This window comes from Taudactylus pleione, unplaced genomic scaffold (assembly GCF_031769625.1).
Source record: "Taudactylus pleione unplaced genomic scaffold, aTauple2 ptg000917l, whole genome shotgun sequence".
Classification (NCBI taxonomy): domain Eukaryota; kingdom Metazoa; phylum Chordata; class Amphibia; order Anura; family Myobatrachidae; genus Taudactylus; species Taudactylus pleione.
Genome location: NW_028285318.1, coordinates 1,003,524 through 1,147,702, shown reverse-complemented (window position 1 = coordinate 1,147,702; position 144,179 = coordinate 1,003,524). Strand labels below are relative to the sequence as shown.

The 144,179-nt window shown below is 44.1% G+C and overlaps 2 protein-coding genes across 2 annotated transcripts; both read left to right on the top strand.

Moving 5' to 3' along the window:
* The first annotated feature begins 23,392 nt into the window (after positions 1–23,392).
* RETREG1 (reticulophagy regulator 1) lies at positions 23,393–77,014 on the top strand. Its single transcript, XM_088459631.1, has 7 exons — positions 23,393–23,602; positions 47,297–47,423; positions 60,763–60,847; positions 62,121–62,258; positions 64,868–64,926; positions 69,882–70,008; positions 71,100–77,014. The coding sequence occupies exons 1-7, from the start codon at positions 23,568–23,570 to the stop codon at positions 71,579–71,581; spliced, it is 1,053 nt and encodes a 350-aa protein (XP_088315757.1). The 5' UTR covers positions 23,393–23,567; the 3' UTR covers positions 71,582–77,014.
* A 21,715-nt stretch (positions 77,015–98,729) lies between these two features.
* On the top strand, positions 98,730–114,318 carry ZNF622 (zinc finger protein 622). The gene is made up of 7 exons (XM_088459623.1): positions 98,730–98,834; positions 100,023–100,638; positions 108,220–108,474; positions 109,505–109,667; positions 110,277–110,392; positions 112,831–112,974; positions 113,678–114,318. Exons 2-7 carry the CDS (start codon positions 100,050–100,052, stop codon positions 113,803–113,805), a joined length of 1,395 nt encoding a protein of 464 aa, XP_088315749.1. The 5' UTR covers positions 98,730–98,834; positions 100,023–100,049; the 3' UTR covers positions 113,806–114,318.
* Positions 114,319–144,179: the final 29,861 nt, after the last annotated feature.

Below are 144,179 nucleotides of genomic sequence, written 5' to 3'. Positions count from 1 at the left end.
ATGAGGTCCCCTGGGACTCTGGTCAGCTTTAAGGGTCATCACTAGGGTTACGACCTTTTTATTTTCACATTCAACAATTTTATTTGCCATATTTCAGAAGATTTTCTTACCACTGTAAGAAATACAAAAGAATCCTCCCAGGACTAAAGCAGGCACATGTAGTACATACATTTGCATTCCCAATATTAACTGACTGGCAAAGACCCCTCCCCCTTACCTTCTGACCACCCCCCTGTCCCCTCCATTCTCCATACAATGTCACCAGGCCTACAACTACACACAGTGACATTCATCTTCTCCCAGCACTCTCCACTCATGCATGTGCGGCCAGCAACTCTGAAAACACTGATCCCATCAATGCAACACTCCCATATACCTGTCCCACATTAATTAGCCCATTATTCTGCATTTGAAAAATGACATTATATTATCAGGCAAATTAAGCTAATTCAAATCTTCCAAGTGCCTAATTAATCATGGAGTTTGTCCCAGGGGTTCCTAGCAAAGTCCCGACATTTTAATCTGAAAATAGGGTTTTTCCCAACTTTCACCTGCTCAGGGGCTGGAACAAAATGGCAATGTTAACTTTCCATAGGATTAAATTTGTGTAGCTAATTGGATAGCAAAAAACTTCCTGCCAGCCCATTAAGTTGTGTTTAGCATTGTAAACCTCTGAAAACGGGTTAACGCGGCTAATGGAATATAGCAGAAAAAAACTATATATGTAACCTTGGAAAACTACAATTTAATTGTCCATTATGCCGATCAGTATATTCACTTAATGTTCTAGTTGCTGTACTAATAAATAAAAGTTATTTTTTATTTGCATAACATAATCATGAACAAATAGAACACATAATAGAATGAACACTTCATTGGCCAGAATCCATTAATAAGATCATTTGGAACCATAAAATGTCATTGTTTCCGACATTAGGGCAACTTGGTATTAGTATATCAACTTCAATAGAGTAGTGATATCAATGCGTTGTATTTTCTATTATGAAACAAGATACTCTCTAACTACAAAGTGTTACTGTATCCGATAATGAGGCTTCTCAGTGACATTCACAAAGAGTAGGGATTTCAATACATAGTAGTTTTTCATTATTATGAATAAATGCTATGATGTCAGACTTATAGCAAGCTTAAAGATCTAAAGGACCAATGTGCAAAAATTTACTGCAGTTAACAAAAAAAGTTTATATTGCTAACAGACCATGCACTTATAACAACTAATAAAATTAGCTTTTTAATAATAATCACCATTCAGAAATAATATAATTTAATCTATGATGATATACCATCAAGCTGAATTACATTACTGCAATATAAGCAGAGCCGGCTCTAGGCATAGGCATTCTAAGCAAATAACTAGGGCATCTGGAATGCAAAGTCCCCCTCCTCCCCACCCCGCCGCTTCTGCGATCGGAGCTCAGTCGTGGTCATGCCTCCCATGGGCCTTTGCGGAGCAGAGCGGTGAGTGGTAACACACGGCTCCGCTTCCATATTAGCCACCGCTGCCCTGTGCCCATCAGACCAGGCATCTTCATCAAGAAAGAAGGCGGGCACCAGTCCACTGGCACTGCAGCCAGCACAGCCCAGGACAGACGGTCCCGGTGACTCCCACTCGAGCCTGGAGAATGAGTCTCACTCTCTCTAAGTAAATTAGCTCAGGCTGGGAGACAGGAGACGGGTGGTGGGCACTCACTAGGCACTGGGCAGAGAGGGGTGCTGCCCATGCTGCTGCCTGCTGAGTCGGACTCTGAGAGGGGCAAGGGCTGGGCAATGCTTTTACTAGCCGGGTCTTGCCCTTTTAAATTTCAGGTTTAAACACATTCAGAAATGCTGGGGATTAGAACCTGACGCATAGCAAATAACCCCTCTATCCTATTTCCATATTCTTCTCATTAACTTTTCCTGACTATCAAATCTATATATTAAACTATATATCTAGGATTAAACTCTATTTCTAATATTCTGACTAGGGATGTGCAGGCTCGGATAGGTTCGAGTTTGCACGTGGAGTTCGGATTTTTCCCTCCAAAAAAACGGAACTCAGAAAGAGGCAAAACGTCATCTTGAATGGACGAACATCATCATTCCTGGACAAAAGTCCAGGAATGATGATGTTCGTCCGTGCAAGATGACGTTTTGCCTCTTTCTGAGTTCCGTTTTTTTGGAGGGAAAAATCCGAACTCCACGTGCAAACTCGAACCTATCCGAGCCTGCACATCCCTAATTCTGACATATGACATTTTGGGCCGTATTCAATTAGTTACGCACCCGCGATACTTTTTCTCATGCCGCACTTGTCCCCGACTTCGCGTGTTTTAGCCGCGGAAACTTACTGTGCGCGCCCCCCGCTATTCGCCGTATTCAAATCCAAAGGACGCGAAAACGCATCCCGGCGAAACTGTAACAGGCGAAAAAGTGTTGGCAGAGTTGGGGAAATCAGCCTTACACCCCCAAAAGATGCACTAACATTGTGGATCAATGTAGTTGTCCCCAATTAGCCCTACTGAATCTATTTGGGGTACTTAAGTGCTGTCAATTGCTCCAAAATAGCGGCTTTGCACAAGTGGTGAAGAATAGCATTAAGCAGTTTTCTTTGTGAAAATAAGTAGTCCTGTCAAATTTGAGGTACTTGAAAATGGGTGCAAGCATAGTTAAAAATCGCTAAAGTCAAGTTTTAAGTGCTGCAAAAAACTCACCTTCAGCAAACACCTGCAATAAAAAAAACACCTCCCCCAAAAGTCTATTTCGCTAGTTTTTGAGTTTGCACCCCAACTTTGTGCTTTTTTGCCCCCATTTTCAAAGTTCTTTTTTGGGGTGTTCTTTTTTTTTTGCGTTTTTTTAATGCAGTTATCCTTTGGGGGGCTGTCCAGAGGGTGCAGAGTGGGTTCCGCACCTTTGCATCCCAAAACCGCAATTCTGCACTTTTTTTCCGCCGGGTATTCATAGGCGAAACTTTTTTGCATATTACATTGCATTGATTTTCCGAGTACGCGAAAAGTCTTTGCAATTGAATACGGTGAATAGTTTCCATCTGGCGTAAAGACGCAATTGGCGATACTTTTTCACCGATCACGGCTTTTCGCACCTAATTGAATACTGCCCTTTATATTAAACTTTAGTCATTGTATTTTATTTTATATTGTGAATTTCAGGGACCCTCCACATTAGAATACCTTTTCTCTATTTTTTTTTAGATTATTTAAGTTTCTGGGAGAGCACCCACTATACTATTATAAAAATCAAGGTTATTTACTAATAGAGTGTATCAGTAGAAATCCATTTCCTGTGCTAATAACTTTTTCTTTGTAATTGCTGTGGGCACCAACTTTTCTACACAGTTAATGGTAGAATAGTTTTGGGTACGTAGATGTTGAGGAGGTTAATGAGTTACTGCTTAATTTGCTACAGTACTGTATACTGACGTCTCTCCCAAACTTTTCCATTAGTATTTATTAATGTCTTTGCATGACTTGTCCCCAACATTTGTATACATGGATGCAAGCCTGCTATACTTAAATGTACCAGTAGGCACATCCAGAGACAGGTTTAGAATATGTAGCAGCATATCTTTCTTTCTTCTAGATTGATGCATCCACACACACGTCCTTACTAGTGTTGATTGTGGTGGTACCATCTATGAGTTGGAGTGCCAGCCTGCAGATTAAAATTTTCTCCAGAAGAGGAACATCAGGTTCTGTATAAATTTAAACCTGAAAATTTTTATTTATTGGGTATTATTTGTACACACCTGGATACCTGTACAAACTGGATACATGACTTAAGTAGAAGTCTTCCCTAACATAAATACTGTGACCATGTGTTAGAGGGAGGTTTGGGAACTATGGACAGAGGTGCACATTTATCAATGATATTTTGCTGCATATCCCCCATTTTCAAGATGCCCTCAAAAATTAAGCATAAGCATTCCCAATATTTAAGATATTTCCGATATCTGCTGTGGTGCCAACATTTTCACTTGCAAAGCAGCCTCTATAGGTTTCTATGAGGTCTTATAAAATGTGAAATATACCAAGCTTGGCCTCGACAGCTAACGCCATCTTCAGATGGTGTTAACCATTGTAGTCTATGGGCTACATAGCACAATTTTTGTTGGGATAGGGATCTGAAGGAACCCTCCCCATTGCTGTGCACTTGCACATGTGCCGACAGATGTCAGAGCATGCACAGTAGCGTGGAGTGGGGTCAAATCCAGAGGTAAAGTGATTGCATATGCGATCACTTTGCTCTTACTGATCACTGGGACAGGCTCTTATTGGAGTGATTCAGACATAATACATTCAGGTGAACAAAGATTCCATATTGCAAATTACAGCGATAAGGAATCTTAATTTTTCCGGGCAGACCATAACTGTTAATAATTATGCCCCACAATATTCGAAGTACTGTGTGATGTGGAAGAGGTTTGTGTCACAATATGTTTTGTGTTTAATAAGATAATGTTTATTTTTCATACGGTGCGCAAAGGTATAGGTGTTCCAGTGCTCTATGTAGGATGTTTCCAGGTCTGTTTAACTCTTTCTGGATGTGTGGTAGATCAGTGGACCAGTGGTGCAAGTAATGTAATATGGGCTAGTATGGCGCACCATTAAGAAATGAGTAGCCGTTATGCCTTACTCACCTTACCAATGGTGCTATTAGCTGTGCTGCTGAGTGAGTGACAATGCGCAGTGTCGTGACATACCCCGTAAATGATTAGGGTCAGCCCAGCAGAGTGATGCCTGGCCATGCCCCATGACTCTAGCTCATGACTTCGGCATGCACTCAGATGTGGATGGAGTTGCTATTGCTTTTGTTTACATGGAAGCTGCAGAGATCGCTCTAATATGGTCATGCAGCAGGAGGCGTTATGCCTCCTGCTTGCATTAGTGATCTGAGCTGCGTCCTAGAAAGCAGCTTCGGCTCATCTGCGACAGCATTTGCATTGGCAGACTGTGTGACCCATGGGGTCGCACAAGCTGGCCACTGCAGATACAACAAATCGGCCAGGAAATCTCTGTCCTCCGATGGAGATTCTGGCCTCGTCCCTCCCACACAACGCCGTTTTTATGAACTGAGGCCGTTGCCGCACCCAAATGGCATCAGACTGGCAATCACTGACAGTCTGATGCTGTAGTGTGTCCTACGTCGCAGACCCATACTGCACATGCGCAGTACGGGTCCGGACAAAGTACTAAACATCAGTACTTTGCACTAGGTGCAGCACCTCTGTCCACATCGGAATAAGGCCCAGAGTCCACGGAGAGTACCGATAAGAAATAAAAACTACTTGCACCACTGAGGTTCACCCACCCATATATGGGGGGAATGCCATAAGATTTGTGACTCTGCTAGCGTCGATTGTCTTTTTTTGCTGAAAATGTGTCTAAATTGCAGTTATAACTATAATGCATCAAGAGATTGTGCTGATTAATTTGATATGCAACACTTGTATATCTGTGTGCAACTGAGCCTGTAAACCAAAATTCAGCGTGGAAAAAGGCTGCGGCCGCTGCATCTTAGCACTTTGCATGCTGATTGACTCAGTCGCACACAGATATACAAGTGTAGCACAGGGTCGCCTACCTTTAATATTCTCTTCCCGGGAGAAGCCCGGGTAAGAGAAGCAGCAGGGGGCCGGCGTGGGGCGGGGCTTGACGATTTGCGTCATTAAGCCCCGCCCCCTCGCGGTAAAATTGCTGCGATTGGGCACAATTTACATAGGGGGCGGGGCCAAATGCTGTGATTCATGCAGAATCACAGCTTAAGCCCCGCCCCCTTCACGGAGACCCGCGATTGCCGCGGGTATTCTCCTAATTCTGCCCACTTAACTAGGAAGTGGGCAGAATGCGGGAGAAATGCCTACCCTTCCGGGGGTGCGGGGGGTTACCCGAAAAATCGTGAGCCTCCCGCGAAAACCGGGAGGGTAGGCATGTATGGTGTAGCATATCAAATCAGCACAGTCTCCTGGTGCCACCTAGTCGCACCACATTGCACCTAAGATGAGATAGAGAGAGAGAGAGACAAAAACACTGGAAAGGTTATCAAGGGGAGATAAAAATGCCCCAGGTTTAGCTTATGTCTGGTAGACTGATGCTGATTAGCAGCCTTGATTGCCAGACCACCTGTGAGAGGCTTATGTCAGTCTCTGCAGTCAGTCTCTCACTGCCTGGGGCAGGTAAGAGGCCTGCTGAGAGGCACTGTGACTGCTTAATGTAAGTGCTGTTTTGTTTATTGAGTTGGACACTAGGTTCCATTACTAAAAGAGAGGGACAACATTGTTTAGTTAGAGCCAGACAGACTAGGATTTATTAATGTTTTGATTATTGTGATTACAAATAAAACTAGCTACTTGTACCAAGGCCCTGGACTGGTGTGCTTCTGAATGGTTGCTACATACAAATTGACACTGTCTACCCCAGGAGACAACACCCCTTACCCAATCTTGTGACACATGGTGGAGAATGTGAGTATTGCAGCCAATCAATTTTTATGTGAAAAATGTAAACCAACAGACGCCCAATTTATTTTTCTGTTGGGAAAAGACGGTTATGTTGTGTTGCTGTCAGCTGCTGAGGGGAACCAGATTCTGCTTCTCACCTACACCTTGAGATACCATGGAAGACATAATCAAGGTGCTGCTACAGGCAACAGCGGCTCAGTACAAAGCTATCAGGGTATAGCAATTAGCCATTGAGGAGGCCAGCGAGCACCAGCAACTGGATATCAGTGAACTCTGAAGCAAATATAAATTGATGCTGAGGAAACCTGGAGGCAGCAGCACCAAGACAACAAAGACTTGAAAGAAGTGGTGCTGCACTGTCTGGAAATACTTCCACAGATGTCTCAACTAGCTCCAGCTCCATATGTGCAAGATGACAGTGATGATGTTAAAGCCTTTCTAACAAATTTCAAAAGAAAAGTGAAGAGAAAAAGTTGGCCTAAAAATCAATGGGCAAGCCTTTTGGCACCCTTCCTGTGAAATACATATTTAGACTTAAGCCTCGCTGATGCCAAGGACTGTGATAAACTAAAAACTTAGATTTTGACTTGTTTGGGTGTCACAATGTCTGTTCGAGCACAAAGAGTTCATTGCTGGGGTTACCAAGTGGATAAGCCTCTCTATTCTGAAATGCATGACCTCATCCATCTCACCAAGAAGTGGCTACAACCAGAGGGGGTCATTCAGACCCGCTTGCGAGCGCAGGACGCTCGCAAGCCGGTCGATGGTGCCAAATTGCGCATGCGCACGACGGAGGGGGCTCTGTCGTGCGCATGCGCGAGACCCGAATAACGACGGCCAAGCCGTCGTTATGGGTCTCGCACCAAAGGGGGCGTGCTGTCGATGGTGATTGACAGCATGCCCCCTTTGGTGGGCGTGCCGGGGACATGGCTACCAGACGGAGGTGTTCCCATGGGAACGCCTACCGTCTGAGTCCGGCCCCACTGACATCAGTAGTGATGTCAGTGGGAGCCAAAATCACTCCAGGTCACCGAGACCCTACCGCAGGGTCTCGTCGCAAGCCCGATGGTCGCGATGGTCTTGACCATCGCGACCATCATCATGGACGCTCGCTATAGCTGTGGGTGGTAACCCACAGCTATGCAAGCGTCCATGAGGCCGCACCAAGTTGAGGGAGGAGGGCCCTGATTCAGAGCGAGCGCTCTGACCAGAGCGCCCGGCTCTGAATCAGGCCCAGAGAGTTTAACAGGGCCGCAGATCATGGAAAGGGTTGTTATGGACCGATACCTACGGTCACTGCCAGCAATTCTGTGGTCAGAACTGCCACAGAAAAGTCTTGTTGAACGAGTGCTCAAGCTGCGCATGAGTCTCAGTGGCTAATTTATGCATGCCCAGGAAACAGCGTTTAAATGGACAGACATGTCTGCGTTTATCCGACCACTCCCCTGTCACCACCCACAAACACTCAAAGCCTGTCACTCACTCTGCGATGACCATCGCGACCATCGCCAGTGCGACCAGAAGCCTGTGGTCGGGGTTTTCGACCACAAGCCCTGGAGTGATTTTGGCTCTATCAGAGCCAAAATCACTCCCACTGACATCACTAGTGATGTCAGTGGGGCCGGCTTCTGACGGTAGGCGTTCCCTTGGGAACGCCTCCGTCTGGCAGGCACGCCCCCGGCACGCCCACCAAAGGGGGCGTGCTGTCAATCAACATCGACAGCACGCCCCCTTTGATCAGACACAACGAGCGAAGGAAAGTCCTTCGCTCGTCGCGTCTGGCGCATGCGCACGACGGAGCTCCCTCCGTCATGCGCATGCGCAGTGCACACCATCGACCCACTTGCGAGCGGACAGCCGCTTGCGAGTGGGTCTGAATGAGGCCCTATGTTTGTTCTTGGGTAGGCTGGGCCAAGACTTTATCTCTTTTCATTATTTCCCAGGAGGCTGAAGCTTGGCCTGATTAGTACATTGGAGACCATTGTTTTTTGTTGTGTTATTGATGCCTTCTCTGATGTTAATCGTTTGACTTTACTGCTGATGCCTACTATGTATGTTTTTTTTATTATTTTTTATTTTTCTCACTGTGTAAATAGACGTATATCCTGTTGCTCTGATTGTTTAAGATTCTAGTGTCGTGCCTAGATTTTGTTCTGTTTAAATTGTGTTGGAGGGATCTCATTCTCCTTTTGTGCCTGGGAGCTGGGCCATATCTGGCTCATAGCCATATAGTATATTGCCCCTGTCTCATTGTGGAATTGTTATCCTTTATCTGGGTTGGGGAGGGGGGGGGGGGTTATGTTCCTGAGATATATATACGATTTTTGTATTTGTGTATTAGAGTTGGGGGGAGTGGGTATTTAGTTAGATTCAATTTTAAACTGATCTTGTCTCAGCCAATAATCCAGCATCGACAGTCCACCCTTTGATAGCAAACAACATGCTATCACAATCTGATTTTAAAATATAATCTTTAGGCTTACATTTATATACTATTTAGTGTTATTATGGGATGGCACAAGGTGGTTCTTAATCCATCAATAATGTGTCTCTGAGTGGGGACATAAAACTACTATTTTACGCACACCGCGGATCTTGGAAGATCATGTGAAAGGTGTGGGGATACACCAGTCCTATAAAGGCAGTCTTGAAGGGGAAATTTGAGACTTTACATTATCTGAGGTGTTTTAAAATAACATTTCAATAATACATTCTATGCATGTCTAAATATAATACATTAAATGATGGTATTTCCTAGTTCAGGGTTGTAATGCAGTTCTGTATTTACCTCAGTATTCATACTGACCACCATCATAATTTCATTCTTTTGTTTTACTCTATTTTTACATTTTCCACACTTCAACACAATAGGAACACACCGGACACATATGCCAATTAATATGATGACAATCAGTATAAGGATTAAGAATTTGCCTATGCTGGCGATCACTTCCTGGACCCATTCCCCTAGACCTGAGAACCATTTCACTGGGTTCAGCCATGAAACCCATCCTTCTATCTTCTCCCCTACTTCAGCCACTGAAGCATTATGGTTCTTACGAAATTCCCATTTAAGCTGCAGAATTTCATCCATCTTTCGGTCTATCACCTCCTTGGGGTCGCTGGTATCATTGGTGACATAGGTGCAACATTTTACTCCAAATTGGGTGGCCAAAGTTACGCAGTACCCTCCAGTAACAGCAGTTAAATAATTTAACACTAGCCTGTGTTGCACCAGTTCTTTCTTGTATTTTTGCAATTCTCTCCCTGTATACCTGAATGTGTCATCGTACATCTCGATGATATTATCTATCAATTTAGCAAGTTCCTGAATATATCTAAAGTTTAATGTACCCCGAGCGATCCTGGTGGGATCCAATGCGACTAAAACTTGAAAGCCATTTGTCTCACTAATTAACTGAGTGGCTTTGTGCACGTCACTAGGTATCATATTTCGTTTGCCTCTGTGTTCATATTGTGTGTGAAGATATGGTGATGGTGTGTTTTTATGTATACCAAGCATTTCAACATGTGTGAGGGTCATAACTTCTGGGACTACTCTTCCCAGGTAACACAAACCTTCAGAACTCTGGGAAAGCCACTTATACGCTTTTCTTCCACATAAAATATACATTATCAGGGAGAACATAAGGAATGGTATGCATCATTATCATTAAGCACATTTCCCTTGTAAACAATCCTATTTCTGGGTCTTCCATCTGGTACATGCAAGTCTCTGGCTGTATTATTTTAGCACAATAACCATCTGGCACCTTACCAATAATTTCTTTGGTGGAACTCAATGCATACCGGAACCTAAAATGTCTCCCACTAGATTTAATTGAGAGTAACAGATCATGGTTTATGGACTCATTATCAGCTCTTTGTGAGAAGGTCATCGTCTGATTATTCCCTGTCACTTCCTAACTCCCGGGTTTAATGGGGTTGGTTATGTTTAAACACAAAAGTGATCTATCTACTTGGAATTGATAAAGTTTGAAATGAGGTGGTTTGGATGAGAGGAATTTTCCATCCAATGTTTTCCCTTTTTGTAATTCTAAAATTTCCGTGATATTCAGTGGAAATGGCACCAAGCCTACATTATGCTGTCTCTGTGGCACATGTGAACACACCCAGCAATCAGTTTGATTTAACATTTTGCCTACCATGCTATGATAATCCTCTAAAGGATACCCACCCCAGTACGGGTTATATTTAGGCTGGCACCTTTGAATACAGTTCTCATCAACTAGGGACCCACAAAGCTCACAAATACAGGAATCTTCAGATGATAAACCTCCACACCATCCCCGAGTATCCGGAATAATAGCTCTCTTAACAATAACAGTACTAAGATTGGTCAGACACTCTCCTGATTGGCATTGCACTCCTTCTGACTCCACTCCATCAGCACTGCCATCAACTCCCCTCTCCACAATCGGTCCCCCTTCACAGAAACCGGATATTCCCGAACCGACCAGGATGGTGAACACTCTAAAAGAGAACATGAAAATGAACACAGCAGGCCTGTCCATTGCCACAAGACCTGCAGATTTCTTTTAGTTCAGGTATCTCACTACGACCTTTTCAATCCTCCCGGATCAAGTTCGCGAGCGACAGGTCCACGCTATCAGCCTTGTCTCCGACTTCCAGTTGATTGACCTTTTTGCAGTGAGTGGAATGGACCCAGGTATCTCTCTCAGCCACATCCAAAGATGTAGTACTTGTCAGCAGCACCTGGTATGGACCTTCCCACCGATCAGTCAAACAACCTGAACGCAACAAATTTCTGATCATAACATATTCTCCTGGTTCAACATCATGACAGTTAGTTTCAGGCATATCATTGGACAACAATTTCAGTTTCTGCTGCTGTTGTTTTAACTGCTTACTCATTGATATAAGATACTTTATAGTTACCTCGTTGTTATCCTTCAAGTCTTCCTGTGGACTTATTATCAAATGAGGTTGTCTACCGAACAGTATTTCAAATGTGGACAGATTTAGAGGGGGTCTAGGAGTGGTCCTTATACTACGTAGGACCAAAGGCAACGCTTCTGGCCATCCTAGTCCAGCCTCTGCCATGATTTTACTCAACTTAATTTTAATAGTCCCGTTCATCCTCTCTACCTTGGCACTGGCTTGCGGTCGGTAGGGGGTGTGAAGTCGACTATAAATACCCATCAGCTTACACATATTTTGAAAATCATCACCTGTGAAATGAGTACCCCTGTCACTCTCAATGATTTTAGGGATACCGTATCTGCATACAAATTCCTGAACTATTTTCTTGGAAGTAAACGCAGCAGTATTAGTGGCCGCTGGGTAGGCCTCAACCCAATTAGAAAATACATCAGTGCACACTAATACATACTTAAGATTCCTGCAGGGTGGTAATTGGATGAAATCAATTTGTATCACCTGGAAAGGTCCATCAGTCGATGGAATGTGGGATGGTTCGGTAGGGATTGCTTTCCCTATGTTCTTCCTCAAGCAGGTCAGACAGGACATTGCTATCTTTTCTGCTTGTGGAGAAAAACCTGGTGCGCACCAGGATGCTCTCACCAATTTGCACATACCTTGCTTTCCCAGATGAGTCAGACCGTGTGCTGCCTCAGCCAGGCTGGGGTAATATGCCTTGGGGGCTACTGGCTTACCTTGTCCATCCCTCCAGAGCCCGGAGGACTCTTGCCCACATCCCTTGGACTTCCAAATGGACTTTTCCTGAATTAAACACAAATTTTGCATCTCAATTAATTTCAGCATATCAATTGTGTGGAAAGACATAATTTTTTCAGTGGGAGAAAACATTTTTAACCCTGCTGCCCATTTTGCAGCTTCATCAGCTGTTATTGCCCAGTGACACCAGGTCATCCTCACATGTATGGGCTTTACACTTGATTACTGCCACCGCTTTGGGCAGTTGGATTGCTTCTAAAAGATGTTTTATGTGTCGGGAATGTGTAACTGGTGTGCCTGCTGCTGTCATAAAATTTCTCAGATGCCATAGAGCCCCGAAATCGTGCACCACCCCGAACGCGTACCTCGAGTCAGTGTAAATGTTAGCAGATTTGCCTGCTGCCAGTACACACGCTCTAGTTAGTGCTACTAACTCTGCCACCTGGGCTGAGTGAGGAGGACCAAGAGGTTTAGCTTCTATGATGTCTGTGTCATTTACAACAGCATAACCTGCACATAATTCACCTGTGTCTGCTGGTCTATGACAACTCCCATCCGTGTAAAAAGTCACATCTACATTCTCTAAAGGTGTGTCGTATATGTCAGGTCTAGCAGTAAAGGTCTGATTCAGATATTCCATACAATCGTGTGTATCATTATGTCTGCTGAACTCACCCCCCGCCAGCAACTCTTCTCCTTCCACCCTTTGTACATCATGTTGTACATATGGTAAATACGTTGCTGGATTCAGCGTGCTGCAACGTTTAACATTGATGTTTGCAGGTGCGATTAGAGCTAGTTCCCATTTGGTAAACCTAGCCAAAGAGACGTGTCTGGTTTGAGCAGAGTTCAGCAGAGTAGATACAGCATGGGGAGTGTATACAATAATATCATGACCCAATACTACGTCCTCACTTTTACTCACCATTAGAGAGGTAGCTGCTACACTTCTCAAACAGGTGGGGAGTGATCTCGCCACAGTGTCCAATTTGGCACTGTAGTATGCTACGGGCCTACTGGCATCACCATGTTTTTGTGTAAGGACACCTGCAGCACAACCATCGGCTTCTGTACAATACAAATCAAAAGGTTTTTAATAATCAGGTATTCCCAATGCAGGTGCTTTTGTCAGACTATCCTTAATATTAAGGAAAGCCTGCTCTGATTCCTCTGTGTGTATGACACAATCGGGCTTTGAGGAAGAAATTAAGTCCTGTAAAGGCAAGACCAAAATAGAAAAACCTGGGATCCACATTCTACAGTATCCACACATTCCCAAGAAGGTACGAATTTGCTGTTGATTCTGCGGCAGTGTCATGTTCTGTATGGCCTGGATTCTAGCATTTGTGAGATGTCTTAACCCCTGGGTTAGGCAGTGTCCCAAATATTTTACTCTGGATTGGCACGGCTGTAGTTTGTCCTTAGCCACCTTGTGTCCTGTATGCGAGAGATGAAACAACAACAGTTTAGTATCATTCAAACATGACATAAACGATTCAGAACATAGCAATAAATCGTCCACATATTGAATTAGAACAGATCCATTGGCAGGTTGAAAAGATTGTAAACAGTCATGCAATCCCTGGGAAAAGATACTGGGGCTGTCTATGAAACCTTGGGGCAACTGTGTCCATGTATATTGCACACCTCTGTATGTCAATGCGAATAGATACTGACAGTCAGGGTGGAGAGGCACAGAGAAGAAAGCAGAACAGAGGTCAATGACAGTGAAATGGGTGGCATTTGGTGGGATCTGCATCAGGATGACAGCTGGATTTGGCACTACGGGGAATTGGCTCTCTATGACCTTATTAACACCTCTAAGGTCTTGTACCAGCCTATAACCCCTCCCACCACTCTTTTTCACCGGGAAGATGGGACTGTTGGCTACACTAGCTGTACGGACTAAAATTCCCTGTTGCAATAATCATTCAATTATTGGTAAAACCCCTAATTCTACCTCCTGTTTTAGTGGGTACTGGGGAATTTTTGGAGCTTGCCTACCGCTTTCTAAATTTACCATTACGGGGCTTACATTTGCCATTAATCCAGTGTCCTGTCCATCCTTAAGTCCAAAGGGAATCTGGAATTTGGGACAACATATGATCTATCTGGGATGGATTTTCATTTAAACTGGTAGAGTGATACATTATCCTTTGGGGAGTGTCCAACATATCCCGCACCTCGTGCGCAACTCTCTCGGGGATATCTAAAAATACACCATCAGGGGTGCAATATATAACACATCCCATCTTACATAACAAGTCTCTGCCCAGCAGGTTAGTAGGAGCCGCAGCAGCCAGAAGGAAAGAATGCCTGGTATACAACGGCCCTATAGTAACCTCTGTGGACTTTGTTAAAGGATAATGTTTCACTTTACCTGTTACACCCATTGTTGGTACTGTCTCGTTGGTCACCTGTAAATTAACGGGAGATTTTATCACTGACCTGGTCGCCCCTGTGTCTACAAGACAAGGATATTTAGTACCAGCTACATCAACCATCATGACCGTTTGTTCCCTAGTACTACCCCTTAACCTGGCTATCTGTAGACTACAGGTATGACCTGACCCCTAGTGTTGGCTACCATTCTCCAATAAAGTATTAATGGCCACAATTGGAGCTGGTGCCTGCTGGACATTTGCTGTTCTCTGTGCATATCCCTTATGGGGATATCCAGGTACTCTCTGGTTTGGGGTCCTACCCTTTTTATTCTGCAGTTTTTAATTAAATGTCCTGGCTGGTTACAATTAAAACATATTCGTGGATCGGATGAAGACACGGGTTGTTGTGAGGCTTGAGCAGTGGGAAAAGCTTGTGGATATGGGTAGGGATATGGAGGATAAGGGTATTGTGGGGGATATGAAGTTTGTGAGTAGTGTGGGACCTGTGGTTGTGTAGGGTTAGTAGAATAGAGCTGTGTTTGCTGTTGCGTGGGATTAGTGAGGGCATATAACTGTTCAGGTGTAGGTGTGTGTGTAGATGCAAGTGTGTCTGTTGGCTGTGATGTTCCCGTCATTCCTTCCAGAGCTTGAATACTGACAGCCATTAGTTTTTTGCTCTGGGTCTCTCTTCTTTGAGATGTTCTTATCATGTTCTATGGCAGATTCTATGAGTGTATCTATTGTGACTCCCCTCCAGCCAGGTTGTGAGGTCTGAACCTGAGTCTTTAAGTTTTCCTTAAGACCGTCCATGAGTACCGTGACTATCATTCCCCTGTGGTGAGTGCTATCTTTAATATCTTCTATCCCAGTGTACTGGGTGATAGCCTGCAGAGCCCGGTCGCAATACTCTTCTGCAGATTCACTCTCCTTTTGCTTTATGGTGAAAATTTTGTTCCAGTTAACTACTACCGGAAAATATATACCCAATTGAGTTACAATGCGGGAAATGTTACCTTGGTTTACGTGGTCTGTTAAGGGAACGTCACCATCCAATACACAATCCGTGATAAATTTTGTCATGTCGGTATTACGTGGTAGACAGGCCCTTAACACCACACGCCAATCTTTATTAGTTGGCTCATGAGAACTACCCAAATTCCTCAAAAATCTCTGACATTTGGCTAGTTCGTTTTTGGGATCGGGGAAATCTTTTATGATGGAATTTAGTTCTGCTCTTGTCCAAGGACAATGCATTACCACTTCCCTCGTGGGCACTACACCGTTCGCATCTGCATTTCCATTCGGAACAGTTATTGTCTGAATGGGATGCAGACCGGTAGCGCTACTACCTTTTGACCTTGTTACCTTGCTGGGGGTTTAATCTGTTGCTGCTACGTATGGTATTAACAACTTCCTCTACGGGTGCAGAGGGTGTTAGCACTTCCCTGTTACCAATGGAGATGGCGGCACCACTCTTGATTGTCGTGGTGTAGCATCTATCATTTGTACAGCATGGGAAATGGCAGACATTACAATAGGCTCATCATCCACATCATGAACATTTTCTTTATAGTTGCTTAAGAGAGGGTACAAATTGCTTGTTACATTTTTATGGGTATTTTTGATAACTGGACTTGCACCTCCATCCACATAAGGTGGGGGTGGTGCGCGTGAACTGCTGGCAATACCTTCCGCAACGCTACCTTGCTGCACGTGCGCGCCATTGCAATTCAGCGTCGCAGATGTATTCTCTGGCAATGCGCTCGCAACGCTAGTTTGCGTCGCTTGCGCATTTTTAAGCCACGCATCCCCTTCATGCTGCCACAACTTTAAACATTCATAATATTTGACCTTTTTCTCTCAGGAGCGCATCAGACTGATATGATCCCGGACATTATCTAATACATCTTTATCAAAACTACCAATTATGGGAAACGGTCTAACACTCTTCATCGTCATTTTAAACCATACATCACAATACCTTATTGCATAAGTACCGTATTTAGTATGCATAATACGATGGGCCGATCCAAGCGGCGCTTCCATTAGCAGCACATCATTGTCTAACATCTCTATTGTTTGCGTGGCTCCCATTCTGAGACAACTCCTACGTTTTTCAATAAAGATTTAAACTGGTGAAAGACAGTCAAGATACTTTTCACTTACCTGCGAACGTCTTGGAAAAAAGGTGTATTCCCAAACCTTATGGAGGACTTCTAGACGCTTCCACTCACCTACGGAAGTAAAGGCCGCTTCCGCTCAGCAATCCCTTTTTGACTACCTTTCAACTGCTAGGGGGCAGCAAAGTACCCTTTGTGCTCCAGTTGATTTCGTCCACTCTCCCACCAGCTCACAATCAGAATCTAGCCAAGATTATGTGGTTCAATTATAGTGTTCACATAAGCCTAACAGATCACACACATTGATTACTGAACGCTATAATCACGCTGGGGGCCGGACCCTAACAAAAATACCAAACCATACACCTGCTTTGTGTAAAGTAAACGGTAAGCTGCTACCGAGTCACTAGGCCAACTCCTGCGCCTAGCACTTAAGGGTCCTACGATACCCTTAACATTTAGGTCCCGTGTTACACACTAAACAAACACTCACAGTTACACACTTTTTTCCTGCGCAGAAAAATACACGTTAACCCAGATATTTAGCAACAATTGATAATGTAAACTCAATGGCTTTGTTTAAACACATGGCAGCACAACCGGAAGTACGTATACGCTATTGTGCGACCAGTTACATACACAACAATGCGACTGCCACACAACCGTATGACAACCTTTAGCTGCGTATACAAAAGTGCGTCTTTACTGTGCGCAAAACTGCGACTCAGCCGCGTGTTCAATACTGTGGCACCCCTTTAAATGTTAGGTTCTATCAACAAAGGAAAACAAACTTTTTCCTCTCTTGTCCCTGGATTCTAGTCAGCGTCACTGGCTCACACAAAAACGGGTAGCGATTTCTCAGCACCGAGCGGTTGCAGGTAAGCCCTGCATGTGGCCACTCCACCCTTTGGTGAGATATCGATAACCATATGTGCCGTGTGAGTGGGTAAGTGACTCAATACGAGCCCCCAATTAACGATACTGCCTTTGAACCTCTATACACCCCTGCCTATACCTTCTGATATCCTGCCTATAAACCTCTAAGGATGACGCTATTTTGCGTACGCAGTTATACAGTAAATAAAGACTCCAGACCTAGAACCTGTGGTTCCAAAGCACAAAGTGTTATTCAAGTAAAAGTACAGTCAGTTACACGCTAGTTATAAATACAATTTAGCGCAAAGGAATTATACAGACCCAAGTACAGTTATACATACGCAGCGCTCTGGACCAGATGTAGGCATCAGCAAGAAACCCCTCGTCAATCAGCATTCAGCACGAAGACTAGAAACCCAGGGTCAGTGCACACATATTTATACCCCCCCAGAAATAGACAACACAATAGAGAAGTTTGTTGCTAATACCATTGGTCCTAAAGGAGAGGGCATATGTTACAAGGCATCTAACAGGTTGGTTCAAATAGACACAGTCCAGCCTCTAACAACTGGTGGTCTCTGGTTTCCCGACTCATGCAAATCCTACCAGTTGGTCATATAATATACATTTTGTTGCTTGAAGTCTCTCCTGTCCATAAGTTGAGAATGCATGTTGCGATCTCTACATCGATGTTACCGGAATACTGTTGAGAGAGTACGCATCAGTACAATACCAAACATGGCTTATTTATCACGTATAAAACCTTAGTTACAAAATAATCTTTATTTCATAGCAATTATAGTAAATGTGCATGCTTGAATCTTATACCTTAAAGCTTATGGAACCTTGTATGTGGATATGTAATGTGTGAGTATGTGGGGTTTGATGTAAAGACGCTAGTTAACTTGGGGCAGATGCGTGTGCATGAAGCTAATATTCGGCGTTTTATCCTATGCATTCGCTAATATGCGACTAGTTAACTGCACAATTGTGCGTATTAATGTGTGTATGAGAAATGGTGTACGATGCAATCGCATGATGCTAATAGTAATATCGCCACATCTACTAAAGTGTGAGTTTATCTAAAATGGCGCTTGGGCGGCCATTCGCAAAATGGCATCTTGCGATTTTATTTCCAAGATGGCGTCTTGCGGCCAGTCGCAAGCTGGCGTCGCTGCGATTCAATTTTAAACTGATCTTGTCTCAGCCAATAATCCAGCTTCGACAACCCTCATCCAGCTATATGGTCCCGAAAGGTGCCTTCAGGTTCCTACTATTTTCTGCACAAATGTGGACTATATTGTATATCCTGATTTTAATGAAATCTCAGTCATATCTATGCAATGTCCTATGCCCATATATATTATATGTTGCATTTGTTTCCTCATACCTACCGTAATGTATATGTTTTATTGTATTACTGTAGTAGGTTATATATAATGTTAAAATCAATAAAAAAATATTGAATTAAAAAAAAAAATCCCAGCGCCGGCATTCCGACTGCCGGGATACCGAAGGTAAGTAGCGAGGTTGGGGAGAGGGTTAGGTTTAGGGGTTAGGATTAGGCACTAGGTAGAGGGTTAGGGTTAGGCTGGGGGGGGAGGGTTAGGGTAGGGGGAGGGGTGGGTAGCATACCGACTATCAATATTCTGACTGCCGAGATCCCGAGTACCGGCATCCCATACCCAACCCTTTCACTTCAGTTTGTATGGAGTTGTATTCTATATGTAAATATGTTAATTTATTTCAGATACGGTGCTTTTTACATACATTTATGATTCTTATTAACTCTTTTACATAAGGAAACATTCAAATTTTTGTTTAGAGATAAATAAAGCGCATACTTAAAAAAAGTTAATGCATAAAATGAATTGTGCAGTTTGAGCATTTTTAAGACCTTGTGGTAAATGTAATTTATCATTATGCGTAATCCTTCAAAATCTAGATGCTGAATTACTTCTCCCTCTGGTTATTGAGTAGTATATTTTGTTTTTGTTTTTACATTTTCATATGCTGTTGAGATACATGCAAGCTGATCAGTGATGGTACTTTAATTAAATTGAGGAGGAAAGGGGAATGATTAGCTGTTATCTATACTAATATAATAAGAATGTTGTATTTGTATGTTTATTCCAAGTTGGCGCAAAAACTACTGAACCGATTTTCATGAAAACTGCATCATTTTGTAATGAAAACTCCTAGAAATAACCTGCACTTTGTTTCATCTTGATCCATCAAGTTAAAGCTGAACAATAAGTAAAACAAAATATATTCATATCATCATGCAAGACATAGGTGTGGCACCATGCATGCGACCAGTAAGGGGTGGGGGGAGAGTTGCATTGGGCCCGCGTTCACTTGAATATGATAGACTACATACTGTAGCAACACAAACAATACCCAGTAGGTGTTATACCCAAGTGTGGTTAGATTCTGTAGTATGGAATTTTTAATTTGTTTAGTTGTTCCTGGTTTTCCTTCTTTCCTACGCCACAGCAGAGAGGCAGGTGGTCCCCATTCCCAACACAGCAATTGACACAGTGTAAAACCACAATCACTTTATTAAATAGGAACTCCTCAACAGTAGGGGTTTTACTTTTATTTCCTTACTTGAATATGTCTTTAAGTAACACTTAATATGCCACAGCAAACTATTGCAACAAATAGGATATACATGCGTCACATATATACATTTCAGGAATTGTGAATTGAAATGACCATTAAATGTCTAGTCTAACCGATATGGGAAGACTTTCAATTGAAGTGCAACACTAACTTATGATTATGTGTGCTCTAAGAAACGGTAACCATGCTTCCTATATCTTTACACTAACTCTACACTTTGCTACTATTAATACCCCAGAAATAGAATTATATAAGGCTTACAGTGTATTAGAACCTACAATTGCACACATTAAATAACCATAGAGACTAGCTTAACTCTACCCATCAATATCCATACACATACAATTCATTAGTAATACACTATACCCAGGCTAAACCTGGCAGTCCTGCCTGGCCAGGCCTTCGTCGGTGCACATTACGGAATAAAGAAACGAAAGGTGAACTGGCTGGTGAATAAGGAAACTTTAGCAAAATACACTTTAAGTGTTCCTGTCAAAGCTGTATCCCGACTTTTTACGTACTGTAGCAGCCCTAGGCTGAGGGTAATTTTGGGAATTACACTGGTAAAACTTGTTGCAGAAGTATAAAATGGCGGTTGGCGGCTCCTTTTCTTAAGATGCTTTATTCTGAGCAGTTAAGGTAACGTCTGACGCAAGAGTCTTTAAGGTCACCTGATCCTAAAACGCTGGCTGCTGCATATAATGACGTCTATCACAGTTTATACTGACCGTTCTGATATAGCCTCAGTGTGTGTGGGCTGCTGCTGTGAATAAGTCTCCCTCTCCTGAGGTAATACGGCTACATGCAGAACTGTACCGCAGCCCTCAGGTATTTCCTGCCATGGTCAGGTGAGCTGAGCGCTTACTTGCTCTCATTAGCCTCTGGTTCAGTAACATATTATTCCGCAACTGGGGGTCCTTAGCTATCTTCTTGGAGCAGTTTCCTTTAGTCTCTATTTCCTCACTTAATCAATAGTTCTGTCACTATAGAGGTAAGTGTGCTCTGCCATTAACACTCACTGCAGAGGGGGAACATTAGGTGCAATAATCACAAAGCTTCACTTCTTCAATATTTGTTGAATTATCACTATTGCAGTGACCGCTCCAGCTATCAGTCCTCATAAGCTGCGCCCTATTTATCCCTCTGCAGGCTGAAAGGCTTGTTTTGGGCTGGTCCACTAAGCAACTCCCCGCCTTCTGGGGCCGTCTGCTACCTCGGCTCACACAGCCGCGGGTTCCTGTCAGGAGCCTTTTACCACAATCAGCAGCGTCCTGCTCTCCGAACATTACCTCAGGCCCTCACTGATCAACTGCTGCTCGCTTCCAACTGTCATATGTCTGACCACCTGACACTGGTCATGTGACCTGCTGCTGACCTCTGGAGCAGCTACAGAAATTACTGGGTGTCTGCCTGTGTAATGACAGACATGCGCTGTAGTCCAATGCCCAGTCAGGCATAATACCTCATATAGTGGGGTAATTACATAGGCGCTTAATTATTGATTGAAGATGCACTATGTCATTAATGTCAATACAGCAGCTGCTCTATATTGGAACTCTGCAGTTCCAAAAAAAAAAAAAACAATCTTACAAAAATACTCTATAAGAGCTGCACTGTCCATACAGTGAAGTGCAAATACCATAAGAAATGTAATACAATTTATTAAAATGATAATGAGTTAAATGACATTAAATGCATGGGTCCCAGCATAGAAAATATATATGAAATAGCATCAAAAATATGCGATTATAAACAGTAAATACACAATAATAGTCACTAAAGAGACCCTTTTTAATAGTCCAATCAATATTGTAAAGCAGGGGATCCCAACCACGGTCCTCAAGGCACACTAACAGTTCAGGTTTTAAGGACAGCCATACTTGAGCACAGGTGACTTAATTAGTACCTCAGTTGTTATTTTGATTTAACCATCTGTGCTTTAGCATGGATATCACTAAAACCAGGACTGTTAGTGTGCCTTGAGGACCGAGGTTGAGAATCACTGTTGTAAAGTATTGGCGTATAGATGTCCTTTATGTCCAAAAAAGCAACTGATCTTGCATCACCATAGTTCCCAACAGTGAATACTAATGTGCAGTCATTTAGAGATGTTGATACATATAGAAAGGAAACACTTCTCTGTTAATTGTATCTCCACTGAATGGTAACAAATTATAGCACGTGTTCCAATATAAGTATGCGGGGATACAGAGTTAGCGGATGTGCATTCCAGGTAGCTTACCCCGATACTTAAATGTGGTGATCACCCGACTCTCCTCCGTCCCCTCGTTGTTTTAAGGACTTGTGTTGTCTCCGTCTGTTCACTTGGATAAGACCGCCGTCTCTATCCTGTGGGAGGAGGTGAATGCCAAGTAAGCACGTATTTCACCGGAGTTCCCGACTGCCACAGGAAACTGATAAGGTCCACAGCACAGTGGGCTAGACGGTTAGAAGATGTAAGAGCCGCTTGTATGTATCATGGTGAATCCACTTAGTGCAGGCTTCCTGAACGGGTCCCCACAGTCTGTAGCCAAGTAGTACGATGTCACAGTATTGAAGGGCTGGTGAACTAGGTATATGCAGTCTTCCTTACGCGTTTCTTTACACCTGGCAGTTTATATTTGCATATTGGTTATGCTATTTCATATATATTTTCTATGCTGGGACCCATGCATTTAATGTAATTTAACTCATCACTTTAATAAATTGTATTACATTTCATATAGTATTTGCACTTCATTGTATGGACATACCAGCGCAGCTCTTATAGAGTATTTTTGTACATACTATAGCAGTCTGTGCACAGGGCACACAGTGACATTGGTGTGAGTGGTGGGCAGAGGCATTGCTGCTACCAGTCTGTATAGCGCTGCTGGTCACGTGGGCCACTCCCACGACAGGGCCTCTATGTAAAGCAATACAACTATAACACCTCAAATAAAAATAAATATTGGAGAAGCAGCTAGTACAGTATATATGTAAATTTGAATATTTCCATAATCAATCCTCTGTTAGTACACAACAGAGTCCAAATAAACAGTGATGTTATAGAGCTGTTAATTAACTGGTATATTCTTAAGTAGAAGCTTCTCAGTAAAGAGATAGATATGGGTGTTGCCTGCCTGGTCACACCACTGGATAAGGGCCCAGCAAGTAGGAAGAGAACAGCCCAGGAGACCTGAGCCTGTGTTCTTATGTCAGGCCTATTTATAACAACCAATCAGCACAATGTAACAGCCAGCTTCATTCAAGACAAGCAGACACACAGGAGGTTTGTAAACATAGACTTTTCCAGCACTGAGCTCACAAAACCTAGCCAGCTGCAGCCAAGGCTAACGTTAGGGAGCACACTCCTATACCTGGATTATAGACATTGGCAAAGACATCGCTTGAAATAAGGCAGAAATGCCTGTAGGAGAAGACTTTCAGCTAGATGAAAGGTAATTCTTATTTGTCTGTGAATGTTCCAACAAAGGAAGACGTGTTAGAAGACCCAGGCTATAAAACAATCAAATGCTGAACAAAGCAATTACCCTGGAAACATTAATTATCTATTTGTAAAGAACTTCATTCTCTTATTGCATGTAGTTCAGTTTGCTAGAATTATTTCAAATTAAATCCTATATTCTGAGATCTATCAATTATAATATAATATGCAATAGAACAAAAATATGTTTAATGTAAAATAATATAAGGTTATATATAATCTATTATACATGTGTGGAGGAAAAAGGTTAAAATGTTTAACTGGATTATTTGTTTTACTGATTTGTACTGCTTTTTAGAAAACATATGTGTGCACTATACAGATATATCCAGCTCAGTTATTAAAGGCGATGTCATTACCTCATAAATTGCCATATATTTATATTTTTAACTAAGGAGTCAGCTAGTTTAGAATAGAAGCGGAGATTTGTACCATGACTTAATGTGCTAAAAGCTGCTATCAGGTGCTATAGGTATGTTACTATTTTACCCTGGATGAACAGCTTATGAATGTTTCTCTTACCTCTCTTTTATATACAAAGTCCACAGAGGTAACAGAAAGGATAATAGAACAGGAAAATAAGCATTTCTGTCACTAAACAACTACAATGATATAAATGTTGTGTGCGATTTGTTGAGTTGAAATATGTTAATACTAACAGGTCCACTTTTATAAATAATTTTTGTGTTTACATTTGTGCCTAAATCAGTAAGGATATGTAGAATATGGTTGATCATTTTCATCATTTACAGTATATGCTTTCTGCATATACAAAGTAATGTCATTTATTTAATACATTTTGTTATTGTGTCTGTTTTGCCTTTGTGTGTTTGCAAAACTGGAGATAAATAATGTAACTGAGCAGTAGGAGATGGAACTTGAAACTATTTCCTGGTAAAACAAGTTCATATAAGCAGGTGCTTGATGTAATTATTTACCCATAAAATGACAGCGCTATTTATGTGTCAGGTGACAAGTACAGTGCAGATCACCAGTTCTATATGTTGATAGGGGTTATCTTTACATCTGTAAATATATAATGGTTGCCACGGTTTAGTAAACTTTGAAACCACCATAACATTGAATGAAATTGACTCTTTTGATCACTTCCCTCTGTATTTTGTATTCTGCACTTGGAATACATGGACTATTTGCTGATCCTTTCTTGTCCTGGAATAAACAAACATTTGCCAAATTAACTCCTGTATGAGGACTGTATTCCACAGTTATAATTAAATATAGATCTTGCTAAATTCTATGTATAGCGAACTTCTGAGGCATCTTTAAACAACTATAGGCCTTACTGGATAGTGGAATTCCATTTCATAATTATTTGTACATTTTACTGTCAGTGCTTAAGGGGCCCATACACGGTGCAAAATATCAGCCGATCCGACGAATTGGTACGATATCGCTGCTATATCGTACCAAGTGGGCCTGATATTGGCCAGCGCACGCTTCCGTGGGATCATACATCGCACCTCCAGATCTTACATGCTGTACATAAGATCTGGTGATGTGATCTATGAACCCATGCAGGGGTGCCGGCATATCGGGTGGTCAGGCAGCGGATCGCTCCGTGTGTGGGGACCGCCCGATATGTCGGCCGTCGCAGCGCTAGGTGCCTATCGCACCGTGTATAGGCACACAGGCCCCCCTCCTATCTCGCCAGCAGAATGAGTCTATGACCAGAGTCTACTGCGCATGCACAGGTCGCCGGGGAAATGGCAGAGCCGTCATTTTCCTGGTGATTTCCTCACTGCGCATGCGCAAAACGCCAGGACAATGGCTAGGTAAGTATTAAAAAATGTGGGTGCAGGGTGTGCGGTGTGGGCCCCCCCTGGACCCAGTGGCCAGTGTGCACCGCATACCCTGCACCCATTATAGATATGCCCCTGACTAAATATCACTATATATCTCATCACATTGATATTTATCGTGAGCCACTTCATGTTCTACATGACTAGACCCCAAAGTGTGATTGCACTGTGGAATCATGATGAAGAGAGCCACAAAATGGAGATGACTCCGAGATGATTCTGGCCAGGAAGACAGTATATGAATTTGATGGCCTTACTGCCTCCAGTCCTGTAGGGCACTGCTGCTCAACACTGCCCAATATCAGTACAGATCTGAACTAGAGTACATTTCACTTTATGGGTTCCTTAGAGGAATGATCTTATTTAGAGCACAACTAATGATATTCCTTGCATACATCCTAATAATGACACTTTTTTTTGTTTCATTGTTCCCCTATTGCATTATATTTTTAATGTCAATTTTATATTATTATAACTGAAAGTAAAGACCCCATTCCCACTGCTGTTAATGTTATGTGTTTTACGGGTACTTTGTATTACACATATAAATTAAAGCACAGTGGCACCACAGTATTGTAGTCTCACAGCACTGGGGCCATTGGTTTGATTTTTACAAGAACCCTATATGTGTGGAGTTTGTGTGGATTTCCTCAGCTGCTCCAGTTTCCTTCCACATTCCAAAAACATACTGTTGGGTTTATTGGCTAAGGGCCTGATTCAGAGCCGGACGCAATTAGCGCTCGCTCGTCCAGAAAATAGGGGTGGCTATTCAAATGAACCGTTCGCTCTTTGCGGTCTGTTCACGCCTCTAGGTCTGAACGAGCGAACAAAACTTGCGGTAATTTTTGGGAAAAATACGCCCCCTGGCCGCTCGCATCCTGCGTCATGTCCACTATTTATTAGATTAATCGAGTACATCGGCCAGGCTATGAACTGCTCGCTATTCTTGTGGTTGGTTTTTGCTACCACAATTTTGCGAGTAGTTCTGGCTATAAAATAACCCAGTGACGTGGTCAATGACGCTGCTGTTTTAATTATGCACACCCTTAAAACGCCCATTTTGACCTTTAAGCACGCCTGCGTTCGGATCTCCACTCCCCGTTTTCAAGCACCTTCCCCTGTTACCACCCACATACGCCTCTTTCTGTCACTCAAATTATCAGGCATTCGCTATTTTGCGAGCACATGAATTTCGACCGCACTGACTGGTTCGCGCATGCAAATAACGATCCGTACGCATGCGCAGTTGGGCAAACATCACTCGGAGCGAACTAGCGGCCGCTTAAGAGCGGCTATGAATCAGGCCCTAAGACCTGTGTAATCCTAATGTGTATGTGTCTGGCAGGGAATATTGATTATAAGATGCACTGTGACAGGCGCTGAGGTGATTAAATATTTTCATTTGGGTCTATTTTCAAGATAAGAAGCACTTTGGAAGTTGGCTATTTTACATAAAAATTACTATATTTTGTATTATTCTAAATTGTTTCATATTACTAATCGAAATAAAAAATTATGACCTCAATTCATCAAGCTCCAAAAATACAATATTTTCGGGCTTGACTGTGGGAGTATTTGCCATCTTCAGATGGCGTTTGCTCCCGCATACCCCATCCTTCCCTATGGGAAGGAATCCCGGGTTGTGATGAGGGATCAGACTCGGCAGTACTAAGTTTCAATGCTACGAAAGGAGAAGTAAAAACATTTGGGGAGACAGCTGATCTGAAAATCAGCTGTCTCCAGCGCTCGCAACGAGTAGGAATGTTAATTACCAGGGTTTCTTGGACCTCGATAATTAACATAATGAATAGCCCCTATACCATTGGCTCATTACTTTGTTAATTTGGTGAATGACAATTGTAAGCAACTTCACTTTCTAGTGTTAATATTCACTGATAATCAGGAGTTGTGCTTATTGTACTGTATGCAATTGTATTCCTTGATCTACAGATATGGTTAATAATTGACCTATATAATGTGTGTATCATTTGTCTAGAGCAATGTCCGTCACAGACACAACATCTTGTGTATTAGTCAAGTCAAAATGCACTTCTTTACAGCAGATGATAACTTTATGGTATAAACTGGCCAACTATGCTGCAGCATCATTAGTGAACGGTCCCCGATGATTAAGTATCCACCTTGCTGCGCTTGATACTTATCACTGGAGCAATTCAGCATTGTTCCGTGACAGAGACAGATGCTTCGAAAAGCATCTGTTCCCGCGATTAGTAACACTGCTACAGATGTAGCAGCGTTACTTACCTGCACTGTGGCCGGTTTCTGTGCATGTGTGCCCAGAGGTCAAGCATGCGCAAAGCAGCTGGGGAGGCAGTGGAGGGTTGGATCCCTCTTCGCATCCCTGGAACTCCTTCCCATAGGAAGGAGCTGGGCTCCGACAACAAGCGCCATCTGATGATGAATGGCGTTTCCGCATGTGCATTGGGCCATTTTAGTAATGATGAATGGACACCTTTTGATACTTGCCTACAAGCTTAGGTATTTCCAGCCAATCAGGATTCTGAGCGCCGGTATTCTGTGCGCCAGGATTCTGTACAAAATCCCCTTATCCAGAGATGTCTGTTCTTACTCAAATATCTCCATCTGTGCAGATATTGATGTAATAGAGCTAACCCAGCAATATCCATAGTCATGATCCGCAAAACATTTCCAGCAAAGAGGTGTAACTATAACTTTGTAGCCCCCATACAGGGGCAGAACTATGGGAGACAATGGAGGCACCTGCCGCCGGGCTCCAGCTCGAAATGGGCCCCTCCTCAATTCTCCCCAACATATTCAACCACTTAAGACTGTAATTATATACCCGGAGTATACCGTGACGGCCACCCAATATATGGCACCCCTTCCCGGCACCTGAGAAACCAACCTTACACTAGTGGAGAGCTCTGTGTCAGACCATGAGCTGCCACTTTCTTCTATCTATATACTGTCTGCTTGCGCAATGCTACATTACAGTGTCAGCGGCTGTGACAGGGGGGCAACAAATGATAACTTTCCTCCGGGCGTCTGGGTGAACTTACGCCACTGCCCCCATACCAACATTTTGAAGGGGCCCCCAAATGGAGACATGCTGCAGTAGGAGGTGAGTCTACTGCAAATCAGTGGTCATGTTTACTGCCAATGTCCAATGCTCTCTTCCCATCTGCCGCTTATATTATGCTCTCTACCCATCCACCGCTTATATTATGCTCTCTTCTTCTTCACCCCTTGTGTTATCCTCCTCTTCCCCACCTGTGCTTTTTATATCCCTTTTCACCTTTTATATTATGATGCCCTTCACCTTCTATGCTTATATTATGTGCCTCTTCTCCAGGGCTGCCATCAGAAATTGTGGGTCCCGTGACTGACAAAATAGGCAGGGCCTGCCCCCCCCTCCCAGCTAATGTTATTAATTTCAGTGCTCTGCTCCATCTGCCTAGCTTTATTTTCCCCAATTCACTCCCCCCGACCCCCCCCCCCCTCACCCAGGGGGTTATGAAATCCAGTGCTCTTCCCCGTCTGCCCAGCTTTTTTTACCCCACTTCACCCCCCACCCCCCTCCCCTGGTTATGAAATCCAGTGTTCTGCCGTTTGCCCTTCCTGCTGTGTACAGTTTTTTTCCCCACTTACCTTATTTCCGAGTACTTCTCTCTGGCTTCTTCTCTGCTTCTTCCCCAGCCGGCAGACGTCGCTCCTCACTCTCCGCGGCTCCTCCGACCTGTCCCAGCGGTGCGGCGTGACGTCAAGACATCATGCGTGCCGAATCCCAAAACACATGAGTGGTAAGGCCAGGATGTGTGTTCATGGTGCCAGAATCCTGGCCTCGCACGCCTGCCAGCCAGTATAAGTTGAGGCTTACTCAGCTGGCCGACGCCGTCCAACATCGGTCGTAGTGCTGGGATAGCAGATGCAGCAGGAGGTATCAGACACCTCCTGTTGCATTTACATTTTAGCAAGGACAGAATTACAAAGCTGCTTGTGTGTGGCTTTGCAATGCCGTCCTCTGCTGAATCACCCTAACTGTTCATTCCACACACCAACCCCTGACTTTGACCTGCTAAGGAGCTTACTAGGAACAAGATCTCAGTGACTTCCCGAGTGTGGCTGGCAGACAGCCCTGCCCTAAATCCAACCCGCATCTTTTCAAGTCCTATTTGTTTTATTATTATGCAGTGATAATGCAATTTTTTTTTATCACAGCGATAAAAACTATACAAATTATTAATTTCTGCAGTTTATCATACAATATTGTTTCTGCAGCTAAGCGATACTGGCCTGGAGCAGTAATGGTTAACATCCATTCACCGGTCCAGTCTGAAGTGGTATGTGCATGTGTGACCCAGCTCATGGGGTAATGCATTTGCAGTGGAAATGAAAACTCAAAAAAAAATGAAAAGCAACCAGAATCGCAGAATAAAGCATCATTTCATTAATTTTCCTTGTATAGCATTAGCCACAATGCTTTTTAAGAAGACTTTTAAGTTTTCACCATATGATAAATATAACCATAAGAAATTGCTTAATGTGAAATTGGATGAATAAGTGATTACCAATAACCATGTACATATCATGTTCAAGGTCCATTGATCACAATAGTTTTTAGGTCCTTCTTGTTTTATAATATTATTAAAGACTGATTTTTAATGCATATATAGCACTAATGACAGTGATATAGTCTTGGGAGAATTGGTCAGTGTCCAGAAGCTTCCTTGGGTTCTGCTTATACCTGTTATCTCCATGAAACATAGTTTATTTTAACTAGTTTACTGTAAAATTGGGCCTGATTCAGAGGTGGATGCAAATCCCTTCATGGCTGCGATTCTGTACGATTGTGAGAAAATATGCAACTGTTGCAGGTGCTGGTATTTGTATTGAGTTGAGTCGACCACTACCGGCTTCTCAAGTCTGTTGCTTGCGTCTAAAGACGCATCATCTGCCGCACATTGGTTGCACCATCGGACTCCTGAGAAACTCTATGGTCGCACAGAATGTAAGACTCCGGAGCCTTATCCATGGTGTACAAATTAAAAGTCGCTGGCTGCTACACACCTCCAAAGCGTCATGACACACCTGCATTTTAGTTGCCACTCCTCCGTTACCTCCCCCAAATGGTTACTGTCTGTCAATCACTCTGCGTCCTAATCCACACTACAACCACCATTGCAAAACCATTGCAGCACATGCACACCATGACTGTGACACATGCGCAGACTGTAAATATTGGCTGCTTGCGACCGAAACCAACACTGCCTCCACCTCTGTTTTGTTAGGCAGACTTATTTAAGGAGCCACTGAATTCAGTTCAGTACGTTTATTACGTAAAAATTGTAAGCTTGATGGCTTTTAATTCTAACAACTTTAAAATATCATCAAGAAGAACCACTGATCCAAATGATTAGTTGCTGGGGACACTGGTCCTGCCTTCATTTGTTGAAATTTGATGTTGCCTCAACCAAAGAAACAACATGGAAATTTCTAGCTACCTGTATGCTAATAATTGTAAATAATATATATATACTGTATATAATTAGTCAAAAGCACTGGGGAAGTTGTTGATGGGAGATATATATGTCCCAGGTTCTTAACTTCTGTGTGGTAATTATCCAGGTAAGGAGCAGCCTTGATTGCCAAATCACCTGTGAGAGGCTGATAAAAGGCGTGTTAGTTTCTCTGAGCATATTTAAATATATTTAAATATTGTTTTGTGTTAGAGAGGGACACTTTTTTTTTTAGTTAGAGCTGGACAGGCCAGGATTTATTTTTATGACTTTGTTTATTTTGCTACCCAACTAAAACTAGCTGTGGTTATTTGTACCATGGCCCTGGATTGGGGATACTCATTGGCTGTTGCATGCAGAGTGCGGTTGTTGACCCCAGGAAAATGCACTTCTTAACCTGATCTTGCGACAATATCTATCTAAAAAATAATCAGCACTCACTTTAAAGATCAAAGGTATGTTTATTGAAGTAATTAACATCTCAAACTGTCCCAATGACGGCATCCCTTTGAACACCTTATAAACATAAAGGGCCAAATGTAATAGGGTGGGAGTTTAGAAAATGTGAGAGTTTAGCAGTAATCTCTCACATTGGTTGAGTTTTATCTTCAAAATAGGAAAACATCTGAATGAGATTTAAAATTGTGACAGTTTTTTAAGTCTAAAAAAACATGCAAGTTCACTCTGTTACTTTGTTTTTGGACTCTATTAAATTGGCAAAGTTTAAAAAGTGTCAGAAACTCTCACTTTTCTAAACTCTCACCCTATTACATTTGGCCCAAGGTGTTCAAACTGATGTCATTGTGGGGACAGTTCCACTAGATGATCTGGTTTTCTCCATCACTCCAAAAACATACTGTTAGGTTAATTGGCTGCTGTGAAGATATTTACTGTAGTATGTTGTATGTCCATGTGATTGTGAATATAGACTGTAAGCTCCATTGGGGCAGGGACTGATGTCAATAACTAAATATTATCTATAAAGTGCTGTGTAATATGTACAGTCAGGTGCATAAATATATAGAAACCGTTGTAATTCCTACACCATTCACCTGATTTGGTTGTAATTACCCTCAAATTAAATCTGAAAGTCTGCAGTTAAAGCACATCTTGTTTGTTTCATTTCAAAGCCATTGCGGTGGTGAATAGAGGCCAAATTATGAAAATTCTGTCAATGTCCCAATATTTATGCACCTGACTGTAATTTTTGGCCTGATTCAGAGCCGGACGCTATTTGCGCTCGCTCGTTCAGAAAAAAGGGGTGGCTATTCAAATGAACCATTCGCTCTTTGCGGTCTGTTCACACCTCTATGTCTGAACGAGCGAACAAAACTTGTGGTCGTTTTTTTGGGAAAAAAACCCTCCCTGGCCGCTCGCATCCTACGTCATGTCCGCTATTTATTAGATTAATCGAGTACATCGACCAGCGTATGAACTGCTCGCTATTCTTGTGGTTGGTTTTTGCTACCACAATTTTGCGAGTAGTTCTGGCTATAAAATAACCCAGTGACGTGGTCAATGATGCTGCTGTATTAATTATGCACACCCATAAAACGCCCGTTTTGACCTTTAAGCACGCCTGCGTTCTGATCTCCACTCCCCGTTTTCAAGCACCTTCCCCTGTTACCACCCACATACGCCTCTTTATGTCACTCAATTTATCAGGCATTCGCTATTTTGCGAGCACATGAATTTCGACCGCACTGACTGGTTCACACATGCGTATAACGATCCGTATGCATGCGCAGTTGGGCAAACATCGCTCGGAGCGAACGAGAGGCCGCTTACGAGCGGCTCTGAATCAGGCCCTATGTTTGTTTGTTTGTTTTGTCTATATAGACAAACAATTTTTATTTTTTTTCAAAATCTAATTAGACAGAAGGCATATTGTCCTTGAGAACATGTTTTCAAATATATGTTAAAGTATAAAAGGGACTTGGACGTGAAGCACAGACTGGGGTAAGATATAGATGACATACTTACATAATTGAGATTTTTGGGCAGATTCAGTTTGGTTAGAATTTGAAGCTCACCATGGGGTCACGCAAGCTGGCCGCCGCAGATGAGTAAAAGAGGCCAGGAAATCTCCATCAGCCGACAGATCATGGCCTTTCCACTCACACCCAATGGCGGCGACACACCTCCATTTTAGGAAAGTCTGCTGTAGGGATCGGAGACCTGTACTGTACATGCGCAGTATGGGTCAGGCACATGCGCAAATTCCTGATAATCGGGAATCTGTCACTGCGTCTGCAGCTGATTCACCCCCTGAAATCACTCTGCAGACCAACACTGAAGACCATGTCTAGCAGGGCTGCCATCAGGGTGAAAATGCCGGGACTGGCATTTGGTCATTAATATTAGTACATCTCATCAAAGGCACATAAACAATAGAGCAGGTTAAAATAATAATAATATCAATAGTGTGTATTGGAAAATATGTTGTTATTTTGTATTACATTTTCATAGAAAAATGTATATTGACTTCAACAAGTTTATACATACATAAAGTGTGGGGTCAGCATGTCTGACAAATGGGGGAGCAAGGTATGTCGCCACCTCGCTCATGGTCTCCGCATAAGAGCATCCAGTCCTAGAGTTACATGACTGACAGGTGAAATGCATGATTCATATCCTAGCATTTTGCTTTCCTTGTTTCCTAGTTCTTATATATTATCATGGTCTTGTGAGTGCTAAACCAAAATAGTCCCTTAGTGGTATTTACTATTTACTCAAATGATTAGATGTTCCATTAGTCTGAAGTTGCTCATTTGGAAATCTGCAACCTTAGACTATGTGCCCTTTAAGAGGTGGGGCTGGAGGTTGGTCACTAACCTGGGCCAGACCATGGGATTACCTCACCACACAAAATATTATGGCAGTGTTTAATGAATAGGAGGACCTTACTGAGTGTTTGCTATGTTTATATAAATATTTGTAGTTGGCCATTTGAACTGTTGCAAACTGTAATTTGTTCATTAAAATTAGTACATCTGATCAAAGGCACATAAACAATAGAGCAGGTTAAAATAATAATAATAATAATAATAGTATATATTCGAAAATGTTATTTTGTATTACATTTTCATAGAAACATTTATATTGACTTAAACAAGTTTATACATACATAAAGTGTGGGGTCAGCATGTCTGCCAAATGGGGGATCAAGGTATGTCGCCATCTCGCTCCTGGTCTCCGCACAAGAGCATCCAGTCCTAGATTTACATGACTGACAGGTGAAATGCATGATTCATATCCTAGCATTTGCTTTCCTTGTTTCCTAGTTCTTATATATTGCTTATCATGGTCCTGTGACTTCTAAACCAAAATAGTCCCTTAGTGGTATTTACTATTTACTCACATGATTAGATTGTTCCAGTAGTCCGAAGTTACTCATTTGGAAATCTGCAACCTGAGACTATGCGCCCTTTGTGAGGTGGGGCTGGAGGCTGGTCACTAACATGGGCCAGACCATGGGGTTGCCTCACCACACATTTACTACACGAGAGCATAAGGTAATTAGTCATCTGTACAGAACAGGATATCATAAGATGAGATGACACTGTGATGGATGAAGACAGCTGTGTCTGGCAGTAGTCGCCTGGCTGCTTAGGTACTGTGTGTGTATCTGTGTTTGTGCTCTAAACTAGATCAGTTTCAGTAGCTTGGTGCAATGCCAAGATCAGAAGAAGATAAAATTGCTGCAGTCATTCCAATCCATCTGCCATTGCCAGCATGAACCACATGTATTATATTCAAGTTTGATTTGGAGTATTTTTAAAAAAAAATATTTTTCTTACATTTTTACATTAATATCTCAACAAACAAGATGTAAAAGAAATCCTATAGAAATTTCATATAACTATAAACGATAAAAGCCCAACATTTGAGCTATGTTGTGTTAAAAATGTAAATTTGCTCTACGCAAGCAAAAAACCTGACCACACAAAAACCTGCAGCAGGAGTGGTAGGTTATGGGAGGGAAGGGGTTGTTTAGCATAGGCCAAGTACAGTAAAAGTCCGGTAAAGGCGTGATCACTTAATTGTGAAATAAAGCTGCACGGAGACCCACGTGCACCTGATAGTATCAATTGCTGGGGCCTGAGGGCTGATGCAAATACACGCTGATGATAAAGATGACTGTTGCCAGCACCAGCTAACCTCTTCTGATTGGCTAATTGTGGATTCACAGCTGAAGCTGATAGGTGCTTTATAGCATTGCTCATGCGTGTATTATGAATTTTGTTTGTGTATTTTAGCAAGAAGAGTTGTACCTGCTGTATTTCATAGGTTTTGCTTATTTTATTCACAACTAATAGCGAATGAGTATTACACTAGCAATAAAAATATTTTAAAACGTGGGCATACAGGAATGGGTATGTAATGCCAGCTGTCGGGATGCCTCCTGCCACAATACCGACAGCGGCATCCCAATGGTTGGTATCCCCACAGGGGTTGGGTAAATATACTTACCCTCCTCCCCCTTAACCTCCCTTCTTGTAGCCTAACCCTAACACTCCCTGTTAGTGCCTAAACCTAAGTTTCCCCCCTTCGTGCCTAAACTCAACCCTCTCCCCTTAGTGCTTAACCCAACCCCCCCCCAGTGGTGCCTGACCCTAACCCTCCCCTCTAGGGGTGCCTAACCCTAACCTCCCCCCCCAAAACCTAATGCTAACCCCACTAACTTACCTAAACCTAACCTTCCCACCCCTGTGGCTAACACTAAGGGCGTCCCGGCTTACCTTCGTTCGGCACGAGTCCTCCTGAATTCAGACGTCGGGCTTAAGATAGGCGTCAGTATTTCAACGCCTATCTTAAGTCCCTTGTCGTGATTCCAGCGTCGACATTGAAACTGGTGGCCGCTAACTACATTTTGTATATGTACGCAAATTTTTTTTTTTTAGGTGAGCACATTCTACGCCTGCGATCTTGGGCGCATTTGCAATCAAAGTCAGCGTCAGGCTCTTAGGGGCCTTTTCATGATGATAAAAATATAATTACCGTAGTGATAATTATGTATTGAACTCGCTGTGAGTTCAAAAAGATTTCAGAGGCATTCATCATGCCTCACTAACTAAAGTATCACTTCTGTAAAGCTGCTATTTCTGCGGAGTCAGCTTTTTCAGAATTGTGAAACTTTTCAACTTCTGCTGCACTGTCCCCTTTCTGGTCGTATATTTAGCTGAAACACTGCATGTGCAGTGTGCCATTAGACAAAAGACAGCAGTACAGTATGACCAGAGGGATCAGAGAGAGCACTGAGTACCATACCATTCTTCGTACATAGGAAAGTACAGTATAAGGGGGCACATCTGAATATGTGTTTTTGTTATGACATTTTTTTTATATAAAATGGCGAGCTTGATGGAAGCAGCAATTACAAGTCCCAGTGTAGCCTTGCAGACGGTTAAACCGCGACAAGATATCCCCGTCGTGCACACTTGTCATGCAGGCAGGAGCAGCATGTGCATTGGAGCCGGGAGAGAAGTGGAGTAGGGAAGAGGGACATACTGGAGGTGGAGCCGCTGGCATGAAAGCCACAGTGTTGAGGGATCTGAAAAGATCCCTCTGCTGTAGCTTGAGAAGACTTATCATGGGCTGTATGCCATCTCAGAGTGGCATACAGCAATATTCACAAGTTCCGAAAAAAATGCTTCAGTATTGAACTCGCTGCTTGATTCAGTATTGAACTCACTGCAAGGTGTACTTAAGTATTGAACTCGCTGCAAGGTGTACTTAAGTATCCAACTCACAGCACAACTCATAGATTATACCGGAGCAATTCATCATTGCTTCAGGTGAGGGGACAGCTGCTCTGCAAAGCAGCTGTTCCCTCGGTTAGTATCACAGCTACAGATGTAGCTGCGTTACTTACTTCCTCCCTGTCGTCCCGGCTACACATGAATGACCTCGGGTAACGCACAGCCACCGGGGAGTCTGTGAGAAGGTAGATCCCTCTACACATTCCTGGAACTCCTTCCCATAGGCAGGAGCGGGGCTACGAGAACAAGCACTGTCTGAAGATGTCGCTTGTTCTCGTGAGCAAACTCCAAAAACTTTCAGTTTTCAGAGTTTGCTGAATATCAGGGGGTTCTATCAGACACTGATGATGAATGGCCAGGTAACTAAATATGCGGAAACTAGAGTTTCCGCGTGGTTACCAGGCCATTTATCGATGATGAATAGGCCCCCCTCTCCTGTTACTAATAAATGACAATTTGCAAGGTAACTATGTAAAGAAAACTAACTTAAGTAATGATGAATGGCTGCTTAGTATCTGTGATATCTCACAATCTAATTCTGTAAATGCTTGTGGCCAATTTGAGCACACATCTGACTCTTGACATTTCAGCCTTTCTTTTTCTAGAGATGCATAAGCTTTCTAATACTCTATAGCAATGTGGTGTACCTGCCAAACTCACAAAGCACCAGCAGATGTTCTCATTTATTGGATGCCCTTATTAGAGAAGATGACATGTCATCACTAATTGCTTAGAGAGTTTTGTTAATTTACCAGTATACATTTCAGTTTTATTAAATGCTTTTGTGTTTTATAAAGCAATAACCATTACATATTAAGAGTTTTAAAATTGTTGTTTATTATGTACATAGGCCACCCACAGCTTTTGCGAGCGGCCAGGCGATGGTCGCGACCATCGGCCTTGCGACGAGACCCTTGTGGTATGGTCTCGTCTGCCGCAAGCCCCAGTGAGCTTCTGGCTCTAATAGAGCCGGAAGCTCACTACTGACATCACTCGTGATGTCAGTAGGACCGCCCCGAAACTGCAGGCGTTCCTTCTGGAACGCCTCTGTTTGGCCAGCAACCCCCCCCCCCCGACCCGCCTACCAAACGGGACGAGCTGTCGATCAACATCGACAGCCACCCCTTTTGGATGCGAGCGCCGTCGCAAGTCATTTCTCGCTCCCGCCGGGTTGCGCGCACGCGTAGTCGTGCGCACTGCCCTCACATCGACCCGCTTGCAGGCGCTAAGCGCTTGCAAGCGGGTCAGAATCAGGCCCATAGTAATTTACCTCATTACTTTTGGTTATAAAGTTGCAGCTTTTGCATACACGTAAAAATTGGTAATTCCAATTTCTTTTTATACTTGCATATTGAGTGGCAGGTATAGTAATATATATGCAATCTAAAATTGAGAGCATACAGGTGTGTCCTCATGCACCTAGCGTCTATACGCCATATAGTGCGAAAAGCCTGGCGTGACTGAAACTCTCCGATAGGTGTAGCACAGAGTTGCCTACCCTCCCGATTTTCGCGGGAGTCTCCCGAATAAAGGTGGGAGCTCCCGCAACCCCGTAAAGTAAGTTGAATCCCCCGCATTCCCTCTGCACTGTCTAAAAATCCGGACTGCGCATGCGCGAGTCCGGAGGTAAAGGGGGCGGGGCCCGAGCTTAAGACGCAGGGGCGCACTCACCGGGTGCAGGGAGGCAGGAGTGTGGCTGCTGTGAGGTCTCCTGGGCACGCCTTCCCCTGCTCACAGACTGATGCTCCCAGCATTCCCTGGCCAGCCTGTGATGACAGAGGGGGGAGGAGCCGACGCCGGAGGACACTGAAGACAGAGACAGAGGAGCTGCCTGAGACTGTGAGTGTTAGAGGTCACTGCAGCCCCTGCCACATGTATAACTCATGTCAGTGCCGTGGGGGAGGGAGGGAGATCTATTACTGTGTAATTGTATGTGTAGTAATGTGATGTACAGTATGTGTGGGTGTAGTAATGTGATGTATGTGTAGTAATGTGATGTATGTGTGTGTAGTAATGTGATGTATGTTTGTAGTAATGTGATGTGTAGTAATGTGATGTATGTGTGTGTGTAGTAATGTGATGTATGTGTAGTAATGTGATGTATGTGTGTGTAGTAATGTGATGTATGTGTGTAGTAATGTGGTGTATGTGTGTAGTAATGTGATGTGTAGTGATGTGTGTGTGTAGTGATGTATGTGTAGTAATGTGATGTGTGTGTGTGTAGTAATGTGATGTATGTGTGTGTAGTAATGTGATGTATGTGTAGTAATGTGATTGATGTGTGTGCAGTAATGTGATGTATGTGTAGTAATGTGATGAATGTGTAGTAATGTGATGTGTGTGTAGTGATGTATGTGTGTGTAGTAATGTGTTGTATGTGTAGTAATGTGATGTGTGTGTAGTAATGTGTTGTATGTGTAGTAATGTGATGTGTGTGTAGTAATGTGATGTATGTGTGTGTAGTGATGTGTGTGTGTGTGTAGTAATGTGATGTGTGTGTAGTGATGTGATGTATGTGTGTAGTAATGTGATGTGTGTGTGTGTACTAATGTGATGTATGTGTGTGTGTGTAGTAATGTGATGTGTGTGTGTGTGTGTGTAGTGATGTGTGTGTGTGTGTGTGTGTGTGTGGGGAGGTGAAATCTTCATATGATGTGTGTGACTGACTGGGTGTCTGTGTGTGAGAGACTGTGTGTGTGTGAATCTATTCATGGGATGTGCTGAGACTGTCTGTGTGTGACTGTGGGGCCCATTTATTAATGATCGCATTTTGCAATGCGATCAGGGCATGCAGTACCGCCCCTGATCGCATTGCAAAATGCGATCCTATCTGCCGGATGTATTATCCGGGACATGCAGGGAGACGGGCTCCGAAAAGAGCCCGTCCCTGCGATGTCTCCGGAGGGCAGTCGGGGCTTCTGCGCATGCGCAGTCCCGCGGACTGCACATGAGCGGCGCCGATTGCCGGCGGAGGGATCTGGCAGATCTATGCGGTAAGTGCCCATAGGAAACAGCGGCTAACGCTATCTTTAGATAGCGTTAGCTGCTGGGGCCAATATCGGGAATGCTTCGCATTCCTGATATTGATACATTTGGCAGCATCGCATCCCCCATAGAAACCTATGGGGGAGGCGGCTGCCGGCGGCAATGGAGGGATCGCAGCAGGTATCTCCGATACCTGCTGCGGTCCCTCCTTCATACATTCGGGGGATACTAAGTATTTGAGGTAAACCCCCGAAAACAGGTGTTTTCGGGGAATTTACCTCAAATGCACTTTGATAAATGGGCCCCTGTGTATGAATCTATTCATAGGGTGTGTGTGTGTGTGTGTGTGTGTGTGTGTGTGTGTGTGTGTGTGTGTGTGTGTGTGTGTGTGTGTGTGTGTGTGTGTGAATCTATTCATATAAATGAATGTGTGCGTCTGGGGGGGAATCTATTAATGTCAATATGGCAGGGTAGAGATGTATTAATGTCAGTGGGGGAGCTAGGGCGTCAGCTTATAGGAATATATACGCCCATAGGTGGAGTTAGACACGCCCTTTGGGTGGAGCAGACCACGCCCCCACAACGGCACGTCGCATTCTGCAGCCATCTACAATCTCCCTCAAAGTCATTTTCAAAAGTAGGCAAGTATGGTGTACCATCCTGACTATCTTTACCTGGACAAACCATGTTGCGATGCAAGTGGTGCAAATACATACATTGTTATTTGTGTGTGGGGTAAATACTGGCTGCTGTTGCATGTAGCATGGGGCGTATCTACAATGGGTGCAAGGTGTGCGGTGTACATGGGCCCCTGGGTGCAGGGGGGCCCACAACGCACACACTGCACCCATATTTTCTAATACTTACCTCTCCGAAGTCCCACGTCGGGTGGAGAGACGCTACACAGAATGCCTGGAAAATGGCTGCTGTGCCATTTTCCCGGTGTCCTGCGCTTGCGCAGTAGACTCCAGGCACAGACTAGTGCCCGGAGTCTACTGTACCTGTCAGTGTGCCACGGCTGCCGGAGAGAGAGGAGGGGTCCCCGGACGGTGAGTGAACACAGGCCATACTTTCCAACTCTCCCTGATTGTCAGGGAGACTCCCTGAAATAGTAGCAATCTCCCTGACTCCCTGAAGAGTCTAGTAAACTCCCTGATTGCACTTTATCCCTATTATATAGTGGTTATATATATATAAAAAAACAGATCTATACATTTAAATGGGATCATTATTATTATTACTCTACATAGGTTATAAGGCACGATGATCCCTATGGTTACATGTAGATCTTACTAACTGCTTTGGAGCTCATTTACATTTGGATGTAAGTCAAGTTTATGACACGCCTCTCAGATGTAGCAATACACGCCCACTTTAACGTGCGCTCATAGGTGTTGCTTTCACAATCTCCCTGAAATGCTTTTTCAAAAGTAGGCAAGTATGACACAGGCCCCCACCTCTCTAAATATGCCCCTGCATGTGCTGGACAGCTTTATTTTTACACTCTAGGTTAGATGCAAGTTGGGACATAGCCCTCCCAAATCTAAATCTCTCTGCACATTTTAAATCTCCCCCACCTGCAGTGCAGCATGGTTTTACCAAGATGCACAGTTACTTGCTCTTTTTTAAGGCTCATACACACTTAACGATATGCTCCATGAGCGATATCGTTAAGTGTTTTCCCTACACTGCCAGGCTCAATGTCGTTAACGACACTGAGCATACACACTGAACGATATCGTTAACAATATTGTCTAGTGACGGCACCCTCCCTCATCCCCGAACTTGCAGACCCTGACGATATCGTCAGGTTGCCCTGCAAGTATGGGCTATGAAAGACATCGTTAACGATCCGTAGGAGCGCATCGTTAACGATATCATGCATACACACTGGACGATATTGAACGCGATGAACTATATCGTTAATATCGTCCAATTTATTGTCTAGTGGGTATGCGGCTTTACTCTATTTCCAAAGCTGAATCAGGCCCTTCAACTGCAAAGGAATTAGGTGAATATGTTTTAAACCTTGGAGAGAGATAAAGTACCAACCAATCAGCTCCTGTAATTTTTCAGGTTGTGTTTGAAAAATGCTAATTTGTTGGTACTTTATCTCTCTCCATTTTATCTCTCTCTAAAGGCACACATCCACTAGAAGACAGGCAAACGTCTGCATGATTACGACATTGTAATCGTGCAGTCATTTGTCAGTCTGTGATGTGCATGAGCAGTCGTTTAGTGTAGGCACAATCAATCATCTGCAAACATGCTCAACCTGACGTTATCTTCAGGTTGTACAACATATTTGTCCGATGATAGATGTCTAAACGACCAGCGGGAGCGCGCATCGCTGGTCGTTTTAGACATTTTTCTTAACGATTTTCAAACGATTTGCGAATGATTATTGAACGATAACTATATCTTTCCGTCGCTCAATTTAATCGTCTAGTGGATGTGTGCCTTAAGGTTTAATACATCTTCCCCTTAGTTTTAAACACGTACGCAGTCACAGATAAAGCACAACGGAACTTGGCATAAGGAAAAGTTGTGGCTCTCATTGCAGCACTTCATATACAAATTCAGAATGAGGGCCTGATTCAGAGAATCAGAATCGCAATGGCGATTTTTACATAGAAGAAGTAATTTTCTTGCTATTCCGCATACGTCAAATTCGCACTGCACACGCGATTGTCTTGTGATTCCACACGCACAGAGAACCCATTCGCAAAGTGAATGACAGGTAGTCAGCATTTGGAGGAGGTAACAGAAGGGGGCAGTGGTTAGAAAAATGCAGGCGTGTCTTACCATTTAAACCCCATTACATGGGCGTGCATAAATTAGCCATTGCGATCACATACTGTACATACATAAAAGCTCTCTGCAGGTCAGGAGAGCCAATGTATTTGAGACAGGTCAGACCTCCCGCAAGGGCTGCATGGCTGCTCGATGTGCAATATTACTGATATTTAAGCTAGTATGCAACATCGTATGCAAATGAGAAGGCAGCAGTGGGCATCCCTATACTCGGGTAAGCTTTGGAACTATTAGCATATTTTCGCTGCTGCGTTCCGTGCGAAAACGCAGTTATGATCACATTGGTGTCCATCTCTGAATTGGGCCTTCAGTCGCTCACAAATATACCAATATCGTACAGCGGATTGATTAGTGTAGTCTAGCAAAGTAGATTTGTCACTCCCAGTTTTATTTAAGCGAATAAGACGCACACTTTAAGTGAGAAACATGCTTGCCGCAACCAAGTCATCCAGCACCTGGCACGCTGAGAGTGTATGAGTACATATCTATAGATACCCCAAAGGAAAGATACTCTTGTTATCAACTTATGACTGGCATGTACAGTGGCTTGCAAAAGTATTCTGGCCCCTTAAAAGGTCAGCAGATTTGTCTGTATTACAAATTACACTTACACAAATTGTTTTAGGCAGTTTTTTATTGTGTACCAGAAGCATCTAAAAAGTAAATGATCAAACTCATATTTTTTTTATTTTTTTTTGTATAACAACTGAAAAAATACTGCTTCCCTAAGTATTCACCCCCTGCAGGCTAGTTCTTGGTAAAATCACCTTTTGCTGCAATAACCGTTTTCGCAAAACCTTATCCCACATTTTAGGTGGGTTACTTTAATGTTTTCTAGCAAACTACAAACCTGCTTTGATGTGGGTTTTCTTCAGTAATGGCTTCTCTCTAACCACCCTCCAATACAAGTATGCAAAGCTCCTGAGTTGGTTGATTGGTGCTCCTCCTCTCCAGTCTCAGCCACTGTGCTCTGTAGCTCCTTCAAAGTGATAGTTTGTCTCTCTGTGGCTACTCCTACAAGCAGCAGTGTAGCCATAACTTTGTGGGCACCATAGCAATGTTTTCAAAGGGCCCCTACCCTAATTCCAGAGGGAATAAAATATCCCTACTATGTGATGGTAGTTGCTTTCTGGGAACTGCAGTGGCATTGTCCTCAAATGACTACGAGGATCAATACCCTCTCAGCCAATCGCAAACAGTTTCATGTGCTAGAAAATGAAAATGAGATACTGTACCTAAAACTGCATGAATACGGCACTTTTAGGTACAGTATGGAAAAAATACATAGATACAAAACAAATATTCACGCCAATAATGCCTATCAATTACTCCCCTGTCTCCAGTGAGGTCTGCAGAAAACATAACACAAACTTATAGTTCACACTAAGCAAAACAGTTGTTTTCAGTACTAGTCCTCACTAATACAAATCAGAATATATCTAGCACAAAAGAAATATAAGATATATGTGTTAATATTTTGAACATTTACATTTAAACTTGCAACCAATGTCAGGATCCCTACACCAGGGGCATATCTATACTTTGGCCAGGATGGCACTTGCCAGGGGCGCCGGCCGCCAGGGGGCGCCACCTGGCAGTGCCACCATAGCAATAGATGCGCTCTGCAGTGCTGTGGACAGATAGGTTATGGTGTGCTGGGCACCCGCTGGAGAGGATAGGTAGGTAGGGTGCGGGTGGCCACAGCCACACTGGGCACAGAATGCTGACCCGGCCGCTGCTGCAAGTTTTGTTTGCCGGGTGCCCGCTGCGGTGTATATCAGCGGCGCACCCGGCTGTCCTCACTTGCTGCTCTGAGGGTTGTGTATATAGATCCCCTTCAGTAGGTACATCTACGAAAGGGGATCTGTCCACAACCCTGCTGTGAGCTCTGCCCTGCCTCCCTCGGCTCCCGCATGGTGCAGTGACTCATCTCCCAGTGCAAGGGATCGAGGAGCTGTTCGGCGCGGCACAGCACAGAGAGGTCACAGGTCAGTCTCTTCTTGTTAAGGTGCATACACACTAGACGATATGCTCCCTGAGCGATATCGTTTAGTGTGTCCCCGGCAGGCTGTGCTCAATGTCGTTCATGACATTGAGCACAGCCGCTGAACGATATCATTAGCGATATCGTTCAGCGCCGGGCTCTCTCACCCATTCCCTGACATGCAGCAACCTGACGAGGTCGTCAGGTTGGCCTGCATGTCAGCCCGATGAACGAGGATGACGAACGACCCGCGGGAACGCGCGTCGTCGTCATCGTTCATCTTTTTTGTGTTAAAAATGGACGATAAAGTGGACGACTGAACGATAACGATATCGTTATCGTTCAGTCGTCCACTTTAATCGCCCAGTGTGTACGCACCATTAGTGTTGGCAGGGTAGGGGGTGGTGGTGTGTGTGTGTTATTAACAGGTCAGTGACAGTCTCTTGTTAGTGTTGGTTGGGTGGGGAGGGGGGTGTTTGTGTTAACAGGTCAGTCTCTTGTGTGTGTTTGTAAGTATGTAGTGTGTATGTTATGTGTGTGTATGTATGCTGTGTGTGTGTTTGTTAGTATGTAGTGTGTATGTTATGTGTGTGTATGTATGCTGTGTGTGTGTGTGTTTGTAAGTATGTTGTGTGTATGTTATGTGTGTGTGCATGTATGCTGTGTGTGTTTGTAAGTATGTTGTGTATATGTTATGTGTATATGTATGCTTGTAAGTATGTCATGTGCGTATGTATGCTGTGTGTGTTTGTAAGCATGTTGTGTATATGTTATGTGTATATGTATGCTTGTAAGTATGTCATGTGCGTATGTATGCTGTGTATGTGTTTGTAAGTATGTCATGTCTGTATTATATGTGTGTATGTTATGTGTGTATGTATGCTGTGTGTGTTTGTAAGCATGTCATGTCTGTATGTTAAGTGTGTATGTATGCTTGGAAGTATGTCTAGTGTGTATGTATGCTGTGTGTGTGTGTTTGCAAGCATGTTATGCGTGTATGGTATGTGTGTATGTATGCTGTGTGTGTTTGTAAGCATGTTGTGTGTATGTCTATATATTATATATATATATATATATATATATAGTTATTGAACACCCCCCCCCCCCCTACTGTGTGGTAGGGGAAAATGCAAGAGAGAGGGGGGGGGGGCGCTGTCCCTTAGCTTGCCAGGGGCTCTCAGACCCCTAGATACGCCCCTGCCCTACACTTGTGTCTATGCTTCAGACATCACTGAACTGCAGTTAGTCATGTGCTCTCATCTCACTGTTTAAGAGACTGGTTTGAAATCGACACCTTAATAGATTTAGGCTACCAGAAAGAAGCCAGGATATATTAGGCGTTAATATATTTAGCTTTGTCCTGGTAAGTACAAGCACAGAAAAATTCTTATTGTTTTCATACAGTGCATTTATAGGTACTTTACAAATGCACATAACACTGAACACTGTTATATTTAAGTTATATGTGAAACATTTGTTTTTTAGTTCTTATTACTCTGATTTACCATGAAATAAATCATTGACGCTTCATGCTTAAAAATTGTATTAGTTTGAGAACAATGTTTGTATCTATCACCTGTACTACAAGCGTGGCTAATTTTTCTCCTTGAAGTTTTGTTGCATTGATGCTTCTATATTGCATGAAATTATCAGTGTCCTCTTCTTGAAATTGTTCATGTTACAGCTATGCCTTAAATGCTGCAGTTTGTGTTTCCAAAAGGGTTATACTGTATATGGGATGATATGATATGGTCCCCCTTGTAAATAATGGATAGAAGAAGTCACTAAAAAGTTCTGGGTCCACATTAAAAAAAAGTACAGTTCTCTGTTCGAACGGGATCACAAAAGTGATCTGATCCTTGACCCAGTTCTACTTGGACCCACTAAATTCAGATGTTCTCATTTCAGAAATCTGCACCCGCACAATTCTAATGAAGTGATAATCTCACTGATAAGAAGCAGTGACATTCAAACTCACTGTTTATATAGATATTTATATATATATATATATATATATTAGCATTATACACTGTATACTGTATAAGGGTAAAGGAATATGTGTGTTAGTATAATACTTTTTCCTGTATTCGGCTCAATATAGAAATGTTCAGAGAAAATTTATTGATGAGTACTAATACCTATGCGATCCTTCAGCTTTGCCTCTTGTATGATTTAAGCTGGGTACACACCTAAAGATTTTCTGTCCAACCATCCAACTAGTTTATTGGTTGGAATGAAAATCTGTTAACGTACGGGAGTAAATGATGATCAGCAAATGCCAGAAAACAGATGAAAATGGTCGTTCAAACAAGTTTGTTAAATGTTTGATCTAAACAATTTGTTCAAACAACAGTTTTTGTCCATTTTCCGTCATTTGGGAGCAAATTGCTGATTGTCAATTGCTTTCATACCTTACCAGATTTTCATTCCAGCCAATCAACTAGTTTGATGGTTGGACAGAAAATCTTTAGGTGTGTGCCCAGCCTTAGAATCACCTTTCAGGTCAGCTTGAAAAGTGCAAAGTTAAATGACTATAAAAACAATAGTTAGCATTCTTACAGAATAGTAATAATCTACTCCAATACTGTATATACAACTGTACATACTTTAAACTTCAGATTTGGTAATTCCATTGAATTTTAGCACACTTCACTTAGAACTTCACATTTTGTGATAGATAGATAGATAGATAGATAGATAGATAGATAGATAGATCCCTGCTTTGATATTACTGTTGTTACATGTGACGGTTTACAATTTTTAACATTTGTTTCTTTTGCTTAGGTGGGAGGCGATCAGCTCTGATTCAGAATGCAAGCCGAGACTCAGTCAGTGCATTGCAGAGTCCTGGTCGAGTTACAGCACATTTCTGCAGGAGCTGTCTCAATTTAAACATCAAAATCCAGGCAAGGTAAGAGTGTGCTCATCTACTGGATTTAGGAAGACTAATGTAATATGTTGCTGTATCAATATATTCTCTTTTTAAGCGGTAGTTATATCCGTGGCATAGCCAGCTTTTGACGGGAAAAGGAGCGAAGATGGAAAAATAGTCTCTGCAGGCCCCATGCATGGAGATACCCCTCACCCACCACCCATCTGTGACACTATGCCTTTCCTCCTATAATTCCTCTTACTCTCCATCACTCCCGGACACAATACAGTACCTCACTAACAGAAACACCCTTTCCAAATTCTGTAAAAAAAAAAAGAGATATTTTTATTTATTAAAATAAATTCTCCTACTTCTCAATGGCACATGTCGCTATTCATTCTTCCTGCTGCTGGCTGTATTTCTCTGAGGCTTTTCTCTATGTATGTTTGTGCCCCAGGGACGTGTAGACAGGGAAGGCAGAGCCTCCCCTGTCATACTTCTGAGATTTAAACTAGAAATTATTAGAATAATACAAAGAATAACTTCTAAACATCTTTTTTTGTTTATTGTAATCATTTTTACAGTTAATATTCGCCAGCTTTGTGGAGCTCCCTGAGACTACAGGGAGATGAGAGATGAGGCAGCAACAGCTCAGCCTCACTTCTGTATAGTCAGACACTGCTTGCAGAACAGGGGCCACACCACGGTCAGTAAGCTGCACAAAAAGAGAGCTAATAGAGGCATGTCTCAGACTATAGGGGGGGGGGTTCCTTGAGCACTGATGGACACTTTGGATGTGTCATGTGACCAGGATGTGCACTGTAGTGTTTAGTGATCGGAGCTCAGCAGCAAGAGAAGACACAGCGATGCAGGTAGGAGAATCAATGAACACTGAAGCTTACTGTAGAGATGGGAGAGTTACAGTGAGTAGGGGGTGAGACAGGCTCCCATCACTCAGACCCATCTCCATGTTTGCCTCCTCAGCTATTGACCTTGCAGCACGTCACTGATGTGCCCCTATATCTCTTATGTGCTCCCTATGCCTGAATGTGCCCCATTATATCTGTATGTGCCCCTATGTCTGCATGTGTCCCCCCTATGTCTGTATGTACCCCACTACATCTGTATGTTCCCTCCTATGTCATATGCTGCATGCTATTCACTTCTTAAATATGCTTTAATCCCCACCCCACATCTGTAAGTTGTTAAATAATAGCCTCAAACCCCCCACCCCCACCCCAATCTCCTTTCTTTGAGTTCTAAATTTGCTCCAAATAGAAGCCTGCCACCACCATGGTGCAGCACCAGAAATCTTGTTCCGGCACACTCATGTTTTTGGCCCCCCCCCCCATTCTCCCTGCTAGGCACAGACCGGTCTGAGGCTCTCAGCGTCATCCCCCGTGTCTCTCAGCCACATTGCCCCATTTCTCTCAGCCTCATCCCCCCGCTGTCTCTCAGCTTCGCCCCACATGTGTCTATCAGCCTCAAACCCCCCGCATCTTTCAGTCTCATCCCATCCTCTGTCTCTCTGTCCCACCCCCCTCTGACTCTCCAGCACATCCCCCTCTGTCTCCAAAGCTCTGTGCCATCAGCACCATCTGCTTCCATGTCTTGGTATCTCTCCACCACCACTCACCACGACTCCTAAGCCACCCTCCCTACGACTCTCCAGGTCACACTTACCATCTGCTTCTCTTCGTGGTACTTCTGCCATTCATCAGAGCGAAGTCATGACATCATCTGCTGTACGCTGGGAACAAAAAGCAAAAAATTATTGTGCAAACACCAGGCCGCTGTAAACTAATATATTCCATAGGGGGAGGGTGATATATAATCACTTTGATACGGTGAAAGGAGCAGTCACAGGAAGTATTCTCCCTCGCTTACGCTTATGCTGGGTACACACTTTGTAATGGTTGAGGCTCTGTCAAGCTGGAGGACATGACTTTGGAGGAGTCTCTTACACTTTCTGCATAACTTTGCAAGCAGCAACATAAAAGCACAAATTCACTACTTTAATTATTGATATACCGGAAACAGTATAATGACGTTACTGGTTACCACATGTACTATTCTGCCCTGCTCGCACTGTTCACTGTTTGCTCACTGCTGGACCAAGCACAGTGGCTGTCACGTTGAGTCGAGTAATGCTGGGTACACACCTGGCTAACTTGTTTGCCGACCCACGGATCTGCTGACCTAGCGGTCAATTGGTAAGCCAATACACACTTACCAGTCTACCGCTGGATATGTCTGGGCTGACATCACAACTGGGCAGACATTAAAATTTGCCTACCCAATTGAGATGTTAGTGTCAGCGGACCCTGCAGTAAGTGTATATAGTTGGCAGGTCTCTCGTACACACAGTCAGTTGCACCGATATACTGTATATCTTCAAGATATCTGTATCAGCTGTCCTGCAGGGCTGACGAGATATGTTTATGAATGACGTCGTTCACAGACATATCGTCTGTACACATGGATAGATGCACTACGCGATGTGTAATTTGTAGGCTGAACGAACTGCATATTGCATAGTGTGCACCCAGCATAAGGGTAAGTGAGGGGGAATACTTTCTGCGACTGCTCCTTTCACCGCATCAAAGTGATTACATGTCACCCTGCCCCTTCTGGTATTTATTAATTTAAAGCAGCCAGTGACCAGAATGCAGAAGGAGGAATGGAGAGTCACGAGGTGAGCTGTGAGCCCTATCTCTGCCATCTGTGACAAGATTTGTCAGGAATAGCCCAGCTGACTTTTAAACAATCACTCCATATTTGTAATTAAGAAATCCATACAGTAAAATCAAAAGATGAGAATTCAAATTACTATAGGGAGTAAATGTAGTTGACTATCATTTCAAAGTCTGCACTAGACACTGATTGAAAGCAATCAATCAATCAGTCAATAAGCAAATAGCTTTCATCTGGATAGTGCAAGTTAGACAGGCCAGGTATCTCATCGGTTGCTATGGGTTATTTCACTATTTTCTAAGTCCCAGCGACAGATATGTCCTGATACACCTATCATATTTCGCCCAGCCGGCAGCCTACCCCAGACCCGCCTGCAGAGCTCTCACAAACCCCCACAGCAGGAGGAGCGATGACACGATTCACGCTGAATCGCATCATCATGGCCCTGCCCCCTGGTTCATAGTGTTGGTAATCTCATCCAGCCCCTGATGATGAATAGACACCTCAGAATGTAGACATTGGTGTCTGCAATGCTACTATAGCATCATTGTAACTTTGCCAATGGTCAATTTAATGACTATCACTTAAATTACATTCGCATGTAAGGATGATAAAACCATTCTGCCACAATGTATGACTCCCTTAATTAATTAGAATACTTTTAAATGTTTTATTAGCACAATCCAGTTCAGCATCATGTTTGCCATAGTGAGAGATACTGTCTGCACACTTGACATATTCCATCAAGTCATTATAACCTGCCAATTTGTAGTGTAGTAACACAAAGCATGTCAGCAAAAATGCATTAATAATGTAGCAAGCAGATGAGTCAGGTAATGACATCAAATAAAAGTTGCTTCAAATGCAATCCAGTGACCTATATACATGCTAAACAAATTTTGTAAGGAAATGACCCCTTTTATACTGCAAGCTTAAAACATGAGACAAATTGGCATTATATTGAGTGTGATCTTCTTAATCAGGAAATACAGTCAGGTGCATAAATATTGGGACATTGACAGAATTTTCATATTTTGGCCTCTATTCACCACCACAATGGCTTTGAAATGAAACAAACAAGATGTGCTTTAACTGCAGACTTTCAGATTTAATTTGAGGGTAATTACATCCAAATCAGGTGAACGGTGTAGGAATTCTAAAGGTTCCTATATTGCCTCCCACTTTTTAAGGGGCCAAAAGTAATGGGACTATCAACTCAAAAGCTATTTCATGGACAGGTGTGGGCTATTCCCTCGTTATTTCATTATCAATTAAGCAGGTAAAAGGTCTGGAGTTGATTCTAGGTGTGACATTTGCATTTGGAATCAGTTGCTGTCGACTCTCAATATGAGATCCAAAGAGCTGTCACTATCACTGAAGCAAGCCATCATTAGGCTGAAAAATCAAAACAAACCCATCAGAGAGATAGCAAAAACATTAGGTGTGGCCAGATCAACTGTTTGGAACATTCTTAAAAAGAGAGAATGCATCGGAGAGCTCAGCAACACCACGGAAAACAACTGTGGTGGATTACAGAATTATTTCCCTGGTGAAGAAAAACCCCTTCACAACAGTTGGCCAAATCAATAACACTCTCCAGGAGGTAGGTGTATATGTGTCAAAGTCAACAATCAAGAGAAGACTTCACAAGAGTGAATATAGAGGGTTCACCACAAGATGTAAACCATTGGTGAGCCACAAAAAAAGGAAGACCAGATTAGAGTTTGACAAACAACATCTAAAAAAGCCATTATAGTTCTGGAACAACATCCTATGGTCAGATGAGACAAAGATCAACCAGAGTGATGAGAAGAGTATGGAGAAGGAAAGGAACTGCTCATTATCCAAAACATATCACCTCTTCAGTGAAGCATGGTGGTGGTAGTGTCATGGCGTGGGCATGTATGGCTGCCAATGGAACTGGTTCCCTTGTATTTATTGATGATGTGACTGCTGACAAAAGCAGCAGAATGAATTCTGAAGTGTTTTGGGCAATATTATATGCTCATATTCAGTCAAATGCTTCAGAACTCATTGGACGGTGCTTCACAGTGCAGATGGACAATGACCCGGAGCATACTGCAAAAGCAACCAAAGAGTTTTTAAGGCTAAAAAGTGGAATGTTATGCAATGGCCAAGTCAATCCCCTGACCTGAATCCGATTGAGCATGCATTTCACTTGATGAAGACAAAACTTAAGGGAAAATGCCCCAAGAACAAGCAGGAACTGAAGACATTTGCAGTAGAGGCCTGGCAGAGCATCACCAGGGATGAAACCCAGCGTCTGGTGATGTCTATGCGTTCCAGACTCCAGGCTGTTATTGCCTGCAAAGGATTTGCAACAAAGTATTAAAAAGTGAAAGTTAGATTTAGGATTGTTTAGTTTGTCCCATTACTTTTGGCCCCTTAAAAAGTGGGAGGCACATATAGAAACCGTTGTAATTCCTACACCGTTCACCTGATTTGGATGTAATTGCCCTCAAATTAAATCTGAAAGTCTGCAGTTAAAGCACATCTTGTTTGTTTCATTTCAAAGCCATTGTGGTGGTGAATAGAGGCCAAAATATAAAAATTATGTCAATGTCCGAATATTTATGATCCTAACTGTATGTAAAGAAATTAATACAATATAATGTACCTTTGTGCAGACAATATACCTGGTGGTAAGAGAGAGTGCCATTACGATGATCTTATAATATATTCATTGCCGTAGAGGGTATTTATAGGAAAGTCAGTGGGGGCGATTCAAATGTTTTGCCGGCGTTTTTTTTTTAAGACGCCTGACGGAGGAATTCAATTGTTGGTCCATCAGGGTGCGATAGCCGCCGGCGCCTGCATTTCTGCTCACACCCTCACTACTGTGATGGCATATTACTGGGTACTATTACTGCTGTGATGGCACATTACTGTGCATTATTACTACTGGGATGGCATATTATGGAGAACCACTGCCACTATAATGGTACATTACTGGGCTACTACTACTGCAGTTGCACATTGCTGAAGTTCTACTACTATTGTGATGACACATTACTGGGTACTATTACAATTGTGATGGCAGTCATGGTACCGTGTGTACGCACCATTAGTAATGTGCTACAATGATGGCACATTACTAATGGTGCGTACTCATGGTACGATTAAAATGCACGATCTTAACTATAACGATATCGATCATATCATTATAGTTCATATGGTGCATTTTTCGGTGCCTCCAACCCACCAATGACCTGCCATGCGTGGGCATGTATGGACGATAAAGATATTGTTCATTTACAGTGCATTCAGGCCAACCTGGTCGATATCGACCAGGTTACTATAGGGATCGCGGGTCGTTGGCCGTCGTTGATGGTGTGCTGGATGATCGATATCGATCATCCAGCACACCCGGGAGATCGTTCAACTATATCGTTGACTATCGTCCCGTCTGTATGCACCATTAGAACTACTACTACTGTGGTTGCACATTTTTCGTACACTACTACTACTATGGTGGCATATTACTTAGGACTGCTACTGTGGTGACACATGACTACTTCTACTATGGTAGCATATTACTGGACACTACTTCTGTGATAGCACACTAGTTGATACTACTATTACTGTGATGACATTACTGGGCACTACTACTACTATTATGACACATTACTGAGTACAAACACTAATATGATGGCACATTACTAAGTACTATTAATACTATGGTGGCACATTACTGGATACTACTACTGTGGTGGCACATTATTTATGTATACCACCATAGCTGCAATATTACTGGGCACTTATAATACAGCTGACATATTGCTGGTCATCGCTGCTACTGTACATATTATGGGGCATCCATCGTGTCTTTGACACAGTACATAAGATAGATGGAGGACAGGACAGATCACACAACAAAATACTACCCTAATTCCTGAACATTAGTGTGTCTATTCATGGGTGTGAGAATGCTGCTGCTGTGTGACTCATAGGTACAGTAGATAGAGTGATCTACATAAAACAGTGAAGTATTTAGGTAAACATGTTATGAGAGTGAACATAATAGCATAACAAAAAGTCAAGAGTGAGAACAAAGGCATACACTGACTCACATGGTCATAAAATAAATATTATATGGGAATTAAGTGGCTTGACAAAACAGTACTACAAACTATTACTTCCTGCTGTATATTTGATGTTTCTGACTATGGGCCTGATTCAGACCCACTCGCGAGCGGCTGTCCGCTCGCAAGTGGGTCGATGTTCTGGACTGAGCATGCGCACGACGGAGGGAGCTCCGTCGTGCGCATGTGCCAGACGCGACGAGCGAAGGAAAGTCCTTCGCTCGTTGTGTCCGATCAAAGGGGGCGTGCTGTCAATGTTGATTGACAGCACGCCCCCTTTGGTAGGCGTGCCGGGGGCGTGCCTCCCTGACGGGGGCGTTCCCACGGGAACGCCTCCCGTCAAAAGCCGGCCCACTGACATCACTAGTGATGTCAGTGGGAGTGATTTTGGCTCTGATAGAGCCAAAATCACTCCGGAGCTTGCGGTTGAAAACCTCAACCGCAGGCTCCGGCTCGCAATTTCGATGGTCGCGATGGTCTCGACCATCGCGGCCATCAAAATGCACGCTCGTATAGCCTGTGGGTGGTGACCCACAGCTATACGAGCGTCCAGAAGGACGCTCCATTTTCATGGAGGCCGGCCCTCATTCAGAGCGTGCGCTCTGCTCAGAGCGTACGGCTCTGAATGAGGGCCTATATCTGCGGGATGTAGTTAATTTACCGGCGCCCTGGATGCAGTCAGAATCCCGACCCGGGACTAAAGATAGATGTCAAAATCCTGACGCCTATCTTTAGCCCGACGACGAAATCCCGATAGCTGGCATTCTGAACGAAGGTAAGCGGGGCCCTGTAAGCTGTTAGCTGCGGGGGGGAGGGTAAGTTTTAGGGGCCCCAGGGGGAGATTACGGTTAGACACCCCCCCCTCCACTCCCCCGCGGAGGGATAGGGTTAGGCTATGTGGAGGGGGGGTTAGGTGTAGGCACACCCAGGAGGAGGTTAGGGTTAGGCACACCCTAGGGGGAGGCTGGGGTTAGGCACCACCGGGGGGAGGGTAATGTTAGGCACCCCTGGGGGGGGAGGTTAGGGTTAGGCACCCCGCAGGGGGAGGCTGGGGTTAGGCACCCCCGGGGGGAGGGTAGGGTTAGGCACCACCAGGGGGAGGTTAGGGTTAGGCACCACTAAGAGAGGGTTAGGGTTAGAGGGGTAGGGTTAGCATACTTACCACCCCTGTCGGCATCTTCATTCTTCAGGTTTTCTGCATCAGGACTTCATACCCATTCCATATCTGCAAGTAGTCTACTGATGCTGAATGTACCATGCAATCATATATAGCATTTCAATGCCACAACCACCCCATAATGCACCACATGCCTCATAATACCACCACATCATCCAACCATTTGCTTCATAATGCTACATACTGTACAGTAATATCAAAACTATAATTGCCACCGTATGCCTCCGTATATTACCATGCAGCCAGGACCATGGGGACAAGGGGGACAGTGGGGACAGCTGCTCCCCACCCCATGATTTCTGTTGGGTGGGCAAATACTGTGTTTTTGTCCCCCCATGAACTTCTACACAAAAGTTAATGGGAATTAATTAAATGAAAATGGGAAAGAAGCGATAATAGCTTTTTTTTTAATGCGTCAACTGTCGTACCAAAAATGAAGTTATTTTCATGTACTGTATACATTTTTTTCTTGCAGATGCTTTTTTTCTTTCTTAGAAGCCCCAGTCGCGGGAGGCTCTCGATTTTTCGGGTAATCCGCACCCCCGGTGTAGTAGGCACTTCTCCCGCATTCCTAAGAAAAATGTTGGTGTTGGGCTTATAAATGACCAATTCAAATATTAAATTAATTAATAACTGGGCATGGCAGAAAATAGAGTCAAGACACCAAATATATGATCATGAAATCTCTCTTTATATATTATTTAGCATTTGCACCAATATTACAATGACAAATATTTTAAAAATACTTCTCTAAAAGAAGTCTATACAGACTCGTCTAGTGAAGTAGGCAGAATAGGGAGAATTTCCACAGCGATGAGGGGGTCTCTGAATAGGGAGCGGGGCTTAATTATGCTATTCTTCAAGAATCGCGTCATTTGGCCCGACCCCTATTTAAGTATGCGCTAATCGCGGCAATTTAAAGTGAGGGGGCGGAGCCCACCGGCTTCTCTTCCCCGGCCTTCTCCCGGGGAGGAAAAAAAAAAAGTAGGTAAGTATGGCATAGAGCCAAGGCGCCCGGAGCAGGCTCATGTCACTACCCTATAGTAGTCCTTGGCCTTTTCGTTCCTACGTCCCTCCATGCAGCTACTATATCCCTTATACTAACATTCACCTTATAATGCTATTGTCCACTTTATACAATATTTCATAAAATGATACACATCCCCATACACTGACAGTACCCACCCCTGCTTATTGCCACTGCTGCTTTCAGATTATGCTGCTAATATATTTAGCACTGTAATTGTCTACAAAACTATATTGTAGGCTGAACGTATGTTTTGTTGTAATTCACTACAAGTAGTACAGCCTTCACTAGAGCTATCATGCTTCCTATTAGGCACCCATCTTTGTACAATTGTATGGTGGTATAAATAATGAATTGATAAGGACCTGTGTTATACTCTATAAATAATTGTGCACCTGATAGAGATTTATAAATTAATTAAATACCTGTGTTCCTAGAAGGATTTTTGATACCACACACCCTCCATATAAATAAGTAATCAAAATTTTAATTAACATTAATAAGGGAATTTTTTTTAATTTTCGCAGAACCCTATTCTATTTAATACGATTTTATTGTTGTATAAATTGATATACCCCAGCAGTGAACTTGAAAGTCATTTTAGGGGTTGTATCTATTAAAAGTTATGTTTTATCATTTTTTTGGTAATAACCAAGATTTATTGTATTAAGTGAGCCCCAAAAAGCCATTTTTGTCTTGCTCTTCTGCAAAAAGGGAATAGAAAGTTTGGTTGACTATGCTATCAAACTGTATCACCGTGGGATTATGAGTGAGCAGGTTAACATCAACTCTTACTGAATGTCAAGCTGGGAGGTTACAAGTAAGGCATTGTTTACTTAAGCTGGGTACACACTGGAGCAATATCTGCCTGATATGTAGTTTCCAGACGAATCAGAGCAACATATTGGCCGGAATGTTGAGTATGTATGGCCAATCTGCGCTCTTCCGCATTTCTTAGCGATATCTTCTGGTCGGCTGTCTTGCACTGCCAACGGATGATATCTCATGCGGAGCCATGCCAGGTCATGAAGAACGGAACGAGGTATACAGTACATCGTTCTGATGTGTACAATGCATAAGACGGCCTCCGTATCGTCCGGGTATACACATTTACACAAGTGTGTACCCAGCTTTAGAGATAACATCTTTAGGCCCATGAGGGAGATGTAGCAAACCTTGGAGAGAGAGAAAGTACCAACCCAGGGGCTTAAATGTAGGAGACAATGGAAGGCGGTAGCCTCCGGACACCAGGCCTTTAGGGGCTACACTGACCTCGTCCATTGCTCCAGGTTCTGCTTATGTGCAGGATAACTAGGGAGCCCTGGTGGCATGTTCCACAGTCCTCCCTCTCCTAGGGCTCCCCTGGAGTTGAGTCTCTAGAGATGGATCTCCAGCAAAGAGCAGCATCGATGCACATAATAGGGGCATAGCAAAGGCTGAAGTGCATGGCCCCTCCTTTGATGAATCTTCCCTCTCACACATGTGGGACCGGCTCCCTCTGCTGTTGCAGTGGGAGCAGCAAATAGTAAGATTGGAAAACCTTGATCAGCAACAGGTAGTATTTGTTTGTTGAGGTGTTAATAGTTAATTGGGGGGGAGAGTGTGCCTGGTTGCTGCTGCTACTGCATTGTTGCCTTGGCAGTGAATGCAGGGGAGATAGTGTGTCTGGGTGCTGTTAGGGTGTTGGCAGTGAATGCAGGGAGAAGAGTGTGTGTGACTAGGCGCTGCTGGGGTGTTGGAAGTGAATGCAGAGGGAAAAGAGTGTGTGACTGTGTGCTGCTGGGGTGTTGTTAGTTAATGCAGGGGGAGGAGAGTGTGTGACTGTGTGCTGCTGGGGTGTTGGAAGTGAATGCAGGGGGCAGAGAGTGTGTGACTGTGTGCTGCTGTGGTGTTAGTTAATGCAGGGGGAGTAGAGTGTGTGACTGTGTGCTGCTGGGGTGTTGTTAGTTAATGCAGGGGGAGGAGAGTGTGTGACTGTGTGCTGCTGGGGTGTTGGAAGTGAATGCAGGGGGCAGAGAGTGTGTGACTGTGTGCTGCTGTGGTGTTGTTAGTTAATGCAGGGGGAGTAGAGTGTGTGACTGTGAGCTGCTGGGGTGTTGTTAGTTAATGCAGGGGGAGTAGAGTGTGTGACTGTGTGCTGCTGGGGTGTTGGAAGTGAATGCAGGGGGCAGAGAGTGTGTGACTGTGTGCTGCTGGGGTGTTGTTAGTTAATGCAGGGGGAGGAGAGTGTGAATATGAGGGAGTGTGTGTAGGTGCTGCTGAGACTGGAGTGTTGGTAGTGCATGCGAGCAGAAGGGGGCACCAACAACTATCTCGCCTCTAGGCTTTGGTATGAATTTACGCCCTTGTATCAACCAATCAGCTTCTAATTTTACATTTTTCAAACACAGCCTGTAAAATATCAGTTAGAAGCTGCTTTCTCTCCAAGGTTTGACACATCTCCCCGATGGCATGTCTGGAACCGCAGAATCCTAGGTAATTAAATTTCTTACCCATGTTTTTTAGCAACAATTCAGAACAATCTCATATGCTTAGTTCCCTTCTTCAATAAGTTAAATTAGTATCTAATTAGAAATATTATTATACTTTATTATGCACCACAAGGGTTCCAGAGCACCTTACAAAGTTCATAAAAAATGAACAAACAAGAAAACAGCGACTTATAGTACAAAACAATGCCGGACAAGGATTATAAACATTGCTGCATTAGCGATCATAACACTCACATAAGCATCAGAGCGTTAGCTACCAAGTGTTAGGTGCCCTTGTGGGGAGTTTGTTGTAGACAATAGTAAGAGTAAGGGAAGGAGAAGCGCATGAGGGAAGATGGCCCTGCTCGTGAGAGCTTACATTCTAATGGAGAGTAAAAAAGATAATTACAAATAAAAAACACATACATTAAATGACTAACCAAACGGGTAACAAAGTGGTTGAGAAGGGCAGAGAGGGCCCCGGCACCCTCTGAAACTCGCAACAAATTATACCGTCCATATCCTGCACAAAACCGCAAATGTGTCAGACCTACCAACTTAAACTCCCACCTATACAATTAGGCCTTCCTCCATTATAATTGGGAATCCTTATCATGATGACAAAAAAAATGTCAGCACTGCAGCCAGGGGTGTAACCAGAGGTATGGGGCCCCATAGCAAAATTTCTACGGGGCCCTAATATGTCTGGCTATGCCCCCCCATCAACCGCCCCCCTCCCTCCATCTCCTCGCTACTCACCTGATCCTGGCACGCCGCTCTATCTCTCCTCCTCACTGAAGCAGGGAGATGCCTGTTGCCATGATCCGGGGATGTCAGCACAGCCACGCCTCCTCCCAGCATCTCTTGGTGAGAGACGTATCAGAGGAGGGGAGCCGGCAGCGCTGATTATCTGTGCAGCAAACTGCTTCCTAGTCACAGGCTGAAGTGTGCTGGTGACTAAAAAGCAGTTTGCAGGAGGGATCATCAGCGACTTTTTGCCTTATAATGCTGCTGAGGTGAGCTCTGTGCAGGGGGAGGCTGGCCCCGGAGGTGCTGTGGGCCCCATAGCAACCGCACCCCCTGCACCCACTGTAGTTATGCACCTAACTGCATTTTTTAGCTTTCAAGCTGAGATGTCATAATCATATCTTTCAACATTTAGTAGATTCTTTCTAAAGGCCTCTACACACTACACGATATTGCTAACATTTTGTCCGATTCCGACGCATCGGAATGCATCGCAACGACAAATCATCAGTATAGTGCAGTGTGTATGCCGTCACATCGCTGGGTACACAGTCATTCAGTGTTTACCCAGCTTGTTTGACTTTTTTGCTCTATCGTTAAATGCAGTATGCCTTTTTATGTAGTGATCCATGTGCTAAGGTCCTTTAATCCAAACTATCAATTTTAGGCGCTCTCTTGATAACATGTGGTGAAGTCATGGGCGTATTTATAATGAGTGCAGGCTGTGCGGCGCACACGGGCCTCTGGGTCCAGGGGGGCCCGCACCGTGCACCCATACTTTCTTTTTTATACTTACCTCTCCGATGTCCCACAGAGTAGCGCTACAGAAAACGCCTGGAAAATGGCCGCTGTGGCCAATTTCCTGGTGTTTTGAACATGCGCAGTAGGAAATCACAGAGAAAATGGCTGCCGCGCCATTTCCCCGGTGATCTGCGCATGTGCAGTAGGCTCTAGGCACATTCTAGTGCCCAGAGTCTATCACTGCTGTCAGTTTGCTGACGGCAGCCGGGGAGAGAGGAGGGGAGTGAACACGGGCCCACTCCTCTCTTAATACGGCCATGGCTTAAGTTGCAACTTACATTAGTAAACAACTTTTATTGACTTTCTAAACAGCATAAATTCTACCACCTGGTCACATAACTGTATTTCTGTTTTGCAGTTTTGTCTTCTGGTCTGCAGTGTGTGTACATTCTTCACTATATTGGGAAGCTACATTCCTGGGGTAATCCTCTCTTATTTAATATGTAAGTACACACTATGTACAGCTATCAAATAATGCTAATGTTATGGATATTTTACCTACAGTTAATGGTGTATTTATTGTATTCCACATACTTATAAGTTATTATGCCACTAATATTGAAATAATCTAGTAACTCATTATTTAACTGTTGGAGAGAGTGCTCAGCGCTGTCTCTCAGTCCTTAACCGGCAGGCACTAGGACCCGAAGCAGCAGCCGGAAACACAAGCTCCCAACTGCACATGCACGGCTCCCCGTGCGTCTTTCTCCTCAGTGTCCTGCAGAGTAACGGATATGCCCCTGAGATTCCCTGTATAACAGAGACTGTATGCCAAAGACCCCAAACAACACTATATAAATACTGTATTAGTATTACACTGCTGAGTGTATTGCTTATAATACGCTGCCTCCACTGCATATATAGGCACCAGTGAGTGCACTATAGACACACTACAATGCTCAGCATACCCTATACGCTCATGGCTGCAATTGGATATCCTTGCATCCTGTACCTGCTGTATACTATTTTACCCTGTGTTTTATCACTCACCTGCACCTGTTTCTTCTGGTTAATAAAGCATTCCCTGGTTAAGCATACCTCCCAACTGTCCCGATTTCAGCTGAATAGTCCTGCTGCTTGGGCACTGTCCTGCTGTCCCACCCGAGGGCTGTAGTGTCCTGCAGGTGGTTGGAAGGTGGCTGGAGGAGGCCAGCAGCTGCCACAGTGCTGGGCTCACCCCCAGAGTGACTAGAAATGGGTGTCACGCCCTTTAAATATCACCCAGAGGGAGCATGACCACCATGCCTCCTTTTCACGCCAGACTCTGGCATTCTATGTCCTATTGTAGGAATGGGTTAAGTTTATCTGCCGTGTGTACTGACCTCCATTGCACGCCACTGCCACCTATACCATCATAGGATCTGTCAATAATAACACCTTACATTGAGATAAAACCCTGATTTATAATGTAAGTTTACAAGATTCTCATTAGATCCAAATCCTGGATGTATTTTTATAACTTTGTATTTCCCATGAATTAAGTGAATCATCCTGCACAGAGATTTAATCAGTTTTCGGTGGAACCTTGTAATGACTATCTTTGAACTTCTGCACCGAAAATTGTTGGCAAATGTTGGCTTAAAACAAATGCTAATAATTTATTTATAAACCCTTCTTGTTAGTTAGCTTTGTTAAATGATTATTACCTGAATTTAGTAAAGAAGAATAGTTAAAATGCCATTATAATGCTTCTTTCATTTCTTTTTTTCAAAACAGTATTGTGTGCCTTCTTGTGTCCATTGTTAAAATGTAATGAATTTGGACAGAAAGTCTACCACAAGATAAAGCCAGTTCTGCAGAAGCTGGATTTTGGGTTACAGTCCTATATGATCCAGTGGATGAGAGCCAGATCCAGTAAGTGAACAAATTCCTTTACAAATTAACAAATCTCAAAATCATCTCCCTGCATCACACAAAAGAACAGGTGTTCAGGTGTTTCCAATGACTGAGATTTTGTACAAACCGGGTAACATAATGCAGTATAGTTGGGTGGATATATTTAGAGCTCCTGTCATTGTAAAGATCTCTACACTTGGGAGTGGTTCATAGTGCAGCACACTGACTTTCAAAAGCTTTTTAATTTAAATATAAACTTCACCAAACCCATACTTTACCTATTTACTTGATTTTGAAATGCATAGAAGCTGCTCCTATAATAGACCGTAGGGGGTAAATTTACTAAGATTCAAGTTTGGTCGAGATTGCAATCTCGGGTGAGTTTAGGTATGTTTTTCATCTCACAAATTTACTAAAGGCAAACTCTAGTGAGTTTGGTAGAGAGGAGCTTATTCAAACCCGGTCGTTAGCTCTATGAGCTCGCAACCGGGTCGATGTTGCTCCAGTGCGCATGCGCACGACGTAGCTGGCTCCGTCGTGTGCATGTGCGAGACCTGGCTAACGACGGGTGATCCGTCGTTAGGGGTCTCATAGCAGACAGGGCGAGCTGTCGATGTTGAGTGACAGCTCGCTCCGTTTGCTGGGCGGGCCGGGGGCGCGCCCGGCCAAACGGAGGCGTTCCTGTCGGAACGCTTGCCGTTTGGGGGCGGCCCCACTGACATCATCAGTGATGCCAGTGGGGAGCTTCCTGCTGAAACAGAGCAGAAAGCTCCCTGGGGCTTAAGGTTGACGAGACCCTACCTTAGGGTCTCGTCATTAGCCCCGATGGTCGCGATGGTCTTGACCATCGCGACCATCACCCTTAGCGGTCGTTAGAGCTGTGGGTGTTAGGCTGTGGGTTAACGACCGACATGGAGGCGGCCGTTCAGGATGCAAGCGGCCGCCCTGTTTCAGAACGACCGCTTGCATCCTTCAACCGCCTCTGAATGAGGCCCAGAGTTCTTTAATCTCACTTGTAAAATTCGGGTGAGATCGAAAACTCAAATCTTCTCACCATTGGGCAAACTCTGAAGTACTTTTCATGAAAAAGATGCTGTCTGCAAATTTACTAAGATTCGAGATTTAAATCTCGGGTGAGATTAGAGCAAACTCACAGAGAAATTGAAGTTTCAAACACTCACCCTCCTGAGCTGTGAGTTTGCCAGAAACATACACTGATCAGTGTGATTTGTGAATGTTTCTGCATGTTTAGTTAATGTTTATTTATTTTATTTAAAAAAATTACGTAGGGTTCCCCCTCCCCCCCCAGCCCCGGACTGGTCAGCCAGTCCTGGCTCCAAAAATTATGGGGAACAAAACGAATAGGGTTCCACCGTAATTTAGGAATCAGCACCTGGCTGCAGGGTCAGTGCTGGTTTTAAATATAGGGGGAAAAATTGCATAGGGGTCCCCCTATATTTTAAACCAGCACCGGACCCAAACCGACCGGGGTGTAATGCACAGCCAGGAGACCCTATTACCGGGTCTCCATGGCCAAAGCATTCTCACCCCAAGCCGGTCAGGCCAAATCGGGGATCTCAGGGGAGGTGGGGACCCCCCAAAAAAGGGGTCGCCCCTCTCCTGAAAACCCAGGCTTGGTCTGAAGCCCGGGGCTCTTCCCTGCACCCGTGGAGCGGTGGGTACAGAGGTAATAAAGTGTAAAAGAGTAGAAAACTATTGTATTTTACAGTGGAACTACAGGTGCCAGCATGCCTGCCCTTTGGCACTTGTGGAACTACAAGTGCCAGCAGGCGGCCAGCACCCGTACCCCCACTGTAAAATAAATAGTTAAAAAATCACAGTACACACACACCGTATCTAGTAAAACTTTATTATATACACCTAACCCACTCACACATACTTACCTGTACCAGCAGGTCTGTCCTCTTCTCCCATATAGATTCCACGGAATTACCTGGAAAAAAGATCCCATACTCCCCTCCATCCTGGTGCCACTCTCCGTAGCATCCACTAGCATCTACATTCTTGGCAAAAAAAGAAAACTACTTATGTGAACCATACGAACAGGTGCAAGTATATGTTGTCACGTATACTTGCACCTCGCGAGATGACAGATGAAACAATGAATTTGCTGGATCAGTAGTAATAGGATGTCACTTGAGTAGTATAAAATTGCAGCAATTAATAAGAAGAGTTAGTATGATTCTTTACTGGAATATTCCCCAGTGGACAGATGCGGAGTGAAGGAGCTCAGATCAGTGGTGCTCCCTCTCCATGCCGCTCTTCCACAGCGGTGACGATGGAGCCAGGTGCCCCCTTCAGGGCTGGTGCCCGGCAGCAAATAGGTCAGTTGTCTCCGGGAGTTCCGCCATTGCCTTACACTCCTCCTGCACTTCAGCTTTTCTAATCTGCTCTCTAGGCACAAGGTCACAGGTGCCACACATAAAGGAAAAACTAAATACTTGTCCATGTTACTCTGTATACGCAGTGTGACAAGCCACATTTTTAAGGGATCCAGGTGAACTTATATCTAATTGTAAATCAGACATTGTGTGTTAAAATTTAAAAAAAAAGGAAAAGTTGAGGAGGAAATTAAGTGTCTTGAATATTGTTTATTTCATTCACAGAAAAGGAAAACATTGCAGCAGAAGACAGTGAAGTAGATCTATCTGGATTATGTCCTAAGGTGACAAATATACTATAGAATTGGTAACAAAACTATCATTGCCAGGTGTGAAGCATAAGTATGGGAGTGCTTAACATATGCAAGTATTTGTTATACCGGTAGTATAATTTTGGGAAACAAGTTTTTCTGATGTATGTGAATGTGTCACCAAGCTTCTTAATTGCACTATTTTGTTATTGACAGAGCATGAATTACATAATTGATGTTAATATCCACTATTTAATACAGCTCAGGTTAATGGTTATAACACTTGTAAAATAAATTGCAGAGTATTGTCACTGCTTCTAGTTCCAAGTCGCAGAACTTCAAATTACAGTAGCTGAAATTACTCCTATCATTTGTAAATTTTAAAATGAATTGCGGCTGAAATATTTCATCTGTAATAATCCACAAAGCTTTTCATCTGTCCAAGATAGCCACCAGAGAAAGCCCGGCACTCACCACATGGGTCATAAATATACTGGCTACGGTGCCATCCTAGAGCGTGTAAATCACTCCATATAAAGCAGCAAGGATAGGCAGCACTCAATAGACTTTGTATCAGCCATAAAAACATCCTTTAATGATCCAACGTTTCGGGGTCTCCCCCTTCGTCGGGGACAGCAATACAATATTGCTATCCCTGACGAAGGGGGAGATCACAAAACGTTGGATCATTTAAAGTAAAGGAGCGGCTTCAGGCACCAGGTACACTTGAGGGGGGGGGTTAATTTACTTTTTCCCAGTGGCTACTAATCTCTGCAGCCGCTGGGTGGAGGGTCCTGCTGTGCTAACCCATCAGCAGTGATCAGCAGCACGGCAGACACTAGGGGAGGGTGCAGGCAAGCAGAGGTCCCTCTGAAAGCAACAGCAGCTGCGGGAGATTCTCTTCCCGTAGCCGCCCACACTGTATATCAGACTGGTTGCATTATTAGGACCAGATTAGATCACGCACAGCCTGGCGTGGTCGGAAAAATGTGACCAAGCAAGTTGTTAAGTGACCCTTTTGTCTTACTCAAACTTAAGTATACAGCTACTGCTGAGAACCGATACTGAATAGTTAGCAGAAGTGGAAACATACATATATATGTATCAAACAAATGCCTTTAACTTGCGCTTATATCAAACCTAGGCTATTTAATACACAAAACTACCCCAAATGTAGGTGAGCTGCACCTCTCTTTAAGCTCCCTGTTAGAAGAGCTTTACAACAATGTAGAAACTATAAAAAAGGAGGGCGCTAAACAATTGTCAATTAATCCAATTATCATACAAAGATGTTTTTTTATTTCTTTCAAGCAGTGTATGTTATCTAGATCAGTCTTTTAAAAAAAAAAAAGAACGTTCCCATATTCCAGTTCTGTATCATTGACACCAGTGGATTACATCCGTTTTATCTTGTCGACCTTGAGACAACCATTAGGATTCACACTATGTAGATGGCAACTGAAGAAATGGCTCTTTCCCAATACAATTTTCCTCCTTTTGTTCTTAACTGCAATAGAACCCTCCCACTAAGAGACACCCAGACATTACAGGCCCGAAGGCCACTATTAGTAAAAGTATTATTTATTTAAAATAAAATCACTTAATGACACATATTGCTGTTCTCTTGCTTTTATCAAATTAATTTACATTATTAAGTTGAATTTTAACCGTTAGTTCTTAAACAATAAAAACCACTTGTCGCACCTTTATGGTTTGAGCTCACAACAATGGGTCCCAACCAAATGGACAATCTAAAATATGGTACAAACCAACGCGTTTCATCCTTATAAGTACGTCATTGGGGGTAACTTTTAACAAAAGAAAAAACATGGGTGTAAACAGTTGATGCGAGACTCATTAAATCATAATCAATATTCTGATTTTTATAGATATTACAGACTTGGGTACATATGCCACTATTAAATACATCATTAGGGGCAGTATCAAACTGGGGCATGGAGGGCTAGATATATTTCAACTCCCAAAAGTAATTCCACTAATAAAAGACACTCCAGCCCCCTGCCACTCCAGTCTTCAACCCCATCACTCCAGCCCATTGCCACTCCAGCCTTCATCCCCCTGTCACTCCAGCCCCCATTATATATCAGTGTCACCAACCCCTCCCCCACTGATTGTAGCAGGCCCCAATCTCCTAGAACTCCCATTATTACACCCCTCAATTTGTGACCGCATTATCTATCAGTACTCCTCCCCCCCTCACTGATTATAGCTGGCCAGCCCCCATTCCCCATAAAACCAATCAGCCACTGACAGTATTAAATACAAATGCTCCTCCCTGACCCACCCTCCCATTGATTATAGCAGGCCAGCCCAATTTCCTATAAAACCCCTCAGCCACTAACAGTATTAAATATATAAGTGCCCCCCTCAATGATTATAGCAGACCAGGCCCCATCCCCTAACAAAACTAACAGCCACTGACAGTATAAAATATATGTTAACTGATTATAGCAGACCAGGAACTATCCCCTATAAACCCCTCAGCCACTGACAGTATTAGATATAAGTTACGACCCCTCCCCGCCTCTCTCCTTTTATCCCTCTTCCATCACACAGGCACATAAAAATTATATATGTTAAATATAAAAAGCACTGTAATGAAAAGGTGCCGCTCAGCTAACACGCACCTCTTATGACTTCTATTTTATTTTTTCTCTTTGAACGCGACCCGAGCCCAGCTCCTCTGTCCTTGCATGTGACATCATGGCATCACACGCACAATGCTGCAGCCGCAGACAACGGAAGCGCCCCTGGAGCTGACACCCAGCAGGCTGTCAATTTAGACAGCCGCTGGATAGACTTAAGCCAGTGGGTGTAGCACGCGGCGCTGGGAACCCTCTGAAACCTTCGCTTCCCGGAGCTTGCCTCAGGCAATGTAATAGAGTGTGAGTGTTTAACTCACACACTATTACTGTCTGAAAACTTGTTATAAAACAGACCTGCACCGTATATAATATATATGCAAACACGCCTCCAGATGCATACCTACATCGTTAAATAATAAATGCTACTCTTGTATTTAAAAACATTTTTAAGCACCAATTACCGTATATACTCGAGTATAAGCCGAGTTTTTCAGCACAGTTTTTGTGCTGAAAAAGCACCCCCTCGGCTTATACTCGAGTCATGCCCGCATGGTACGCTGCTGAGTAAGCGTACCATGCGGGCTGCGGTGCAGACTGTGTCACTGTGACACAGCCTGCACCGCGTGTGTAGCGCTGACCGGACGGAGTTCGGTCAGCACTACACACTGCCAAACACACAGCCGCCGGAGCCGGCAGCTATGTGTTTGGTATAATCAGCTGCGGGAGCCATCTTCCGGCTCCCGTAGTGGGTAATGGGAGAGACGTCGTCATGACGACGTCTCTCCCATTATGCAAAGCGGCGGAGGAGCCTGTAGCAGCGTCGGGACCAGGAGCGGGGTTACAGGTAAGTGTTTTTTTTTTTTTTACATGTCTTTCTACTGGGGGGGCTACTACCGGGGGGTACTACCAGGGGGGGGATATCGCTACTGGGGGCACTACCAGAGGGGGGGATTAATAATGGGGGAACTACCAGGGGGGGGATGTTGCTACTGGGGGCACTACCAGGGAGGGGGGGAAAACTGGGGGCACTACCAGGGGGGATGTTGCTACTGGGGGCACTACCAGGGAGGGTTAATACTGGGGGCACTACCAGGGGGGGATATTGATACTGGGGGCACTACCAGGGGGGGGATTAATACTGGGAGCACTACCGGGGGGGATGTTGCTACTGGGGGCACTACCAGGGGGGGTTAATACTGGGGGCACTACCAGGGGGGGATATTGCTACTGGGGGCACTACCAGGGGGGGGATTAATACTGAGGGCACTACCAGGGGGGGATATTGCTACTGGGGCACTACCAGGCGGGGTATTACTACTGGGGGCACTACCAGGGGGGGATTACTACTGGGGGCACTACCAGGGGGGGATTACTACTGGGGACAGTACCAGGGGGGGATTACTACCAGTAGCTGCTGCATTTCCCACCCTAGGCTTATACTCGAGTCAATAAGTTTTCCCAGTTTTACGTGGTAAAATTAGGTACCTCGGCTTATATTCGGGTCGACTTATACTCGAGTATATACGGTAACAATTCATTTTGGCCCTTTAATATTATTAATAAATAATATGCTCTCTTAATAAAATGAAACAATGTTCCCACTAATATATTAATAAAATAGTATATCGGTGTAATTGTATCTGCCTCCTTATTCAACATATAATAATTTAACTACCTCTTATGTAAGTGTATAGTGATTCCTCTACTTCTGATTGACCAAGTAGCTGTAACAACATGGTTTTGAAGCTGTCTCACCAGTCACAAACACCTCATTTATTTGGGCAGGTTTGTGAGCAGAATCTTGTCAGTTTCTGAAGCCGACACTTAGTAAATCTGGGGTTTCTATACTTGTAACGTAAAAAACATTGATGACAAACCAATGTTCTATTCGGGTTCTAAAGTGTGAGTTCTCATGGCCTTGGGCCTTAGTTAATCTGCGGATAGCAAAAATGAAGAAAAACAGCTGGAAAACCTCCCAAAAGCTCAAACCGTTACTTAATATACTTCATTATATCTGTTGGCTAACATCTGGTGAACACCCCTCAACTAGTATACAAAATAGACCATTTTTTTGGAGGTCTGCATTTGTATATAACGTCACCTGCTCCTGAAGATATTTCGCCTGTCGGCAACAGAGACTTTTTGGTGGGTGCAATATCTTTATAGCAGAGGCCAGTAGTTAGTGGAGCCATCACTGTGTAGCTCGGTCTTAGTGTAAGATTCCCGGACTGTACTGGAGAAATGAAAGGTGGATGGCAAGTTAGTGGATGCATTAATCAATGTTATAATTTTGACCCCATATGTAATGTGGCTATGTTTTATTCTTATATATATATATATTAGATTAACATGATTGCTTATTTTGGATTCTTTTTTCTATAGATCAGTAAGGAAAACGTAGCCAAGGAACTGTCAGTTTCTGACACAGAACCTTCAGACTTGTCCTGGACAGACAATGGAACGTTCAACCTCTCAGAAGGGTACACTCCGCAAACTGATACATCAGATGGTATGACCACAAAACTACCACAACATTCTAGAGTGATGTTACAGTAAATATTCTGTCTGCCAGATAAACCGTGTGAATCCACTCATAACACAATCCAAAACCACCATCTGTAATTATCAGATAGGCATATAAAAAGGAAATGTAGTCAATTGCAATGGTAATAGGATATATTAGGGTACAAGATAAATGTGCTATAGTAATGAAACAAAGTATCCATACTAAAACTATTTTACCAAATAACTTATGATACCATTGACATCCTTTGTCTGTTCGTTTACAAAAGCATACATGGTCAACTAAATGTTTGGGGATTGAAATGCTCTTTATGGGGCATTTCTCCCATTTTTTGAATTGAGAAAAGATGGATAAAATAAATGCTGGGTGTACATAGTTTAAGGTACTGTAGTTCATTTATAAAGCATACCTGATGGTTTTACGGAGGCACTCCCGAGTGTAAGATGAAGGCCTGTTCTGTACTGATGTGTCAGCAAGCTAGACATGCATCTTGGTGTGCGGAAAGGAGGAGAAATCCTTAGAGAAACACTGCAGACATGTAAATGGCACATCAAGGTCCAACTTACCATTTCATTACCACCCTTTTTCCTTATTTTATTATCTCAATTTGCAAAAGTAAAGCTTGTTTTTTTGCACTGTTACACATATGACGCACACCAGTGTGTCTCTCTGTACTTTGGTAGGAGTGCATTCATCCAGTCCTCTTCTGCCATGTATACTTCTGCTCTGCAACAAATGCTGCATTCCTGCGCCATAAACCCATGTGCATCAGCAGAGAGCTAAGCGCACCTGAGCAATGTCAGATGCACAGGTGACTCCAAAGCTGGTTTTGTACTGTACAATGTAGGTTTTCTGTTTTGTAAAGGATCCCCTAGGATCCTTGGATTGCATACTTTGCACATTCAACCACTAAAAAGTCTGTGAACATGTTTAAAATATGCTGACAAGAGAAATAAATCAATGCAAGCCTAAGTATCTTATTTCATGTGTAATGTTTTTCCCATACTAGTAGTATTGTATTTATTTATGTCTATGAAAGATGCATTTTACCACAAAGGTTTTGCTTTTTAATGCAGATCTTGATCGGCCAAGTGACCAAGAGGAGGCCTTCTCTAGAGACTTGGCTGAATTCCCCTCTCCAGAGAATGGTTCAGGGTCCAATGATGAAGACTCAAGCATAGGCCTGCCTTCTAAGACAAAGAGCAAGCAGGAAAAGAGTCACAAATCAAGTCTTGAGAAATGTTCATCCGCAGCGCTGTCATTGCTCCTGGGAAGTGAGCAGCCATATCATCTACTCACTGGTACGGCTGGCGAGGCCATCACAGCTGCTGTCTCAGCAGCTATCACAGACCAGTTACAATCAGTCTTGCTCTCCTCACAACCTCCAGCTGCAAACTCCAATGAGGATACTGACACAGAGGAAGTTGATGACTTTGAACTTTTGGACCAGTCAGAGCTGGAGGACATAGAAGAAGAAATTGGACATTCATCAAGCCAAGAACAGGAGGGCAAGAAGCCATCTTCAGGATTTCTCTCCAGCCTACTTGGGGGACATTAACATATAAAGTTTACCACTCCTATTAATATAAATCGTGAGGAAAACAACAAGGAAGGAACCCTCACAGAAAAAAACAAATAAAATAATTTAACATGCAGCAAGAGTAATTATGGGAATTTAAAAGCTGTTAGCTGAAAGTTTTGCTCCCTTTAGAATTTTGTTCTCACTTTAGCCTCACATGAACTATCAGCTGTCTCACAGATCTTTTCCTTATTGCACCTTGAAATTGTCGCATGGAGTTGTATAAGTACTCATGGCAGGTATATGAGCCATAGCCCTTATATATTAAAGGAAAAAAACAACTCTAAAGACATGTTTCTTTTCACCCGGTGCACATGATGGTTTACAAACAGATGTCTACTGCTGACAACCCTTATGAACAGTGCGCTGGACAGAAAGAGTAGTCACATTTGCAAAGACTGGAAGTTGCAGCTTGGTATAAGGGTGCAAAATTTGAAAACACAGAATCACTTTGGTTATCTTACTACCTGCAAATGCCCACTAAATAGCCATGTAGGGTCAGACGAGACTCTTAGCAGTTTGTTCAATGTCCTTATTTGTCTTTGCACTTTCAGTAATTATATAGGTCAGTAGTTGTTTGGTTGGAATACACTGCACAATTACATATAACTCACCCCCAGATGTGGTTGTATCAGTAATGACATGTTCCCTCATACATAGACTAACCTAGCTGCAGTTCTATAAGACATTAGTTTACATGCCGAGTACAGGGTCCATTTATGACTTAAGCTGGTCTGCAGAGTTTTAATTATATTTTTTTAACTTGTTAAAATTCAAAATCTCCAAATATCACTGTTGCCAATGTAACTCATTAATCACTATTCAGAGAATGCTGATATTTCCAAGTTGTCTTCAGAGCTGTGAGATGCCTCTATAACACTTCACAAAATGTTTCATGTAAGAAAGAAGTCACTTACTCTGGTACATAAATATCTGGTACAGCAAAGCTACCGTATAACTATGTTGCTGCTAAATGGAAGAAATATGGCTTAAATATAGCAGATAATTTGTATTTGTGTTGGAAAGTTGAAAAAGAGAGAGAGAGTGAGAGAGACTAATCCAATTGATTAATTATTACCATAGATATAGTCCAAAGAGCATAAAATGTAATTATATAAGGAAAGCATTACAAAGAACTAGAACATCTGTTTCAGAACTGCATTGTACCAAGTTACTGGGGATGATGCAGAGTAGAACGTACGCCTGTTTGCATAGCTTATCTTGTGCGCATTAAACTATGCTTAGTGCTGAACAATATCTTTATCCTATCTTAAAATTGCTATTTTGGCTTGTGATGTCCCTGTATCATTACATTGCCTTTACTGTATACCTAGCTCTGCATTTAGTGCTGTGTATGGTGCCCATGCAACACTGTCATTTTTGTAACATTGATGCCCTCTGCATTATAACTTCAACTTCAACCAAATTATAACTTTGAGTTAGAAAAAGGTTTAAGAGGAAAATTATACCATGCGTTTGTGTCTTGTGCCAGCACAAATTCAATTATTTGTACCATAATGAGAATTTTGCCTGAAATAGGGCCTGACATTGCTAATGTTTGCTTGTGCCTCTGGAGTGTGGCAACAAAACTTCTCAATATTAATCTCTATTCAAGGTGCAAATCTCATCGATGGACACTGACTCAGTCTCAGCTCTTCATGCATCTTAATACAATGTCTGAGGCAACTCGCTTGTAATTGAATCTCCTCATAAGAGTAGAGGGTTCTTCGTCAGTATCTAAGGAACTCTTTATTTTGGGCTTATAATTAAGCAACCTGAGGCATTTGTACCAGGCAGCTGGATTCAAAGGACGGCAAAGGGAAAATTAAAAAATAGTAAGTTTTTGTTCATTCAAATCTAGTGACATTTACCTTGTTGGTTGTTGCCGCCTCAGATGGCAAGTTGTCTATTCCTAAAGGTGAAATTGGCAGCTACATAACCCTTATCTAAAACAATGTGAATTGGAAAGCAGTGCTGCAAATATTGTGGGGTGGATTAAATCGTTTTTTACACCTCCAAAATTGGTGCCTGATGGAGCTATTCAATTGTTGTTCCCGGCGGGTGTGAGTGCTGTGGGCACCCATTACTTATATTGCTTGTCATGCATAAAGCGGCTAAACCCATCTAAACTACTGGGTGCGGGCGCCCAAACGGTTGATTTTTTGCACTTTTCCACATGCCACCTCAGGAGAGTGCAGCAGAAATAACTGAATAACTCAGTCGGGCGACCGGCACCAAAAAAACAATTGAATCTCCCCCATTATGTCATCCAAGGCAATAAAATGCTGTGCTGTCTTCGCTACATACAGTAACATTTTTGCACTATGCACTATGCAAAGTGGAGATTTATACCAAAAACAAGCCTTGGATGACATAATGGGGAGATTCAATTGTTTATTTTGGTGCCGGTCGCCCGACGGAGTTATTCAGTTATTTCTGCTGCACTCTCCTGAGGTGGCAAGTGGAAAAGTGGAAAAAAATCAACCGTTTGGGCGCCCGCACCCAAATGCCACAACAGCAAAAGCAACTGGAGCTTTATGACAAAATTTTTCTTCTGATTGCTGAAATAGGTTTCATCATTGGTTCCCAAACTGTTTCGCGCCAATGCCTCCTTGGTTCCATAGACTCACCCAGAGCGCCCCTGATCCATTGAGGAAGATAATAAGGCAACAGTGACAATTAAATAAAAATTATTCAAAATCCAATCTGCCTATCTAGGAAACCTTCCTCTTGCCTTCCCCATGGGGGTGGGAAAGAGTAAACCACTGGGCTACAGTATATTACATTGGCTTCAAAAGAACCTAAATTGTTCATGCATTCATGCACTGCTAATGATTCTCTTTACATAATTCAATTAAAAGGACATTTGCTGACAATGTTACATAAGTACAATTTCCCTGATGTACTACTACATAGTAGTCTAGTTATATGTCTGCCTTTAACAGTTGCCTATTTGTATTCCTTATTTGCCATATGTGCCTGCTTTGCACCATTATAGCTTTGGTGGTGATTCTCCTTTTAAGTAGTTTAAGCTGATAGTTTCCACGGTTTAGATAAGTTCCTTGTCTGGTTCTGTTTACATCATTTCCTTATTCCATTACATATAGTAAATATAGCAGAGTACTTTTTAATAGGTGTACTAATTAGCGACTCAGGCATTGTTTAACAGGGTGGTACCAAGTCAAGAGCTAGCAAAACAAATGTATCTCTTTATTATTTTATATAAGGAAACAAGTTCATTTATACCATGTCTGCTGAGGCAGATTCCAACAAGAGAATCTGATTTTAAAAAGTTCTCTTTTATTTATACATAGGGGCCTGTTCGGCATGTTAATTACTGGGGGGGGCCCGATAATTAAGTATCCAACTCACTGCAAATAGCGGTGGATATAGAATCACTGGAGCAATTTGACATCACTGCTACTTCCGTAGCCGTGAAACTTAGCACTGCCACGTCTGACTCAACTGTGCTAGTGCACATGTGTAAACTTGGGTTCATGCGGGCACAGAGAGCCCTGACGTCTGGCGGAGGGAATCGGTGTCAAGCTCCGAAAATAAATATAGTATTTTGGAGCATGATGAATTTTGTCCCCATACAATAGTATGGGGATGTGGGGCTAGATTGGGAGTGATATCTGTCACAGTTATAATTCCTGATCTAGCCCCGTGTCCTTATACTATCTGTGATATCTACTGTGAGACCTTTATAATGAATGGCCCAATCCTTAATTTCTACAAAAGTAGGTGGAGATTAACATTTTCTCCTACTTTAATAGAAATTAAGAGATGGAGTAGACCCCTTAAACACTAAGTTTAAAAGTAAGTTATTGTGGAGCACAAGGGTCATGTTGTCAGTGATACTCTGCCATGTATATATAAATCTATATGCCAGCAATGCTGCACTTAACATCGGTGCTATCTGGGGTTTTATATTGGTAGTTATGTGGACTATTGATTTGTATACATCAGTGGATGTCTGTGTTATGTTTGTGATAATGCTGTACTCTAGAGCTAGAGCAACCAGCAGGCTCATCTGAAAGTACCTTGTGATCCCAATAGTATTTTAATATTATTTATTATTATTAACCTCTATATAATAGCAAAAGCATTACAGAGAGCAATTTATTCACTCACATAGTTTCTTCCACAGTGGGGTTTACAGTCTGAAGTTTCTGCCACACATACACACACATCATTAACCTACCATGTTTTTGGACTGTGGCTGAAATCCTGTGCAGAGACGGAGAGTACATGCAAACTTCACACAGGTAGTGTCATTGGTCAGAATGGAGCCTCAGGTGCTCTGAAACAATAATGTTAACCACTGGGCCACCCAATATGATATAAGGCACAAACAAATGCATCCCTACGATCAAGTTGGAAGATCAATAATGTTAAATATAATACATCTAGTTTTAACTGTATACACTTTCTGAAGATTAGTGCTTTCATTCTGAATAATGTAGACTGCACAATACAACCATTATGGAGCTAATTTTGAGTTTGGAGCAGAGCAAAACAGATGATGTAACTTTGCACCCGGGCAAAACCATTTTGAACTGCAGGTTGTGTAGGGGCAGTTGTAAAATGAGCAGAGATTTACATTTGGGAGGGACATGTCGAAACTGAAATATAAATTGCAGAGTAAAAATAAAGCTGTCCCGCATTTGTGGGCAACATGCAAAAGCAGCCTGTATTTACACTGCATGTAACAAAATGTATTTGCTCTACTTGCATTGCAACATTGCTCATTTTGATTTGCTTCCAATTCAGAATCAGCACCTGTATCTGAGAGAATACATCTTTTCTAAATAATTGGAGCTTTTCATTTGGTGGTGGCTTTATTTCTGTTACTATCTATGAAGAGTGATGCTTAGAATTTCAGGCCTTAGATTGAACAATGAAACCATATCTTTCAAATATACTTATTTATCCTGGTACAACACTGGAGTGAGCTAGCCGTCTTGCAGCAGTAGCAGCATTATGTGCCATTATAACGCTGCACTGCAGAACACACATGAGGAATTCACCTGTGTCGCATTAACACTTTCTATTCCCTGCTGTAGGTATTACTGCCACCTTTCCTTCTAGTATCACTGACTCCTGGCTTATAAAACATAGTGATGACTAAAAATGCACTTTATTATTTTGAAAAGCAAACCATTTCATTTGCCTTCATGCAATGATTATTCTTATTGTGTAAGCCGTGAAAACAGGAAAGTTACTATGTTTGATTTTAACATTTGTATTGTATTCTGATTTATTTTTCCAACTCTTTATTGTATAATTTGCTTAAGGATGCTTGCAACATAAAATGAAACAATGCACTTTGATATTTTACTAATTTAGGTTGTTCTGTATGCTAAAATAAGGTGGAATCAGAAATGTAAATAAATAAAATATTAAACGTTGTATTACTGTGTTTTTGTCTCCTGATACAGCTATCAGCCGCTACTCATTTCCAATGATCATGCCAATGTTTCCATATATGGTGTTTGCTAAATATAACTGAACTTTAACATTAGACTTGGCTTCAGGTTAGTCCTAAAATATTTTCAGGTTCCTCATCTGACAGGGACTGTACATAACAATGGGCCTGATTCAGGGCCGGGTGCTGTGGTGATTCCTTCGCAATTGACCAATGGTTGATCAGATGTCATATGGCTCGCCCGACGTTGCCGTTAGTGATCCGATACTTCGTCTTTGGGCGCATGCAGCAGATCTGAGAAGCCGGCAGTGGGCGTCTCTTTACAAAAGACAACACCTGCTGCATTGACATAACTGCTCAGATCTGCTGCTACCAAAGACGCAGCACCGACCCCACTTGTATCCACCTCTGAAACTGGCTCAGTGTAGATCTGGGTGCTGTAATTCTGTGAAATAATTGAAGTGTGGACCAGCCATTTTATTATTGCCCAAAGATTTGCTATATGGGTGTTTATAGAGTTAATTTTGATATTATTCACCAGCACTATCAAAACCTGAAGGGTAGCTAGATAGCACGATCTGGGATCTGGCCAGAGAATTCCTTATCTGTTTTCTTTTTGTCCCTCCCCCTCAGATTTGTGTTACTGTGTCTTTTCAGCAGTTCTTTCCTAAACACAGACGTAGAGGCAGTGACACTCACACTGCACCTAATGGTCAGGACTGACCCATGCTACAGTACAGCAAACCGCATGTATATTGTTAGCTAAGCCTAATTCCCAAACTCCCAACCATTCCGATTTTTGAGGACTGTCCTGTCATGTCGATATCATTTTGTCCTGTAGAGGAGTATGGGAGGTGATGCACTGCCACACATTGTGTAGGCAGGTGTCCTCACGGAATGTGGCATAAAAAATGGTATATTTCTGGGGGGGACTGGGAGACATGGCTTAACCGATCTCTTGATGACTAAGGGCCTGATTCAGAGTTGTATGCTAACCCGATGTTAAGCGTATATCTCCGATGTTGTGGGGATCTGCACCTGCGCTGGGCCTGTTCTGCGCATGTGCAGAACGGGTCCTATGGTCTCGCTAGCAGACCCCCCCCAAACTGCAGCATGATTGACATGCTGCGGCATTGGGGGGCGGAGCAGGGTTGCGGCTGGCCACAATTTCCAGAAACGGGGGCATGCTGCCCTTGTTTTTTGGGAGGGGGGGTGAGGGCAGGGTCTGTGTCGGAGTACACAGATTTTCTGGCCTCACAGCTGCCAGGAACCAGACAGGCTGCGGTAAGCTTCAGCTAACGCAGCCTGGCCAAAGGGGCAACCATCGCAACCAACTTTCCTGGACCAACAGGTTCAGCGCTGTCACTCAGCATTTTTTTATTGACAAGTGCCAGCTAGATCCGGTGTCATCTCTCACACTACCATAGATTTTTACACATTTATATATATATAGAGAGAGAGCGAGAGAGGCGGCACTAGGCGGACCTTCAGAAAACAAATAACACTGTAGCCACATCGTTGAATTGTCTGATGACCAAAAAAAATATGCAAAAGACTTACCTTTATATAAAGGAGGACACCCAGGAAGTGTTGCACACAGCAGCATGCTCCCGGATCGGCGCAGCATCATGACGTCATCAGACAGGCACCCGAGACCTGACGCTGCTCACTTGGAGACATCACCATGGAAAAAGTGGACACTTACCAAGTAAGCCCGAAACCACCCGAGGGAGCACTGGGAGAAAAAAGTAACAGTTCAAGGACACAGAACATTACATAGCATATAACTATACACCACAGGACAATCCATCATGATGACTGTCTACCACAAAATGTAAACTAGATGTAAAATGTAATCCAATCTAAACCTGGATCTAAAAAGAACACTAATACTAGGGCCATACAGTTTAGCAATTAAAAACACTACACTGAAAGGCACACCTATAGTCGGTCACTAAGGTAAAGTGGTTACTACAAACCATCTACTAAAGAAAACAATTTCAAGATAAGTACTCATTCGAACCGTTTAATCGTTGACGGGTGTTAAGTTTCACATTAAACATCATCTTACTTGACCAAGAAAATTTGTAGTGTATATGATTTTCTGCCCTTGTAGTCTTGTACAGTATATACAGTGAGAACAGAGTGGCAATTTAAGGAACGCATGGCGCTCCAGAGATCTTCCATCAGAGCAGCCCTTGAAAAAGGCACTAGTGATCAGTCCTTAGCTAGGCATTTTGCTCCAGCCAAACAGAGCCTGGCTTCAATACGCTATCACATTATTGACCATGTACCCCCACTGGTGAGAGGTGGGGATAGAGGCAGGAAACTTTTACAACTTGAGACCTGTGTCCTTGAACTGTTACTTTTTTCTCCCAGTGCTCCCTCGGGTGGTTTCGGGCTTACTTGGTAAGTGTCCACTTTTTCCATGGTGATGTCTCCAAGTGAGCAGCGTCAGGTCTCGTGTGCCTGTCTCATGACGTCATGATGCTGCTTCTTTTAAACTCATTCACTTTTTTGGGATATTTCAGCTTGTCCAACTTATTTTCTGTGCCTCACTCATTTTAATTTGAGACATTTCCTATCATAACAAGATATTCTTTTTGTTACCATGTGATGTTTTCTCTATTTTGGATGTTTTTAACTGTACATTGTGTTAGTTGTAATAATAGTTATGTATGTATAGAAGCTGCTGTGTTTTATATTGATATGTTTGCCCAGTGCGCACGCGCGGGACTCACTACAAAAGGGGCAGCTGTCGATGTTGATCGACAGCTCGCCCCATTTTGTAGGCGTGGCCGGGGGTTGGTTTCACAAACGGAGGCGTTCCCATGCGAACGCCTGCCGTTTGTGGGCGGCCCCACTGACATCACCAGTGATGTCAGTGGGAGAGCTTCCAGCTCTATTTGAGCCATAAGCTCAAAACTGCAGGTCTTGTGGGGTATCCCTGGTATGCAGTGGTTAGTACCTACCAATAGTGGTCCAAGAAAGGACAACCGGTAAACCAGCAACAGAGGCATAGACACCTAAGGCTCATTGATGCGTCTGGGGATTGAAGGCCATCCAATCTGGTCCTACATATGTGTCCTGCTACATCTTTGTTGCGTACGCAGAAAATTGTGCCAACCATGGCGCGAGGCGTATGCCCGCGAGCAGATACGCGCACTGTGTTCGCACCCGTGCCACCAGAGGAATGCCTGGTGCAATTGCAGTGCGTGCCATAATGTAGTGTATGCTGGTAGGTGTAATCGCATAGTGCGATGCATGCACACGTTTGTAGCGCGATCGGCAAAGATGTAGCAAGACACGTCTGTATCCCACCAAATAGCTTTTGTAGCACAAATTTCTGATAAACTTAATGCTGGCTATGATAGAAAGGTGTCAGAACACACAGTGCATTGCAGTTTGCTGCATATTGGGGCTGCATAGCCACAGACCGGTCGGAGTGCCCATGCTTACCCCTGTTCACTGCCGAAAGCACCTACAATGTGCATGTGAGCATCAGAATTGGACCATGGAGCAATGGAAGAAGGAGTTCTGGTCTAATAAATCACGTTTTTTTTACATCATGTTGATGGCCGGGTGAATGTGGGTTGTTTACCTGAGGAAGAGATGGCACCAGAATATATTATGGGAAGAAGGCAAGCTGGCAGTTGCATTGTGATGCTCTGGGCAATGTTCTGCTGGGAAACCTTGGGCCCTGGCATTCATGTGGATGTTACTTTGACACATATACCACCTACCTAAACATTGCTGCAGACCTAGTACACCACTTAATGGCAACGTTATTCCTTGATGGCAGTGGCCTCTTTTAGCAGGATAATGTGCCCTACAACACTGCAAAAATTGTTCAGGAATGGTTTGAGAAACATGACAAAGTGTTCAAGGTGTTCCCCAGATCTCAATCCAATTGAACATCTGTGGGATGTGCTGGAAAAACAAATACGAGCCGTGGAGGCCCCAACTTACAGGATTTGCTGCTAACGTCTTGGTGCCATATACCACAGGACACCTTCAGAGGTCTTGCGGAGTCCATGCATTGACAGGTCAAAGGTGTTTGGGCGGCAAGAGGGGCCCTACATAATATTAGGCAGGTGGTTTTAATATTATGGCTGAATGCTATATAGATATGTAGAACACAGTCCAATTACGTTGGAATTCCTGGTAACAAAATAGAAAATAAAAAAGGTCATAGAGTATAACAGATCTGGTGTTTGAGGAGTCTAGTTACCAGAGTGAGAGCAATCAGGAACAGACAGTGGAAACAGGAAAAAAGCATAGCCAAAATCAGTACACAGGTATGTTCAAGGGAAATCCAGTTCAGCACATAGGTAAAAATAATAAGGTTGTTTGGAGGGCCCGCTGGTATCTGGGCCAGGGGAGGGGGAACTGCCCGACAGCTGCTGGGTGGCAGTCCATACTCAGGGCCCAACAGCAGTGACTTGTGACAGGCAGCAAAATCTGATTGACTACATGTCATTACAGGGTGGCGGCCATGTGGAGCTCTCAGTCTGCACGTCAGTGTGGTAATCACTGAGCAGGGAAGTTCTCAGTCTTGCAAGATCAGGATAACCTCCCAAGGGGTCTATTTTCAAAGGCTATAAGGTGCCAGCCAACCAGCTACGGTGTCATTTTTCAAACACAGCCTGTGACATGGGTTAGGAGCTGATTGGCTGGTGCTTTATCTCCGTTGACTTTATCTCCATCCAAGGCTTAGTAAATAAACCCCTTGTGCTCAGCACACTGATGTACAAAGTACAGTGCTGCAGAGCAGACTGACAGCTCCATGAGGCTGCGGCACTGTAATAACAGGCAGTCAGTCTGATTCACTGCTAGGCTGTCTGTCACACATGTCACTACAGCCTGGCCCTGGTGAGTATGTAGAGCCGCTCCAACACACTCTCTCTCGCTGGTTGTGTATAAAATCTGTGTCTGCAGCTCCTTGACCCTCCTTCAGCATCAGGTACGTCAGTCAATGCCTACAGTTTTGTATATATTTCTCCTTCATCCACTAGGGGACACTGGAGTCTCAGTACAGTGGGGTATAGATGTGGGATAACCGGGAGATGGCACTTTAATAAATTTGAATAGTAGCTAGCTCCTCCCCCTTTTTACCCCCCTACAGGTCAGTCTAAATTTTGTGCCAAGGGAGCTGGTCACATACATGAGCTCTGTGCTAAAAATCAATGGATCCTCAATCAGCATGAGGATCAGACAGGCAGGTCACTGCCCCTTGCCTGTCTGCTTCGTTGGAGCTGCCGAGAGACCTCACCGCCGCTGCTTGCAGCACGTGCTGGGGTCTTCAGCTACAGAGACCACTGTCTCTGGGGGGTAGCCAGACGCGCTGCGTGCGGCGTTCGTCGTGCTCCCCCATTATCAAGCCCACCGCTGGCAGCATTTGGCAGCACAAGGTTAGTGACTCCTGACACTCTGAGTAGCAGGGTGACCAGGAGGAAATGACAGGCGGGCATTAAAAAACACTAAGCAGCAAGAACGGAGGGAGCCCCAGCGCTTCCAGAAGGAGGCTGGTGGCCATTTTACAAACACAGGCTGCTGACACACACAGAGAAAAAGATCTGTCTGCCCAGATTGTGCCTGCACAGTGGGGATAGACTTGTGAAGATCAGGTTGGACTGTGTTTACACAGTGATTACAGCATTATATTGTGTTAATAGCACTGGTCTCTGAAGCAGAGCTGGTTGGGCGGGGTTGATAGCATAATCTCCCTCTATACTCCTATCTATTCTTCAAACAGTCTCTCTGTGTGTGTGGTGTTTGTCTGTATCACTACCTTTTTTCTGTGTACAGTGAAGTGGTAGAATGTCATCTAAGGGGTCTATGGCTGCACAAAAAACTTTCTCCTATAAGAATTGTGCAGAGAAGTTTACACAGGGACTATCATCCAGTTCCCTGTTGTGTGAGAAGTGTGTTTCAGAGACACGGACTGCAGCATCCTCACAAAATTCATGGACTGATCAAATTACATCAGTCATGTCTCAAATGTCTGCAGAGCTAAAAGCTTCTCATAGAGAGAGAGAGGTTGAAAGATCTCAAAGGTCTGCCTTCTCTGAACCAGACTGGGTGTGGTCTTTAGCCAGGTCTATAGAAGGGCTTACAAGGGTTATGTCAGCCCAGGTTCCTCCCATGGCATCGTCCTCAAGTGTCCCTACCAGGAGACTTATACCAAATCCTCTAATGTGGAATGATCCGGAAGAGGACGACATGCCTGATATGAAGGAAGGGGAGGTACAGGACCCTATAGAGGAACAGGTGCCAGAGAAGGCAGAGCTTGTATAGCAGGGAGTAGAGGCACTGATTGCAGCGATACATCAGGTGTTACATGTTGAGGACAGGGATCCTGTAGAGGTTAGGCCATCTATCTTTAATAAAAAGCAAAGACTGGCAGCCTCCTTTCCAGTGTCTGAGGAATTGGACGAGATCCTTACCTCAGTGTGGAAAAACCCTGATAAAAGGTTTCAGATTTCAAGAAAGCTATTATTATACTATCCCTTTCCTGCAGAAAGCAGGCATTTATGCGAAACACCTCCTTCAGTGGACCCTTCAGTGTCACGTCTGTCAAAAAAAACAGTGCTCCCTGTTCCAGGGGCAGTGTCTTTAAAGGAGCCTTCTGACAGGAAGTTAGAAACTACCTTGAAGTCAATGTACACTGTAGCAGGGGTGTTTCTTTGACCCGCTTTAGTCAGCTGTTGGGTCAACAAGGTGGTGGAAGCATGGGCTACGCTGCTCGCTGAGGGCCTTAAGACTGGGGCTCCGGTGGAGGATCTGGTTCCTCTAGCGGAACAGATTGCAGAGTCTGCTGCTTTTCTTGGAGAGGCTTCTAAGGATATTTGTAGTCTTTCCTCTAGATTCTCGGCCTTGGCTGTCTCAGCCCGCAGAGCCCTGTGGCTGCAACAATGGCAGCAGGGCCGGATTATAGGCGGGGCGAATGGGGCGGTCGTCCAGGGGCCCCCACACATTTGGGGCCCCCACACATTGCCCCTACCTGGCCCACTCTGCTATCTCCCTTGCCCACCCGGTGTCCGCAAGCATGGCTGACTCGCACACTGCAGTTGGACCCTTCCCCTACTCACCTTCCAGTCCAGGGTCCAGTCCGGGTTTTCCTCAGGCGGCGGAGATGTGCTCCTCGGCGCTCTGCTTGCTTGCCTGGCTCCTCATTCTACAAGCCCAGGCTGCTGCTGCTCCTCCTCTGTGAAAGCCGGGCCAGTGACAACACCTCCGGCAGAATGAAGACGGCAGCCGACGGCGTGATGCGCACCACTTGCGGCGGGTCCTGACAGGTAATGCAGCGGGTCCTGGCCCCCTCCTTGTATGTGCATTTTGCCCTCCACTGCCCATTGCAGCTGTGATGGGGGGCTCCAGCCGGCAACCTTGCATTGCAAGATTGTACCTGGCTGCCCAGAGATCTCCTTTCTGCTGGCTCTACTGCTCCTAATGTTCCCTACTGCCATGTGTCGTACTATCATGCAGGGACACAGGAGAGGCAACAGGCGGTTAGTGTCTATTTGATTGGTTGGGGCCCCCACAACTTAGTTGCCCCGGGGCCCCCACAAGTCTTAATCCAGCCCTGAATGGCAGGCAGATGCGGAATCCAAGAGAACTGTGGAACACTTCTATTCACAGGAGAAGCTCTGTTGGAACGGAACTGGATAAGTGGATATCTCAAGCCACAGGTGGTATGTACACTTATCTCCCATCCGGTGTCCCTTCCCCCCAGGAAGCCCTTTGCCGGACCGTCCTTTCGGTCCTTTAGTATTCCAGGGAGATTCAGGGGCCGTGGCAGAGGCACTCCCGCTATCTCCTGTGGTCCCAGAGGCAGGGGTAGAGCCACTGCATCCTCCTCCCAGCAGGATAAGGCTTCAGTTAAGCCTCCAGCATGACTCGCTCCCTTCTCTCCTGGGGGACCCCAGGGTGGGAGCTCACCTTTGCAACTTCAAGGAAGTTTGGATCAAGTCTTGTCAGGACATGTGGGTCCGGGGCTTCATTATTCAGGGGTTGAAGCTGGATTTTCAGATCCAACCTCGTTTTTTCACAACTGGTTTGCTGGCATCTGCGGACAAACAGATTGCTATACAGGAGGCAATACAAAAGCTCCTGTCTTCTCATGTAATAGTGCATGTCCACCAGCAGGGTCAAAGTTTTCATTCCAGCTTGTTTGTGGTTCCCAAGCCAGATGGCTTGGTGAGACCCATTCTGAACTTGAAACATCGCAATCCTTATTTGCGGACTTTCAAGTTCAAGATGGAGTCCCTGCAATCCGTCATTGCAGGGCTAGAGCGGGGAGAGTTTCTCGTATCCTTAGATATAAAGGATGCTTATCTCCATATTCCCATTTGGCTTCCTCATCAGGCATTCCTTCGGTTCGCAGTGCGGGCCTCTCATTTTCAATTCCAAGCCTTACCTTTCGGGCTTTCATCAGCACCCAGAGTGTTCACGAAGTTCATGGCAATAATGTTGGCCTTCTTTGGATACAAGGGGTTACTATCGTCCCTTACTTGGATGACCTACTCCTCAAGGCTCCGTCATTCTCTCAATTACTGCAGGACATCTGGGTAACACAGAGTCTGCTGTTGCAACATGGATGGATCCTGAATTACCCAAAATCTCATCTGCAGCCTACACAGCGTCTGCCTTTCCTAGGGATGATTTTGGACACAGTGGAGCAGAAGGTATTTCTTCCACAGGAAAAAGTCACCTTCATCCAACACATGGTGCGATTGATACTGCGTCATCGCAGGGTTTCAGTGCACCTGTGTATTCGCCTTCTGGGAAAGATGGTTGCGCCTTTTGAGTCCATTCAATACGGGAGGTTCCATGCCCATCCATTCCAACTGGACCTCCTCTCTCAGTGGTCAGGGTCCCACCTCTTCCTTCACCAGCGAGTTCAACTGTCACCAAGGACTCGGACATTTCTCCTTTGGTGGCTGAATTCCTCTCACCTATTGGCAGACAAGAGGTTTGCATTGTGGGAATGGATTGTCCTCACCACAGATGCCAGTCTGAGAGGATGGGGGGCAGTGACTCAGGAAGACACTTTCAGGGCCGCTGGACTCGGCTGGAGGCAGTACTGTCCATAAACATTCTGGAGCTAAGGGCCGTGTTTCTATGCTCTTCAGGTGGCACATCCTCTGTTGAAGGGCCAGGCCATCAGAGTGCAATCCGACAACGCCATGGTTGTGGCGTACATCAACAAACAGGGCGGTACTAAGAGTCGGTCCACCATGAGGGAGGTAAGCCGCATTCTTCTCTGGGCAGAGGAATATGCGGTAGCGATATCAGCAATTTTCATACCAGGGGTAGAAAATGTCCTCAGTCGACAGGACATTCATCCGGGAGAGTGGATGCTCAACCCTCGGTCTTCCAACAACTGATTCAGCGTGGGGGTCTCCCTCAGGTAGATCTTATGGCGTCGAGACTGAACCATCAACTGCCACGTTACTGCTCCAGGACAAGGGATCCACAGGCAGTGGCGGTGGATGCTCTAACAGCTCCTTGGTGGTTTCAATTTGTCTACCTGTTTCCACCACTCTCACTCCTTCCTCATCTGCTGCAAAGAATCAAATGAGAGGGGGTAAAGGTTCTGTTGGTGGCTCCAGACTGGCCCAGACGGGCGTGCTATTCCAACCTATGGCTTCTACTGATAGACGACACGTGGCCTCTTCCTCTGCAAGAAGATCTACTGCAACAGGGTCAGTTTATTTATCAGGACTTAAAGCGGCTTTGTTTGACGGCATGGCTGTTGAAAGGGCTATCTTAAGAAAGAAGAGTATCCCTTCCAGGTGATTCCTACTACGTTAAGGACTAGAAAGGAAGTTACCTCTAAGCACTATAATCGCATATGGAAGGCATATGTTGCTTGGTGTGAACGCAAGGGAGTGCCACCGTCAGAATTCAACTTAGCCAGGCTGCTTCTTTTTCTACAGGCTGGTTTATCAGCAGGTCTTTGTCTGGGATCTTTAAAAGTTCAAGTATCGGCTTTGTCGATTTTCTTTCAAAGCGACTAGCATTATCACCGGATGTCCAGACTTTTCTACAAGGGGATGTCAGATTACAACCTCCGTTTGTACCTCCTACGGCCCCATGGGATTTGGATTTGGTCCTCTCTTTTCTCCAATCTTCCCTATTTGAACCTTTACAAACAGTGGAATTAAAATTTTTATCATGGAAAGTGGTTCTCCTGTTGGTGCTCGCCTCTGCTAGGCATGTGTCTGAGCTAGGGGCGCTTTTTTGTCATCCACCTTACCTCCTTTTTCATGAGGATTGGGCTGAGCTACGAACACAGTTATCCTTTTTGCCTAACGTAGTGTCTGCGTTTCACATCAACCAACCGATCGTAGTTCCAGTGTTTAAAGAGGATTCTTCGCTTCCAGATCCCTAGATGTTGTTCGGGCTCTTAGGATTTATGTTGATAGGACAGCATCCCTCCGGAAATCGGATACGCTGGTTGTTCGATATGATATGGCGCGACCAGGCTGGCCGGCTTCTAAGACTACTATTTCTAGACGGATTCATCTGACAATCAGACAAGCCTATCTGGCTGCATCAAAGCAACCACCTACTTCAATCACAGCGCATTCTACGCGCTCGGTGGGTTATTCGTGTGCGGCTGCCTGCGGGGTTTCCCTGACCCAGGTTTGTCGAGCGGCCACTTGGTTGGGCCGGTATACTTTTACAAAGTTTTACCGTTTTGACACGTTTCCGGCTTCTGCTTCACAGTATGGCCGTGCTGTTTTGCAGGGTTCTCAGTGCTCTCCCACCCAGGATGTGAGCTCTGGACGGCCACCCGGCGCTGTTCCACCTGCATTTATTATTGTTCTGCCAGGTTTGGACAGTCAAGTTTTTCTTCAAGGTCTCATTGATTTGTTTGCATATTTGCTTGTTGTTTATGTAAGTTCTAGTTCTCTTCTCCTCTGTTATTCTATTTCCAGCTCTCCTCGGGCACAGTTTATTTAGACTGACCTGTTGGTGGGGTATAGAGGGGGAAGAGCTAGCTACTATTCAAATTTATTAAAGTGCCAGCTCCCGGTTATCCCACATCTATATCCCATTGTACTGAGACTCCAGTGTCCCCTGTGGAATCGGAGAAAGCGATTTAATGGTAAGTACCAAAATCCTGTTTTACCTGTCTACCTTCCTTCCCATGTGTGCCTCTGCCCGTCCCACATGTGTGCCTCTGCCCCAACCCCTATCTGTTTTTGTTTTTTTTATTGAAGCATGACATAATAATACAAGTGTAATAGAGACATATCAAAGAGTAAACATGGGTACAAAATTGGTATTACAAGTGAGTGCTATGCATACAATATCATATAGAGAACACAAGGATGTATCCATACGATACAAAGGCAACACATGAAGCACATAGTAACTAGAAAGAACATAATGGAGTTAATGACTAGAGCCACAGTGTTGACAATAAAGTACCAAAATGTCCATGCCTCAACTACTTTTCTTAATTATCCTATCCAAACAAATGTGACCATCTCTGGAGTTGATACCAGAGAGGGGCAAACAATATTAACATAAATACTATACTATAGGTATAGAAGAAAAGAAAGGACACAAATTATTACAGTGGAGAAGGTATAATAAACCAGATAGATTATTGAAAATAAAAATATAAAAATAAAACAATATATGAGAGCAACTAGACAAAAGTGAAGGGATACTTAACTGAGTGTCAGAAATAACTTTGTAGTAGATTAGCAAAGTGTGAGAAAAAATCTTTTACAGAATAAAGTAGAATGTCTCAGAAAAATGTAACTAATTGTTCTACCTAAATTATGTAGTATTCTGCACCAGCAGATATACTGGTATATTGTAGAAATGGAACTATCATAACACCTAAACCACTCCATATGCCTAATGGTCAGGGGCTGGAAGCAATCTTAAACAGTTACCTACGGCCGAACAAATAACATTTGACCGCAGTGGTGTATACAAAACGAAAGTTAACCAGTATCAAAAACTCCTATTTTACGTGGGGAAAGTAGGACAAACTTATGAGGGAACAGAGGAGGAAAGTTACAGACCTCAAAGAAAGTCAGATTGTTGGGAAACAAAATCAAAAAAATCTTGGTAAACCAGTGCATTATTAGAGGGGAGTGTCAAAGAGGTATTTTTAAAGTGAGCCTTGGAAATATTTTCCCTTGTTCCAGAAATCCAAAAAGTTCACTGTTGCAGGCCAAGGAGTATTATCAACACCCAGGCCACACGGACAGAAGTGAACCACATTGTCAAATTGGGGAACTTGCCTGTCAGCTACTAAAATCCAGGGCAAAGGAATAATCTTAATTAATACATTGAGGTAGCCATAACCCTACAGGGGATTTCTGTGAGCTCATTAGGTTAAAGGTATTCTGACGTTGCGGAAACTGGGCAATATCATCCGTAGCATATAGAGATAGGGGGAGCCCATTTTGCTTTGTACAAAATTGTTGAAGAAGAACGGTCTGGTTCCCCTGACTGCCGGAATCAACAGCAATCGCGGTTTCACAATTAGCTGGGGACTCCACTTAGTGAGGACAGCATCTATTTTCAATTCTATTTTCTCCACCTACCTATCAATATCGGACAGAATGACCTGAGCGATGGCCTCCGCCAGCTCAATGTAGGGAAAAGGGTGAACAGGGAGCATTCTTAGTACTGACTATTCTCTTTTCCTGAAATATAAAATTAACGAACACAAGAATAATGTGGGCACAATGTCAAAACAATTACACAAATTAGTTAATGAACAAAAGATGCAATGTATGGAAGTTAAGATACAGGTGTAATTACAATATCCGCCACTAGATGGCAGCATTTAACTAATAGAAGGCAATGAGCCGTATTTCAATTACGAAGAGCAGGCAATATGGAAAATAATAAAATAGACTGATGACAGTAAAAAAAATTAAAGAAAGTCACAAGCCTTAAGCAGGGTTCATGCAGGCTTGCTCTTATTAAGAATAATAAGGCTCTGTCCTCAAAAAGTACAGGTCCTAGAGGGAGTTGTAGTTACCACTAGAAACGATCATCCACAGAAGCCGGCAGATAACACAGGTCCAAAGACAGGTTACAGGAGGATGAAATATATATCCAGTTCACAATCAGGGCCAGCCAGATGACCAGGAGCGAAGCTACAGTCCGGAACAGCTGTAGCAGGGCTGAGTGTACCAGTGCGGTCACTCACCCTGCTACTATGCATCCTCACCTTCCACGCCTGGAGGGTGGGGGTGCCTTGGGTCAGAGGAAGCCCCGGGCATCAGAGTGGTGCGGGATCCAGAGGGATCCCATCCCTGTTCGAGGGTGCGGCAGGGACCAGCAGCAGGCTGGGTGGCGGGCCAGAATCGGTCATGATCCCGCCCCCCATCCGGTGCAGCGGGCGTGGAGGTAGTGGTGGATTGCCGCCGCTGCTCCACGTGTGTGATGGCAAGTCTGAATCCTGGTGGATTCAGACTCAGCCAATCAGCACGCGCCCCTTTGAATTTGGCGCCGACTGAGACCCAATCAGGGCTCACAGATCGGCAGGCAGCAGGGGATGGCCGTGGCGAGCCAATCACAACTCGCCGCGTCATCACCCCACCCCCTGGCGCCGGCTTGAATTAGCTGGCGCGAGGAGGGCAGAGGAATTTCGACGGACGGGACATAGTGAGGAAGAGCTCCTGAAGCGAGAAGGACGAGGAAGACGGCGGAAGTCCTGCAGGGCGGCGGCCATTGAAAAAGAGCTCACACAGGCCGCCGCCCGCCGGGTGAAGAGCTGCAGACCGGCGCCCACCAGGAGTGAGGACGGAGAAGGCACCGGAGGTCCTGGGCCAGCAGTGTACGAATCAGACCACGTGGAGGTTCTGGCTGGGCCAGGCTCGGCTCAGCCGAAGGCCCCAGGACTGGTAAGTCCCTGCATCCCTTACTTGACCTTCAGGTAATTCGGCACTAGGCCGCGGTCACTGTAATTCGGCACTAGGCCGTGGTCACTGTAATTCGGCACTAGGCCGCGGTCACTATAATTTGGCGCTAGGCTGTGGTCACTGTAATTCGGCACTAGGCCATGGTCACTGTAATTCGGCACTAGGCCCTGGTCACTGTAATTCGGCACTAGGCTGTGGGCACTGTAATTCGGCGCTAGGCTGTGGGCACTGTAATTCGGCGCTAGGCCGTGGTCACTGTAATTCGGCACTAGGCCCTGGTCACTGTAATTCGGCACTAGGCTGTGGGCACTGTAATTCGGCGCTAGGCTGTGGGCACTGTAATTCGGCGCTAGGCCATGGTCATTGTAATTCGGCACTAGGCCGTAGGAGTTGTTGCTGTCAGCATTAGGCCGTGATCTTTGTAGCTCAGCGCTAGGGCAGAAGGCCCTTGAAGCATCGTGGAATTTGGTCAGGCCCACATCAGGAGTTATTGCTGTCGGCGTTGGGCTGTGATCTTTGTAGCTCGGCCTTGGACGAGGGCAAGTCAGGCTAGGCTGTAGGTACGTAAGGGCAGAAGGCCCTCGAAGCATTGTGGAATTTGGTCAGGCGGTCAGGACCCCATCAAAAGTAGACCGGGCTGGGACCAGGATGTTCTCCTCCGCAGTCAGGTTCCCATTAAAGGAAGGCTGATGGTGAGTTGCTGTATCTCCCAGAGTCAGGCCCCCATCAAAGGTAGGCAGTGGTAAGGCATCTGTTATTGTATCGGGTCCTGTGTATCGGGTCCTATTTTTGGTGAGCGTAAACTGTGTTTTGTGTGCTGTTTGTGTCGTGTGTTACCCATTTCCCTTTTCCCCTTTCGGGCATTTTCATTCGGGGTACACCCTTGTGCTTGGCATGTAGGTGTAGCCAGTCTGAGGCCTAAAGTGCCAATGATGACCATCCACTGATCCCAGAAAGTAAGAGGCTGGGTGTCAGGAGGTAAGTGTCCGAGTACACCGGCACCGTAGCCAAGGAAGCATGGCAACCCTGGGAGACCCCCTCCCCCCACCTCTTACATTTGGTGTAGCTAGCAGGATCCAGAGGACGGCAGACGCGATGTGGAACAACGTCGAGAGGGCAACCCTTCGGACAGCTCCAGTACAGTACCATACCCAGATGTACGGAAACAAGAGTGACTGGATCACGGTGTCTGCAGAAGACGTCAAGAAGATAATGCAGCAGGCGATACAGCGTAGCGAGGAGGAGCGCTAGAAGGAGAGGCGCGAGGAAGCCGCCGTGACCCCCTGCAGGACATGTCAGTGGCTGGGACATCGCGCCAGTGAATGTCCCTGGCACGAGGATAAGGTGACAAAAGAGCCAGAAACGTACCTGTGTAGGAGCCCACACATGGCCCACTGAGCGGTACGGAGTTGCGGTCAGAAGGATCCGGGGATGAGCCGACCCTGGTGTATGCTCTGTGGAGCCTACAGGCATGAGCATCATAGCTGCCCCCGCGATAAAGAGTGGTACCAGGAGTCTGAAGCATTTCAGTGTGAAGGCTGTGGCAACCGCGAGTACGAGCTCCCAGATTGTCCATGGAATGGGACCCAGTGGATGACAGAGGAGGCCCAAGCGACTGATGACGAGGAGGAAGATACCCTTCACCGGCAAGAGCCAGCGGAGCCCCCACGTCCAAAGAGGCAACCCCGACGGAGGCCCAGCCGTACCCGGACAAAGAGACCCGACCCGAAAGCGGAGGTGAGTACTGTCCCCACAAAGGAAAAAGCAGGGAGGAGTGTAGCAGGGCTGAGTGTACCAGTGTGGTCACTCACCCTTCTACTAGGCATCCTCACCTTTCACGCCTGGAGGGTGGGGGTGCCTTGGGTCAGAGGGAGCCCCGGGAATCAGAGTGGGGCGGGATCCGGAGGGATCCCAGCCCCGTTCGAGGGTGCGGCGGGGCCCAGCTGCAGGCTGGGCGGCGGGCCGGGACCGTCCCGTGGATTCAATCGGCACGCACCCCTTTGAATTTAGCGCCAACTGTGAACCAATCAGGGCTCACAGATCGGCAGCCAGCAGGGGATGGCCGCGGCGAGCCAATCACAGCTCGCCGCGTCATCACCCCGCCCCCTGACGCCAGCTTGAATTAGCTGGCGCGAGGAGGGCAGATTAAGTTTGAAGGACGGGACAGAGCAAGGAAGAGCTCCCGAAACGAGAAGGTTGAGGAAGACACCTGAAGTTCCGCAGGGCGGCGGCCATTGAAAAAAGCTCACACAGGCTGCCGCCCGCCGGGTGAAGAGCTGCAGACCGGCGCCCACCAGGAGTGAGGACGGAGAAGCGGAGGTCCTGGGTCAGCACTGTGCGATGCAGAAGAGCTAGCCCCGGCCACTGCTGCCCAGGTGAAGACCACACGGAGGTTCTGGCTAGGCCAGGCTCGGCTCAGCCGAAGGCCCCAGGACTGGTAAGTCCCTGCATCCCTCCCTAGACCTTCAGGTAATTCGGCACTAGGCTGTGGTCACTGTAATTCGGCACTATGCCGTGGTCACTATAATTCGGCACTAGGCCGTGGTCACTGTAATTCGGCACTAGGCCGCGGTCACTGTAATTCGGCACTAGGCCGCGGTCACTGTAATTCGGCTCTAGGCCGTGGTCACTGTAATTCGGCACTAGGCCGTGGTCACTGTAATTCGAGTTGTTGCTGTCGGTGTTAGGCGGTGATCTTTGTAGCTCGGTGCTAGTCCTTGGACAAGGGCAAGTCAGGCTAGGCTGAAGGAGTTGTTGCTATTGGCGTTAGGCCGTTATCTTTGTAGCTAGGCCTTGGACGAGGGCAAGTCAGGCTAGGCCAAAGGTACGTAAGGGCAGAAGGCCCTCGAAGCATCGTGGAATTTGGTCAGGCGGTCAGGACCCCATCAAAGGTAGACCGGGCTGGGACCAGGATGTTCTCCCCCGCAGTCAGGCTCCCATTAAAGGTAGGCTGTTGGTAAGTTGCTGTATCTCGCACAGTCCGGCCCCCATCAAAGGGAGGCAGTGGTAAGGCATCTGTTATTGTATCGGGTCCTGTGCTGGGCTCTTGCCATTGTGTTTGTCTACAGGTGCTGAGATCAGGACTCGTCCAGCAAAGGGACAAGATTATTTTCGGTGAGCGTAAACTGTGTTTTGTGTGCTGTTTGTGTCGTGTGTTACCCATTTGCCTTTTCCCCTTTCGGGCATTTTCATTCGGGGTACACCAGTCTGAGGCCTAAAGTGCCAATGATGATCATCCACTGATCCCAGTGGAGGTCACCCCACCTCAGCACCTTGTTATTTTCCAGGGCCAAGAGTGGAAACCCCATTCGAGACTGTCCACATCCGACCTGTGTTCCAGGACCGTCGACGGGAGCCTCAGTATTGCTATAACCAGCAGTAGCAGGTACTTCTCAAAGGAAAAACCCTGATACAGCACTAGTTTGATTGTCCATGTCCGGAGCCCATGTAAAATACGGCCACGCTAGATGCCCCGCCCACCAGAAGTCCCCCTATCTGTTTTTGCCTGCTCCCCCATGTGTGCTTCTGCCCACCCTCCAAGTGTGCCTCAGCCCCTACCCCCATATGTGTGTTTGCCTGCCTCCCCATGTGTGTCTCTGCCTACCCTCCATGTTTCAACTGCCTCTGCCTGCCTATATGCTACTCTGCCCACCAGGGGCGTTTCTAGAGAGGAGGGGGCCCGTGTGCAGTCTCTGACATGGGCCCCCTCCTCTCTGTCAGGTGGCCGGCAGCGCAGTGAGCTGAGCGCGGCCAGCGCCGGAGTTATAGATTCTGGGCACTAGAGTGCGCCCAGAGTCTATAGAGTATGCGCTGGTCACCGGGGAAATGGCCACGGCGGCCATTTTTCCTGTACTGCAAATGCGCAAACAACGGGAAAATGGCCGCGGTGGCCATTTTCCAGTCGTTTTTACAGCGCTGGATCCCCGCACCGACGTGGGACTCCGGAGAGTTAAGTAATACTATGGGTGCAGGGTGTGCAGTGTGGGCCCCGCACACCCTGCACCCATTATAGATACGCCTCTGCTGCCCACCCTCCCCATATATGCCTCTACCCACCCAGCCTTTGTGAGCATCTGCCCGCTCCCCCCTTTTTTGTGCTTCTGCTTGTTTAATTTATACTGGGCCCCACAAATTAATATGACAGCCCACCCATCTGAGCCGGCAGCTCTGGGGTTGTCCAGGTGGCCCAGATGCATCCTGGACCGGACGTGACCTAGTGATGGTAACGTGGCTGCATAACATCATAGGTCGCATAGCTGCATGCCGCCCACACCACAATGATGTAGTGACACAGCAGGGCAGGTGATGATGCTGACTCGGGCTGCAGGGCTGAAGTGCAATGAATTCAAATCCGTGTGCTTAATTTTTTTCCTTTTAGGGCCAATGTGTTTGTTTTGTTTTCCTGTCAGGGACCATAGTGTTTTATTTTTTCTGTGGGGACCAAACTGTATTTCTCCTATCAGGGCCAATGTGTATGCTTTTTTTTCTATCTATCGGCAGGGCTGGATTAAGGCTTGTGGGGGCCCCAGGGCAACTAAATTGTGGGGGCCCCCTCCAAGCTACACAGAGTCTACCCCCCCTGAAAGCCCTACACTGAGCCATATACTGTACATATATAACATACATTCACGCATAAACAGTATACACACACCAACACATTAAAACATACATACAAACAAATACCTCCCAACTGTCCCGCATCCAGCAGGACAGTCCCGTTTTTCTGGGATAGTCCCGCTGTCCCACCCGCGGGTCGCAGTATCCCGTGGTGGGGGGGGAGTTGGGGGCATAGCAGAGCAGCGGGTGTGCAGGAGGAGAACAGATGCCATGTTCACCAGTATACAAAGAGGCTGGGGCTGCCCAACAACTCGGAGAGTGCCGGGTACGCTCCATAGTGACATAAACGGGGGAATCCACAAGGCTCCTCCCTGTTTTCCCGAGGCTCCTCCCACTTTCAACGAAGCCCCACCCCTTGTTGGTCGCGCGCGCCCAAGGCGTGCAAACTGTCCCTCTTCGGGGGACCTAAAAGTTGGGAGGTATGCTAACACATATATACACATTAACACATACACACTTACACATATAGGGGCCTATTCATCAACACTAAAATAACATTTTTAAGGACATTTTCCTACATGTAGATGCCCGCCCAGTTGTGACGTCAGCCACTTACCAATCGTTATTCACGCTGAATCGAGTCATCATGGCCCTGCCCCCTGCTTCTCAATGCTATAATCTTGTCAGCTTGAAAAACTCCAGAAAACTGGATGAAACGCGTTGCTATGTGCCTTTGGACTTTTGTTGATTATATTATTGTGAGCTCAATATTTTTATTACATCAACTCCTGACGAACTTAAATACGGCTTGCACCCACAGCCCCTGTATTAGCGGCAAATAGGTGATGCTGTGTGAGCCTGCTCACTCCTTGGATACGAAGGATCATTTTGTAACTGTTCTCTGTTCACTTCGGACCCACTAGCCGGCAATTGGAAATATGCGAGCGTGCTGTGGGACCGGCCAGGAGCGACAGTGACCATGAGTACCAGCAACCAGTTACCCCGGATCCTTGCTCTGTGTCGTACAGATTAGCCCACGGACAGCTCAAATACCGGGCTACCTGACAACAAGGAAAGAGGGAAATATTTATTCAGCTTGCTGGTCTCTAGATATTTGAGATCCTTTTAATAACATTATAGGTTCCTTGCTTTATGTGATACGGACTTACATTATTGGAACTTTACATCTCCTCCGGCTAATTGCTAGCTGGGTATTTCAACTTTCAAACCTAATTACTGAATGAGGCAAATTGTATCACTATTGGCACTTTGCTATACTGAATCTGCAAATAATAGGTATCTATTTGTATGAATACTTGAGTATCCTCTGATATATTTTTTACCATTATATACCGGTATATATTTAGATCATTTGACTAATATTTGTTTTTTTATGTGTGTTGAGATATATGTTTCACTTATATTTGGATTTTAGTTTTTATTGTGTAGGATTTTTGTGCAAATTATCCTCTATAAAGTGCAGCAGGTGAACACGTTTGCCTCTTATCGATTTTCAAGCGCTTAGGTGGTTTTTTGTGTAGGTCTTCAAATAAAGAGAGCGTTGGAAACAGAAAGAAAGATTTCGAGCTCACGTTGAAATTTAAACTTAGAATAATTATTCTATCCAGCCACATACAATGGGGGTAGATTATGTTTCACTTTCTACAGTTTAGTTTAAGCACATCAAATTTACACCTATGCAGATTATGATGTGTTTTAATGCTAGGTACTCATTAAAGCATTAGTTATTCCTTGACAAGCATAGGAGTCAATCCAATTGGCTGCGAAGGCTGCGAGTTACACATCATCTCGCGGCACGCTCCGAGTCTGAATTTGTACAATTTTGCTCGGAGCCATGTTGCAGCGATGACTTGCACCTGCGAGATCATCACAGACAATTGGATTGAGCCCATAGAATTGGATAGAAGAGGAACAGGCCCTTTTATATCTCAGTTACCTCTTTCCAATGTTGTGGAAAATGAAGCATCAGTGATCAGTGTATTGTGTTTCATTAGAATACAAATGCACTGAACTTATTTTTGCTCCTCTTATTCATACTTGCCTACTTTTAAAAAAGCATTTTCAGGGACAATGGGAAAGCAACAACTATGAGCGCGTGCGGCAAAGTGTTTGTGTACTGCTACATCTGAGAGGCGTGTCATAAACTTTACTTACATCCAAATGTAAATGAGCACCAAAGCAGTTAGTAAGATCTACTTGTTGATGATAACACAATGATATTTTTCAGACAATGCAAGTAGCCATAGGGATCACTGGGGGAAATATATTATAGCGCCACTTAACGTGCCACTATAACGCTTCCTGCTTCGCCTCTTTACTGAGGCGAAGCAGGAAGCACTAATGATGAGATGAATTAACATCTCATCGGCCGGAGAAGGGGAGCGTTAACTCCCCCTTCCGGCGATTCCTGTCTGAGCCTAGTGCTGATGCGCTGTGTGTCAGTCCAGGACGGCTCCACTGAGCATGTGCGGGATCTCGCAATTATCGCGAGATCCCATGTGCAGCCCTGGAGCCAGCAGCCACCACAGCAGGGACAGCGCTGTCCCTACTGTGGGGATAGGGCATCGCCATGCTGTAGCTGTCAATAGCGACAGCTACAGCGGGGGGAAGGGTCAGGCGATCTGACAGTTCATGCATGCCCTGCCGATCGGCACTGCTATCTTGTCATTTACCCCGCAGCTCCCTGATCATACATAGGGGAGAAGCGGTATCAGGCACATAACGTTCACTGATACCGCATCAGTGCTTCTTACACCTCCCCCACTGTGCCTTATACAATGCAGGTAAATTATACAAATGATCCCAATTTAATTTATTATTATTATTTATTATTATTATTAATTATAATATTTATTATTTATTATTATAACAGCTTCATAATGGGGGTAAGGTGTAATCAGGGAGATTGCTACTATTTCAGGGAGTCTCAGAGTATGCTCATATTTACTGTTTAAAATAATTATTAAAATGTATGAAATCTTTTTGTATAAAACACTTGGAATTACAGCACAGGCTATAGAAAAGCTACATAAAATAGAATAGATATGTTGACATAGAAGGTCCTTCCAACAAAACAGTAAATTGATACCAGATAGGTCTCTTTGCTGCAGAATGACTTGTAGGAGGTATTCTCTCACTCAACCAGCAGGGGGCAAAAAGAGATCAATCAGACTCGTCTATGGATATCAACTGCCCAAAGCCAAGATGGCGGATCGTGCATCAATGGTCTTAACGTCACGTCTCCTCCGGAACGACTCTATCAGGTAGGCGTGTGGCCGGAGACAGGAAGCGGAGCCTGGAAAACGTGACAGTGGTGACGGTGAGTGGGGATCATGTAATTGCGGACATGCGATATGTGACTGCTTTGCTGTCTCCTCAGCCTGTGTTGAGAATAGCAGGGAATGGTGCCATGTGCTTCCCCGTAGTAGTAGTGCACCAGTGCGGCCTCCCCCGCACCTTACCGCCTGCGGGCTGGGGGTAATTCCTCGGTAACACTTATGACAAACATCATTGATAACACCTATAAGGATCACCTGAGTGCATATGGTTGATGACATTTTTTGCAGTTTCTCTCATAATGGGCTCTATTTACTACAATTCGCAATTTTGAATGAAGATTGTAGTGTGATATTACCGACTTAATTCGCATTGCTAATTCAGGCAATATCACAGGGATTTACTAAAAATCCCTTGCAGGAGCTCTGTCCATGCGAATCCCCTCCGCACACTTATCACGGTATTTATTATGGTGTTTTAATAAATAGAGCCCTATGTGACACACAAAATGTAGCAAAATGTCTTGGAATAAACATAATACTGACAGAAAACTCAGACTGTGAGAGAAGTTGATAAATAAAGATACTGGTTTCCAGACAGTAAAATACTTTCCAGGTGTAATAACCATGCCGTCCTCTGTTATTTACCTGCAGACGGTCAATGTACTGAGTGTGTAGAAGACTTCCTGTGTGGAATGTTAATACAGTCTTCCTTTATGGTTACATATAGAAATGACATATTAATCCATAATGATTGTATATTCCTTTTTATATTACAATATCTATGCACACTGGAAAATGGAATAAAGTGGGATATTGTATTTTAATGCTGGCTAAATAAATGCTAATTCTTTGTGTCAGAGGTCAGTCTGAAGGGCCCCACACACGGAGCGATAGAGCGGCCTATCCGACGGATTGGAACGATATCGCCGCTATATTGTTACGTGTGGGCATGATATCGTCTGTTGCGCGCCCCGTGGGGTCGTCCGTCGCTCCTTCATATCTATCTGCTTGTTCAATTGATCTGGGCGATGGACGAATGATCCCATTCAGCGCTGTGGGGGAGGGGGCGCTGGGACTTTGTTTTGTTTTTTTAGACAGAATAGTGTAGACACGTATCTTGCCCAAGAGTAGAACCTTTACCGTTTTTAGATCTGTATGGCTGTCTGTGAATGCCTGTCTAGTACAGCAATACTCATGGCAATAATCTGAATTGTGGTTTATTTTTCCAGAAACTACAGTGATAGGCTTGTGGAAAGATGGCTTCTTACACCTGCATCTCCTGCCGAGTGGCCTTCGCGGATCCAGATATCCAGAGAGCTCACTACAAGACTGACTGGCACAGGTACAATCTGAAGAGGAAAGTGGCTGACATGCCTCCGGTCACAGCGGAGAACTTCCAAGAGCGTGTGCTGGCCCAGAGAGCTGTGGTGAAGGAGGAGAGCAAGGCAACGGCCACATACTGCACAGCTTGCAGCAAGAGATTCTCCACATTCAATGCCTACGAAAACCACCTGAAGTCCAAAAAGCACTTGGACTTGGAGAAGAAGGCAGCAGAAGCAGTCACAAAGAAAGTGGAGATGCTGAATGAGAAGAACCTAGAGAAAGGTCTGAGTGTGGAGAGTGTAGACAAGGATGCCATGAATGCTGCAATCCAGCAGGCTATCAAAGCACAGCCCTCTTCCTCTCCCAAAAAGAAACCCAACACTGGTCAGGAAAGTGATGTGGCTTCATGTTCTGGCAAACACGAAAGGCCTGACAGGCCACCCAGATTGCAGTGGTATGAGCAACAAGCCCTGAAACTGGCATCCCGAGAGGATACAACGGATTCTGTGGAAGAGGAGGAAGGTAATACACAAAGTGATGTTGTTTTTGTGTCACCTTGTTGATCAGAACCTGTAATGTTAGGTAGTGTGTAGCGTACTATGTGTTTCAGCTTCACTTACCTTTCTGACAAAATGTCATTGATTATTCTTACAGTAACAACACTATATAATGCAGTGCTGTAGATATTTAATAAATCACATCAGTCACTGTCCAATTGGACAGTCTAAATTCTCTACAATGTAAAAACGCACACATACATTTGTGAAAACTTATAAGGCCTAGATTGGAATGGACACAGAGCCCCAGTGCTGTGATCAGAATGCTGAGCACAGCTTCTTGCTCCAAAGTTTCATCTCCTTCTAAAATATGCTAGTTTCTAAATAGCAATGTTGTATAGCATTAGTAACAAATCCAACAACCTTTCGCCAATGTGTTCCTTGTCCAGTGATCTAACGCACTTTTATGTGCTGTCATTAGTACCGTAGTTACTGCTGCTTATTATTATGGTTTGATTACCTACATATACTGCATAGCAACTGCTTAGAAATGCTGAATAAAGTAGGAAGTTTAGAGATGATCATTAACATCAGCACAAACCAACAATCGTATTTGAACACTAGTAAAGACTATACCCACTCTTCAGAAATAATATTCTCTATATGCTGTTTATTGGGAGAATAGGTTTTGTTGGGTCCTGCGCTCTGGGGTATTAGTTACTGAGATGGGGGAGCTGCACTAATACACTCTGCCTCATTTATAGAATAAAGAGTATAAATTATATGAGACTCTGTCGTAACTCACACACATAGACACCTTTTGTATACACACGATTGTCGTTATACATATAACGATAGACATTAATACCCCACAGACAAATGATTTGGTGAAGCTCTCTAAGCAACCCCATTTTAATATCTATGCTGTTTATGCCTTTTAAAGGCATTTTTTTATTAAATGCAAGTACCTATTTTTGATGTATCTACATCATTCTGCAATTCTCCTTGCTATAGTTCAGACAACTGCCCCTCCAACTCACCCTCCCATAGCCACATGACATGCTATTGGCACAGTGCTCCATTACAGTCTGAAGGATGTAACTTTTTTTACTTCGAAGATCTTTATTTGTACCATTAGTGTATAAATATACACATATTTAGACATTTAAAGGTACAAAACAAACCTCATTATATATGCCTAAACCTCTAAGAAGTGGTCTCAACTAATCCGCTCTGCAGGAGGATTTTTCTTTTGGTTGCAAAGTGTAATTTTAACAACGAATGTTTCAAGGTGTCGGCAATTGAGAATTGTTTTTTTTTTTTTTTTTTAATGCTATTTTTGGGGGGGGGGGGGGGCGGGAGATTTCTGTAAAGTGGAAAGGACTTGTCACACGGATGGTTTACTTGATAATCTGACAATTAAATGTTATATACCAATTGTTATTGACTCCTTTAATAGAGTATGCCATATAATCAGCATTGTGATAAATAGTATATTGTACACGAAAATCTCATCAAACTCTCAGGTTTATGCAGTAGGCTACATACAATGCTGTTGAGCTTTTAATGTAATTTTCTTGTCTGGGACAAATAGAATATCTTTTCTTAGTGCACTTAAAGGTTAACAACACTGTACGTAAAGTGTACAGAAATATTAAACTACACATGTATGTGAATAAGACACTACAGATGCATTATTCTACCTAGTTCTGGTTTTGTTTATTATAAATGTTATATAGATGTATTCTGTGAATGGGGTATTTTTGTGCCTTCGCGCTTCAGACCTGTTACGCCTGTGGCGGTAGCAACTTCGGGTATGGCAGGTAACCAACCTTAGTAAGAATATATATCATAGAATCTAGTGAACCCCACGCTAGACCTTTGTGTGTATAATGGGTTGTGGATAATTACAAGGATGGAAAAGGGTACTCTGTGTGAGTACAGTCCCCGGACCTCTGCACTAACAGCGCTGTGTGGAGGCATGTGACCGTAGCCGCTCCAGCGGGGAGATGTAACCCGCCGGTACTTGCCACGTCCTCGCCGGTCGGGCTCTCACTTGTCATGCACCGGGGTATGTGCTGTCTCCTCACTGGCAGTTTTCTCGTGACTGTCGGTCCTTATGCAGTCTCCGCATCCAGGATGTCACCCGCATTCACACAGTGCTGTTAGCGCAGAGGTCCAGGGACTGGTCTTAGGGAATCCTGGTATATTTTTTAACCAATAAATAAAAACCTTATTTTAGACGCCAGGCTACAGTGCCTTCTTTCATTTAATCATTGCTGTCAGAATCACATTTACAGTGTTTAAGGTGAAATAATTTGGCCCACTAAATTATTTGGTTTAGTGCTTTTCCATCCTTGTAATTAGGTATTCACAACCCATAATACACACGAAGGTCTAGCGCTGGGTTCACTAGACTCTAAGATATATAGATGTAGTTTGAACCATCTACGAAAGTTTTCCAGACCATAGACATCAGTGTCTAAACTGTGAAGCGGTCAGGGTTGTGGTGGGGTGACAGAGGTGCACATAGCTCATTGCTCTCCATGGAAAGATGCCAGTGTACTTGGGAGTTCTACAGAAGATGACAGAGCAGTACTTGTTTCATCCGCCTCCTTTAATGTGCCCTGTGTGCCCAGTACTTGCATATCTTCATAGAGATCAGTGATCTCTGTGTCAGTATCTATATCCTCTGTTCTCTTATCAATAATGGAACAGAGAGGGCAGACATAAAATGCCTGTATGCACAAGCCTTACTCAGGGACTTCTGTCATTTAACCACTGCACGACCACCTCTCAGATTAGTCACTGTAGTTCCACAGAAGACATATGTGTATATATATATATATATATGTGTGTGTGTGTGTGTAGTATTTGTGGGAAAACAGGCTCCATCTAGCGCTGTACTTGTCAATAAACAGCGAATATAACGGTGTACCAAAAGTGATTAGGTATTGGGCTTATCTGTTTTATCTTTTGGTTCCTCCCATTTCCAAAGCATGATGCCTTACACCAGGAGAGATTTGCCAAGGCAAACACAGATCCATGGTGTGATATGTGTAAAAAAATACTTAATTGTAATAAAAATATTTCCCATACACTATAAACATTTTAAAACGGCTTATGTGGTGACTATAAAGTAGTCCCATTGGTCAGTGCGCTTTCCTTTTTTGGTTTAGTTGTAAAGGTCTCAACAAATCAATAATAACTTATCACGTAGGAATCCTAAAATGTGTTTTGTAGTAGTTTGTCTGTTTTTGAGAAGACTGGAAGGCAATACAGTGGGCATCTGTGGTGCTTACTTCCCATCATAATGTACCGGGTACTTTTGTTTCTGTACACATTACAAAAACTGCTGTTACTCTTCACGTGAACAAAGTCTTGCATACGTGAGGTGACCTCCTATTTAGTCGCCAGCCACATATTCTACAGTGCAATGTACATTACAGTGACTTCTGATTGTTTCCTAAGGGGGCTATTCAATTGTTTTATTGTGCCCTATCTCCCGTGTAAAGGGAGATTGAGGTGCGATATTCAGTTGTTTTTGTGCAGTGATCACGCAGAACGAAAAAAAATGTGATTCCCGGGGACCCCTCGCTTTAAAAAATTGGGGTCCTACTCCACTGTTTCTTGGTCTCATTACATATTTTGGGGGGTAAGGGCAGGCAGCAGTTGCGGTAGAGCTTGGGGGTAAGGGAGAAGCTGAAGTAGAGGGGGCAAAGGTAAATAGCAACTGGGGCAGTACTGGGGGGCAAGGAGGATTTTAAGGGCAGGCAGTGCTGGGGCTGGGAAGGAGGTAGGGTATATTATAGAGAAGCTTAAAGTAGAAGTAGCAGCTACCCTCCCCCACCCATGTTATTTGCGATCACTTCTGTTATATATTAGAGGCTCTTCACTGAGCATCAGCACTGCAGAGCCACTAGCCGCAGGTAGTTATCCTCTGCCCCCCAACCAGCCACAGCACCTGTTGTGTATGTACCTGTCCTGCTGCCGGGGCCTACCTCCCGCCAGGTGAAGGGGACATCCGGGTGCCAGGGCCTGTCCTGTTGCTGGGTGCAAAGGATGTCCTCCCGCTGGGGCCTGTCGAGGTGCCGGAGATGTCCTGCTGCCGGGGACGTCCTCCCGCTGGAGCCTGTCGAGGTGCCGGGGACGTCCTGCCACTGGGTCCTGTCCTGCTGCCAGGGCCATCCTGCCACTGGGGACGTCCTCCCACCGGGGCCCATCATGCTGCCGGGTAAGCTGCAGCATCAAGAGAAAACGCTGCGGCTGAACTTTTGGCTGGCTGGCTGGCTCCATCTCTGTTTTTATAGTCTTCCATGGCCGGGCCAGGGAGACATCAATCATTCGATCGGGAGCCTGGGGATTTGCCACAGCTTGACACGTCCCTGGGGACCCACCCATTTTGCAAAGGTGAGTCCCCGTCCTCATATTCGAGTAAAATACGCGCTATAGCGCGTATTTGCGAACACTTCCTATGTCTTATCGTGCATGTTGCTCCCAAATAGACCGGGTTTAGCAACGTAAAGCAGCTAAATTCGTCTTAAGTCCTGGTTAGTGTGCCCAAACTACGGACTTTTCGCACGAAATACCAGCATCGGTGGCTCTTGCACCCGAACAGAGCAACAATTGAATTGCTCTATCGGGCTCTCATCACTGACAGCCACCAGTGCAAACAATTGAATTTTCCCCTAAGAAATTTGTGTGCTAAAGTGTGCCATTTTTTACTGATTTGTTTCATCATAATAAATTAAATCAGTTGTACTTTTTGGAATCAATTGTTGAATTGTAATGTGTCTTTCCACCCCATGGCATTTTTTGCCTGTGTATTATATACAACTTACTGTATTTATACCTCTTATCAGGAATGACTGCTTTTGTTTTTTATGATACATCCCATTTAAACATTTTCATGGAAACGGTTAAGTTAATGAGCATTCTAATGTATTAAGAAATGTGCTAATTTAATAATTGACTTCATACAAGGGGAAATGGGTACACACTTGTCCAATTCTCATTCAAACCAACTTCAGACCAACTGGTTTGTCAGACATTGGTAGAGTGTGTACGCTCATAAGACCTCTGGTTTCATACAATCTTGGTCTTCTGCTCTTGAGAGAAGATTTTTAAACCTGCTAAAATATCAGGAGACCAGATCGCCAGTCATCAGACCAATTTAGAAGTGTCCAATTCATCTCCCAATTCATCCCACTGAATGGCAGCCGGTCTGCCAAAGAGTGGAAGAGTGTATACAGTGATACAATCCTTACAGCAGACTGTTTCAGCAGATGCAGATTGGAGGTCTGCTGAAAAATTGGACAAGTGTGTATGCATAGATTGGATGTAGAATCTGTCACCAGGTCTGCGGTAGGATTGTATAAACCAGGGGTGGGGAACCTTTTTTCTGCCATGGGCCATTTAGATTTTTAGAAAATCATTCGGGGGCCATAGAAAATGATCAACTTAAAAATTAGCCTGGTATATTTGATTAAAATTGTTATCAACCCTTAATGCGATGGCTGGAACTGCTTCTCTTTGGTGAGGCGTGTGATGTTAGCTGGTATGGGCCCCCATCACACTTACAGTACTTCTTTGTCTGGAAGGGCAGTCCAAATGGATATTTGACAGGCAGATTGATGAGGCAGCCCTGGAGTCCTCTCAGTCCTAACCAGCCTGATGACCGCACTGACTGTACACCCCCGTTGGTGCGCCGCCCCTGCCTGCCTGCACTGATAGCATGAGAGTCCTGCACACCCCTGCACCAGCCCAATGACAGCTCTGACAAATCCCTCCGCTGCGCTGCCTACCGCTGCTGATTGGGAGAGAGCCCTGCGTGCCGCTGCACTAACCATCCCGATGACCATCCCGATGACCCCCCTCCTGCTGCGCTGCCTGCCACCGCTGAGAGGCCTGCACTAACCAGCCCGATGACAGCTCTGACACACACACACTCCCGGATGATATCGCCTTGCGGACCACATTACGGCCCACGGGCCGGAGGTTCCCCATCCCTGGTATAAACAGTCTGATCTGAAGTCTGATTTCCTAAGGATTGGACAAGTGTGTACCCAGCTAACCTGGAGACAGATTGGTTGATACTTTATGCTTAGTATATCTCCCCAGGGCCTTTTTGATGGGCACCCCACCCAACAATTCTTACACCGCACAGAGCCGACCCGGTTTGCAGAGGGGCGCCATGGGCAGGCTAGGTGCTCACTGAGTGGGACTGTCCCCGCCGGAGGGGAAATCTCAACCGCCCCTTCATCTCTACTCCCTCTGCCCTGAATTGGGCTGCAGGCATTGCAGACTCTCAGACTCCACTTCACCTTCCCTGAGCCCTCTGTGCAGTGAGTGAGATGCCAGTGGGGAAGATGAGTGGTGGGCTGCTACTTGCCTTCTGTGATGGATTCTGTCTCCACACCCCCCTTCCTTCGCCCCCAACTGCCTTGTGGTGCCGTCCAACTTTCAGGAATTTTTCGGGGAGAACAGTGACGTATGTTCCTTATATAGCCTAGTAGCTGTTTGTCTTATTCAGTTTGGTTCTCTTTAGGCAGAAAAAATTATCAATCTCCTTTTTGGGGATTGCTATTTTACCATGTATACCTGTGTAGCACACTCTTTGCCAGGGAGAAGGCCTCTAATTTAGTACACTGTATGTTAATTGCTCAATTCCACATGTTGCCTAATTCAAGTTTGACTGTGCTATCTTCCATCCCAGACCAGCCTCCCTAATGCTTTGCCAATACTGGCACAATATTGAAGGGAGCACAGTGCAGTCTCAAGCTTGATTTTGGCTTACAGTGTGCTAAATTTCAGGCAAACGCAGAGGATAAAAGAAACTTTTTATGATACGTGTATAGCGCAAATTCAGTAATAAGCAAAGTTACAGTCCCCAACCACTCAATAGCTTGTGTAGCCTCCTCTCTTTTTCTTTTGATACAGTAAAGCATGTAAATTTACTCATGGTTGCTTGATTTTAAATTTTTTACAATTACTAATTTAATTCCTATTCAGTCACTGTGCTACAGCCAGTCATGTGATTGCCTTAGTGCTAGTTTAGTGTTCATCCATATGGTTCATGAACAGTGTTGATCAGTACGTGTGGGCACCATTCAATGGTACTGACCTGCACATGTTCCTAGGCCTTTCTGTACTGATTGGTAGGCTGTGTTACTGGATTGCGCTCTTGCTCAGGTGACTCTTCCAAGAACTGAATACAAGAAGTCTTTCAACATTACAGATCCTCATGTCTCTCTGTAAGTCCATGACATCATGCTGCTATCTAAAGGCCCCCATACATCAGAGAATGATTGCAGCAATCGTGCAATTTGCAGTCTATTGTGTATAAAAATCTTTCCCTTTTTCAATTGATTGCAGAATTGCCACCATCGATTGAAAAACGGAAAGATTTTTATACACAATCAATGTCTGATGTATGGGGGCCTTTACAGATCTACCAAGAAGTAGCCCCAAAATGTCTTATTTAAAGAGGATTTATCTTTGTACTTTTGTCTAGTGGCAAAGGAGTCAGTAGTGCGGTAATGCAGAAATGTAGTGTCTTCATGCTGACTGGTAGCACTCTCCTTACATATATTGTGCATTTTTGCAGATTGGGAAGACTTGGATTCAGAGGAAGACAGTGATGAGGAAATGGAGGATGCTGATGAAGGCAGTTCTGCAGCAGCTGCTGCGGTTCCAGAGAGCTACTCCACCACTGGGGCTATTCCTATAACTGACTGCTTATTTTGTCCTCACCACTCCCGTTCTTTGGTGAAGAGCATTGCTCATATGACCAATGTCCATGGCTTCTTCATTCCTGACATAGAGTATCTCCAGGATCTGCAGGGTCTCATTTGCTACTTAGGTAGTATTTGTTCAAGAAATAACATGTATATTACTTAACACTGTAAAGAGAAAATGTAATCCTTCACATCGCTCCTGCCCCAATGACACATGCCGTGTAAATACAGTAACATTTACATTGTAGGATGCTCTTATACTTATTTTTGTTATAACGTCAGACATTTGGGTGCTGGTAGCATTATACGATTGATATGTCTAATGTTCAGTTGTAGGACATACCCAACCACAATATGAATAACAAACCTAAATTTCAATTTGTTCTGTATTGTGGCAACTGCATAGGCCCTGGCTTAGGGCAGGACTCAACCAGTAATTTATATGTGTACTTCAATAAGACATTAAACTGGGATAATGCTTAGTAGATATCAGGTACTAGCTAATAAATTAATGACTGATATGATAAGTCTGTTTTTTTTTTTTACCTTGAACATTTTATTAAAGCTTTTGAAAATATAGCCTACATAGGCAATGATACAATTCACAACAAATAGAATAAGTCTGTTTTCTTATATCTATAGTTGAGGTTGTTTGTAGAGTTCTGTGTTAACACGTCTCTCCCACTTATAACAGAAATAACTGCATTCCACAGTTCTCTGAGAGTGGCTATATAGAGCTGGTATAGGGCAAAAAGCTCAAATAGCAAAATCTAGTTGGTCCAACGATTTTGCTATTTGTAAATCAGTTTCTGCACTGTTCCAAAGCAGAGCCATTGAATATATACTGTTGAATGCTGGAAAGATTGAGTTAGCTATAAAAATACCACTTATTGTATCTACTATATTTAGCTCTAATGCCCAATGTTGGGTTCAGTTCTTTAAATTTGCCTCTGGTATACATATTTGTACATGTGGCAAGATGCCTTTTTGTATTGTAATGACATGTATTTATTGTTTGTGGTTAGTGACTTTTTGTTACGCAGTTGCTATGTAAATAGTCTGTAATTGCATGTTCTATGAGTTGTTGCTTGGTACTGTATCTTTAGGTTAGTGGCAGATTTTACTAACATGTTTTTTTTCACTTGCTATTTACAGGCGAGAAGGTCGGTGTTGGGAAGATATGCCTATGGTGTAATGAAAGGGGAAAATCATTTTACACTACAGAATCGGTTCAGGCTCACATGAATGACAAGAGTCACTGCAAGCTGTTCACTGACGGAGATGCTGCTCTGGAGTTTGCGGACTTCTATGACTTTAGGTATAAATAAATAATGAAGAAAGAAGGAATTGTTTCACCTATCCCATTTAGTCCTAGATAACAGCTTTATTTTAGTAGTGGACCGTTTGACTTTTAACAATAAATTTATATTCAATTAAAGATGTTTATTAATCAAGGGAATTTAGGCAATATACAGAAGTCCTCTTCTTTATATTTAAAGGGAGATGCTTCTACTGTGGATGGGGGTATATTGTATCTAGTTTCCTTGCATTAATTAGTAATGGTACATTTTGAAAGCAGGAAACGTTTGTTATAGTGTAGACTCTGTTGTAGGAATTATTAAAGAGCCGCTTGAATGTCATAAATGGGATCTTGCATAGCAGATTACTAGAAATATAAACGATGAATGCTGTATTGTCATGTAGTGGTAACAGCCCTCAGTGAATGGAACTGCTGTCCACATTCAGCTCATTGCTGTATTTTATCAGTTGCTCAGTGTGGCTCTGGTACATCTGATTATATCTGTACCTTACTGGAATATCATGCTCTAGTTCTCCTGTGTAGTTTTTCAGTGCACACATTTTTCTCCCCCTATATTAACATGTGTAACATCTTAAGAGGAATGTTATGTCTGTTCTTGTGACACAGGTCCAGTTATCCAAATCCCAAAGACGGGGAAGACGTAGAAATGACTGACAAGGATCTGCCAGATGAGAAGAATTTGGAGTATGATGAGGAGACAATGGAGTTGGTCCTGCCATCAGGTAGCTGATACTGGGGTTATGCACAAGTCATCTTTCATATAAATAACTTTGACTCCTATGTTAAAATCTCACAGCTTATTTATCATTGTAGCAAGAAAAAGGATTTAACTGCAGGAAAGAAACTTCCTGCTCTTTCATGTGTTGGACAAATGTAACTGTAGAAATGTACATTTATATTCCATAATAATGAGATCCTGTATTTTACTGTCCCTTTTATTGGTGCTGTGGTCACTGTTGAGCCTGAAAAGGGAACATGCTGATGAGGCAGTTTTGTTAAAGCTTCATTTATTGATTTAAAATGAAATAGAGGAAATAATACAGGGTTCATATTAGCAGAGATGTACCATTAGCTATTGATTTCAGGTTTGAATAAAGCCTCCTGGTTGGGAAAATGATTAGAATATGATGATCAATCACCACACAAAATATAACACATGTATCAACAATTCATATTCAGTGTTTTATATCCTGAATATAAAACGTGTGTGTATATATTATGTTATATTATTATTCTTTATAGCTGACCTTTTGTGTTTCCGGTTTTACAACCTGATCATAAATAAAAGGTTGCGCTGTCTGTCTTTACAGCACAGTCTCATCCTTCCTGTAGAATATATGAGAATATTGATTTGTATTAGATTAAAGAAATCCTCCTATGCAGTCATTACTGTACATTTATGTGATCAGATGTATGGGTTCTCGTTACTCCTCACAATTACGCACTGTCCTGCATCTGACACCTGTGATCTTTAAGGTTCTTCTATTTTCTCTATTCACTACAGCATGGGTATTTAACATGCGGCCCTCCAGCTGTTGTTTAACTACATATCCCAGCATGCCCTTAATAGTTTTGATATTGAGGCATGTTGATTGCCGCTGAACTAGAGTGTTACAGCACACTGTACATAAGTATTTTCTTTGTGGCTGTACTGTGGGATCTGAAGTTCCGAGGCAGAAAACATAAGAGCCAGACTTTTCATATTTTATGGGCATAAGCAAATGGCTTTGATCATGTGTGAAAGAAGTAATATGGCCAAATTAATGGTGATAGGTTGATATTTTTCGCTAGGATATTGCTGTGTATCCAGATCTTTGCTGGACTTGGCGAGATGCAATTCCCAAATCTAATAATTAGTTGAGTAAAATTCTATAGAATTACGATGACTTTTGTGGAATTGTTGCCTGCTGGAACTATCATGCCACATATAGATGGTTTTCTCCCTCTCTCACCCCTCTCTCTCTCCCTGCCCCCCTCCCCCTCTCTCGCTTTTTCCCCCATCTTGTCATTTACTCACTGCTTTTTTTCTCTCCTTCTTCTCTCTCCCTCTCTCTCTCTCCCTCCCTCCCTCTCTCCCTCCCCCTCCCTCCCTCCCCCTCTCTCCCTCCCCCTCTCTCCCTCCCCCTCTCTCCCTCCCCCTCTCTCCCTCCCCCTCTCTCCCTCCCCCTCTCTCCCTCCCCCTCTCTCCCTCCCCCTCTCTCCCTCCCCCTCTCTCCCTCCCCCTCTCTCCCTCCCCCTCTCTCCCTCCCCCTCTCTCCCTCCCCCTCTCTCCCTCCCCCTCTCTCTCCCTCTCTCTCTCCCTCTCTCTCTCCCTCTCTCTCTCTCCCTCTCTCTCTCCCTCCCTCCCTCTCTCTCTCTCTCTCTCTCTCTCCCTCCCTCCCTCTCTCTCTCTCTCTCTCTCTCTCTCTCTCTCTCTCTCTCTCTCTCTCTCTCTCTCTCCCTCCCTCTCTCTCCCTCTCTCTCTCTCCCTCTCTCTCTCTCCCTCCCTCTCCCTCTCTCTCTCTCCCTCTCTCTCTCTCATCAAAAGTAGCAGCAGGCAACAATGCCTACAAAACCACATATAAATTTGTGTTATAGAGGATACTCCATAAATATACATGGTGGAAGCAATAAATACGTTGCACTAAAGTACAACCTACCATCACCTCAGGAGCACGTCTTTATTCACGTTAGAGAGTGGAAGGACTGCCCTTATTATATTACATGTTTCAGTAGTAATCTGTTTGCTTGCTCTGGGTAACAGACATTTGCATGCAGCTTTAGCTATCTGACTCACCATTTGCCATTTCAGCCTCCATTTTGTGTTACCTTTGCTCTGAGCAGCATAAAGCACTAGCTGTATGCATCTCGGTCCCATGTCTGAGGGAAGAGACAAGCAGAGTTTTGTGCTAATATTGGATGCATGAATAAAATGGCTGACGGGAGTTGTATTCCATTGCCACAATCATTACCATAGGTTGCATTTTGAAAATATACAAAGCCAGAAAACTGTAACGATAAATCACTGAAATATCTACAGAAGCTATTGCTAGGGTCATAATAATACAACTAAATCAGACTCCTGTCATTATGGACAGATTTTAGCTTTATGGCAGAAGGCAAAATCATACTTTTTAAAGGTTATTTATTTTTTAAATTAAGGGAACTTTGTGTGTTACAGGTGCTAGAGTTGGCCATCGCTCACTGATGAAATACTACAAACAAAGATTTGGTTTGTCAAGAGCTGTGGTAGTATCCAAGAACCAGAAAGCAGTGGGCCGAGTCTTACAGCAGTACAAGGCTCTAGGATGGACTGGAGGGACTGGTAAGTGCACACATCAAAAGATGGCAACTGACTGAAGTCAACTTCTAACTCCGTGTGATGGAAAAGAAATATAGGTATTTTCTCGCCTGTTAAATTACCCTGGTAATGACCGTTAACACTTAGGTCCGGGAACTTATTCTGGATTCTGCGTGTTAACGTAGTTGCGGCACCCATTGACAGGCTATTTATCGTGGGATTTTCTTTAGAACCGAAAAAATCCAGCATTAACTGCTGCCTTCGGGGCTAAGTAAATAGTCCCGTGGGATCAATTAGCCCACTGTAAATGACTGCAGCTAATTGAATTCCAGCCCCCCCCCCCCCAAGACTCCATGATTATATTTGCTTCTGTTTTTGGTTTCTCTCCACCTGTTATCTTGTGCAGTCAGTACAGTACAGTCATGACACAAGACCAAAGTGTCTGTGTGATTCATCCTCAAGGTGACACACAATATTGACATCCATAGTAACAGTTATATTGTTTACTCCAGCGCTATAACTAGTTATAACTAAGGCCATTCACCTCTATCATATAATCCCATTTTTTGTATCCTGAAATTAAGGTGCAAGAAAATATGTATAATATACTATGAAGCCTATAGAATTAGAACCACACATTGTGTTATGCAGCAATACCACTCAGCTTATTTTTTTCTGTGTGCGTGTAATCACTTACTAATTCTGTAATTCCTTTCTTCCCCTAAAGGTGTCGCTCTCCAGCATGGGCGAGATATGCAGTATGTACAGAAGATGAAGTCCAAGTGGATGCTAAAAACTGGAATGAGTAATAATGCTACAAAGCAGATGCACTTCAGACCCCAAATCAGATTTTGAAACCTTGACTCACTTTGTGAATGGAGACTGCTTTATTTCAGATAAAGCAGCCATTGCCACTGTCATGGTGTAATGTCTTGTGGGTGTAGTTACTGAGAGTTGGGCTATATAAACGTCTTATAGAAGAAGCTGCTTATAGAACGACTCCAGCTGTGCCCTGCTGTTCTTACAGTAACAGAGTCCTTGTATACTTCAGGGCAAGATGTGACACTTTTCTACAAGACGTAATGGCGAATCACAGAGCAGCCTCTCCTACCAGTACCAATGTCTATATTCTAATTCAGCATAAGTTCTGCTCTTCCAAAATAAATGGTATTCCTGTGTTAAAGAAGACTTACAGACGGTTAACTGCTTATATTCTGGAAGTATGTTTAAGGCATATAATTGTGTTGAGAAGAAAACGAATACTTCTCCAGTATGGCTTATTACCATTTGTTGGACAAACTGTACTTTTGATAAAATCCCTTCTGAAACAATGTTTTAAAAGGAAAACTGCTGTTAATTCAAATAAAATTTGACAAATGATTAAGAACTTTTCATGTGAAATGATTACATAAAAAACAGACTAAAGAGCCCTTTTTTTCTAATGTTTTCAGGGCCACCTAGTATAGACTGTTTAAACAATCCAGCAGGTAGAAAGGTAATCTCACTTAAATATACTGTAGGGTGACCCATTACAGGTTGTTACAAAATTATATAAATGTAAGTATTTGCAGTGTGAAATTATGTAAAATCATGAGGTACAAAAATTGCTTATAAAGCAATAACTCCTATTACAATAATTGAAAGTTCTGTTCCAAAAATGTAAACCAGTACCGCAGATATACTCTATATGTGAGCTAAATCTACAGATGTGTCCTCATACACTATTTCTGCAGTCATGCCAAACAGCCCTTCTTGGCACTCTGGGTCCCGTTCAACTCCAAGTGTCTTTTTTTTCATCTTTTTACCTGAAAATACATCTTGGCAATCGGATGTGACAAACCGATTCACGAGACTGCACTGATTAGATTCATATGTGACACTTGTATATCTGTCTGTTTCTGTATCCATATCGTTCATAGTTTGCAATATCGCCCAGTGGGTATGCAGTCAACGACCAGCGATGCGCGCTCCCGCTGGTCGTTGACGACATCTTTCATCACCCGTACTTGCAGGGCAACCTGACGTTATTCAGGTTCTGCAAGTACGGGAATGAGGGAGTGTAACATTTCTGAACGATATCGTTCAGTATGTGCTCAATGTCAACGACATTGAGCCCGTCACTGCAGGGCCAACACTAGACGATATCGCTCATGGAGCGTATCGTCTAGTGGATACCCGCCTGAAGTCCTCCCAAAAGTCTGCAGTGCTGACAATTGGTGTAGCAAAAAATTACAAACAGATTGAGTCAATGAACATGTGGAGTCTGTTCTTTAGGAGCTTAGTTAATATATTTTTTTAAACCGACTTCTCCACTTTTGCTGCTGTTTTTTATGCTTCATTTGAAGAGTTTTCAGTTCTTTCTGGACCCGTCATTGAGTAGAAGAGACCATTTTGTAGTAACAAAAAGGCAGATGGTAGTGCCAGTGGCGTAACTAGGGTTTTTGGAGCCGAAAAGTGGGTGTGGTCACTGAAAATGGGGGCGTGTCAACATGACACACCACCGTATCTCATCACTCTGGAAACAATCCTTTCCATTCCATATGCACCTTAATATCCCCAGTAGCAGTGCCCCTTATGCAATGCCCCCTGTAGCAGTGCTTCTTATGCAGTGCCCCCTGTTATAGTGCACAATATGCAGTGCCCCCTGTTGTAGTGCCTCTTATGCAGTGCCCCCAATAATGCCCCTTATGCACTGCCCAATATATAGTGCCCCCAGTGCTGCCAAATATACAGTGCCTACAATAGTGCCCCAATATACAGTACCCCTTATGCAGTGCTCCCAGTAGTTCCCAATATATATTGCCCCTTATACAGTGCCCCCAGTAGTACCTCTTATGCAGTGCCCAATATGTAGTGCCCCCAGTAGTACCTCTTATGCAGTGCCCAATATATAGTGCCCCCCAGTAGTACCCCTTGCAGGTCCCCAGTAGTACCTCTTATGTTGTGCCCAATATATAGTACTCCTTATACAGTGCCCCCAGCACTAGTTTTTTACACATAAGACACACACAGACATACTCACAACACATATAATTTACTTACTGAAATCCTTGCTCCTGCGCCCGCTGCTCCTGTCCCACTCGGCTTTGTGGGAGAGATGTCTGACTCTTATTGGCTGCAGTGCTAAAACAAGCACACTGCCGGCGGCGTGTTTGTTTTTATGTGTAATGCCGTGGACCGCACAAGTCCTGGACCGGGTCTACGAGTTGGGGGCGAGGCTAAAATGCTGCAAATCGTAACATTTAGCACCGTCCCCTACTCATAGCCTTTTTTTCTGTGGTGGGAAGGGGCCTAATGATGTATACAGTCCGTCCCCGTCTCCTGAAGATGTCAACAGAATCTCCTCCCCGGGCTTCTCCCGGGGAGGAAATCTATAAAGTCTGCAAGTATGCATTCATACTACTTTAATCTGTTTCTAGTGGCCAAGAGATACCTCTTATTTATTCCAGGAAAGAGAAAGGCAAGGTATTCTCCTTTTGGGGCATTCAACCTACCTTAATTAAAACTTAACGTTTATAGATATGCTCTAAAACAGTTCGTAGACTGACAAACAAAGGACTGTCCTTCAAATTCCTAAAGAAACTATAACATAAAAACCAAGAAGACAAATACATATAATTGTTCGCTCATATGGTGCAGTTCTGGGATAACACTAAATCAATCATATAATTAAGTCATAAATCAGTATATTAGCCCACAGCGAGAATAATCTGTAATATCTTCACAGTTAATTTGATTGGGATCTTATGCACTTCTGCAACTTTTCGCATCTAATTGAATACGGCCCTAAGGGTGAAAGCAATGAGTGTCAGAAACAGAAAGGAAAAATTAAGCAAAAGAAGTGAGTGGAGAAATTCCCAGGGGGACGCTGCTGCTGGTAGTCTTTGATGTATTCACAGCGAACAGTGAGCTGTGGGCCTAATTCAGACCCGCTCGCGAGCGTAGGACGCTCGCAAACGGGTCGATTGTGCCCTAATGCACATGCGCACGACGGAGGGAGCTCCGTCGTGCGCATGCGCGAGACCCGCATAGCGACAGCCAAGCTGTCGCTCCGGGTCTCGCACCAAAGGGGGCGTGCTGTCGATGGTGACTGTCGATGGTGGGTGTACCGGGGGCGTGCTGTCGATGGTGACTGTTGATGGTGGGCGTGCCGGGGGCGTGGCTGCCAGACGGAGACGTTCCCATGGGAACGCCTACCGTCTGGGTCCGGGCCCACTGACATCACTAGTGATGTCAGTGGGAGTGATTTTGGCTCTGATAGAGCCAAAATCACTCCAGGGCTTGCGGCCACGAGACCCTACCGCAGGGTCTTGTTGCAAGCCCGATGGTCGCGATGGTCTTGACCATCGTGACCATCATCATGGACGCTCGCATAAGCTGTGGGTGGTAACCCACAGCTATGCGAGCGTCCAAGAGGCCGCTCCATTTTTAGGTAGGAGGGCCCTGATTCAGAGCAAGCGCTCTGGTCAGAGCGTCCAGCTCTGAATCAGGCCCTGTGTTCCCAGGAGTCCCCACTTAGGAGTCCCCTTGCTGCAGATGTATCACTGTAAATCCCCTGTTACAGGTAGCGCAGGGGGAATAGAGTGCTGGAGCACCGGTGGAAACCCCTGAAAATTACCTGCAATTGCAGTAAATAAGAGACTCGTACTGGTCCTGGCACAGTGGATGGTCGGGTGAGCGCTCTGGCAGAGAACACCACACTACTCATGGTGACTCTGATGGGCGTGGAGGCAGACGTATGTTATGCTAGACGTGGCTTCTTCAGTGTGTCCCCGCAGTGGCACGGCAGCCAATCTCCTGTATGTTAATGCTCTATAATGGCAGTCTAGTAGGATAAATAAATATAATCTAACTCTCGGGACTAATATAAATTAATGTAGTAAACCATATGGAAAAAAAGACAATGTAAGGGTAAATATAATATCATAGGCTCAAAGAAAGTAAGAGAGAAAGTTTGTGGATAATTACTACATAAGGGATAAGGTGTAATTGTGCAATACATTCAGGTGTTAATTTTTCTGAGACTTGGATATGCCTACCACTCATATATTTTTTTTTTGTGCCAGTGCTTTAGGTTGTCCCCTTTTCCCTCCCATCCCTTGGATAATATCTTATTTATTCCTTTTACAGTAATAATGATTCACACAATAGTTACTGCTGGGGATATTTTATAGATCATAATTTTTTCTAATATCCAGGGCCGGCTCGAGGCATGTTCGACCAGTGCGGTCGAACAGGGTGTGTACCCCTCCCAACATCCCGATTTCAGTAGGACAGCAGTGTCCCGCTGTTCCACCCATGGGTCGAAGAGTCCCGCGGGTGTTCTACTCGGGAGCTTGGGCACTGCCAGAGCTGTGCGGTGGTGCCGAACCCCGGAGTAGCTGAATAGATGCTGCTCGCATGTGCGCGGCATCCATTCAGTGCCGGGAGAGGGCTGGGGGAAGCCCAGCTAGTGGCGAAGTGCTGGGCTTGCCTCCAGCCTGACGTTACATGAGAGGCATGCCGTGCAGGCACGCCCCCAAGTAATGTAATTTAGGGGCATGCCCTATAGTAATTAGGCCACACCCCCATTTTCGGTCTGCCTGTGACTGAAGGGCGGCGCTACCCATGCGGCACAGGGTGCAGCCCTGCTAAAATCCCTGATTTCCCATCTCTGCTTATTCCTAAACTTCAGATTGTTTTATTCAAAAAAATTACTGCTCAGTCTCTGTGACCGTCACGGTTTCTGAGTGGTGGTGCACTTTCACAAATGATGTTTATGTATTTTATTTTTGTTTGGTTGGATGTATACATTTTTAGTTTTCAAGGAACAAGATAAAGAACAGTACAAGAAAACAAAAAGAAAATAGCAAATGCATTCAGTAATATCCATTATCATTGAAAACATTTTTTTTAAAGCAATACGTAAACCACTATGTAGACAAAATAGATAAACAAGATTTTATTGATGGCCTTATTCTATACAGCTAAATCAGCGTCTCTAATTCTGCACACAATATCTTTCAATGTTTAGTGGATGGAGGAATAGGGAAAACCATCTTTGATTAACTGTTATACATAAAAGATTTAGCAGTTCTCTAGTTGCTACATTGTAAATTGATAACTGGTGACTGAAAAGAGATAAATACACCTTGATGAAGCCTTAACATCTGAAACGTGTCGGTGGTGGATGCTGGGTCTTCTAATTTCCTGCATCCTGACTAATATCAAGGAACACTCCACTATATCTTCCAATTTCTGGGCTGTATGGAGACTACTGGTTGTAATAGATGCATCCGATCAAGTAATTTTCCGGTATTTGATTGTATAAAATGGTCAATAAACAAATAAATGGACACTGACTCCCTGGCTTTAAAATCTATTTTATAAAAAGCCTTGCCCCATCCGGACAGATGCTTAATGAGTTCCCAATGTCAGAAGTGTTAAGCTAGCTACACACACTCAGATTTTTTTGATCGAGACGAGGTACAGGCCGATTATTCGGAAAATTGAAAGCCCCAATATTTGTGCTACACATTATACAATTTTTCCATAGAAGCTACAGATTTGTCACCACACCACAGTGATTTTGCATATGTCCACCCACACGGAGGATGACATACTGTAGTGACAGGAGAATATAGGAAATACGGGCAGATTAATGAGAATAGCTTTATTGTCTTGTCTGGTATGTTCTAAACACTCATTTCATATATGGGAAAATGTGAAAACTTTCAATATTAGACGTTCAAGATAGATTTAACAGCACTGCTCTGGCACTCTCACTTAATTTGACCACTTTAATTGGAATAGTACTAAGCCAGCTACTACTGCATGTTAAATTTATGTTTAGCACCAATTAATGGACAAGTTAAACAATTATGTTTAAATATTTAACTGCTGCAAGCTATTTCAAGTGTAATAAACTTCTTACACAGCTATAAATCATTTTATAGTAGCTTATATTCCAAACATAAATTATCAGCAAAGTCAAATAGTTATGAGTTCATGTAAAATCAGTTATTTAAACACATTTTTAAGAAATTGCATTCAGAATAGAACATTTTCAATACCTCCCAAGTAATTTGAAAACTTGAACCATTTAAATATCTCCATACACTAACATAAGTGATTACAATTTAACTGTTACATGTTGAGAGTGGAGCACAGTAAGCAGTACCCCAGCTAGGCAGTGTCTGTGCCTTTTCCCCAGAACTTCCATGTAACATGCATTATCAGAGGGTTCCAGGTTCATACTTCACTAAAATCATTTTTCTGGTGTGACATGAACGCTGAGTGAGGTGGAAGCCGCACCATTGTGCTCCATAAACAACTGAGCTTTTTGCACACATGCTGGCTGCCTCGGGTAATCCTTCCTGTATTAGCACCATCTCACCTACTGGACCTTTTGTGACCTTCCAGACACTGCTTTTGGCCCTGTTTAGGGAGTATACGGCAACTAATTCTCAGCGGCCTGTCCCTACTGGAATGGCTGTGGCTTCCACGCAGACTGCCCACATTCCCCAGCGGGACCCTCTTGCAGGTACTGCTGTTCCTGCACAGACATGCTCACTGCTGCCTGCTATCAGCAGGGACTGCCATACACTGTAAGTCACCGATGCTGTGGATGGAAGTTGCCCGGTGCTTCGTTCTCCACAGCTGCCATTTTCAAGACCCCGCAACTTCCAACGGTCTCATAATGATCTGTCTACTCTTCAAAGGAAGCTTATTTATTTTATTTTACTCTTTAACTGAAATTCCTTATATTTGTTCCATTATCCCTACAACTTCTATTGATTTCCAGCTGACACCATGCCTAGCAATGGGCATATTCAACCTATGCCATAGTGATGGAGCTCTATTGCCAAAAAGAGAAAATATCCTATATGTGACTGCGATTGATTTTTTTTTTATAGTCCTACTCACACATATATCACCAAGTGCTTCTTTTTTCCAGAATATGCATTTTTTAAATGTCTCCTGTCACTGCAAACCTCAGAGACAAGAGAGACGATCCTTACTACAGCCCGCTTGCTGCTTCTACTTTGCTAAAAGAGTCACCCCCTGTATTAGAAGAATACGTCAACATTTTTTTCTACTTCCTAGACTATTTCGGACCATCCAGTCTCCCCACTACCGTATGACGATACGGTCCATGCCATAGAGGATACCATGGCCCCTATTATGAAACAGGCTGCTCAATTCGCTGAGACTATTAAGGAGGTTAAAGCTCAGCAAGCTTCCACTGATGTCCGGGTCCTGAAGAAAAAGATACAAATTGGGGAACATGTCATATTTGATTTCCCAAAAATAAATGGAGACTATACAGAAACTTAACTTTCAACTATTTATTAAAGTGGATGATTTAGACAACCTCTCAGAAATAATCTGTGAATAGAGGGACAACCTGAAAGTCTGCAGGGTCCTGATAAATTCCTCCTCTCTGACCTTCCACGTATCCTGGGTGTAGCGGATGATGTAACTCTCCGTTTAGGCCACCACGGGACTCTGCTCTACCTCGTACACTTATTTTTAATTGTCTTAACTCTGCTCAAAAAAAATGATACTTTGGAATACTGAGTGGATTACGTGGATCAATCACCAAATACTTGTCTTTCAAGACTATTCTTTAGAGGTCATGTGTGTTCAGAAAGAAAAGACACAGATTTGCACTCAGTTGGTCCAGGCCCAGAAAATCTTTGCTCTCTTATTTCCAGCAAGATTGAGAATATTTCAGGGAAAGGACTTCAAGGGTTTTACCTCTGCTGCGGATGCCAGGGCTTTCCTGGAAGAGGAGTCCATGGAATGTGCCGAACCATCCTCCTATTTTACATCTACTTAATTTCTGCTAAGTGCTAATTTGCTTGACCCATTTATTTGGATGTTTAGCTTTTGGTCTTTTTTTCCTACCATATGGTTAGAAATATGTGGCTATGCTTATTTGCATTTCTATACTCATGTTTGGTTCCTACATTTAATGTGATTAATTGTTGTTTGATTTTGTTTTTGTTTGAGTCGCACTACATAACTGCTCACAAATTTATTGATTTTGAAGTATATTCTCTCACTGTTTCCATCATGTGGGTGGATAGCTCCATCCTTCCCTTTCCACTATAGTTATGTTTGAAATGTTATTCCAGTTAGCATTGCGGTCCCCAATATCCCTTGGTAGTTTCCAATATAGGGGTTTTCCCTCCTATTTGTCATCAATTACTAAATTCAAAGATATGTTGCAATGGCTAAAGTTATTCTTAGGGGCAATATTATTTAATTTGCCTCCCAACATACCAGACAACAGTCTGCCCTACTCCACTCGACCAATCTCCTTCTACCAGGGAACGTTTCCAGGAATGTAAAAACAGATATGATGCATTAGTGCAGCTGCTCGGAGACTAAAAAATAAATAACCACAAATACACTGAAGTGCCAAGAAGTCATGGGATAGATGCCTAGTGTTGTTTTGTGTAGGGTCCTCTCTAGCCCAGTGAAGTGCAGCAACTTGTCGTGGCATCAATTCCACAAGTGGATGGAAGACCTCTGAAGAGATGTTGACCCATGCTGTCTGGATAGCTTCCCACAGCTCCCTGATATTTCTAGGTGCAGGATCTTAAGAGCGAATGGACCTCTCCAGAATGCTCCTCAAGCTAATTCTGGGCAACTTGGGACTAATGAACACAGGGCCTGATTCAGAGCCGCTCGTAAGCGGCCGCTCGTTCGTTCCGAGTGATGTTTGCACAACTGCGCATGCGTACGGATCGTAATACGCATGCGCGAACCAGTCAGTGCGGCCGAAAATCGTTTGTTCGCTAAATAGCGAATGCCTGCTATTTTGAGTGACAGGAGGAGGCGTATGTGGGTGGTAACGGGGGAAGGTGCTTGAAAACGGGGAGTGGAGATCCGAACGCAGGCGTGCTTAAAGGTCAAAACGGGCGTTTTAAGGGTGTGCATAATTAATACAGCAGCGTCATTGACCACATCACTCGGTTATTTTATAGTCAGAACTGCTCGCAAGATTGCGGTAGGAAAAACCAACCACAAGAATAGCGAGCAGTTCATACGCTTGTCGATGTACTCGATGAATCTAATAAATAGCGGACATGACGTAGGATGCGAGCGGCCAGGGGGCGTAGTTTTCCAAAAAACGACCGCATGTTTTGTTCGCTCGTTCAGACCTAGAGGCTGGAACAGACCGCAAAGAGCGAATGGTTCATTTGAATAGCCACCCCTTTTTCCTGAACGAGCTAGCGCAAATAGCGCCGGCTCTGAATCAGGCCCACAGTGCATTATCCTGCTGGACTATTCCATCATTGTAGGTGTACACAGGGCCGGTTGTAGACATTGTGGAGCTCAGGGTGGAAGTTGCCAGTAGCGCGCCCCCCCCCCCAAAAAAAAAGTTTACAGATGGCTTTCCTCTGCATGCGCCTTAACGCACTACGCAAAGGGGGCGTGGACGATTGAGGAGGCGGCGTGTCCTTGTGGAACACCCCCAATTCATCATCCTTTATAATACATTATGCCACACGCAGTAATGCCCTTTATAATACATTATGACACCTGCAGTAATACCCTGTATAACACATTATGCCACACGCAGTAATGCCCTGTATAACACATTATGCCACATGTAGTAATGCCCTGTATAACACATTATGCCACACGCATTAATGCCCTTTATAATACATTATGCCAAATGCATTAATGCCCTTTATAACACATTATGCCACACACATTAATGCCCTTTATAACACATTATGCCACAAGCATTAATGCCCTGTATAACACATGCCACACGCATTAATGCTCTTTATAATACATTATGCCACACGCATTAATGCCCTTTATAATACATTAAGCCACACACATTAATGCCCTTTATAACACATTATGTCACACGCATTAATGCCCTTTATAATACATTATGCCACACGCATTAATGCCCTTTATAACACATTATGCCACACGCAGTAAAGCCCTTTATAATACATTATGCCACACGCAGTAATGCCCTTTATAACACATTATGCCACACGCAGTAAAGCCCTTTATAATATTATATGACACTGTAATATAGAGCAAAAAAATTGTATATGCAAAACATTAACAAGACAGAAAGGAGCATGGGGGCGTAGTTTTCCAAAAAACGACCGCATGTTTTGTTCGCTCGTTCAGACCTAGAGGCTTGAACAGACTGCAAAAAGCGAACGGTTCATTTGAATAGCCACCCCTTTTTCCTGAACGAGCGAGCGCAAATAGCGCCGGCTCTGAATCAGGCCCACAGTGCATTATCTTGCTGGACTATTCCATCATTGTAGGTGTACACAGGGCCGGTTGTAGACATTGTGGAGCTCAGGGTGGAAGTTGCCAGTAGCGCGCCCCCCCCCCCCCAAAAAAAAAGTTTACAGATGGCTTTCCTCTGCATGCGCCTTAACGCACTACGCAAAGGGGGCGTGGACGATTGAGGAGGCGGCGTGTCCTTGTGGAACACCCCCAATTCATCATCCTTTATAATACATTTGCCACACGCAGTAATGCCCTTTATAATACATTATGACACCTGCAGTAATACCCTGTATAACACATTATGCCACACGCAGTAATGCCCTGTATAACACATTATGCCACATGTAGTAATGCCCTGTATAACACATTATGCCACACGCATTAATGCCCTTTATAATACATTATGCCACATGCATTAATGCCCTTTATAACACATTATGCCACACACATTAATGCCCTTTATAACACATTATGCCACAAGCATTAATGCCCTGTATAACACATGCCACACGCATTAATGCCCTTTATAATACATTATGCCCCACGCATTAATGCCCTTTATAACACATTATGTCACACGCATTAATGCCCTTTATAATACATTATGCCACACGCATTAATGCCCTTTATAACACATTATGCCACACGCAGTAAAGCCCTTTATAATACATTATGCCACACGCAGTAATGCCCTTTATAACACATTATGCCACACGCAGTAAAGCCCTTTATAATATTATATGGCACTGTAATATAGAGCAAAAAAATTGTATATGCAAAACATTAACAAGACAGAAAGGAGCATGGGGATATGGGCTATAAATGATCACTTCTAGCATTAGCACACTGTCCCTTTTCATTATAAGGAGGATCTCTGGATGACTGCACTTAAGTAACACTATAGTATGCCTGTGTAGCTTACAGCAGGGGCCACATCTTATGCCCTGGCAAATGCCAGGTCTGCAGCACCCAGCCATCATGTCATCATTGTGGAAATAGTACAAGGAAGATAAAGCAGGGAGCACATCCACAGGGAGACAAGGCTCTATCACAGCCGGGTGATCCTGAAGTTTCTAAGGGGAGATCAGGGAACATAGAACCCCGTGAGCAACCCATGTCTACACTCAGTTAGAAAGGCAGCAAACAGCACCCCCTAACTCGGGTCAGTGTGGGCACCTGCACCCTGTGCCCAGCGTACACCGCCAGCTGCTTATCCCATACAGAGCTCCCACCGGCATGGCTGCAGTCTCCGCCCTGACGGCTCTCCCCCGCTCACCATTAGAAGTTTGCCAACGCTCTCCAGCTGGGCGAGCACTCGCAACCAGCGCCGTCATCATGGGCTCTGCTCAATTACTGCTGCTTCTCTCGGTGGTCATCTCTCCTCCGCGGCCGCATTCAGTGACGTCGGTGGCCGCGCCTAGCATTTTGGGGCTCCCAGAATGCCACGGAGGTGCCGCATCGTGAACGACATTCTGGGAGAGGTGGAAGGGAGCAAGTTGCAGCTACTGCCTGCTGTAGGCTAAGACAATGGCTGGGGCGGGCAAGCGGGTGCTGTCTGTTTAGATGGCGCCGGTGGGGACACTGTGGTTGCGCCCTTAGGATGCAGCGCCCCAGGCAATAGCCCTGCTTGCCCGCCCCAAGAACCACCACTGGGTGTACATGAAGTCCATAAAGGGCTGCAAATGGTCATCAAGCAATGCAACGTAGTGGTTACCGATCAATGATGTGTTCAGGCTGACCTGTGGTTACCGGTCAATGATGTGTTCAGGTGGACCAGTGGCTACCAGTCAATGATGTGTTCAGGAGGACCAGCAGACCCAACCCATGCTACGTGAACACTACCCACACCATTATGGAACCACCACTAACCTGCATGGTGCCTTGCTGACAACTGGGGTCCACGGCCTCATGAGGTCTACGCCATACCCGATCCCTACCATCGGCCCACAACAACTGGAACAGTGACTTATTGGACATCGTCACATATCGCCAGTCCTCCAAGGTCCAATTAGCAACATCACGAGCCCAGGTGAGGCGCTGTTTCCGGTGTCGTATTGTTAACAGGGGCACTCTGGTGGGTCTTTTGCTCCCATATCCCATGGAAGCTAAAGAATGCTGCACTGACCTGTTGGATATGTGTCTGGTACCTTCTGCCTTGGATGTGATTTAAGCCAGTGTCGCTTGTCTGTTACCACGGACCAATCTGGCCAGGCGCCGCTGGTCACAATCATTAAACACCCGTGGTCGGCCACTCCGCTGTCCACGGTGGGTGGTAATGCCTTCCATGAGGTATTCCTGGTACACACATGCCACCTATCATTACCTTTATATATTGCTATTCCACAGCTTTTGAAAACTTCAGTGTATATGTTCCATTGGAAACAAGACTGTGGGGCTTCTCCCTAATTTATTGTGAAGTGATCGCTCTAGCTCTACCCTTGCAGCCTTGTTTGATGACTCGGGATCTTTGTGGCATTATGTCACCAAAGTACTCAGTATTCTGCACACCTGCTACTCTCGTCTCTATTTATTATATCAATATTGAAAATAAGTCTGTCTTTTGGAGAGGGTTCCCCTTGCCTCAACTGATGGAAGACCAGGCTACTGCCTTGGCTTCACCTATCATTAAGAATGAAGTTGTCACTGCTATTAAGTATCTTAAACCCCTGAAGTCACCTGGTCCTGATGGTTTCTCAGGCAAATTTCATAAATGATTTAGGCTACACAGGTTGAACCTGTAATACATTTTTCAGAATGGTTATCTATTGATGATTCAATTTCATTATGTTGAATAAAAGCTACTGTGGTACTTTTTAATTTTTTATTAATAAACATTTCTTATTTAAAACATGTCAGCAATTACAATCAAGCAGTGACATGGAGACATTTACAAAGAGAGAGAAGAAAGGCAGTAAACTTGAAAATTACATGAGGCAGAAGGCAGGCAATCACACCAGTAAGCCACAGTCATTTTCAAGAAATCACATATTAAAAACTATGAAATGTAAAGGTCAGCGAGGCACAACGTATTCAAAATTGTATATCTGGGAGGCTGAGGGGTATCAATCTAGAAAAGCCATCGTAAGGTCACCTAAGCCCCATATGTGTTTCATACCAGGTGGTGGTAAGGAAACATCTACAAATACACTGCTGGACCTGTTGTGACAAAATGGCAATAAAACTCTCCCACATTTTAATCAATTGCTGAGTGCGGCTTTCCTTATGGAGAGAGGATCCTAGCCAGTCTATGCGGAAAAAATAAAATATTTTTTCTCAAAACAAGGCCATGGAAGGTGGAGTGTTCTGAATCCACATCTGGATGACAGTCTCTCTGAAATTGCTAAAAGAAGCTTACGGTTAACCATGGATATCTTAGTTCCCTGTGAGAAAATACCAACTATACAGTAGCCCGTACTTCAGTTAAGGGAAATTGTTTACTAGATTTGTAAATCTCCAAACGCTTAACCAGAGCCTTTTTATACAAGGACAATTCCATAAAGAATGGAATAAGTACACCTGAGGAAAGCCACACATGATACAGTGGAAAAAATACCCATCTCAAAGTGTCTAAACGGAGAGAGAAATGTCCTATGGAATTTTAAAAAAACAAACAAACATTTCAATATGTGTTGTAGGCAAAATCTTTTTACTCACTCAGGGATGTGAGGTGGACATTGCAAAAGGAAATGATTAATGAGTATATATAATAAAATAAATGTTCTTATGAATGATAAAAACATCATATTACAGTCATGAATAAACTATTCTTTTATTTAAATACGTTTTTGCTAGTCCATACAATAAAAATGATGTTTAATATAATAATAATAATAGTAATAATAAAATGTAATAATAGTAATCAAATATGTAAAAAATAAATAAAAAAAGCACAATATCACAAGATAAAAAGTGTTTATAACTTGTAAACCTAAAAATATAGCCCAAAAATAAAAGGTTAGAAAATTTTAAAAATGCTGATGATCTGCTTTTATACATCTCGCATCCGGAGACCACATTGCCTTCTTTATTTCATAAATTAGGAGAATACGGAGCAGTTTCTGGTTTTACCATTAACCATTGTAAGTCACAAGGCATGCTCTTGGGTTCCCAGAGATGCCTCTCCTGGTGTGCAGGCTATCGGGTAAAGTGGGTTTCCAACTACATCAAATATCTTGGAATTTTTCTTCCAAATAATATTCATAACATGCATACACTTAATATATCCAAAATTCTAAAGGAAGCATTAGGGGAATTGGAAAAGTGGAATCAATGTTATCTTACCTAGGGTGCATCCACCTATTAAATATGATCACTTTTCAAAAACTTCTTTACCCACTTCAGATGCTCCCGCTTTTTGTTGTCGGCATCGGATGAAAAATGAATCTACCACCTTTAGAAAATTTATCTGGCAGAATAAAGGCCACGGATTAGTATACTCAAATGACAGCACTCTGTGGCCAACAGCGGTGTGAACCTACCAAATTTGAAATGATATAATCCTGCAGGAATTCGTGACTGGATTCACAGTACGGATTTTCACACAATTTCGGCTATAGACCAATCCTTTTCACCACATCAACACTTACTCTCATTCCTACACAATCATCAACAGGAAATACCCCCTTCAGTATCCCAACATCCACTTTTAATGTCCTCTTGTACTGTTTGGCATACTACCAGATATAGGAATGGTATCAATAGTCACCATTGATTATTTCTTCCCCTGGTAGCCAATCCAGAATTTCAGCACGGTAAGGCAACACAACCAACCTTTTCTCTCCTGGCACTCCAGGGGCATATCCCATGTCAAAGCATTAGTGTATGATACTGCTAAATCTCTTTTCCAAGTACAGGAACTCGTGGAAAATATGCAATACCTAATTCTCACACTTTAGCTTTATATCAAGCTCAGCATTACGCTAGTTCAGTTATTAAACATTTTTGCCACACAAGATTGGTCCAAACCCCTGGACACCACACTAGCTAGATCTTCATCTGGTAGGAAAGCTATATCAATATTCTACCAATTAATACGACCCCTTAGACTTGTCAAAATCAAAGGTCGGTATATTTTATTGAACACAGATCTTTCCATGCGAATATTGTCTGCGTCAATGTATAGGGAAATGTTTTACAACATATTACATAAAGGGTGACTTTCTCCACATCGCAGATTTCTGACTCTGGGGCCTACCCTAAATGTAATAGTTCAAACGCCACATTTATGCATTGCATATGGGACTGCCATCTAATAACCTATTTTTGGAAACAGATTAGGCGGTTTGCATTGACTTACCTCCTTAACCACTTAACTGACAAATTTTTTTTTCAAAAACCGCTCCGAAATTGTGTTTTTTTTTTACGATTGAATTAGGTCAAGAACATCTTTTTAAAACTATTCCAACGCATTTTTTTTTTTTTAAATAAACATTTTTATGGTATACTCTAGTTTTGGTCATTGACAGCTGTACCAGCGATGGCCGATTGGTTCAACCATTGATAGAAACAGCCGATTGCTTGACATTGGTTGGGGGGCCGCACACACAATCTATCTATATATATATATATATATATATATATATATTGGGTGTATATATATATATATATATATACACATATATATATATATACACATATATACACACACACACATATATATATATATATATATATATATATATGTACACACATATATATATGGGTGTGTGTATATATAAAAACATATATACTGTATATATGGGTGTGTATATATATATATATATATATATATACACCCATATATATATATATTTATATATGCACACCCATATATATATATATATATATATATATACAAATATAAATATATACACACATATATACATACACATATGTATATATATATATATTTACACACACACACATAAAGATATATAATATGGCCAGGGCTCTGCTGTTTTTTCATGGGGAGTGGGGCTTGCAAAAATGGGGGAGAGGCTGCTGCTAGCGGGGGTGGAGAGAGAGAAGGACAGCACTGTTAGCGCTACCTTCTCTGCCCAGCAGTTGCTGCTAGCCGGAGGGGGAGGGAGAGAAGGACAGCGCTGCCTTCTCTCCCCTGTCAGCAGCCGCTGGGCTCCGGCTAGCCGGCGGAGGGAGAGAAGGACAGTGTTGTCAGCGCTGCCTTCTCTGCCCTGTCCTCTCTGTAGCTGCCGGGAGGTCCCTCTGTGATTGGTGGCTGCTAGAAAATTACAGCCACCCACAATGCTTTTCTGACTGGTCGTATCAGATACGACCATGTCAGGGAAAGCCCAGTCTGATACGACAGTGCCAGGCAAGTGGTTAATTACTTGCCCTCGACAGCAGAATGGGCGGTTTTGGAGTTTGTACCATCTACAACAAAAATGTTGCAGGGAAGCAAAGAACTGATTCTTATCCTTTCTGCTGTTGCTCGTAAATGCATTTTACCCAATGGATTCATAGGGAACCTTCTTCTATAAATTTATTTAAATCTAAATTATTCCACGTATTCCATATGGACTGGTTGGAGGCTTCACTGCATAAAGAGGAACGCACTGAATTTTTTTTTCCACATTTGGGAGGGATTTATAGATTCCTTGTCAGGAGACATAAGGATTCAATTGCATAAATGTTTTCATTCCATGCAATGGTACGAGACTAGATTACTGCAAGAAGATCTCCAATTAACTTGCCAAAGACCGCTTCCCCGGTCTGATCTGACAGAGATGCCAGCCACAACTGTTGATTTTGACATGATTTGTTCTCTTTTTTTATCATTTCTTTTTCCTTTTTTTTATTTGAAGTGCATACATTGTTGGTCCTAGGCCCTGATTCAGACCCGCTCGCTGCCGCAGGCAGCTCGCAGGGTCTGTGGGCGTTTTTTTTTTCTTCTCCAGGCTGCTCGCAAAGCTGTGGGTCTCCACCCACAGCTTGTGCGAGCGGGCTGGAGACTGTCATGATTATTGCGACCATTGGGCTTGCGACGAGACCCTGGTGTAGGGTCTTGGCTGCCGCAAGCCCGAGTGGACTCCCTGCTCTAATAGAGCAGGAAGTCCACTACTGACATCACTAGTGATGTCAGTAGGTCCTCCCACAAACGCCAGATGTTCCTAAGGGGACGCCTGCATTTGTGCAGCCACCCCCCTACCTGCATACAAAACGGGGCGAGCTGTCACTCACCATCAACAGCCACCCCGTCTTGTAGCGAGCGCCACAGTGACTGAAGCTCAGTCGCTCGTCGGGGCTCGCGCATGCACAGGGCCCAAACATCAAGCCGCTTGCAAGCGGCTCTGAATTAGGCCCTTAGTTTTAAAGGCAGCATATCTTAGTTTTATTATCTTACATTCTGTAATTTTGCCGATATGCCAAATATTGTATTTTTCAACTACAGTGCATCCAGAAAGTATTCACAATGCTTCACTTTTTCCATATTTTGTTATTTTACAGCCTTATTCCAAAATGGAATAAATTAATTTTTATCTTCAAAATTCTACACACAATATCCCATAATGACAACGTGTAAAAAGTTTTTTTGCGACTTTTGCAAATTTTATTAAAAGAAAAACCGAAGAAATCACACGTACATAAGTATTCAAAACCTTTGCTCAATACTTTATTGATGCAACTTTGGCAGCAATTACAGCCTCAAGTCTTTTTGAATATGATGCCACAAGCTTAGCACACTTATCTTTGGGCAGTTTCGCCCATTCCTCTTTGCAGCACCTCTCAAGCTCCATCAGGTTGGATGGGAAGCGTTGGTGCACAGCCATTTTCAGATCTCTCTAGAGATGTTCAATTGGATTCAAGTCTGGGCTCTGGCTGGGCCACTCAAGGACATTCACAGAGTTGTCCTGAAGGGCTGTAGTAGGTGTTACGTCCGGCGGTTCAAATACCGACAGCGGTAGTCCGGCAAGGGTGAAAATCCTGATCGTCCCTAAGGTAAGTTACACTAACCTAATCCCCCCCCCTAACCCTAACGCCTAACCTCCCCCCAAGTGCCTAACCCTAATCCCCCCTCTAAGTGCCTAAACCTAACCCCCCCTTCTCCGCCGCCTAAACCAAAGGCCCCCGGGGGGGTGCCTAACCTTAACCTCCCCCCAGAGGTGCCTAACCCTAACCCCCCCTTCCCCTAGCCTAACCCTAACCTCCCAGGGGGGTGCCTAACCCTAAGTCCCCCTCTGGAGCCCTAAACCTAACCCTCTCCCCCCCCGCGTCTGGTTAATGGAAGGGGTCTACATTTAGACGCCTGTCATTAGTACCACGCTGGGATTAGAACGTTTGGAAGCCGGCGGTCGGGATTTAGACCGTCAGCTTCCAAACCACATCCCGTCCTGAAGCCACTCTTTTTTTTTTTTTTAAATATTTTATGATAGTAATTTTTTGTGTAGACACAGCATATATCCTAGTTACCAGTCCATACAGTACTCCAAACAATATTTGAAACTTTCAACATCTGACAAATACAACCAAAACCAATATAAACAAAAAAAAAAGAAAAAAAAAAAGGCCTCTCTCCCAATCCTCCCCACCCACCCTCAAGAGAATCACAATCACTTGCATCCCATGTAAACACATTAGGTCATGGTAGAATTGATGTCTATTGGTGGATCATTTCTAATAGTCTGAAATAAAAACCAAGATGTATGCTTTACACTATAATATACTTGACGCCGCATGTCAAGGGATAATGTAGATATGTATGACTCCCACATATCAAAAAAATTCTCTACTTTCTTTCCCTTCTCTAAGACTACCTCTACCCAGTCCATTCGAATAATATGTTAAATCATTTTGTCTTAAATAGCACAAAAGATGGGGAGGAGGTCGAGATCCATTCCTGCAGTATTGTTTTACGAGCTGCCGCGCTTATTGCTAAGAGTAGTCTTGTTGTCCATTTACTAGCCCTCATATCTGTAGGAATAATGCCGAAAATAGCCCACCCTGGAATGAAAGGGATATAATGGAGTAAAACTGACTCCGTATATCGTTTGATCCGTAACCAAAATCCTCGGACTATTGGGCACGACCAAAAACAATTATATAAATCAGCATTATTTTCTCCGCACCTATAACAGGAATGAGAAATTGAGCGTCCCATTAAAAAACTCCTATGCGGAGACAGATACGCTCTGTGGACAATATTTAAAAACGTCTCCACATATATTGTTGATGTTAAAGATTTACATGAATAATTAAGGGCAGTCAATAAATCTTCTACTGTGTATGAAGGAAATTTCTGAACCCACTGCGAAAGTCCCCTGATCTAGAGTTATTTTTAAATATTGATAATAATTGGAAATAGCTTTCTTTAGTATTGGTGGTTTAGATAGAAGGTCATCTATTGGATTATTCCAATCTCCCGCCGCAAACACCTGAATTACTGAGTTAACATAATGTTTTGCCTGCAGGAAGGCCATGGGATACCCCAACAAAGTATCATAGTTTTCTACAGCTTCGCTAAATGATAAAGCCCGACATGCTTCTTTATCTACCAAACAACCTATTCTCTGAATGCCACCCACTCGCCAGATTGTGAATGGATATGTCGCCTGTCCAGATTGAAAATCCGGATTTCTTATGAAAGGAAGAAATAATGATTTGTGTGAGTTAAGGCCCGCCTCATGTATTTTTAGATGCCATACTCGTTTTGTATTCCACAATAATGGATTAGTTCTAATTGTGGTGGGTAACTCCTGATCATGGGAATGAAGAAATGTTATCAGATCCCCCTGGTCTAAGAACTCTCACTCAAGTGATGTGTTGGCATAATTTTCTGTTCCATTTATCCAATCCGACAAATAACGGAGCATACCTGCTTTGTTGTATAATCTGATGTCTGGAAAGCTTATTCCCCCATTCAGTTTGGTTTGTTGTAATTTTAACAAACTAATCTTGGGCTGTTTACCATTCCATATAAAGGATCTAAAAATCTTATCTAAGAGTTGTAAATCCTTAACTGTAAAGAACAAAGGTAGGATTTGAAGCTGGTACATTAACCTTGGAAATGAAATAATTTTGACTAGGCTCGCAGGTCCCATATATGATAGAGTGATATCCTTCCAACCTTCCAACTCCTGCGAAATTCTTTTTATAATGGGTTTATAATTAAAAGGATATAAATTTGCTAAATTGCTAGGAATTATAATACCCAGATATGCAATCCTATCTTTGGCCCATTTAAGTGAAACGTCGTTAGGCAGATGTGGCTTTGAATTGCGCGAACCTAAATAAAGTGCCTCCGACTTGCTGATGTTCACTGCAAACCCTGATATTTTTTCAAAACTTTTCAAGAGCCCCAATATATGAGTCAGACCTGAAGCCACTCTTTTGATATCTAGGCTGTGTGCTTAGGGTCGTTGTCCTGCTGAAAGATGAACCATCGCCCCAGTCTGAGGTCAAGAGCGCTCTGAGTCCTCATTATTATGTATCCAATTCACATTCAGGATCTCAGTGTTAAGTGGATGCATAATAATAACGAGGACTCAGGATAATTATTTCATCATAACCATTGGGATAATAACGACACAATCATTTATTGAATATATTTTTAATATAAAATACTTTTTTCATATTTCACGTTAGGAGTTTATTCATATTTTTAAATTAATGAATTAAAAGTTATATTTTATACTTATCTTTAGTGCGCCAATGAAGAGGACATTTCTTTTTCTTCTTGTGTTTTGATTTATAATCCAGGAAATCCCTAGTCCAAAATGCCCATAATGTGGACCAAAGACAGTTAACATTGCTGAGAACCAAATCGGAAAAAAGAAAGTAATTTAAATTTAGTTAAACTACGCGGAGTAAAAAATGAGTGTAGAGGGCACTGAGTCATGGGCAAAGTATGTGTGTTAGGAAGCAGCTTGCTATACGCATAATAACGTGCCTGCAGATACAGAAAGAATTGGGAATGGGGAATGTCATAGGTATATCTTAGCTGTTGGAAAGAGTAAAGGTTGCCTCCTGGATCACAGATATCATAAATTGCAGTAATAACTTTCTCTTTCCAGGTGATATAGTAGGAGATGGTAAGTGAAGGGGAAAAATCAGGGTTATCCCAGAGAGGCAAATATTCAGTGAAGTGAGGGTCAGTATGCATGCTTTTATGGAGAGTGAATTTTTAGAAATTTTCTTTTTCTTTTTACTATTTTTCATTTTTTACTTCATACTCCACACAGTCCCCCATGTTTTTCCACCACTTACAGATGATCACTTAAAATTGATACAACCTTAATTTTTTATTTAAATGAATATGTTTTATCTTATACTCCCCTTTGTATACTCCCCTCTTTGAACGCGCCCCCCCTCATCTCCATGTTGACCTCAGCCAATATCATATTGATCCCATTCAACCTCATCTCAAGTATGAATTAAGACAGTACCTGGACTGGCTGGGCTGAATGCAGAGGAGAGGATGATAGGAAGGAGGGGGGGGTGTTAAGTGGAGGGGCTGAGGCTAAACAGCACAAGGAACAGTCCTTCTGACTACTTCCTGCAGGCGCCATGGAAATAGGAGGGCAGAGCTGCTACAGTCCCAACTCCCTAGTGATGACTTGAACTTCCGGTCCTGTAAGGTACCAGAGAGTGTCACTGTATGTATGTGTGTGTGTCTCAAACTCTGTCCGCATGTACTGTATGTGTTTTTTTTTTTACTTACATGGATAATTAATATAAGATTTGTGGTCCAACATGTTTTTTATTTAATCTGTGATCAGGGATACAAACAGGTCTTACTTCATAAATGCCTCAAGTGAACTGCACCCATAAGTGGGGAACAGCATGTTCCATGTGTGACGTCACTTCCAGAAAAACTGGAAATACGTCACCGGGTCTTAACCCTGGTCGCCATGGGGATGTAAACAGAAACATATAGCGATCACCAAAACAGACAAATTAGTACTTTTGGGAAGCAATTTGCTGCAGATAATATAATATACTTAACCAACAGTGAATTGAAGGCGGGTGGATGTAGGTTTTATGTACTCTGCTGGGGGTGCGTGGGCTACCCGAAAAAAATCGAGAGCCTCCCGTAGGTTCCGGGAGAGTAGGCAAGTATAAGTTAAAGATAAATTAGAACTTAAGAATTGGACATAGCACTTTTATCCACAAAATATATCAGTAAATACACTACATTTAATATAATATTGTTACTATGATCCTGGTCATAACACAAGTAATGAATTTAATTCTTCCAAATGCATGGTTGCTGTTTGTCCTCTCAGTCCCGTCGCTGGGGTGCCCTCCAGGGATTGGGGCACATGCCATTGGTTCACTGCAACGAGGGCCGGCCCAGCCTACTGAATATTTTGGACAGGGAGGGGAACAGAAGCTGATCAGTGCTGCTTCTGCTGTAACAAGGAAATATGACAAGGCTGATAGAGCTCCTGCTCGCTCAGCCCTCTTCTTGTTTGACCACCTGGTGGTCAACTTAAAGAATATTTAGCTATATAGAATTGGAAGGGGAAGAATTAAATAAGTAATAAATATAAAAGGCACTGGTGCCTAAAGCATTTGTTCTTTACGCCACTGGTTGTTGGAACACAAAGGATGACAGCTGAGCATTAAAATTAGTTGTGGAGACACAGATTATGCTGGGGGTTGTTGTAGGGACACAGATATAGTAACAGTGACACACATATGACAGCCTAAGTGTAGTGGTAGTAACACATGACAACTGGGGTTGTGATGGGGGTGATGGTTGTAATAGTAGGAACCGGGTGCTGGTAGTAGTCAGGGCCGGCGCTTCCACTAGGCAAGCTTAGGCAGCTACCTATGGGCCCTTGACACTGGAGGGCGCTTCTGAGTCCGCCCTAACTACGGAGGGTGCAGGGAGTGCGATTGCTATGGCACGATCGCACCCCTTGCACCTTCCATTTGCCGGGCGCCTGCTGAGATTGTATTACAAGCAGCCGCCTGGCTCCTCTCTCACCCGTCCCCCGGCGCCAGCAGCAGCGGGAGGACGGAGCTCGCTCCTGAGCTCCAGCTTCCGGATCCCGCAGTGCACTATGGGAGTGACATCATGACGTCACTCCCATAGCTCCGAGGAGTGGGCGTTGGGGACGGCGGCAGGCACTGGAGCGGGGATTAATGTATTTCATTTTGTGTGTGTGTGCGCACGAGGGGGGGGCTTACTACAGGGGGCACTACTGGGGGCATCATATGGGGGCACTACAAAAGGCTTACTACTGGGGGCATCATATGGGGGCATTACTACTGGGGGCACTGCAGGGAACATTACTACTGGGGGCACTGCTGGGAGCATTACTAATGGGGGCACTACAAGGTAATTACTACTGGGGGCACTTCAAGGGGCATTACTACTGGGGGCACTGCAGGGAGCATTGCTACTGGGGGCACTACAAGGGAATTACTACTGGGGGCACTACAAGGGCATTACTACTGGGGGCACTGCAGGGAGCATTACTACTGGGGGCACTACAAGGGAGTATTACTACTGGGGGCACTACAAGGGCATTACTACTGGGGGCACTGCAGGGAGAATTACTACTGGGGGCACTGCAGGGAGCATTACTACTGGGGGCACTACAAGGGCATTACTACTGTGGGCACTGCAGGGAGCATTACTACTGGGGGCACTGCAGGGAACATTGCTACTGGGGGCACTGCAGGGAGCATTACTACTGGGCGCACTACAAGGGCATTACAACTGGGGGCACTACAGGGGCCCTTACTACTGGTGGCACTGCAGGGGGAATCATCCCTTTAATTTGGGTCATGTGAATATTATTAGGGCGCTGTGTACGTGTCTGTGAGCTGGGTGGAGGGTTTGGGGGAAAACAGGGGCGGCATTGTGAACCTTTGCCTAGGGCGCCCTGAAACCTTGCACCAGCCCTGGTAGTAGTAAGAACACACATGTGAGCTGCAGGTAGTGCAGATTGTAGGGACACACACAGTATGACAGGGGTGTTATGTATACAGGGAATTGGACGGTACCTGCTGCAGGCCAGGATGCGCTATCCTCCTGAAATCTTGGTACATCGGCTTGCTGCACTCTGCTGCGAGCTGCACAGCTGCAATGTGAGGCCACTTCTTATTTATACATTCTGCACACTGCAGCCTCGCTCACTGAAGCAAAGTCCAGCGCAGTGAAGTTCAATCCACCATGGAGCCTCTGCAACCGAGGAATTGTAACCCTTCATCCAACTTCATTCATCATTCATTGTGATGGAGCTACAGCTGCAGCCTGCACTGCTTAGAAAATAATGTACTGCATGGGCTGCACCACATATGCTGTCCTAGACTATGTCCAGCTACTGCACCGCTGGACATATGCCCTCATTCCACATGCCCATGACAGTAGACAGCAGCAAAACAAAAATAGGGGACACATGCCTCTGAATCTCCCACTGCAATATACTTGCAGCGAATCTGGAGGAGACAGCAGGTCAGCACAGTGGGGGGGGGGCATGGTGAAGTTGTGTGATGCGTGATTGAGGGCAAAGTGCGGGGCGTGACTGCATGATTGCCTCATCGCTTCCCTAGTCCCACTACACAATACAGAGATTACCGGCATTGAGCAGCAGGGGGTGGGGCCACGATGACGCCATTCAGCGCGAATCACGTCATTGGCTCCCCCTGGGCCGCCCACTTGTATTGTATGCCGGCGGCCGGCCAGGAGACTTGCCCAATCTTCCTGGTGGCTGGGAGCGCCACCCAATTTTCAGGAGCCTCCTGGCCATTCCGGGAGAGTAGCCAAGTATGATTCAGAACCTCTCTGGCACAAAACCTACACACTAGTTGGCCACACAGACTCTCCATACAATATGTAGCCTAGGCAGAGGTATAGCATTGAGCTATGGAGCCTGGAACTTGTTCATGCTACGGCGCCCCATATCTCCCCCACACCAAAACTTCTCTTCACTCATAAAAGTGAAGTATCATTGACTAAAAGCAATCTACCTGACAGCTTGTAGTCTGACCATTCTACCTCACTGACTATTCTCTGGTGCAGAGCAGGGGAGCAGAGCCCATCCACGTAGGAAACTTTAATCACCCTACAATATAAATAAGCTGTGTATACAATGTCTGTATCTTTAATGCCTATTTGAAAATGTTATAAAAACAATGTATATATAAAAAATAAATAAGCTATGTAAGGTTTTTTACTATACTAAAAGAAAAGACCCATCCCCTTGTTTCTCTCCAGCACCAACCCCCTTTGTTTCTACAGCACCATCCCACCTGTGTGTATCCAGCACAATGCCCCCTATCTCTCTAGCACTATCCCCCTGTGTGTCTCCAGCACCATCCTCCTATTTCTCCTGCACCATCCCCCCTATGTTTTCAGCACCATCCCACCTGCTTCTCTGGCACCATCCCCTTGTATCTCTGGCACCATCCCACTGTCTCTCCGGCGCCATCCCTCTGTGTCTGCAGCACCATCGCCACTGTGTCTCCAGCACCAGCCCTCCTGTCTCTCCAGCAATATCCCACATGTGTCTCCAGCACCATCCCACATGTGTATCCAGCATCATCCCACTGTCTCACCGTCACCATCTCCCTGTGTGTTTTCAGCACCATCCCCCCTTTTGTCTCCAGCACCATCCCCTCTGGTATGTCTCCAGCACCATCCCACCTGTGTATCCCCAGCACCACCAACCCTGTCTTTCCAAAATCAACCCACATGTGTCTCCGACATCATCGCCCTGTCTCTCCAGCACCATCCCCCTGTCTCTCCAACACTTTTCTCCTGTTTCTCCGACCCCATCCCACCTGTCTCTATGGTATCAACTCACTGTGTTTGCAGCGCCATCCCCCCTGTGTATCCACCACCATCCTATTGTCTCTCCAGCACCAGTTCACTGTCCACTCCACTTAAGTCTCCAGCACCATCCCACTGTGTCACCAGCACTATACCATCTGTTTTATCAGCACCATCCCACCATGGGGCCTGATTCAGAGCTGTACGCTAAACCAATAATTAGCGTACATCTTTAATGGTTTAGGGTCTGCGCATTTGCAGGACCCATTCTGTGCTTGTGCAGAACAGGTCCTGCAATCTCACTCACAGACACCCCCAAGCTGCAGCATGATTGACATGCTTTATTGTATGGGGGTAGAGCGGAGCCATGGCTAGCCACCATTCCTGGAAAACGGGGTTTGTCGCCCCTGTTTTCCAGAAGGATGAGGCCAGGGTCTGCATTGGTGGATGCTGTTTTCCTGGTTTTAGCAGCTGCCAGGACCGAGCCAGGCTGCGGTAAGCTTTAGCTACTGCAGCCTGGCCATTGAGCAACCATTGCGACCATCAGTCGTGATGGTTGAAATGGTGATCCCAGGCTGGGACCTCAGTCACAGCACAGGGATGGCAGATACAGCAAGGAGGTGTCTGTTTCCTACAGACACCTCCTGCTGTATTTGCACTGGAGATGGACAGAATTGCACAGCCACTTGTGTGCAGCTCGGCAATTCTGTCCATCTCTGAATCAGGCCTTTAGTCTCCTGCACCATCCCACTAGCTCTCCAGCACCATCCCCGGGCCCTGGCTCTCCAGCACCATTCCATCCTTGTGTCCAGCACTTTCCTCCCTGTGTCTCCAATACCATTGCCCTGTGTCTCCACTACCATCGCCCAATACCTTTGTCCTGCCTCCAGTGGCATTTCCCTTAGCTTATCTGGCCCTGTAGCCCCTAGTTTGCTCCAGTGGCAGCCAAAACTTACGTTCCATCTTTTCTTCTTTCAGTGGTGCAATGTCTTGACATCATGCACACTGCGGCCAAAAAATAAAAAACTTTAGGGAGCTGCTGACCTTAGAGGGGTGCAGCATGTGAACAAGGACTTAGCTGAATCCCACATGGGACAGAGAAAGGCCCCATGCTGCCAATAAAGGGCAATAGGCAGCATGGGGCCATTTGTGTATTTTCATTGCGTGTTTCTGCAAGCTGTCTCTGAGAGGTAAGTAAAAAATGGTAATAATCCCATTCATATTGGCCGAAAATATTCAAGCCAATATTGTGATTATTGCTAAATAGGCCACTAAGATAGACAATATAAGATATACTATAAGTGTAAAAAATGTGTGTGTGGATGAACAATAATATATTACGCTAAAGGAAACTTTTATATAACTAACACTAAAGCAATCTTTAGAACATCTAGATACAGTATGTCCAAAGTAAGATCATGTTTCTCATCTGAAAAGAAGAACCTTTACAAATGGCAGATTTATAAAAAAAAGAGAAATGCCAGACTCTCCGACATTATACTGCATGACGTGCTGGCAGCCACCAACAAGGAAAAAGCGGCTGGTGCTATATGTGTAATGAGAAACAGCACTTCAATAATATGAAGACAGATGTTTCATAGCTGAGATAAATTGGCAATTAAAAGGAAAGAGATGCAAAGTGTTACCATCAATATTTTATAACGTGTTGGCAAGGAGAAAAGCAGGACATTCAGTGCAATAAAAAGGTCAGAACCATCAAATCTAAGATTGTGCAGTAAGTCCAACAGATTGTCCTGCTCTCATTTTAATGGCAGAAACATATTTCATACTGTTTCCATTGTGCAACCATTCAGGTTGTGGTGCAGTGTAGTGTAGTGATGTTAATAAATTGACGCTGCACAGATGGAAATCACTTAGCAGATTTCTGCTTCTATTTTTACATCCTTGATACCAATACGTCATAATAAGGTTATTTAAGGATTTTTCAGGGCTACTTATCAATGTCTCTGGCACATATTGGCTCCAGCTAATCTGACAATCTTTTCTTCTAGCTATTTTTTTTTCTAGATTATCGTATTCTTCAATTGATGAATTCCAAATCCTGGTTAAAAAGCTGCAATTTACGGATCTTTTTTGTTTAGTGTCATAAATTCATAGTTGTTTACTACAGAGAACTGTTATTAATGTGCCCCTTTCATGTACAAACAGTGCAGGCAGTCAGGGTGCTGTGTGGAAGCTGTAAGTGTGGCTATCAGGCCTGATTCAGAGATAAATGATTTTGTACAGCAGCTGGGTCTTTTGACGCAGCTGTTGTGCAAAAATATGCGAATGACTCAGATCAGATGCCTGTGTCCGAAAATGCAGGATCAGATCAACATGGCCTAAGCTTATTCAGAATAGCCACCTCCTGCCGGCTTGTGAGGTCAGTAAATCTGCATCACAGACACTGGACTCGGCACTCCCCCATTTTCTGGAAATGCAAGCAGCCCCTCAGCACTGTGCACAGCTCCAATCCCCCCACCCCCCTCAGCACTGTGCACAGCTCCAATCCCTCCACCCAGTAGCACTGTGCAAAGCTCCAATCCCCACCCCCCATAGCACTGTGCAAAGCTCCAATCCGCCCACCTCCCTCCCTGCAGTCGCCGCCAGCACTTACATGCTGCTCCTTTGCTTTGCTGCTTGTGGGAAGAGCTGCTGCAGGGCATGCGCAGCATCTCCCCCGGTGGCCATTTTTTTTTTTTAACCGAACTGTGCTAATGGGTGGTCCTGTGCTCCCCTGGACCACCCCGCAGTTTCGCTTATGGTTGATATCTTGATGATACAAGTCCCCTTTATCAATATACAGTATTTCACCTTAAAGTAGTGTTCAATCAGTGGACTGTCGACTGGGAATAGACTGATTAGACATTACTGTTTGAACCACAAAATTATTGAAAATATTGTATAAAGTGACCTGCAGACTGTGGACCTCATTCAGAGCCGCTCGCAAAATGCGAGCGCTCGCTCTGAATGAGGGCGGCCTCTTCTCTGTAAAGAGCCAGCCTCCTGGCCACTTGCTAAGCTGTGGGTGACCACCCACAGCTTTAGTGAGCGGCCAGGTTGATGGTCGCGATGGTCAAGACCATTGCGGCTTATGAGGAGACCCTTGCGGTAGGGTCCCATCTACTGCAAGCCTCAGGCAGCTTCCTGCTCTAGCAGAGCAGGAAGCTCCCTACTGACATCACTGGTGATGTCAGTAGGGTGGCCTACAAATGGCAGGCGTTCCTTCAGGAAGCCTCCGTTTGTCTGGCCACCCCCCCACCACGCCTACAAAATGAGGCGAGCTGTCGATCAACATCGACAGCCGCCCCTTTTGTAGCGAGCCCCGGAGTGAGAGAATTTCTCTCTCGCTAGGTCCCATTCCTAAGATATCTCATTATGGTATGCAAATATTCCAAAATACAGAATATTCCGATATCTAAAATACCCCTGGTCCCAAGCATTTTGGATATGGGAGACTCAACCTAAGAGTAGCTTGTTGCACTACAAGACCGCTAAACAATAAAGGAATTGAGATGCAGAGGAAACAAGAGTCCAAGTTATTTAGATGTCAATGTCATACATACCTACTCTCCCGGATCATCCATGAGACTCACATACTTTGGGATATCTCCGATATCTGCTGCATTGCTTGGCATTCTGCAGCTTGGTAAATCTGACAGCTTTGCTGTAGAGATGTTTTTGTGGAATCTGAACACACCCGAACTTAGGGGTCCTCAGTTGAAACGAGCCTTGGCTTGGGTCTTCCCACCGAGCTTGGATCCCAAAATGAGGTGAAACGTCATCTTCATGTCATCGCATTTCACGTGTTTTGGATTGCATAAGTCCCTCCCTTGTGATCCATTTCACACAGAAGACCAGAGGGAGAGGGTGTAGGATTGGGCTGCAGCACTGTGAGCAGTGGCACACGCAGGGGGGTTTCTAAAAAGTACCCAGAAACCCCCCTGACAGGCCAAATTTGTTTTTTAGAGACGGAGGCAGCAATGTCTCCATCTGTGCACTGGCTACGGACACAACAGAGCTGCCGCAGTCCACAGACAGAGAGCTCTGATTTGATAAGAGCTCTGCCAAGGTTACAGGTGCAGCGGGCAGGTGGCGCTGCTCTGTGATTGGCTGGCTGTGAGGTGTGCTGTGATTGGCTGGCTGTGAGGGGGGGTGTCGGTATATACGAAATACGGAATATTCCCATATCCAAAATACCCCTGGTCCCAAGCATTTTGGATATGGGAGACTCAACCTGTATATATATATA

Bases quoted from the DNA above. Each gene is read 5' to 3' on its own strand.
- ZNF622 (XM_088459623.1), top strand. From the start codon at position 100,050: ATGGCTTCTTACACCTGCATCTCCTGCCGAGTGGCCTTCGCGGATCCA. The intron at 109,668-110,276 runs GTATAAATAAAT...CTTGTGACACAG, and splicing joins GCGGACTTCTATGACTTTAG to GTCCAGTTATCCAAATCCCA. The intron at 110,393-112,830 runs GTAGCTGATACT...TGTGTGTTACAG, and splicing joins GGAGTTGGTCCTGCCATCAG to GTGCTAGAGTTGGCCATCGC.
- RETREG1 (XM_088459631.1), top strand. From the start codon at position 23,568: ATGCCTGTAGGAGAAGACTTTCAGCTAGATGAAAG. The intron at 23,603-47,296 runs GTAATTCTTATT...TCTTTTGCTTAG, and splicing joins GACTTTCAGCTAGATGAAAG to GTGGGAGGCGATCAGCTCTG. The intron at 62,259-64,867 runs GTAAGTGAACAA...TTTCATTCACAG, and splicing joins GTGGATGAGAGCCAGATCCA to AAAAGGAAAACATTGCAGCA.